This window comes from Eschscholzia californica, unplaced genomic scaffold (assembly GCF_041429995.1).
Source record: "Eschscholzia californica isolate CP2 unplaced genomic scaffold, dmEscCali1.0.p SCAF_5, whole genome shotgun sequence".
NCBI classification, from domain to species: Eukaryota; Viridiplantae; Streptophyta; class Magnoliopsida; order Ranunculales; family Papaveraceae; genus Eschscholzia; species Eschscholzia californica.
In genome coordinates, this window is record NW_028238472.1 from 5,508,691 (window position 1) to 5,641,616 (window position 132,926).

The window sequence follows — 132,926 nt, forward strand, 5'->3', positions numbered from 1 at the left end:
ATTATTTTTAATTTCACAAAGAAAAAATGAGGAAGGTGGGGACTAAAGGAGAAAATCAAATTGAAATGAGGTGACTGCTAACAAATAATATACAAGGAAAAATTGAAACAAAGGACTAAAATGGCAATTAGTTAAGAAGTAGGTAGTAGGACTAAAAAGAAAGGTATACCCCAAAAGGAATATTCAGTATTAGTGTGTTTAAAGCCACAAATCTGCCAATTGTTAACTGGGACCCAATAATGAAATGGCAATTTAGAGATATTCATCAACTCCTTTAAATTGTTCAATCTCCTTCGAAAACATAATTATATTTCACCCAACTTCTCTTCTCTCTCTCTCTCTCTATACCCAAATCATAAAAAAAATTCTCTCTCTAAAGACTTCTTCCTTTCATCTAAAATCTCTCTAATTAATGGCTATCTCCTTCATCACTAGAACATCAAGAAATATCTTCTCTAATCATCTCCATAGAAACATAGGTTCTTTGGGATTTTGGTATAGAAATAGTTTCAGAAGTTCATCATCAGCAGAAAAAGCTTTGAGAAATTCAATCTGCCAATTTCGTTTTGAATCAACTAAAGCCCAAAAACATCAAGAATTACTCAATTTTGGTTCTGATTATGAAGAAAATCAGGTACCCTTTTCTTATTTCAGTGAGATTCTTCTAAATTTCATATAATAAAATTCAGGGTTTTTAAAAAAAAAAAATTGTTTTAGTTTGATAAGCTTATTTTGATATTGAGAGAAATGGGGAAGAAGCTAATTTGATATGAATATCTATATATGATTTTATAGTTGATGAATTATGCATGCATATATTGATATTGAAATGGATAAAGAGAATTTGGGGAAGAAAAGAAGGAAGATTTGTTTAGATTAAAGAAAGGACTAAACTTTATTAGTATATCAAAATAAAACTCAGATTGAGGTTTTAGAGGTTTTTGTAAAGTCATGTTTGGCGCGAAGAGAATGTGAATTCCTAGTAATTGCAATACCTCATTATATAGTTTGATTCGGCAGAGAATGTGTTTGGTAGAGAGTAGATGGACGGAAAGAGAGTCGCAAACCCACCCACCCACCCGTGGGGTTCTCCTTTCAGGAGTTTGCCAAGTACTATTTTGGAATGGAATTCTTGGTAACTGCATTTCGTTCCCGCACGCCAAAAGTGGCCTAAGGACTTTTCTTTATTATGGCTCAGCTTGATATCTGGTCAATTTTTGCAAATATTCAGATGCCATTTATGCCTTGTTTGTGTTCATTTAAGTGCAACAATATGAACCAATTTACGTTAGCCTCTAAGAATTTGGTAAAACATTCGTGTTAATGTTTGTAATTGATCCATATAATAGTACTTAAATAAACATCGCCAAATCGCAGCAATTCTCTGCCGGAGCCAATAATCTTTTCACCATGTACATTATCCATACCAAAAGTCGTATTTTGTATAAGATTTCCAAGCCCTTCCTAAATTGGTTTCAAATTTGACTATTGTTGTGTTCCGCTTTTCAAATTCTCGACCTTCATTTGTTTAGAAGTTTTAAAATGATGTTATTTCTAGTGAAAATGATCAACATGATGATGACTATCCAGTCTCATAGATAGCGGACAACGAAACCTTCTTTTAAAAACTTATTTCTTGCCATTTATTTGCAGGTCTTGGACTTCCCAGGTGGACGGGTTACATTCACACCCCAAATGAAATTCATATCTGAGTCCTCTGGGAATCGAATGGATTGCTATCGAGTTCTTGATAACAATGGTCGGACGATTATAGGTAGCAATTACCAGCAGGTTTGTGTCGTCTAAAAATAGATTATCTAATAGAAATTTTCACCAAAACTTAATTCAGATCTTGGGTCTAGATGATCTAATCTCTTATCTTCGAGGTGACGTGTTCCAGCTTAGCAAAGAAGTAGCTCTGAAAATGTACAAGGACATGGTAACTCTTCAAGTTATGGACACCATATTTTATGAAGCACAAAGGCAAGGAAGAATTTCTTTCTACCTTACCACAATAGGAGAAGAAGCCATCAACATTGCCTCTGCCGCTGCCCTATCCTTCAATGACATGATATTTCCCCAGGTTAGCTAAACTCCTTGCGTTTATAACGATAACAAATTATACACTAACTCGTATATTTATACATATTCTTTAAGTTTGATGAATGATGGGTTAATTTTTTTTTTTTTTTGAATCTATGTGGAACTGCCGAACAAATGCAGTATAGGGAGGCTGGAGTTCTCTTATGGCGAGGTTTCACTTTACAAGAGTTCGCAAACCAGTGCTTTGGAAACCAAGCTGATTACGGGAAAGGTCGGCAGATGCCAATCCATTATGGGTCAAACAAGCTCAATTATGTAACCGTCTCTTCAACAATCGCGTACGTAGATCTCTCTCTCTCTCTCTCTCACACGAACACACACACATACATATATATGAAGCAATTATGAAGCATAACTGCATAAGTAATTTTTTCGTTCTCTGCTCGTGAAATCATAACTAAATATTGTGATACCAGTACTCAGATTCCTCAGGCTGTGGGAGCTGCTTATTCTTTGAAGATGGATAAGAAAGATGCATGTGCAGTAACTTATTTTGGCGATGGTGGAACGAGTGAGGTATATAATACATACCTAAATACAGAATAGAGATGATAAGCTAATAGCTTTGTCAAATATCTTTCTCTGAATATTTTCAGGGAGATTTCCATGCTGGCTTAAATTTTGCAGCAGTGACGGACGCCCCTGTTATTTTTATATGTCGAAACAACGGATGGGCCATTAGTACCCCGACGGCTCAACAGTTTCGAAGTACGTACACAATTTTATACCAACCTAAATATGCATAATTATCAAGTTACTGGTATACTAAGAGGTAGAAGTAGCAATTGGCTGAGACTTGGGTGATTTATGTTTTCTCGTATTCTCTAAATCTGACTCGTTGAAATTTGAACTGTCCAACTCAAATGGACCCAAAATCAATCCAAATCAGGCCTTCAGATGAGTCAGACAAAAACAAACATCCTTAAATCGGACTCGAGACTGACGAGACAGTTCAGTCCTCAAGTCAGATTCTTGCAAAAAGGAAGCTACCTGATGAAATCTGAGTTGGAAATTTTTTTTTTGTAAAGTACTTAAAACTTGCATTTTTTCCATTCAGATTCAGAAACAAGCCAGATTTTGGAACCATCTCTTGAGTTGCTCTTACAATCTGCTTCGAGTAGCATATCTGATGAAAAAACCCCTTTCTTGGTTTTAACACATGGACCGATTTTTTAATTTTTTCTTCAAATCAACAAAAATTCTCGATATGGAATTCAGTGAGTCCCAAATTGCTTAGAAAAACCTCCTAGACCCGAATTATAACATAACACCTTCTCTTATGTATTGGCAAGGCCTTTTCGGCGGGTTTAACACCTAGATAGATTGGTAAGGTGGAGAAGCCTGGGGTAAGTCTTGGGCAGACCCATGCCGAGGAAAAACCTTGTACCATGTGGAACAAGGCCGATGGGGCTCATTGGTGCCTAAATCAAGTACAAGATAATTGATATTTTAAATTTTTTACATCACTTGGACTCGGCGAACAAAGCTAAAGAACAATGAAGTCACATATATCTATCATACTAGTTGTAATAGACTCTGTATCAAATTCTTGTTGCAGGTGATGGCATTGTTGTTAGGGGCCAGGCGTATGGAATTCGTAGCATTCGAGTAGATGGAAATGATACTCTTGCTGTTTATAGTGCAGTTCGTGCTGCTCGTGAAATGGCCATAAGTGAACAAAGACCCATCCTTATTGAGGTATCCTCAAACTTGCCTCTTACGAAACATCATTCTTATCGTAAAATATAATGATGATGCACATTTATCTTCGTACAATTAAATTTCTTGCTTATGGCTGTTAACGTCAACAGGCACTTACATATAGAGTAGGGCACCATTCTACATCGGATGATTCAACCAAGTATCGCCCAGTCGATGAAATTGATCATTGGAAGAATGCTCGAGATCCTGTAACTAGATTTAAAATATGGGTTGAAACTAATGGTTGGTGGACGGATGAAGATGAATCACAACACAGGATTGATGTCAGAAAGAAGGTGAGTATGCTTATACAAGTTCTTTCAGTATCCTTTCTATACCCTTTTTACACACTCCCCGTAGTTCCGGTAGTAAGACATTTGAAAGGGTTGATCTTCTAACTACGTCCGGACAAAACGGAAGAAACCGACCTTAATTTGCATCATCTCTGTGTGAGCCCCGTAGATGTGGTGTAGCTAAAGTGTAAGAATAAGAGGAGACAAATAGACCTTAAGCCATTTGTATATACATATGAATCTTGACTTTGGAAATTATTTATCTATAAGGTCGATCGACTCTTTTAATCGTTTTTGAGTCCTAATTACCTTCATATCTTTGGTTGTTGTTCTGTTTGGGTATTGCAGGTGTTGGATGCCATTCAAGTTGCGGAAAAACAGAAAAAGCCTTCGCTTACAGAACTTTTCAGAGACGTATATGACGATCGACCGACCAATCTCATAGAGCAAGAGAGGTTCCTTAGAGAGACAGTCAAAAAACATCCACAGGATTACCCTTCTGATGTGCCTCTCTAATATGTCTTCACAAACAAAAGAATTGCCTCTCTCCCTCTCTCTATGTAATCTTCTCCAATGGCTTTAAGCTGCTCAAATTTAGAACCCACAAATATTTGAAGTAAAAAGTACTTCTTTTATAACATCTAAATGGAGATAGAGGAGTAAAAAACCTATAAAATTTACATATCATAACCCTTCTATGACATCTAAAGTGGAATTAGAGTCTATTGATTTCTCTTCAATATCAACCACAACAATTTACAGAAAAAAAAATATACTATACGTTAAACAATAAATGCCGGGCCACATAAATGTCAGGACCGGCTATGCATAGCCCTCCGAATTTCAAGGTTCGTTATTAAAATCATGTAACACAGCCCAAAATGCAAAAGACATATGAGGGAGTTTATTCTTGGGGTTCATTGTTTCCCTCTTTCTCTGTTAATTAAATGAACAAAGTTTTTGGACTTGGTTAACAATGTGGATGCTACTACAATGGCATCTGATTTTTTCCAAAAAGAATATGGCAAACGTAGTATAGTGTACAAATGGATGTGTTTAAGTAACCACATCCACATTAATTTTGGCATGTGTTTCTAAATTTGATATCATCAATGAAGTTATCTATTGATTTTCATTTCTGTGTGTTAATATAGAGTATGTAATGTGATCTCAAAAAATATCAGAACAAGTTTAGTTAGAATCCCTAGAAAGGACTACAACTTCATAAAACAAGACCATTGGACTACTTTCTAGGTTTCACAGAATCTGTCAGACGAGTTTCACCGACGACCTATTCTGAGAAATTCGTTTGACGGATTCCGAGAATCCTAGAAAGGGGTCGGTTTCCCAGCTCCTAAGGATGAACATTTGCTACGAGTGAAGAGTTTTTTTTTTTGATGAAGGAGTTAGAGTTAGAATCCCCAAAAAGATTGAAGAACATACATTTCTATCTTCACGAAATTGGCAGATTGAATTTCTCAAAGTTGTTTCTGCTAATGATAAACTTGTGAAACTATTTCTATAGAGAAATCCAAAAGAACCCATGTTCAAACAAATATCTAAATATTCACTAAAAAAAAAAAAAAAGTAAGCCCACGGGTCAACAACCGGACCCGATTCTCAACCCTACCGCGAATACACCGAGATTCGTCTTCCATTCGGTGGGAATTTTATTTCTTACTTTTTAATCAAGGAAAGAAAAAAAACTCTCTATTTTGATCCCTAATTTTCTTCCACTTTTACTCATCAAAATATCTCTCCATTCTCTGCTTTTTTGTTAACCCTAGATCTGTGAATTTCTTCAATTCGAATTGAATTCTACACATTTACAGGTAATTCTCAACCTCATTGATTTCATGTTTGATTCGGTTTCAACGATCAAATTGATTGATTTGTTTTGTTCTTCAATTCGAGCAATCTATTATTGTGTAGAGTTCTTTAGGGTTTGTGATTGATTGTGTTTTTTTTTTTTGGTTAAAGGAGATGGATTTATCAAGTACAAGTAAACCAGAATTTGATTATTTATTTAAGTTATTGATGATTGGAGATTCTGGAGTTGGTAAAAGTTCTCTTTTATTAAGTTTTACCTCAGATACCTTTGAAGATCTTTCTCCTACAATTGGTATGTAATTTTCCTTGTTAATTATAGTACTTCATATAAATTATGCTTTTTTGAGTCTTGATTGAAGATATTAATTCTCAGAATTAGGTCACTTTTCCCTTTTCTATTTCATTTTTTCTTATAAATTGTGGTTGATTTGATACTTTGATTGTTCTATTTGGTAAAGGGTAATCTATAATGAAGTAAACTTGTGTTATATTGATGTCTAGAAAAGGCAATATGGGTTAGGCTAAATCTATCTAAGAGTTTGGTTCATATTGTTTTTCGTTCCAGCTAGTAAATGTTGTGAAGGGAAAAGGATTGAGAAATGGTTAAGTGTAAATGAAGTGTAACGTTAGGAATATAGAATGGAGATTAGTAGGTATGGTAACACCAATATTGGGTTGGTAAGAGGGGATTAAGACTTCATCAGAATCAACAAGACTTAAAACTTTCACTAATGGAGATATATTTTCAATTGAAAATTTTAGTTCTGGTCAAAAACTTTATCCACAAATGCGATATCTCATACATTGATCTTTCTTTCTTCTTTGAATAAGAACACTTCTCCTACTCCGTTGCGGTGAAGATTCTTCTCATGTATGCTTTTTGAACAACTTATAAAACCCTGAAGGCTGAAACCTTCCACTTCTTTTTCTAGTTTGAATCATCTGATTAAACAATTACCCACAATGCAAAACTGATTACTGGATCTGTGATTAAGACTAAGATTTAGGGTAAAATTGTAAAAATGATCTTATATGCGCCCTGAACCGGAAATTATACGATTTTGATAACATTGCATATATGAATGTACCAAATTTGTAACATTTGTACCTTACGTAACTATACGCCACTCTTAGGCTTGGCCATCGTTTTTTTTGTAGCACCTAAATTTTCTTTAATGTCTATTTTTTTACCTTTTCCATTGTAGGTGTGGACTTCAAGGTCAAGATAGTAACCCTTGGAGGAAAAAAGTTAAAGCTTGCAATATGGGATACAGGTAACAATTTGTGTGTGTGATTTCAATTTTACTTTATGACTAGTGGGCTTTAATCAAATCCTGATTGAAGACACAATCTATAGGAAACTGTGGGGGTTCTAGCACTAGTTCTGTCACCTTCTGGCAGCTAGTTCTGTGAACTTCTTACTGAGCACTTACAGGTTGATGAGCAATAAAAGTTAGTTTTGCTTTGTAACATGAAAATGTATTTTTCCAACTTAGTCGCTAGGTCATATCATATTCTCTTGTTTCTAAGTAGGAAGTGAGAATGTGAGATTTAGTTTATATTACATGGAGCAACGGAGATCATGAGAGCAGTATTAATTAGATTACCAGCATGGCATCGACTTTTTCCTAGTTGTTGGCATTTATGGTTCTTCACTTTTGTTCATAATGTCTCTTTTTTACAGCTGTAACCTCCATCAGATCTTTGAGTTTAAAATTTTTAAGTCAATACCTCTTTCCTTCTTATAATGCAACCTTTATGCGTTAATGCCGTTTCGGGTTTTGTTGTCATTGAACATGTACCATCAGTTTAACTTGAGAAATACTTGCTAGAAAAAGGTTTTCAATTTTTTTGAAGTAGGCAAGGTAGTCTCAAAAAAGCCCTGAGGCAATTTATTTATTGCTGATATTAACTTAAATCCGTTATTTTGACCACGCAGCTGGGCAGGAAAGATTCAGAACATTAACAAGTTCGTATTACAGAGGCGCACAAGGGGTTATAATGGGTATGCATTTTCTGGTTTCTCTTACCTTCTTCAAGTGTATTATTAACTTGTACATTATTTAATTCAAAAACTGCTTCTGAGTTCTGAGAATGTGGCCAATTCATGTGTTGGTTGTGGATAAGTGACTGAAAATCATGTTCCTAGATTTACAATGTTCCCAAATCCTTGGTTGTGGATAAGTGATTGAAAAATCATGTTCTTACATTTCCCAAATCCGTAATTCTCTGGATGATTTTGATGGTCGGATGCCTTGAAACTTCCCTTGAGATAGTTAGAATTTTTATATAAGAAATATATCTAGGTATCTCATTACTTTCCAACAAGAAGTTTATGTTACTGGAACCGCACTTCCCGACTTCCCATTGGTTTACACTGCCTTCGGTGTGGTTCAAATTCGATTTTGCAACATTCTTCATTTTAACGACCTTCTAAGGTGCTCAGATTTGCTGCTCGAACCTGTTTCTTACCTTCTTTATTTTGTCATGACATTAGGGAGGTCCAGATCTAGACTATGTTCTTTTGGTTCGTATCTATGTTTTAGAACTACTGAATTTTCTCTTGAAATGGCTGGTGGTTGAATGATGCTCCTGCAATTGCGATTGAGAGGCTTAGAGGGTGTTTGATTTTTGCACTTATTAAGTGATTTTCACTTAATAAGTGTAGGCCGGCAATTTTAGGCCGTTTGTTTTTTCACTTAATAAGTGAATATCACTTGTAAGTGGGGTCAAAGTAAGTGCAAAAAAGTAAGCTCCAACTTGGAGCTTATTTTTTTGCACTTACTTTCTAAATGCTAAAAAAGACATTTTTATCCCTCTCCGAATATAATAATTACCAATATGATTATAATCCAAAAGAAAATCTTAAACAATTGATAAGTAAAAAAATCTTTTTATGACTTTAGCGATGACACTTTTCCTTCTCACTCATCCTTCACCTAAGCTTTTCTCTTAAATTTTTTTCACATCTTTCCTTCATTAGTCACGGAACCACCCAAACTCCATGATGCAATGTAACTTCTTTCTCCTTCATACTTTTTAATTATTTGAGGTTAATATTTTCAACACAAAGTACTCATAAACCGTAATTCTCTTGTATCTAAACTCGCGAGCACAATGAATTAGTATGAAATAGTAATATGTAAATACTTTAAGGTCAAAATAGACAATTTCTCATTTTTATGACATTTAGAATTAATATAAAAACAATAATCAAGCACTTAGAAGTGATGGAAAACAAACGCCACAACACTTACAAGTGATATCACTTACTAAGTGATTATCACTTAGTAAGTGGTAGCACTTACAAGTGCTAAAAAATCAAACACCCTCTTAGTAATTAGCATCACTTGATGGATCAGAGCCCACTAGTTCGGGGTCGGGTTCCCCCGTTCATACATGATTCGGGCAAAGCTTCTCTCATGGCCGTTGAGTGTCAATTATCAGCGCAGATATAGCCTTTTGTTTTGATATCTTTAATTAAACATTTTAGATCTTAAAATGCAAGACAATCAAGCCAGACTTATAGAAAACTAAAGGGGGTGATCTTCTCTGTTGATTTTTCTTTTGAAAGTCTCTTCAAATGCTTTCGTATTGATAGATCAATGATTAGATTAGATAATGAAGGTGACAATGAGAAGTCTGATGAATAAAAAAAGAAGCTGCATAAAGGGTAATGAAGGAGATTATCTGTGATTTCTAGGTGTTGGCAAATGATCTCAAAGTCCAATGCTTGGCCCAGTCCCACATGATCCAAGGTGGGAGACAGGCGCTTGCATATGAAGGCCTCGGACCCTGTCCCCCTCACTGTGCTTTTGCTGCACCCCAGAACTTTTGCTTCGTCCCACCTCAATTTTCGCCTCTATGAACGCACTCTAGTCAAAATTAAGAAAAATACAAAAACCCACTTGCCTGTTTACTTGTTTAGAGTTAGAGAAAATAAGAGGTGTCGCTTTTATCAGAAGGAGAATCACATTACACTCTCTTCATGTCAGATAATGTGTGAATACTCAAATTCTTGGAAATGCTAACAGTACCTATAGCCACCTCATTGGCACCCGCACCAACCCAGTTCAGACTTTGTCTCTTGAGAAATCAAGAAGAACCTTATGTTGGATGGCTAAGTAGATCTGATCCTTGCTACTCTTCTAAGGGACTGGTCTGATATGTTATCCAAGGATGATGGGCTGTACGTTCTTCAAGAATCTGGGCATGGAACTGCTGATCACGAAAGCTGTTGTTTGAATTGAATGTATCAGACTTGAATACCAACTTTCTCTATAGTGAGCGAGAACTCAAACTGTTTGAACAATGTAATAGGCTTGGGGTAGGCTCCAATATGTCATTTCCACAGCCCTCCACTTGTGTCAATCAATCCTAACCGACTTCTAGTGGTGCCTATAATTGACCCCTCAAGTGGTTGTCCTTCAAATTCTAGTCTTCAGGTGTGGATAGACAGTGGAGGTTTTGAATTCATCTTTCTGTTTCAGATTTCAGCATAGTATTCCTTTCTTTATCTCAATAGTACATTAAATACTTTTGGATTGTTACTTTCTGATTTATCTTACCTGTACTCGTTCGCCTTACCTTATTCCATATAAAATACAGTTTACGATGTAACAAGGCGAGACACATTTACGAATCTTTCTGACGTGTGGGCAAAAGAAATCGATCTTTATTCAACTAATCAAGACTGCATCAAGATGCTTGTGGGAAACAAAGTTGATAAGGTAAATTTGAGCATTAGAATGCTTTCATACTTATTGAAGAGAGTATCATTCAATTCTACTACAAAGTTTGTCATCTGCATAAATTGAAAAATTAGTTCTTCCAATGCCTGCTATTTTGGGTTTTCATCAGATATGAGTATGTTTGAATTATATAATTGTAACATCCCCTTCTCAAGATATCAAGAATATATAGTTAATTTTTTTTTTCATGTGATCAGGAAAGCGAAAGGGTTGTCACCAAAAAAGAGGGAATAGACTTTGCTAGGGAATATGGATGCCTTTTCCTTGAATGTAGTGCAAAAACTAGAGTCAACGTGGAGCAATGTTTTGAGGAGCTTGTTCTAAAGGTATTGTTGTTCCAGTTCATAATAAGCGAGATTCAGATAACTGATGATACTTGTTTTTTTATTGTCTGAATCCAGCCCGCCTGGGTTCGAGTTGTCTGAATCTGGGTTGTCAGTCCGACTTGTTTTGGTCTCAGTTTAGGTTATTTTACAATGGGATCTATGGTACTTCAGACTTATTTTATACCCGACTCGAATTGACCAAAAATCAAATAGGGACCATCTATCTGAGTCGAATAAAAAACAAACATTCTGAAATCTGACTCGAGTTTTCGTGTCAGATCTTAGATTTGAATTTGAAAGGAAAGAAAAATAACACCACCTTATAGATAGTTTGAAAAGATGCGTTATGGATATGCAGATATTGGATACACCAAGCCTCTTGGCTGAAGGTTCCGTAGGTGTTAAAAAGAACATCTTTAAACAGAAGCCTCCCCCAACAGATGGATCATCGGCTAGTGGTTGTTGCTGATATCTCTGTCCTGGATTGTTGTTGCTGCTGCTGCTATAAGGAATAGATATCTCTCTCTACTCTCTCTCTCTCTCTTGTCACCAGCGAAGTTTTCTCCATTGTTGTTAGGTTTTCTTCGATGGTGATCCGACAGTTCCATAATATATCCAATTTCATACTTGCCAAGAAAGAGAAGAAAGGAAAAGAATGTAAATTCAGAACCATCTAGTGGTAGTGGTGATACTGTTTGTCTGTGTGGTTCATTTTGTATGTTGTTATTAAACTAATTCATGTTTTCATTCAGTTTTACGCTTGCCTTTTTTTACAGTCTTTCTTCGAATACTTTTAGCAAATTTGGTGGATAAATAGAATATTTATAGAAATGTTGTACAAACTTCTGTTGTCTTCCTTACCCTACTTATGTGCAAATTCTTTTGTCTTTGCTCATGGTAGAAAAAGGGTAAAGTCTACAAGTCCAAGTCCAAAAGTCCAAGTCCACAAGTCCAAGTATTTCAACAGAAAAAAAAAAGTCCAAGTCCACCAATAGACACCTTTAGTTAAAATGGAGTACTCCCAAATTTCACCATTTTTAAATTTTAAATAAATTTTCTAACGACTCAAATTTCAGAATATCTGTTTTTGTCTTATAAATCATTGATATGACTTTTTTCTGATTGATTTTCTGTTTGTTTAAATTACGCGATTCACAATATCAAATTGGGACAATGAGAAAAAAAACATTGGCTTAGTTTCCTCGTGCCTAAATCCCAACTAGAGCACATGGTCGAACACTTGTGCAACGCATAAAGTCATTGTCCTAGAATAATAAGGGTTTAAGGTGAACAATCCTGATACTCTGTCACACTACTATTCTTGTCTAATCCGAATCAGGGGATGTGTCCAGACAGAATCTAAGGAGAGAAACTAAAACACACTCTGTAAATCTTGTCCATCCACTCCAAAGACATTTTGATGTGAAAATAGGATGAATCCCAAATGAGGAAGATGAAGTGGACTGATCAAAAGAAAAAAAAAAGTCAATGTTCTTGAGTATGAAAACCCATTTAAGTAGAATTTCTTATTCAAAACAGCGTAATTTCTCTCTCTAAATACCAAACCCATAGACTCAGAGAAGAATAATCCACCAAACAATTAAACCACTCAAAGAATCAAACCACCACCACCAATACTTCCATTCTTCCTCCAACCATTTCTTTCACTACTTTCCTTCCTTACAGGTAAAACCACTATCTCTCTCTCTCTAGTTTCCTGATCTCTTCTATCTAATTTTGACTTCAGAGATAACTTGATGTGTTCATCTAGCAAAAACCCAAGTTGGGTTTTTGTGCTATTCAAAATTCTGATTCTGGGTTTTGCTAATTACTAATATATATGCATCTTGAAGTTTAATTCTTTCTCTTTAGTGTCAGTTTTGTATTGAAGTGAATTCAGAACTTGGAAAAGAACTTCTTACTTGTTGTGTAAGGGCTTAATTTTGTAATCTCAGATTTCATCTTGTTAGATATGATTAACCCAATTTTTTTAAAGACATGTATTTTAAGATGATAATAGAAAGATCATAATTCAAGTATCTGTTAGTACTTCATTCACCATCATATTGATTGGGATCTATTTTGAAGCATCTGAGTCACTTATTTACTTCATTGGTTGCTTTCTTACTGGTTTCTCATGTTATTAGGGCAAAGATAGGAAGGGGTATAATGGCTAGTAATAGTGCAGTAGCATGTGTAGAACGGGCTACCAGCGACATGCTTGATGGTCCTGATTGGGCAGTGAACCTCGAGATTTGCGACATTATTAACATGGACCCGGGGTATTTCTCTTGCATCTATTAAATTTTTGTTTCTCAAATTTTCGATTTAGCTCCTGCATAGGCCATTTGTCATCTTCATGGCGATTTCTGATTTTGAGTACCTTAGCTAGTTCTAATAATTTTCGTACCATTAGTATATTACTTCTGTTATTTATACCTTCTCCGAGCTGTGAGTTATTCCCTATATTTCGTCCAATCCACCATTTTCTCGAGCAGCTCTTTGACTATGTACAACATATTTTCCTTCATGGCGTTTACATTGCCACGAGGGAGTTTATTAGGGGTGAAGTTTTCTCTCTTGCCCTACTAGTGGCACTTAAGGCAACTTTCGAAATCCTGTCTGAAACTTCTAACATGTTTTAAAATTACCTACTTAATGTTTGCCTTTTTTTTTTGAAACTTTGAATTAATATTGAAAGAATGAGTAAAACGGGAAATACAAGAGAAAATAAAAAAACAAAAACAAAACAAAAACCAAATAAAACAAAACGGAGACAGACAAAGAGAACGGCCTAAAGATACATCATGATAGCCTCCCAATTGGACACGAAGTCCAAAAAAGAAAAATCGTAGCCCAAACTGAATCCTAATTCCAATGGAATAGTATGGCTAAACGCAACCTCCGCTGCCAGAACACTGAGAGGAGTAGACACTATTAAATCGAACCTAACTTTCCATATTGCCCACATGATCGCAATTGGGATCACGGTCCAGACCTCTCAACTTGATTTCTGTACCTTGAGAATCTGTCATTTAGCTATAGCCTATTAGCCTGGTGACTTTGCCTTGGGGATCACCGATGTTTGCCTTCACAAGACAATTTCTTCATTCTCTTCCTTTACAAAGCACCCACTAATTAGTAACGAAAGATAACATGTTATTAGTAACTTCATGTGTGTGTGTGTGTGTGTATATTTACATATATTGCTCTAATTGTTGAAATACTCCTCCATTCTGGGCAAAGGTGGAATCTCACTTGTAGTTTCCCCTTGTAATTGGCTTTGAATCATTCTATGACCGCCTGGTTATGTTTTTCATGTTTATGGCTTTATTCACTATGCTAGTTATGTTTTAGCTTAGATTGTTTATAACTTCATTTAAATGTTTGAATTGATCTCACATATGCATCCTATTTCCATTGCATTGTCCTACGTCCACTACTATCTTTAATACAACATATTTAGCGATTTCCATGTTTTAGAACCCACTATGAGGGGCTTGACACTGAATAAGGGTCACTTTACACATTCTCTACTCCTTGAATTATAAAGAAATCCTTTCATTACAGTTTAGTCTTAAGCATCCGCACGTCGTAATTTATTGGATGGAATTGCTTGGTAACTGCAGGCAGGCGAAGAATGCATTCAAGGTTCTTAAGAAACGTCTCGGAAGTAAAAGTCTCAAGAAACAACTTCTTTCTCTTTGTGTGAGTGTGTCATTCACTATTTTTCAGTTCAATCTTGAAGTAGGACTTATTTCGTGCTTCAGAACATTTTTATATTTTTGTTAGTTGCCTACGTTCTATTAACTTAAAAAATTTTAATTCTCCAAAATGGATATGGGAATCAAGATGTCACTTAAATAGTCCTACTGGTCTGCTCTGTTTTTAACAATGTTAATGGCCTAGCGACTTAGTAAATGGTTAGGGTCTCAACTCCCATGTTTATTTATGTTACTAACTGTAAGGTAAGTAACGGAAACTCTAGTCCCCCTTGCATATTGCCTTCAGGATTCCCCTAACTGTTCTTTGTTACGTTTGCGACCAACTCTTCCAAATTTGGCGTACCTTAAATATACACCATGTTAATTAAAAGTCTACAGGTTTATAGTTATTAAGAGATTTGTTCAGTTAACTAGTTATAATGGATAATAATTGAAGTTGTATGGAAATGGATTTGGTTGCAAGTAAGGGTATTGTATTATGCATCATAAAAAGGACCCGAAAACATACCGCTACTCAAAATAGCGTAAAAAAGAGGGATTGCTGCGGACAAAGAACTAGCATAAAAATACCAGTCCCACATAGTTACCAATGCTAGGTAACACTGATTGAGATATATATACTCCAATGCTTATCTGACATCATTAGCGAATAACGTCTCCAAACTTTCGCCTATCGTGGATTTTCAGATATCCTCATTATGATGTTGTTCTGCTTTTTTTTTGGTTTAGGTATTGGAGACTCTTAGTAAGAACTGCGGGGACCATGCATTTCAGCTGATAGTTGAAAGTAATATACTACATGAAATGGTCAAAATAGTGAAGAAGAAGGTAGGCTAGTTACTCCTAGCTTTCGACAATCTTCTCAATGTGCTACCATATTGATGTCATTTATGCTGTATTGGTCTCCTCAATTTTGACTCTGCAGCCAGACTTGAATGTAAGGGAGAAGATACTGATTCTCATAGATACATGGCAAGAAGCTTTAGGTGGACCAGCAGGAAGGTTTCCTCAGTACTTTGCAGCATATAATGAACTAAAGGTGCACATCTTAACTTCCTGTTTATGCAGCATTTGATTTCCAGAGTGAATATTTTAATCCAAAAGGAAGTAGTTCCCTCTATGGCCTATTTTGCAGAATTTCTTACTAATACTATTGCAGTCAAACTTGTTATCTTTACTTTCGGTCTAGGAAATTGATGCTTGAGTCCCAGTCACTACATATTTATTCATATCACACTTACAAGAGGTTGTGACTTTGTAAATCACCAACTTCTTTTTAGGCTCAATTGTATATATTTTATATTTAAACTCATCTTAGTCTTCTGTTCTTGATCTTTGAATGTCAAACACATTGGAGAATAATAGATATAGTGGAGATGTGATACACTTAAATATTCTTCATGGTCTTTAATTGTTAAAGCACATCAAAAGCCACATGTTACAAAGAAAAATTAATAGTTAAATGTTGGATTTGGTAAATAAAACATTGCTAGAATGTCTGATATGTTATATATCAAGCTAAGCAGCTGTAACCATTTAAAAATAGAATTACAGTTCCGAAGAGAGAAGGTGAGCAATGAAGAGAAGTTTAGCAATGAAGAGAAGGGGGCATGCCTAAACTTGATTCCAATGCCCCTTCTTACTCGATGTTGATGTTTTGACTTTTGGATGAACCCAAAAAGGAGTATACATGTGTGGTTCTAACAATCTTTCATGATATGTAGTTCTAGTTCTGTTGTTGTTAATATCATTAGGCACAGTCTTCTGTTCTTCCCAAGCCTTGGTGCCCATGGGTCATGCGGTTCAGTGTTATGCCTTGTTCTCTCGTGTGCTTTGTCTTTGTGCTGCTTTCAGTTCTCATGATATTAATTTCTTGATATGTGTGTCAAGCAGTTAGGTTTTGGATCCCGCACTAAAGTACTAAAAGCTTCTGTATGGTCAGTGTATTTCCTTATACTCATTAAGTAGCTCTTCCAGAACTTCCCAGTGTCTTCTTTCTCCTACACTGTTTTTTTTTGCTTCCGTGGGTACCATTTCACCCATTCTGAGATGGTTTTCATTGGTGTTTAAAGTCTTCAGAACTGTCTTTCGAGTTTCGAACAGATTCCATCCCTCGAAGTCGAGGTGGGTTCCTCCTAAAAAAGAATCAATTAGGATGGTGTATGCACTTCCAGTTCCATGGGTTTCATTTCACCCTTCTGAGATGATTTCTTTGGAGATTGTCTCCGGAACAGTCTTCTCGAATCTCGACAGATCCCTTCCCTTGGAATTGATGTTGGATTTCTCCTTTTTAAAAAGGTGCATTAGGATGGTGTATACTCTTCACCGGGTAAGCCCTTACGTGCTGGGTCCTAGTTGATCTTGGTTTCCTTTTATATATTACAATCTCTGTCTTTCTTATTGTTCTGGGACTTTTCCGGGATTAAAGCATCCATGAGTATGCTCCGTGCAGGAAGTCCTTGTTTGTTCAAAGTTCGAGTTTATAACTCCAACTGAAATTCACTTTGCATTATCTGCTCTTATTTTTCCTTTGACGGGGGACTGATGGTGGCATTGGGCAGTTTGAACAAAATTGCAACTATTTCTTTTGAATGTTAGTTTGGTCATTACTAGTTTTCTAGAGATATCAGATGTCGAAATTTCTTTCCCTTGAGTTGGAGATAACCGTTAGACATTGAAACATGTCACTCATTCTTATCGTTCCTCTTGAGGGGGGTCACTTTTGTAGTATCGGTTGTGGAAGTGGATGTATATTTGTTATTTTGTTAGATACATCATCCTTTAGGGTCTTCTACAGAAGCCTACTGCGATAGGCTTGTTGCTGCTTATAAGTTCAATTCGTTCTGTTTCAATGAACTAACAGTTAATGTGTTGATTCTTAACTAAATTTCAGTCAGCTGGAGTAGAGTTCCCTCCCCCTGCAGAAAACAGGGTTCCCGTATTTACTCCACCCCAATCTCAGCCAATTGTTCATCCGGCTTTGACTTATCACGATGAAACTCTCGAGGCCTCTTTTCCAACTGATGCCTCTGGTCTCAGGTATTTTATTTGTTTTATTAGAATCAAGATGTAAGGACTTTTAACGACAATAAATTGTTACTTCGGCACTCGTCATGATGTGCAATCGAGCTGGCTATATTTTTTACAGTCCCTGTAAACACAGAAATCAGTGATCAAGTTGTACAAGCATCACCATGTCTTTCATTCAAAATTCCCTTATGTGAGATCAAGTATGATAAGAAAAATGATTGCAGATTGTTTTTCTCATTGATATCTAATTAGGATGAAGAGCCGCATTAGTCAACATAGATTAGGTCATGTAGAGTAGAAGTGAGTTAAAAGTTTTAAATATTGTAAGTTTCTCATTGAGCTTTATGTATTATTCTAAATTTATCCCGCATTTTCATCCAAAATTTATACCCATCCGGAACAACTGAACGATATTGGAACCTTTCCCTACCATTATACCATACAGTTTTATGTATCTTGAATTGCTAACACAGGTATATATTTGTGCGATTCTGTGTATACATGTGTACTTGACTATGTTACGAGATAAATTTGATGTCCAATCCTCTTGTTTGTAGCAATAATAGACAGCATAAGATGAATTTTCATAAAACTAGTAGCTTTGAGAGAAATTCCGTTAAGGGAACTTGATTCACAACAATAGCTGATCAGAAACCATTGTTTTTTTTCCAAGAAATGCTTGCTAGTTGATCTGATAATCTGAGTGATTATTTGCTTGATCGTCTACTCATATGTCCTTAACTGCAGCTTGGAAGAGATTCAAAATGCTCGGGGTCTCGCAGATGTATTAATGGAAATGCTTGGTGCCTTAGATCCTCATAGTCCTGAGGTAACGCCATCTTTTAAGTTCCTTCGTGGGAGTCACAAAAGTACATGCCTTTTTGTATCAATGTTTAATGAAGCTTGCTGCCTTTTAATTATACTTCGAGTCTTCGACTTGAACAATGTAAAGGAACCATTTTACTTCATTAGAAAAACAAGAACGGATGTCTTGTCAGTGTTAAGAAACAATTTTTTTTCATTCTCAAAAGAAACAGTTAATGGTAGATATGTGAATATGTCACATACAAAGAGAGAGAAACAAGCAAATTCTAAGCTTTGGTTCAGGGTTGACATTTTATGGGCCTTAACAAGTTAGTTATTAGCCGACGATGCAATCATGTTTAAACATTCCAAATTTGCAACTTTAGAGAATAACCACTCTTTCAAAAGAATAATTCCTTCCCTTTTTATGGAATTCTATTTGTGATTCCTCTCAAGTATATGGACCCTAAAAATATTAGGTTTTATTTGTTTGTCTGGGTAATTATTTTATAAGTAGTGGTGACAATAGATAGTATCTCCAAAGGCTGACTCCTTTTATCTGATTGTGCTTCTTTATCTCAGAGTTTGAAACAAGAAATTATAGTGGACCTTGTCGACCAATGCCGTGCATATCAAAAGCGTGTCATGCTTCTCGTGAACAATACTACGTAAAATATCTTCCAGCTCTCTCTCTCCTCTCTCTATTATATATATATATTTTTATATATAGATGTCTGAAACTGATCGTGGTGACTGCTTTTTATCTTACAGAGATGAGGGACTTCTATGTGAGGGGTTAACATTGAATGACGACTTACAGCGTGTACTTCGGCGACACGATGACATGGTAAATGGAACACAGACTGCACTTGTGGGACTAGTACCAGCCACTGAGACTTCTTTGGCACCACTTGTAAATGTCAACCATGAAGATGACGAGTCTGAAGATGATTTTGGTCAGCTAGCTCACAGGTGATTATGACTTGCTTTTCCTTGTTTCCTTTGATATTTTTGTAGGGATCCTGATAAAAGTATCATACTATCTGTGTATGATACTATCAATATTAATTGGTGTGACTTAGGCTCCACTTGGCATTTGGTGGGAAATTATGCAAATATTTCACATCTCGTTTATGCATTCCTTTTGTTTACGTAGGTTTTGAACTAGTTTATTGGTAGCCTACATGAAGTTGACAAGATAGGATATGCATATTTTTTTAGAACCGTTACTAACATCCTATTTTGTCAAATTCATGTGGGCTACTACAAATTGATTCACACGTACAGTGCGACCAAGACGCCATCACACCAAGACATAAATCAGATGTGAATATTTGCAAAAATCCTCGTTTAAGCCTTTTCCTACTCGCTGGTTTGATATCTCGTACCCGTCAGAGACATCTGCTTCCTACACCGGTTTCCATGTTTCATAAACTTTAATAATTAAGCAAATGTAGTTGATCCTTGCTATTTGAAGTCTGTGATGCTTAATGGGGTGATTTATCCAAAGATACAACCTTTTCAAAAAAAAATATTTATTCTTTCTTCACTACTCCAATTTTCTAGTTTTTCTGTTTACATTTGAAATTACGGCCCAAAAAAAAATTCACAGTTCTAGAGATGCATTATTCAAATATTTTTACAGAGTTTCATAATGAATATTGTTTGCAGATCATCAAAGGACAATATGCAGCAGGGGCCAGGAGCAAAGTCTTCTACAAATGCTAGCCCAATTTTCCTACCTCCTTCAACGAGGCCTACTAGTACAGAGCCTAGGGATTATCTCAGTGGTGATATCTACAGAACTGAGCGACCTTCCGAAGCGGAGCCAGATTCTCTGCATATTTCTCTGAGTTCAAACCACGGAAAGTCCAGTTCGCCGTTGACGCCAACTCAGACGTTCCCTTCAACTCCTTCGTCTTATGAGCAGGATTCAATCTCAGCTTCCATGTTTTCTGGTCAGCCCAAATATGATGAACCTGTGCATCTGCATACTACAAAATCGGGAGACGAACATCTACCTGGGCCCGCTTGGGAGGTCAAAACTCCTTTTGTCAACTCCTTACCACCTCCACCAGCCAAATACAATCAGAGACAACAATTCTTTGAGCAGCATCAGCGTACTTCGTCGGATCATGGCAGTAATGGTAGTGGCGGTTCAGGAGAAGGATTCTTGAGTGACAGTCTAGTAGAACAGACCCAAAATCTCTCTCTTAATCAAGCAAAGAACAACACTCAGGATTCAACGAAGAAACAGTCCAAACCAAAGGAAGATGCCTTCCTCTTCAAAGATCTGGTGGATTTTGCAAAGACAAAGTCTTCGTCTTCTTCTTCTCCGTCGGCCTCTAGAACGTCTGGCGGTAAATAAATTGATCATTCGGAGTCGGGTCCTTCCGAATATCATATGTTGTATATGATGCAATTTTATAGTTGAATTTCAAGACTTGTTCTGGAATAAAAAGTGAGTGGTTGTGTCAGGCTTGTATTCTATGTGAAGTGTTTGTTGTATAGATTTTCATATTTCATACTCTATGTTAAAGAAGAGATTTGTAAATCTTACCTACTTCCTTTGTGATAAATTCATTGATTGGAATGTGATATAAATGCCATTTTCAGCAGCAACAATGAAGAAACCCTACTAACCTTCAATACCTTGATCATCAGTAAATTGGAGCTGCTAAAGGCCCCGGGACAAAATACTGTAGTCCCCGGATTACACACGAGACTTCTCACAATTTGTGCTTAATCCAGAGGCCTACAACATTTTCGCCGGGGGCCTTTAGCCGCACTCTCAGTAAATTCCTTGCAACCATATGTCTCAGTTTCAATTGAAAACCCTAGTTTTTATAACATTGAGTGATCATCTTTGAGACTTTTGACACTTTGAACTAATGTCCTTGTAAGACATGCACATCCTTGTTTTTTTTTTTTTGATGAATGCACATCCTTGTAAGAAATTGATGGGAAAAATTAAGTTAGTGGAAGTAATTAAAGTGGAAGTAATTAAAGTGATGAAAGATGACAAAAAGATGACAAGAAAACATTAAACAGATGAAACATTAACTCAATAATCTAGTCAGAGCATAGTCAATATTATTGCTAAGGAAATATTGGATTACTCTAAGAGTTGCTTTTAACTTCTTCAAAAAGAAACAATCAATTTACGGAGTTTACGTGTGCTTGTGGTGTACATATTAGGAAAACACGAAAACGCGTATTAACCAAAAATAAAATTAACTTTTCATATTTAGTAGGTATATTATGAATGTCTCTTAATGAGAAGTATTGAGTGTTTTTTTGTTCTAAATTTGCCATCAACAAAAAAATTATATTGACGAAGTCTTAAAAGAGTTATTCATTCTCCTATTTAAACACCTGTGGGGAATCATTATTTTTCATTAGAGTCGAGAAATGGCCCTTTACAATTTGAGTTCATCTCCTTTCTTTGTTAGCATTTTCTCCATTTTGTTTTTGGCTTCTAACTTTTACTGGTTCTGATGCTGGTGCTACTAATGAGGATAGAAAGGTTTATTCTCATATCTAGTTAATGTTTAATTAGAGTTGCATTTTCTCCCATAATAATTATTCGATAAGCTAGCCCATCAGGTGTATCGAGTGATAAAAGGTCTGTAAACTATAGTATACTGTCAGGGACGTCAATGTCATGCCCCCATGCAACAGGAGCAGCAGCTTATGTTAAATGTTTCTATCCTGACTGGTCTCCTTCTGCTATTAAATCTGCTCTTATGACTACTGGTAATTTCAACTAAGTCTATCATGCTTTTAGTTTCTTTCTGTACCTTCCCATCAGTTAGTTCATTTACTAATTTGTTCCTTTTATTTATAGCTTTTCCTATAAATGGCACCAAGGGCAATGAAAGTGTGTTCGATTTTGGAGCGGGTAATATAGACCCGGTAAAAGCGATAAATCCTGGTTTGGTGTATGACCTGGTTTGGTGTTATAATTTGAAATTATTTTTCTCTTCCTCAAAGGCGTTAATCAAGAGGGATCTTCCCCGTCCATAGGACGGGGAGGAAACCTAGTACACTTTAAAAATAAAACTTACTATTAGTGCTACTATTACTACTACTATTACTAGTATATTATATATTGGGGAGGATCCATGGGGTGCGGCAGCACCCCCTCCAGCCCCAATGAAGTCTTTTGTACTGAATGTTGAAGGAGATGGATCACAAAAAGCAGAAGCAATACTATTCTGGTCAGATGGGGTTCACAGTGTGAGAAGTCCTATTGTTGTTTATACATCCAGGGGCGAATCCATTGGGGCGGGAGGGGGTGCCGCCGCACCCCATGGATCCTCCCCAATATATAATATACTAGTGGTAGTAGTAATAGTAGCACTAATAGTAAGTTTTATTTTTTAAGTGTACTAGGTTTCCTCCCCGTCCTATGGACGGGGAAGATCCCTCTTGGCTAACGCCTTTGAGGAAGAGAAAAATAATTTCAAATTATAACATAAATTACATTAACTTCCCTTAATTTGTAAATTATATTACAAGAAATATCACTAATAAAAGACTTGATAAAAGACTTCCCTTAATTTGTAAATTATAGATATGGCTATCTAATATAACAGCTATGTAATAAACGCAACAACAATACTATTCTGGTCAGATGGGGTTCACAGTGTGAGAAGTCCTATTGTTGTTTATACATCCAACTAGTTATGTACTTCTGATAAGATAATAATACAAGTTTTCTATTTGTCTTAATAATCCTTCTGCTTTCTGATCTTTCCTATTTCTTTTTCTGTCTTCTATCTTGTTCCACTCTTACGGTGTTTTCAGAGTGAAGTATGAGTACAAATATGAAACAATGGAGTGGTTGGGCTATTAACCATGAGTGCAGGGGGAGTGGGAACTGAGCCATTCGGCCATGGAATATTATGAGGAGGCCTTACCCTCTATCCTATACAAATATGATTCAAACATTTTTTGGCGCTCCTTAACCCATTCGGCTGGAAACCTAATGTACGCAACCTTGTACTCGTTTCTATTTTGTTCTTTTGTAAATGTACTTAGTTACTTGTAATGTAAACGTCTTTGTTCTGTTGGAGCTTCTGTCGATGAGTTTATATCACTTTCCATTGTTAAATTTTTGTGATACTTCGATTTTGAGGAGAAGAAAATCGTATACATCTTTCATTTTTGTGAATGATTTGCCAGAGCTCCTGAGCTTTTAGCCATGGATTACAAAGATGATAAGAACAACGTCAAACAGATGAGTTGTATAATTACATAAAAGTATTATGAGGACACAACTCTATCTGTATAAACATTGTATTATAGGTGGATTGGTATAGACTAAGAGCATCTCCAATGCAAAACTCAAAAAAATCTCTATTCGTCCTATTTGTCAAGTTCCAATTGAGATTCTCACTCCTAGGTGTCGAAAATAGAGATCCTCAATTTTTATATGTCTCCAATGCAACACTCTAAACTCTTTTATTTTACTTACGTGTCATGGTTATTTTTGTAAAAAAATAATTAGTTATTTTGGAAATATACGAAGACTTGATTTCTATTGGTTGAAATTTAAATATTGATGAGTTGGACAATTAGAGATATCTCAAGAGGACACTCTGAAAATAGAGTGTCCTCTTGAGATATCTCTATTCCACTCTCGACACATCATCTTTGAGATGTTAGTTGAGTTTTGCATTGGAGATGATTTTTTAAGAAAAACTCAGAAAATCCTATGTGGCACTCCGAATTTCTAAGATTGAGTTTTGCATTGGAGATGCTCTAATACACCTGAATACCTCAGATATATACAAAAACAGATTGATGCCTGATTACCTCATAAAATTGTAAGGCCGCGGCTTTGGGGAATAAAGAAAATTCTCCGGGGAATAAATTCTCGAGGGAATTCAGATTTTTTTTGAAAATTCTCCGGAGAATAATTTTTTATAGGGAATGCAAAATACATTTTTTTGAAAGTTCTCCTCCATCTCATCTATTCTCTCTGCCACTTCATCTTCTCGCCACCTCATCATCTTCTCCGGCAAAGGTTGCCGGCCGGAAAATTTTCCGGCCGGCGACCTTCAAAAAATCTTTTTTTTTTCTCTCTTCCTCTCTCTCTCTCTAACACTCCGGCGAAGGGAGACCTTCGCCGGAGGTCCGGTCTGTTCATGGACAGACCAGATCTCCGGCGAAGGTCTCCCTTCGCCGGAGTGTTAGAGAGAGAGAGAGAATTAAAAAAAAAATTTATTTTTTTTTTAAGTTTGCAGGTCGCCGGCCGAAAAACTGGTCGGCCGGCGACCTTCGCGGAGAAGATGATGAGGTGGCGAGAAGATGATGAGGTGGCGAGAAGATGAGGTGGTAGAGAGGTGATGAGTTATAGCATCTTCTAAAATTAGAAGCCCCTTAGCAATAAAAAAGAAACATAAAAGTCAATCTTATTTGACTAGTTTTAAGAAAAGTCTTTATTCCTCGGAGAATTTTCTTTATTCTCCAAAGCCGCGACCAATTGTAACTTGGGTACTTACTATTGACGTATACACACCCGACCCATTTGGGTTTGTCAAAGATCCGATAGCTTACCCGATTACATAGTCAACTAACCACATTTGATTTGTTTAGATTTTATTCCTTTTGTATCTTATCCTACTAACCTATATATACTTGTAATCCAAACTCATTTACATATAATAAAGAATTCAAACTTAATCTCATTTCCCTCTCTCTCTCTACTGTACTCGATCTCTCTCCCTTTCTATCAACTCACTGTCTCTCGAGTTCTATCTCTCTCACTCATCTCAGTCTCTCGGGTTTCATCTCTCTTACCCGAATCGATCTCTTGGGTTGATCTCAATCACCTACTACTCTCTTATTAATTCATATGGTAACAGAGCATTAATTTTTTTTAACATGAGTTCATCAATGGATACTTCGACTGTGACTGTCGGACAACAACCATCTCCGTTGTACGATGTTCATCATTCCGACTCACCCACAACGATTTTGATTACACCTCTTCTCTCGGGTGATAACTACCCTTCATGGTCTCGTACCAAGAAGATGGTTGTTCATGCCAAAGACAAGTTTGCACTTGTTGATGGTACAATCCCACGTCCAACTTCTCCAACCGATCTCCATTCATGGAATCGATGTAATGACTTGGTCACTAGTTGACTTCTCAACTCCGTGGATCCGGAAATCGATTCTCTACGATGACAATGCCGCGGACATATGGCATAATCTACATGAGATTTCTCTCAAACCAACGCTCCCAAAATCTTTCAACTCAAACGCGCCATTTCTTGTTTAAAACAAGATGAATCCGACGTTTCCGCATATTTTACGCGTTTGAAATCATTACAAGATAAACTCCAATCTCTCATTGCTTTTGAACCATGTATTTGTGGTCATGGTGAAGTACTCATGGATCGTTTGAACCAAGATCGTTCAATGGAATTTCTCCAAGGTTTACACGATCGATTCTCGGCTATAAGAAGCCAAATCTTACTTATGGACCCGTTTCCATCAATCCTTCGTATTCACAGTATGGTAAAACAAGAGGAAGTTCAACAACATATCATGAGTGACACATCCATTGGTCCGGAAGGTGCTGCCCTAGCAGTCCACCAATCCGGTTATGGTGGTCAATCTCGGATGGACAAGGAAAACCGAAATGATAAGCCAAGGTCGAAGCGACCACGACCATTTTGCGACCATTGTCATATGCATGGTCATTTGATTTCAACTTTCTACAAATTACATGGTTATCCGTCTCGTCCTCGATCAAATGTTACTGCCGCAAATGTCCAAACAATGGCTGCCTCTAACGAAGTGCCTCTAGCCACTTCCATGTCACAAGAGAAATATGCCAATATTTGCTCACTCCTGTCCCAGCAACGTCCCACTACAGGCACTCCTTCTGTTCTGCCTTCTTCCTCGACTGGGCCGAGCTCCTCTGACTCACATATCAACCTTACGGGTACGTATTCTATTGACACCCCCTGGGTTATTGATTCGGGTGCTTAAAAGTACATATGTTCGGATTCATCTTCATTTACTCATTACTCTATCGCTCCTCCCAACTATTATGTCCGGTTACCGGACGATAGTCGTGTGCGAGTCTCTCACATTCGATCGGTCTCATTTACTAGTTCTCTTTATTTACGTCACGTGTTACATATACCGTGTTTTAAATTTAATTTGATTTCCGTTTCGGAAATTTCTCGCTCACTTGATTGTGAAGTAACTTTCAATTCCTTTTCATGTGTCTTCCAAGACCTAACGACGGGAAAGAGGATTGGACATGGTGATCCACGTGATGGACTTCATTTCTTACGCACGGAACCTAGAATTTTCTTTTTGTAATTCCGTTTCGGATTTGTGGCATTGTCGTTTGGGCCACCCTAGTATTTCTCGTTTCAAGTTTTTAGCAAATAAAGTTCCGTATATTCCCTTTAATTCAATAAATAAATGTTCGTGTGATGTTTGTCTATTATCGAAACAAACACGTCCACCATTTCCCATAAGCACGTCGATATCTTCAAAACCGTTTGAACTTGTTCATGCGGACTTATGGGGTTCATTTTCCGTTCCCTTTTTATCCGGACATCGATATTTTCTCACCCTCGTCGATGATTTTTCACGATGTACATGGGTGTTTCTTATGCCTTCAAAATCGGATACCAAAACGTATCTTAAGAATTTTTTGTCATATGCACAAAATCAGTTCCAATCTTCCATTTCAAATATTAATTCTGGCAAAGGAAACATCCCTTTTCCGCAAATTCAAACACTACTTAAGCAAATTATATTTGTGAATGCTCTTCGCTTTGTCTCCACGGCAATCTCTGTAACATGGTAGGAGCAATTTTTTACTATGTAATCATCATCTTTTCATAAGCAAATCTCGACCAGTTATGGTTTTCCATTTCGGTATATCTCCGGACTCAAATACACCTTAGTTATTGTCTGGATCATCAAACATGTCAATTCTCTCCTCTGATCTTTCCAACATTTTTTTTTATCATGGCTCCTTTTATTTGTGGATGATCTTGATCAACCTTGTTTACTTCTTTCTCCACTTCTATCTCTATCACAGATCCATATTTTTCTTATTCTTTTCATCAGCAGTTCTCATTGTGTTAAGATCATCCTCTGGGTGATCATAGTCGAGCCTGCTTCTGACAAACGGCTCATATATCTCGGTCCTTTGGACAACGTTTATCACATAATCGTTGAGTAAATCCATTTGTCCCATTATATGGATTATCGTTTTACCTGTGTTAATTTCTGTTTCCCTTTGGCTAATTCTCTACTCCATAACTCAGGTGGTTTTCTACGATATTCTCTAGCATACAGGAACAACTTCCATTGATCCACCATCGATTTTTTTCACACTTTGAGTTGTATTTCAACATTGATAAAAGAAAAATTTCTACTTTTTCAAGGTGTCTTAAATCTTGTGATTTAATCATCAATTTTTCTCATATATCTGTAAACCCAGTTTCAGAAATATCAAGTTTGGAATTGAAATTTTGTTCTCGTTTGCCCTTCTTCAAATCTACTGCGAATTGTCTCTTCTACATCACCACATTAGCCTATACAATGCTGTGGTTGCAGTTTTGGCCTCTTATGGGAGGATATTTTAGCTAGCTTCAAGCTAGCGCACTCTCTCCACCTGTCTCAAGTTTTTTTAGAAATCATTGTATCTTTATAATCAGTGTATCCTTGTATCGGATACAAGTGAATGGAATTCTTAAACTGTCAACAGAACGCATTTCCAAATGCTTCATGGGGTACTCGATCCTGGGCGGCCCAAGTATATCGGAGGCCCCAAGCTAAATTAAAAATTGGGGCCCCATACAATGGATATTAGAAAAAAATTAAATAAAATTTAAACAATGCAAAGGGTAGGAATCGAACCCTTCACCTTGTATCTAAGATCTAAACTCTTTACCATTAAGCTACGCCTTAAATTATGTTTGAAATTGGTTTAAAGTATAATTAGTTTTCCGAAAGTTACATACGAAATAGGAAATATGAGGCCCTTGATTATTTGGGGCCCTAAGCGACCGCTTTGATAACTTTGGTCACGGGCCGCCCCTGATCACATACAACTGTCTCCTCTTCAATATATTGAGATGACTCAATAATCTCCCAACTTTGTCATCAATGCCGATGTCGGAGTAATTATTGGTTTATTTTCCAAGTCTTCAACAATTCTGGCGATTTTTTCGTTGTGTTGTTTCTTTATCATCATTTTGGCTCATATCTATTTTTAGATTAGCATGAGTACTTTCTCTGTTCGGTTTTTGACTATTTTTTTAAAATCTTATTCGAAATTCAGAATCCGACCATTAACAACATCGGTAGATGTTTATCTACTTTCGAGATTGTTGAATCGTGTACTCATGATATTGTTGCTCCTTTCTTGAACTATAGATCATCTGCTGGAATCATTGTCATGAAGCCAATGATGTTCGATTCTTAATTCTAAATTCTGGCGGTCAATCATCTGAAGTTACTACATTTTGTACCTTTTTTTTTTTGAATTATTCTATCTTGAGAGCAAACGGTTTTTCTCTCTACACTTATTTCACTCATCTTGAATCAATTCAATATGATATGCAATCATTCAATGTTCGAATCGGGAATGACCAATGAAGTTCTTTCATGGTCTTCCTGATCGCTTCTCAATGATTCTTGGTCCCTTTCTTTTATTGGAACATTCTCAATTAACCTCTGGTATCAATTCTCCACAACAAGGATTTTTTTTCCTGTCCATTATGGAATCACAAAGAATAATCATTACACCATCAAGTTTGTTCCTGCCTTTTGGAAATTTCAATTCATCTTCTGAAAAGTTTAAGAGAGCAAGCATGTCTTCTTTTCATCTTGGTTGCATAGGTCTATTATCATTAGGTGCCTTGTTTCATGACAAGAACAAGAGAGGATTTTAAAAGATGAGTTTGTGGCCAATTGTAGCATTTAAGTGGAGAAGACACCTCAACCGGGTATACGTCTTCAAAATCTGGTTATTTTCAGCTTCTCATTGGCATTTAAGCGCATAGTACGTAGTAAATTTTTGTACGGAACTCTTGATTGTCTAAGTTTTGACTTGGTTTCTCTTTTGAATTTGAATAGAGTTATGAAAAGCGAAAGGGCTACTGGTCGTGGCAGAGGTCGTCGTAGTGCTCGCACCCGAGGAGGTGGTAGAGGTCGAGGTCGAGGTGCTCTGCCTGAGGAAAGGGGTTCTACAACACCAGAGGGTACACATGGACAGGCAGGGGGTCATGAGCCGCATAGGCAACCTCTAGTGGCTAATGTTGATGGTGTGGGGCAGAGACCATTTAGAGGAGTTCGTTATAATTGTCAGGAAGTAGGACACAGGTCTTTTGATTGTCCGAGGAGGACTAGAGCTCAGACAGGAAATCAGGGGCGTCATCATGAGCGTAAACCACAGGGCAGACCAGAGGGACGTGGGCAGCAGCCACAGTTGAATGCTATCGTTCCTAGAGATGACCGCGCACCTATTGATGTGGTGGAAGGTACATTCCTTATTCATACTAGAATGGGTAAAATTTTATTTGATCCTGGTGCCATGGGCACATTTATCTCGGTTTCTTTTGTTTGTAAGCTACCCATAGAGCTAGATCGATGTAGGAGATCTTTTTCAGTGTCTTCTGCTTGGGGTGGTTTGATTGTGATAGACCACATCTGTAAGGGGTGTATTATTAGATTGGGTGAGCGAGACTTCACTGCAGACCTTTTTGTGCTTGAGTTGGTGCGGTATGATGTGATTTTAGGCATGGATTGGCTTGCCTTATACCATGCACTTGTGAACTGTTATGCCAAGATAGTCACATTTTCTCTTCCAAGGGAAGAAGTGTTTACAGTGTCAACGTTGACTTGTCAGATCAGAGAGGTTCACCTGAGTCACGTAGAGCTAGAAGAGCATCCGGTAATGAGTGAGGGGCTTGATAGTATAGATGTGGTTAATGAGTACCACGATGTGTTCAGAGATGTACCAGGGTTGCCACCACACAAAGAGGTTGACTACTGCATTCAGTTGGAACCGGGTACTAAACCTATAGCCCGAACTCCTTATTGAATGGCTACGATAGAACTGCAGAGCTTAAGGACCAGATTCAGAAATTACTAGATCAGGGGTTCACACGTCAGAGTAATTCTCCTTGGGGTGCACCTGTTCTTTTTGTTAAAAAGAAAGATGGGTCGATGCGGTTGTGTATCGATTATAGTGAACTCAACAAGGTTACTATGAAGAATAAATATCTTTTACCAAGGATTGATGATCTGTTTGATCAACTGAGAGGGACCAAGTGGTTCTCTAAGATTGACTTGAGGTCAGGGTACCATCAGTTACGAGTCCGAGAGGAGGACATTCCTAAGACGGCATTGGTGACACGTTATGGTTCATATGAGTTTCTTGTTATGTCTTTCGGTTTGATTAACGCTCCTGCAGTGTTTATGGACCTCATGAATTTTTCATTGTCTTTATTGATGACATTCTTATCTACTCCAAGACTAAGGAGGATCACTTGAGATTGGTGTTAGAGAGACTGATGGAACATCAGTTATATGCAAAGTTCGAGAAATGTGAGTTTTGACAAGAGGATGTTAAATTCCTAGGTCATGTTATTTGTAAGGACAGAGTATTGGTTGACCCTTCTACTGTTGAAGTTGTGCTTAATTGGAAGCAGCCTACCTCGGTTACTGAGATTCGAAGTTTTCTGGGATTGGCTGGGTATTATCGACGGTTCATCAAGGGGTTCTCAAGTATTGCAGGACCTTTGGCGAATCTTACAAAGAAGGGAGTGGTCTTCTTATGGGATACAAAGTGTGATGAGGCTTTCAAAGAACTTAAGACAAAGCTGACTACGGCACCGGTGTTGATCATTCCAGAGAGTGGCACCAGATTTGTGATTTATACTGATGCTTCTATTCAGGGTTTGGGTTGTGTATTTTGATGCAAAAAGATAAAGTGGTTGCTTATGCTTCTAGGCAGTTGAGGCCACATGAGCAAAATTATCCAATTCATGACTTAGAGTTGGCAGCTATAGTGTTTGCCTTGAAGATTTGGAGACACTATCTGTATGGTGAGAAGTTCGATCTCTTTACCGATCATAAGAGCCTCAAGTATCTCTTCTCACAAAAGAAGTTGAACATTGGTCAGCGCAGGTGGCTGGAGTTGATGAAGGATTATAACTTCACGTTGCAATACCACCCGGGTAAGGCAAATGTGGTAGCCGAAAACCGAGGGGTATCGTGGCAACATTGATGATGAACCAAGCGAAGATGTTGGAGGATGTAGCAACATACGACATTGACATGGTTGGGTCAGGAGTTGACTCGTTATTTCTGGGTAATATGGTTGTTAGACCATCTTTGTTGAATCGTATTGTGGATGCCCAAATTGATGATAAGAGGTGCTAGAAACAGGTTTTGTTAATGCAAGAGATTGAGACTGAGTTCAGTACCGGGCAGGAAAGTGGATTGAGGTTCCGAGAGAGGTTATATGTACCGGAAGATTCGGTCTTGAGACGGGATATATTAGATGAAGCACACCGAAGTAAGTACACAGTTCACTCCGGGGGTAACAGGATGTACAAAGACTTGAAGAGACAGTACTGGTGGTCAGGGATGAAGAAAGATGTTGCGGAGTATGTGAGGAAGTATAACGTATGTCAAATGGTGAAAGCGGAAAATCGACATCCGTCGGGACTCTTGGAACCGTTTCCCATTCCGGAGTGGAAATGGGAGAATATATTGATGGACTTCATCACACGTTTACCACGTTCTAGTAGAGATTTTGACGCCATTTGGGTAATAGTAGACAGGTTGACTAAGTCGGCTCACTTCTTACCAGTAAAAACGACAGATACTGGAGATCGATTGTTATAACTTTACATCAAGGAGGTAGTCAGGTTGCATGGAGTTTCGATGTCTATTGTTTCAGATGGAGATTCGTCCTTTACTTCACGGTTTTGGAAGAGTTTCCAAACTTCTATGGGAACATTTTTACATTTTAGTACAACTTTTCATCCTCAGACTGATGGACAGACAGAGCGAGTTAACAGAGTGCTTAAGATATGCTGCGATGCTCAATACTAGATATTGGAGGGAGTTGGCAAGATCATTTGCCTTTGATGGAATTTGCATATAATAATAGCTACCAATCTAGTATTGGCATGGCACCTTTCGAGGCATTACACAGGAGACCTTGTTGGTCACCGTTGTGTTGGACAAAGGCAGGTGACGCTAAACTAGAAGGACCAGAGGTGATTCGTGATACTTTTGAGAAGATTACTTTGATTCGGAGTAGGCTCCAAGCAGCTCAAAGTCGTCATAAGAGCTATGCTGACAAGCGACGTAAGGATTTGGAGTTTATCGTTGGAGATGAGGTCTTGTTGAAGGTGTCAATAACCCTAGTAACCTTCACTACCTTGTATGTCTCAATTGAAAACCCTAGTTTTTATAACAATGAGTAATCATCTTTGATACTTTGAACAAATGGGGAGATTAACATAACCCCCTAGGGTTCAATCTACATTATCTACTAATGAATGTCCTTGTAAGACCATGCACATCCTTGTATTCTTTCTAAAATTCCATTATGTCCTTTCCACTCAATCTAACGGTTAGAATCAATCAATGTGGTAAAGATTTGGAGTCATTGAGATATGTACACTTTGAATTAAAAACAATAAACTTAAACAGAGAAACTGTTCCAAAATCACAGAAGAGTGATAGAAGTTGTAATTAGGTTTTCAAAACAAGGGTTTTTTTTTTCTTATTGATTTTGGATTTTTAGCTGTTTAATGGAAGATGGAATTGAATTCTGAAATGATTAAGAACCAGAAGGTCGATTTTGTTCCTTTCAGTTACATGCAAGAGTTTCGAAGTAGAGCTGGTTTGGTGACGGAAGTTCGTCGGAAAACGTTCAAGGTCCGTCCTTTTAGCCCTAATTAACCCTATTTTATTGGGGTATGGAGTGATGGTCTTCACCTTCAATCATACTGTTGCTCACTTTTACATTATGCCCTAATTTAGTCTCTTTGATTAATGGTAGATTGGGGTTTCTTGGAAAACTTTATAAAAACTAGTATGATTCTTGATTAATTTGATTGATTTCTATAGATTTGATATTGAAATGAAAAACAAAAAAAACAATCAATCAAATTCTGCAACTACACAACAAACTACTAGTACTACCACACCATTATCACAACAACCCAAACCCTTTCTTCCTCCTCCGTACACATTTTTGCCTCCACCCCATATCCCTTTTTATCCTCCTCCATGGCCTGCATTTCCCGGCGGTGGTGGTGGTGGTGGTTGGCCTGTTCCTTCTCCTTCTCCCGGTCCATCTCCTCCTGGGTATCCATTATCTTACCCATCTCCTCCTAGTGGCTTTCCACCACAACCCATTCCTCTGCCACCAACGAATTCAGGTCTTGGACCTCCGGGTTCCGTCCCAGCACCTCGACCTTTTGGGTTATGGCATCCTCCACCTGGTTCTTTCCCTCCACCGACAATAATGATGGGTCCAATCATATCAACGACGACTATCCAAAATCCAGGTATTCCGCCTACCAATTCTCAAGGTTCAATTGTGTCTCCGGGCAATTTACATAGGTCAACTGCCGATGCTCCAGTAGATCACCAGCCTTCCCATGTTGCCACAGTTCCACCTCTTCGCAGACGACCAGTCACGAGGCGATCAGCTGCACAGGATCAAATTGCTGCTACTAATTCGTCTTCACTAGTGCAGCCGCTGGAACCACTCACACCTTCTTCGAGCGCAAATAAAGCTTTTCAGAGTCAACAGATGAAGCTCCGTAAGGTGGGTTAGTTCTTTTAATTCTTCTTCTGTTTCCCTTGCTAAATGATACTATTAGTTTTTCGATATAACTTTTGCTCTCATGCTGGAAATGTTAATGTTCTGGTATGTAGTAGCGAGTCAGGAGCCTTGTTCCTTGATTTATTTATTGTCGACCTTTGTCTATTAGAATGTTGTACATTGCCATGGGTGAGATACGAATAAAACTATGTTCTCACATTGTCACTACTCGAGTCATTACGAGATTTCAATGTAATGATATCATATAGATCAGTTAAGAATTATCTACAGAAGCAAATTATGTTCTCATGTAAAGCTTAGTAATTCGTTTTGAGAAGCAGTCCCAGCATTTTATAGGTAAGATTTCAAACATCTAATGTATTCCTTTTTCCTAGTCATGAGTTCTTGCTGCATAATACATACCTATCTTGCATGTTTTCCTGGTATTACCTTGCTCACTGTATTGCTGTTTTGTGATTAGCGTAAAGATAAAGATGGAAATGCGAATTCTGGTGAAGATAAAGTAGAAGCCAGTGCTACTGTTGTGGATGGAAGTAGACAAGAACCAGTAAAAGACCTCGTGAAAGAAGATGTTGTCGTTGCTGAAACCAGTGGAATGAAAGACGATAATGTATCTCTCCCAAAACTTGGCTCTGAACCATTTATTGGTTTGCGGTTTAGTTCTGAAGATGAGGCATATGAATTTTATAATGCATATGCTAAGGAGAAAGGATTCAGTACTCGAAAGAGTCATATACAACGCTCTAGGGTTGATCGCAGTGTGATTTCTCGGGAGTATGTGTGTGCAAATCAAGGGTTTCGCTCACCAAATGACAGGCGTTATACAGGGAAAGTTGTGCGACCTCGACGTGAAACAAGGGTAGACTGTCGAGCAGCTATGAGCATCAAAAGAAGATCTGGAAAATGGGTTGTTGATAAATTTCATAAAGAGCACAATCATGGTCTTGTTGATCCTGCGAAAGCTGAGAAACTTAGATCACATCGAAAGATAACACACACTACAAAATCAGTGATTGACACACTCCATAAGTGTAGAATTGGACCATCTAAAATAATAGATGTGCTTACAAAAGCAGCAGCTGGGGAGAATACTGTTGAAATCAGTGGGCTAGACTTGATGAAATATGTCAAGAGAAAGCGAAAAAATAACATTCCTGTAGACTGCTATTCACTGCTTGAATACTTTCAGAGAACTCAAATGGTGGATACTGGCTTCTTTTATGCAGTTGAAGTTGGGGATAGTCGATCGATGAGGAGTATATTTTGGGCTGATAGCAGGTCAAGGGAAGCATACAAGCAGTTTGGGGATGTTGTGGTATTTGGTACAGCATGTCATACGAACAAAGATTTGTTTCCATTTGTTTCTTTCGTCGGAATGAATCACCACAGACAACCTGTATTGTTTGGATGTGGGTTGTTGGCAGATGAAACTGTAGAATCATATATTTGGTTATTCAAAACCTTGCTTAGAGCCATGTCAAATCGACATCCTACTTCTCTTATCATAAATCAAGACAAAACAATCGTACTCGCAATAGAAAAGGTTTTCCCAACAACTAGGTACCGTTTTTGTCTATGTCACATAGAGAAAATTGAGTTGGAAAATCTGAGTGACGTCTTTAATATGCACCCAGATTTTCAGGAAGAATACAAAAGTTGCATTTACAATAGTCAGAAGCCAGAGGATTTTGAATCAGGTTGGAGTGATCTACTCATAAAGTACAATTTGAAGGAGAATAGTTGGTTAAAAGGGATGTACGATCAACGCAACTACTGGGTTCCGCTCTACTTGAAGACTGTATTCTTCGCTGGTATGAGTACGACACAGTTAACTGAAGGCATGAACTCCTATTTTGATGGGTTTTTACATGAAGGAACCCCCCTAAATGAGTTTGTGGAACAATATGAGCAAGCTATAGGACGACGTCGAGAGGAAGAAACTGATGAAGATTTTATGAATATGTACACAAGTGCAGGTTCAACTTCAAAAAATCCAATTGAAGAACAAGCTGCTAAAGTTTATACAAGGAATATGTTCACGATGTTTGGACACGAATTTCTTGAGAGTTCTGGTTGCATTTTGCGGAAGGTCAGTGAGGAGGGTAGCATGAATAAGTACCTGGTGGGCAAGTACAACGACAAGGATGAAGAAATGAATGTTGTTATCTACAATTCAATTGATAATAGTTCAAACTGCAGTTGCCAGATGTTTGAGTTTGAGGGGATATTTTGCAAACATGTGCTTAAAGTGTTTCAAGATTTAAATGTCACTGAGATTCCCGTGAATTATATTTTGAAGAGATGGACAATGAGTGCTAGGTATTCTGGTTCTTTGAATAATGAAGCTAATAAAGGCATTTTTGAGAATCCAGCAACATATAGCGCTTGCACTTTGAAAGAAGCAGCTGTAAAATTTGTAGAATTTGGGACAACATCTGTCGAGAGAATTAGTGCTGCTGTGAACATCATAGAAGAGGGCATTAAAACTATTTCTCTGGTTAATTTGCCTACAGTTGAGTTACCTAGTGAAAATTTGGTGGTGGCTAGTATTCAGGAGGAAAAGATAAACGCTACTACCACCTCTGATGAATCTCCACCAGTCAAAATGAAAGATCGTCAAACACCTGCAAAAACAAAACTAGGAGTTAAGCAGGTTCAAAAGAAGAAAAGGAAGTGCAGTAAGTGCAAGGAAGTTGGACATTATACTAGTACATGCCCGAAGGTAAGGTTTATGAATTTGTATCTAGATTATATTTTACAAAATCCATTATATATGTTCTTTAAACCACTGTAAGTAGTATTCATTCTTAAATCTGTCTATTTGTACTTTTGAGTTGGTGGCAGGGACCCCTTGATCAGTCCCAAATTTCGGCCGAAGCTGCTGGGAGCGACTGATCAATCTCATATTATTAAGACCATTGCTCGGACTTTGTTTCATCTCCTACAGACCGAAGCACTTCCGATCTATCGAAACCAAAAGTTTGCGCTAAAAGCACAAAGATTCTCCAACACTGATTCTCTTGTAGTTACATGTATAGTTTCTAAATAGTATTTCCTATCTTTTCTCTTTCTTCTGTGTTATTTTCGGCAGTTAGCATATTGTGTTGTTCCTTGGTTATTTTTCAAGCAAGCAATTACTAGTAATCCCTGGATTGTCATTGTAGTGTTTCACAGATCTCAATTTCTGATCCATAAGTTATACTTTTCTCAAGTTGCAGCTGAAGTAGTAATTCTTAAAATTCGCCCCGTTTACTTGAACTCTAATTTTGTTGTGAAGCCTTTCTTTCATCCTAATGTGTTATTCCCACAGCATTGAGAGAGGTTCGATCCTCGATGGTGAGGTTCTGGGTCTTCTTTAAAAACCATGCTGACAAGTTACTGCAAGTTCGGTTGAATAAGGTTAGTATGTTTTTTAAGTTTGTAAGATTGTCTTGTTATCGCCATCTCCGTCAGAGCAAATGACTATTAGTTAATGAGATTGTTTTGATTTTGTGCAGTTATCTTTTTGAATTCTTATACTCTGAACGATATTAGCTTTTGAAGAATTTTTGTAAGAAGGATTAGTATCTGGGCGATTCTTGAATCGGCACGCTAGTTTAGTCTGAGGAGAGTGTTTGTTGACACCAAGGCCACGGAGTCTGACACTAACCGACTTTACCAGCTAAGTTTGCTTTATACATTTCCTCGTGTATATTTGGTGCTTCTGACAGGGAAAAAAGACAACTGGATCTTCAAAGAGAATTAAGAATTCCAAGGAAGAGATGATTGTAGCTGTGAAGGATACTCTATACCACTGGAGTAGAACCCTAAATTGGGTGAACTCGAAAACTTTTTACATGTTTTGTCCTCAATTGAGAGTTTCTAACTAGCAACATTTAACTTTTTGATTTTGTAGCTCTGTAATTTCTTTTCTCAGTAAAATGTAAGTACTTTCTTATTCGATATTAACACATAAAGGGAAAGAAAGTTAGGGCTTGTAATACGGAGCGATAATGGAATTTTATGATCTGCTTCAACAGATGGTAATCCAACTCTTCTTTTTTCCCTTCTTGGTTCAGCTTAAAACTAGCCAATGTGCGATTTTATGTTCGATGTAATTGTGTTCAAATCGATATTATCATTACATTAAACTAAAGTTTTATCATCCCTTCCCTATTTAAAAATATGCAAACACAAAACAAAAGGTGAGGTTGTGTCCTTTATCTCTCTTGAATCTAATTCACTAATTTTTGAGTCGTTAATCAGAAACATTATCTTCATTCTAAGTTATTTCAGATGATAGGTTCCTAATTTAAACTTATTTTAGTGTTTGATTCAAAACTACTCACACTGAGTTATAGACATGAGTATAATGATTCATGTGAGCTTCGATAGTAGATGTGTTATTGCGTTCTTTAGTTAAAAGCTTGTGGGCAAAAGTTCGAGTAGAATTTAGATAAACTCAATAACTACCATCTCAAAGACAGCTCTATAGGACTTATAAAGAACCTTTAACGCCATCTTATAGGCCATTATAACTCACTCGTTTTCAAATCTACTTATTCTCTACTTAAATAAATCAAAGATTTCGACTTTCCATGTGAATCCAACTTGGTACAAAAAGTTGATTAGAAAACTACTATTGTATTTGAGTTTGAAAAAAAAATCAGCAAAAAGGTCCTACCGGGAGTCGAACCCAGGTCGCAGGATTCAAAGTCCTGAGTGCTAACCACTACACCATAGAACCAGTTGATGTGTTAGGTATTACTTCTTAAGGTATTTATTTTGTGACGAAGAACAGGTTCATGGTATTTTTTTTCGTTGAAACCCAGCCGTAGACCTTGTAGATAGAAGATGTATACATGCCACACATAGATATTATGACTACTTAGGTCGGAATATGAAGTCCGATTTTGACGGAGAACTTCCTAAAGCTTGAGCATAATGATGGAAAGGAGCAACGGACTCTTAAGCTTTAACATTGCTTTAGTCTAAGGTGGGGAGAAGGAAGATGAACCGAGTTGATGTGTTTCTCTGCGAGTTCATGGTCTCGACTAAACCGACTCACATTGCCCTTAGATGTCTTATTCTATACCTCATCCCAACAAACCTCCCTCTACTCCAACATAAAATCTGATTTTACATATAAATTAGGAGGATAGAAAAATTTGTTGATATTTTCTCAATCTCAGGAAGAAGACCCGAGAAAAAAAATAAGATTAGTTGCTCGAGCAAAGATGCCCTTTAGACCTTTCTGCAGAAGGTTTTGCTACTGACACATTTACATCCATTGTGGGTAACGTATTCGGATTCAAAGCGCTACATTGTAGTGCTCCACGTCTAGAGGACCTGTGAATTCCTCGTTCTCTTTCATTTTTTTTCCATTACTTCCCTAAGATTTGGAATATTAGTATACACTAAAGACCTGGTAATGGCACAAGATCACAAGATTACTGAGAAAATATAACATACATTCCTCCAACCTGACTATACATAATCTTGTCCAGACTACTTTGTGAAATCAAAATGACCGGCCAAAAAATGACATTTCTACTATAAATTGAACAGATTTTCGGGTGAGCCATAGCTGCTTCACAATATAATTAAACATCTATTTTCTCAAAATGATGTCACCCTAAACCGATAATGGGTGTTCACCCGATGTCTGTTATTTCCGGTAACAATGTACAGTCTTCGAGGCCAGAGATGAAGGATGGGTCATATTGATGAGGAATCGGAGGACTAACCAACTGATCAAAACAATCATTAGAAACATCTTCACCAACCCCATCGATTCCTCTGAAGGTATCACTGTCGCCAAGAAGCAAGTTAATGGCAGCTGTTTTAGGAGGAGATGGAGATTGGATAACAACTAGTTTACTTGCTGAAGAAGGGTTGTGGTGACCCTCCCTAGGTTGTTGCTCTGCTGAAGGTCCTTTCACAATCAGCTTCAATTTTGAAGGTTTGCCCAAAGACGGTACTGCCTTTGTTGTCGTGGACTGGGACTTAACGAAATCGAACGCCGTCGAAGCCCAATCCCGACTTTCGCCATCAAAGCAAGCTTTTGATGCTACCCTGCAATCAGAAAGAGGAAGGTTTATTCATTTCATGCATTGGAACATAATTTCCCCATGAAATCTTTAGTTAAGACTGAAAATCAAATCGTTAACCTTTTCTTCATAAGCATTTTAAGATAAAGTTCCCGAATAACCAAAGTTAATCGATGTAAGAGATATTGAGGCAGAAATAAATCATAGAATTGAGTGACTTGCTTATATAGCACCTAAGAAGGATGGGATTATATGCTTGCACATCAGATTTGATGACATGAATACCTCTCAGCATGTCAGATTTGAACTGAATAACCCACAAGAAAAAAATCACTATTCTACTCAGCTGATTGGGTCTGATACACGTTACCCCAAGCCAATGGTGACACAGGTCACCAGCAAATGACATCAATGAACCATAGAAAATCCAAAAGACAAAAGGAACAACTAAAAAGACAATGGCGCCTTACCTGAATCGCTTATCAGCCAAGTTGCACATAGATTTTGGAAGCAGAGCACTGCCTATTGATTGATCCGCAGAAGGTGGAGGGTTTGATCCACACAATGATAAATTAACTTGTGATGGTAAGGGAATCTCAGAATTTTCTTTTTCAGTTTGGAATTCCAGTGTTATTTCTAACTTATCTTCCATGTCCAGAGACACTTCATTTGATTTGGATTGAAAAACATCGGCCTGCGGTTTCCTGGCCTTCTGGAGAGCATCTGCTACTAACTCACTGCTCTGCCCTAAAACTGCAAAGTTCATATCTTTGATTGGTTCCTTCACAAACTCCCTGGAATTGAAAATTCTCAGTCCAGAATAAGACCCATTCTGGTAAGATGAGAACAAGCTTGACCAGCGGTTGCAGCGTGATTTCACCCTCCATACAGATGAAAGTATAGCAGTGAAGTGCTTCTGAACGAGTAGTTGGTTATCTGCCAGATCACTAGTGACGTCTAATAGTGTTTTCGTAGCCTCCTGCAGAGAAACATCACTGAACAGTTAATTGTCTTATAACAGAAAAGTGTGGAAATGAATATGTTCTAACAGTAACCATTTAAGCTTCTTATTTCTCTTCTTCATGTAACCTATTTCTCTCTCCTCTTGAAACACTAACCATATTGAGTTCACCAAACTATGCTTGAGCTTGCTATACTGGTGAGTCCAATTACTATGAAGTCCAAATACTTGGAATTATACCAGTAAATTAGTTATGGTCTTGTCAAATATTAGATAAAGCCTGCGAAGACCATGGAATAGGTGTTTCAGTGGTTCTTCTGACCTCGGCGAACAAAACCACACTCATGCATAAAGCATTGTGTCAATGTGTCAAACTATAGTTCATTTCTTGACTTATAAGACTATGCTACAGAAGGTGTATGTGTAAACCAAATTGTTGGTTACAGCTTAAAGAGACTCAAAATAATTAATGGCATTAATCAGATTTAAGATTAAACAGAGAACCAATGGGAAGAAAGAGAACAAAAGGAAAATAACTGTAAGTTGAGGCAATTAATAACCAATGGAAACGAAACATAAGGGAAATAAGTGCAAGTTAATAGAGGCATAAACTCATTCCCCGTAGGCCTGAAGCAGCACCCATGTATTTGGATCAGAAGCTACACTTTGCCCCCTCTGTTGTTGTTATAGCAATGTATACCGTAGTGTTAAAGTAATTCAGATTACCAGTTAGAATGCTTATTGAATAAAGAGATACGATGTCAAATGTAACATTTGCAGTTCCTTATTTACTTGGAGGGTTGTAATATGTATAAGATATTAAGATCCAAGTATTACCTCTGTTACTTTGAGAACGGCCTTTCCAGAACCAGCGTTAGTGACCTTCTCAGTACTAGGATTGTCAACTGTGGACAATACGTATCTCTGGAAAAGTTCCCTAAACCTCTCACAACAATTGAAAGGGTGGCGAAATCTTCCCCTGTAAAATCCACCAGCTGTCATCCCATAAAGAGTGTCACTCACCAAGCTCCAATGTGTACCATACTCATGTACCACAGCACACAGTATCGCATCCTCTGATGACGACCAAGAATCAGGGGATGATATACATCCTCTCAACCAAACGTTTCCCTTCTTATTTAACTTTTCTGGTTTGATCAACAAAACTCTTTTCACAGGCATGGTAGTAATGGATATTTTGCCTCCCATCTTGCTCCTGCTTATGGGCTTGTGATCAAGATCAACAACCACATGTTCACCTGCTTTAAATTCTTTAGCTTCAGCAAGCTGCTTACCCGAAGTACTAGAACCTTTAGCGGCACGACTGTTTTCGGGACCCTTCTTGAATTTCTTGGTGTTTCTTTTTGTGCTTTTCTCGCCATCCACCTCTTGTCCAGTTTGAACCTTCTTGCGCTTCTTCTGAACAGATGAATGGGGTGAAATTATGTCCGAACAAATTGTCGTATCATCAGAATAAACAACCTCGTCATCAAGGGACATATAATCTATTTCTGGTTCCTTTGCTCTTTCCACTTCAAATGTTAATGCCCCTTTCTTCAATGACTTGAACTTCATTTTCTTTTTTTTCTTTTTTGGTTTGGATTTAGTATCAGCTGGTGTTTCATTCCTGCCAAGGAAAACACAATATAAACTAACAGGTAGCTGTACTTTCTGGTATTTCTGCATCCTTTATTTAGCACTAATTACTTATTAGTTGTGAACTTATGACAAGCTTCCCAATAATCTAAACAAAGAGGGTACTTCTGGCAGTAAGGAGTCTCTGATTGAAGTGCAGACTCCAAATTTTAAATACTTATATATGTAAAAAAAATTATAAGTTGCAACACCCGATTTTCACGTAATATTAATACTGTGTACATACTCATGTAAGATATTTAGCTTATAACCACTACTATTTGAAGCCGTGTCTTAGTCTTTATTGTAATCTTTGCACTAGACCAGTAGACCCATTTCACAATATTTTTCCGAAAGCACACGGTATATAATCTCCAAATATTTTTTCCATTAAGCATTACACCCTTGTGTGGTTCATGCAGTCTTGGTAGAGATGATTAGAGTGAAGTGTTAACGTTTTATGAGAATATTCTCCTGTGCAAGTCAATCTCACTAAAAGCTGTGTAACATCATATTACAAAGATGAGTCATTTTGAATGTCAAATCAACTTCACCTTATTATTCTGTTCTAAAAGACCTTCGGTTAAAATGAGGGATTGGTAAAGTGGGTGCAAGTCTCGCAGAACAACGTCAATCAAGGCCAATGTTTAAAACGGCTGCTAGTGCATAGGCCTTGATGACTGTTAACCATTGCATTAAAGGGTGTGCCTGTGTACTGCCTACTCTATTTAGTTTTGTAATCTTGCTTTTAATATCATTAAGTTATTGAAATTTGAATGCATATGACTGAGGCTTACCTCATAGACTCTAACTTCGCAATTTCCGCCTCTTCTGCCTCTCTTGCTTCGCGTTCGAGGTCTTCCAGCAACTGCAAAGTGTACAAAGACCAGTCAAATTCAACTACTTGTAACAAAGACCACAATGATTCTGAGCACAAACCTGACGCTGAGCCAAGACCTCCACTTGTTGCCTGTATGCCTTGGTTGCAAAGTCAGCATCCCATTCTGATAACATTAATATTTTATTAGAACAACTACAACTGTACCTAATCAAACCGCTTAAATTTCCAATTTCTTACACAATCGGCAAGCTCCAGTGGTAGTCATAAAATTAAGGAAAATTGGTCAAAATCCCATGGGTCAAATGTCCTGTCAAAGAGGATCCAACAATTTTTTTGTCAACTCCCAAAGGTTTGCGAGGGTTTAAAAATGTTTGCACAGGTTTGCACAAGCGAGTTCTGCATAATTTTGCAGAAGTTCACAGGGAGCCCAACCCAGAAAAATACAACTTAACATGGAATCCAAGCTTAAAAAGGTATAGACATGTCTTTTTAACCAAGACCAACACGACATTTGGTCTTTGGCCTAATTTCCAATCAAATTGAAGGGGCCTATGGTAAGCTGCGTTATTTGTGATTTAATGCCAACCACTTAACCTAGAAAAAGTAAAATGCATAACAGAACATTATAGACCTCAAGCTACAGATATTCCTTGTTTTAAAGCAAACTGTAGCTAACTCTTGCTTATCAGTAATGTAACATTAGATGACCATAAGTCATTAACTCCCACCAAAAATGTGGCTTCAAATCGTAAATAGGATATACCTTCATAAAGGAAAGGTTCCTCGTCATCGTCAATCTCAGCTTCCATATCCTCCTTGAACTTTTCAATCCGGTCTAGCTCCCATTCTTTCTCCTCAATAATAACTTGAGATACTAATGCTGATTTGTCAATTAGTGGATCCCACAAATCCAGAAACCTCATAGCATAACGGTCGATTGGACGGAGCTGATTTTCAAATGACGAGCTAGCTTGTCCTGCTGCTGCAGCAGCTGCTGCCAACTGCTTCACATCAGCTAGCATGTCAACATCTTCATCGCGACCAGCTACAGTGAGAGCTCTCTCCTCATATGGGTCACCTCCATTCAAGATGTCCTCGAAATCATTATCAACAACTACTACTGAGGTGCTCTGATCTCCAGGTACCTTATCATCGACCTTTGCATCATCCTCATTCACTTCATCATCTTCGAATCTCCCAATAGCCTCATCTGCAAACTCCTGATTCTCCACAGCTTCTTCCTGTTCGACTCTCTTCAAGGCCATATAGTCTGCTTCATCTTCTGCATGCTTCAAAGCAGCATCCAGGTCTGCATTTGAAGGGGATACCTCCATTCTATTGTTGGAATGCTTTTCCTTCTGTATGTTCTTAATCGAAAGTGCTTTGTGACCAGAAAATAACTCCATGGGGTCAAGTTTTTTGAAAAAATCAGTGTTGTAGCTTCCACTCTGTATAACCAAATCATCGAGAACACGCTTCTGACGTGCTTTCTTCAAAATGTTCTCTTCAATGGTGCTTTCACTGATTAATCGATAAATATGAACTTCACGTGTCTGACCTATTCTGTGGCATCGATCTTGAGCTTGTTGATCCATGGCTGGATTCCAATCACTGTCATAGAAGATAACTGTATCTGCTCCAACTAAGTTAATACCAACACCTCCACTACGGGTAGACAAAATGAAAAGGAAAATCTTTGGGTTTGTGTTGAACCGCTGCATCAATGTTTGTCTCTCCTCCGGCTGAGTAGATCCATCTAAGCGCATGTAAGTATAGCCGTATAAGTTGATGAAGGCCTCCAACACATCAAGCATCTTTGTCATCTGGGTAAATATCAATGCTCGGTGACCTTCTGATTTCAAACGCCTGAGCAAGCCTGCAAGCTGCTGCAGCTTACCACAGTCAAACTGTATGAGCCGCCTGTCAGGGAAATATACTTGTTGCCGGACGATGGCAGGTCTAATGGGTGTTAGAAGGGGTGACAAACTTTCAGTGCAACTGTCCTGATAAGAAGGATTGAAGAACACTGATACCCCAGTTTTACTGCACCAGCCAACAGGTGATGGCGCCCGTGCTGCAGGGATTGCGAACATGAAACTCTCAATCAGCTCAACCATCCTTTCGAAGCGTTCAACTGGTGACAGGACAACATCGGCCAGTTTAGAGGAGAAATTTAAGTAGCATGAAGGGTTTGACTTCTGACAATGGATATCAAAAACTGGATGCCTTACGGTTACAAGCTCCCGCAGATTTGTTCCATACATGGGCTTTTTACGGCACTGCAAAGAATTCCACCATGAAATGGAATTTGCCCTTTCTTTTGCTTGCTTCAGTCTTTCCTCCCAGAGAGCCTTTTGAATCTCAGCGAAAATATTAGTTCCATAAGCATTTCTATAGTTTTTAGGCCTCGAACGAGAGCAAACTTCTTCCATGTTCTCTGACCTTGCACGCTCTTTGATCAAATTTGACGGGGTAGCAATAGCTTGGACTTCGTCAAATTCCCAAGAAGTCATGCTGAAATCAAGATCAGTAAATACAAACCCGAAACCACTCAAATTAACTCCAGAAAATGGACTAAGAGGAAGCATCGTACAAATGGAAGAACTCAACTGCATGTTGATACCACTCATGTCGAATGAACTTATAATGGGACGTCCTTCAAATAAGTCGGGATGATTACATACCTTACGTAGTTGCATTATTACACTAATCATCCCGAAAAAGTTTGCACTTGCCAGTGTAGCTTGTGTTTCGGAGCTGGCAATAAAATCTTCATACAAATTGCGCTGCCGCTTTGAGAGCCTACAGTAAATGACATGCTCATGTTTACTTGGAAGTTGCTTCTCTACATCCCGTTTTAACCGCCTTAGGATGAATGGTCGGAGGACATTGTGCAAACGATCAACGACCTCTTTGTTCACTTTTTCTTGTCCTTCGACCATTCCTGAAATAGGATTACTGAACCAATCCTTAAACTCCTGATGAGATTGAAAGATGTGAGGCATCAAGAAGTGCATTAAAGACCAAAGTTCCATAAGGTCATTCTGGAGAGGTGTTCCTGTCAACAAGATGCGCCGCTTCGAGTTGAAGTTAAGAAGAGTTTGCCATCTCTGGGACTTCCAGTTCTTTATAAGATGAGCTTCGTCTAGAATTAAGTATTTCCATTTTTTCCGCTTGAAAGCTTTTGAGTCCTGTATAACTAGTCTGTAAGTTGTTATACACACATGGAAGAAGTTTGGCTTCATCCACCCTTGCCTCTTAAACTTGCGCTCTTTTGCACTACCAAAGTAAGTCAGAATTTTGAAAGCAGGACACCATTTGAGAAACTCTGTTTCCCAGTTAAGCATGACACTGGTTGGGACGACTATGAGATGGGGGCCCCATATCCCCTTTTCACAGGCTAGGTGTGCTAGGAGAGAGATAGTCATGATTGTCTTTCCAAGCCCCATTTCATCGGCTAGAATACCATTTAGTCTCTTCTCATACATAGTGACGAGCCAATCCAAGCCAATATGTTGATACTCACGAAGAGAATGTTTAAGAAGAAACGGGAACTTCGTACGTACTTTTGTGGTCAAGAAAGTGTTGCCTGTTGGTTGGGCTGATCTTGCAGCAGCAGCTGCGTCATCAATTATATTTTCACTTTCCATTTCACCATCAGAAGTTAAATTGGGCTTCACTTCCTTGTCTTGTTTTAGGGGGTCCACAATTTGCTCACCATGTTCATCCTCTTCGACTGCATTATCAACCTTCGGAGCATCTTCGCTCTTAGGTTCACTACCTTGCTGAGATTGAGTATCTGACTGATTTTCAGAACTGGTGGACATATGCACAGGTTCATCCTCTTCATCTCCATCGGTATCAAAATCCTGACAAAAAGGGTAAATTGAGATTGAATGATGATCTAAACTGCTACAAATAGACCAATCCTTCTAACCCGTACCTACCTTTTTATACCTTGCAAGCAATTCTTCTACGGTCATTTCGCTCTCTTTCTTAAGCAACTCGATCTGTGAAGAAGCAGATTCAATCAGAGTTAGACGAGTACAACAGAAAAATGGAAATCATGAGCTGCAATAGAAGTTCAGGACTGACAGGGGACCAAACCAATATGTTGATAATCAAAAAATAGTTTTAAAATGTATTGCCATTTTCTTTTTTTGAAATTTTGAATGAATATATATTTAAAGGGGAAAACTGACAAAGAGAAAAAAAAATGTTCGGTACTATAGGGGCTTGGTACAACATCCAAACATCCCAGTTTACTACCATGTCCAGAAAAGATACATCCTTATGTTCTTTTACGATCCTGGACCGAGCAAAATGTATTGGCATATAAATTACCCAATCAATTACAATGAGGAATTTTCACTATATTATGTAGCAAAGCTAAATTTCAAATGATAAAGTACTAAGGAATAAGGGAGACAATTGGTTTCAATAAGAAATTTTAAGAATTTCCATAGATGTGAACAAATTGGTAACCCGTACATGTTATTTTCCCAAATAAACTGAATGGATATGGATATTATTAAGTAATAAGATGAGAATGGCAAAAACATCAAACCAGAAGTTAGAAAGTTTTTATCTCTTATGAATTACGTTAAGACAAATATATGTACTGTATCGAATCAGTACAGATTTGATTCATATTATATCAATTGAAGCTCGGGCTGATCCCTAATTGGATCATCTCTGTTGGAAGCAACCAGTTTTACTGATATCTGAACATGTCGCAATTTGGATTTTTTTTGAATAGTTTGATTGAATTAAGAAAAGGAACACGAATTTACAAACCCCTAGGGGTTAAGAAAGCGAAAAAACATTACAAGAAGATAAAAGCATCCCAATTCTCGACATGTCGCAATTTGGATCAAGATCAGACTATTGTCAGCCCTTTAAAGAAGGTAATAGGATCTTGTGAACGAGTTGATGAAAAAATGACTTAAATGATCTGGAACATCCTACACATGTTAGAAGTAGTAAAAGACAAAATTTATACGACATGTCAATAATACCTCGTTTAATGGATTATCTTCTTCATCTTTCGCCATATCCTCCTCCTCCGCCAAGGTTGTCTCGTCATCCTTTCACATTTAAAGTCGGATTACCAAAGGTTAATATTCAATAAAAGAATTTTTTTTCAAAGCACGCAACATATATCGAAAATGTTTCTTTGTCACAATAGAACTCTTCAAACACAAACATCATTACATCATCGAATTATTAACAGATTATCTAGCCAAGCATGTAAGCTCATCAAAAGGAAAACTGCCATAAGGACAAGTAGATATGTTGCTTCTTATATAAGGTTTACGTAGTGAATGAGTAGTTCCTAGCATTCATGAATCATAATTCCCAAGCATATTGCGAACAATCTGTACATTAAAGCTGACAATCCTACCACAAGTACTAGCCCTTCCACCATAAAGGAAATGGGATCAGTTAAGATAACCATGGAACACGAGTGCATGAAAAAACAAGTACATTAAAGCTCAAAACCTGATTCAGAAACACGAGTACATTAACATAAGAACGTTCACACGAATAACAATATAATAAATAAGATGCATAACTAATGAACCAACCAACACCAAATTTATGAATGAGCTCTGCTACTACATACCTTCTCTTCACCAACATCGAGAATATAGTCTCCATCCTCCTATAAACCAAAAACTACGAGTTGTTAAGCAATTTATCGTGGATAACAATAGGCAATAGCACTTTGACACTGATGATGCTTAGTTGAATATATATGCCCAACACAAACAACTATGAACCCATTTTAGGCGTCCGTCTATGACATGGTATAATTCACCCAGAGTCCAATTTACAGTTTTCAAGATCAGTCTTAGTATATGCTTATGCTCTTTTTCCTATCAGCAACATGAATCTATTCAATCTAGTGTAACTTTTCCAACGACGATTAGAATTGTGTCCATGGGCCATGGTATATGCATGGTACATGTACTGAATGTCGACATGTTTTCAGCCACATGACAGAAAGATTTCCATTTTGGACTCAACCAACATAAAATTTTGCAGTGTCCCTTCATATAAGTTTTCGCCAAAATGGCCAAAATGGTGAAAACTGAAATATGCCTCTGAACAATATGTTTCAACTGAAACATGGAGAAGAAGAGTATGAAAATATCAATACTGAATATTCTTACACTGGCTATATACAGAAACAAAACAACAAAATAGAGAAATTCCGATAAATAGTTGAGTTCTTAAATAGTACTACATCAATAACTAATTTACTTTATCTATTTACAGATAATCTCTTCATTTTTAGCACATTACACTCTCTAACAAAGTGTTAATAGCATAACCCGGATAAAAAAAGCACCTCTAGCTTTTGCAAAATACAAAAATACAGATATAGTTAAGCTTAAACCTTGCGTGAACTTATATCAAGAAACACATGAAATGATCTAAAGTATGATATCTTAGGAAGATGACCTCTTGTTAAGTGGGTGTAGTGAAAATTATGCATGTACATCATGTAAGGACTGCACATAATCGTGTTAGAACCATAAACTACTGCTTGTGTATGGGTGTAATTACAGTTAATCTCAGAGTGAAATTTGAAAACTTTTTTGAACAAGAGAAAGAAATTTTATTAATATAAGTATAATGTATGAGTATACTAACCAAAATTTGTAAAGGAAAGCAGAAAACCAAATGAAACTTAAATATACATCACATTATTGCAAGAATATCATCCCCGCTTTTAGCAATTTTCAAAAAAAAAAGTAATATCCCTAAAAGAAATTGAATATGTTCAATTCATCTTCGCAGCCCACAAATACACCAAGGTAAACATCGCCACCTTGGCACTCTTAGAGCCAACCCTCTTTTCAAATATCCACTTGTTCTTTTTTACTTTCCAAGTACCCCATGTAACTCACATGTGGTAATAATTTCCAAGACTTTCTACCTTCGTTAGGAACATGAATCTTCCCCAACAGTAAGATCTGTAACTTGAATAAGTATGAAGGACCGAATAATTATTATAAATTTACAAGAGTATGCATATATACGTCAATGATTTATTTACAGCTGTATCCCCATACTGGCTTTTTTTTTAATCATTTGAATTAATATTAAAAAGGAAAAGAACTAAACAAGGGGAGGAACCCATACTGGCGTTTTTCTTTCACTCTATCGACACCTCGTACTTTGTGACATGCCAATACACTTACCAGCGCCCAAGTTACACAGTATAAAATGAAGATGTACAAAATAGTCTCCCTCACCTGATCATCAATAGAACCAAACATCAAAGACTTCATTTCTTCTGACTCCTTGGAACCTTTGGTCTGATTTCTAGATCTACTTTTGTCAGCTTCTGGTATGTTCTCATCCATATTGGATATGTCACCATTACTTTCTCCCTGTGTGTGCAAAGGAAGTGTTCAGGAGATTCTCCATAAATAGTCAGAGATTCATCGCCATTATGCTACTTACTTGACCAACTGCACCTAGGCTGCATGTGTCCATCTCACTAGAAGGATGAGTTTGCTTTCCTACAAAAATTTACGCCCACCCTTTCAGCTGAAAGACACCTTATGCTAAACTCTAAGAATCTGGAGTTTGATAATAAAAAAAATCGATCTCAACTATTTTCCTGTATATGTTTATACCCTGCTTCTTACCATCCATAAGATCTTCGCTCCCCTTGATGAGTTCAGCTGAACTTCTCCGCAATGGAGATCCTCCCCTGCTCACTGAGAATAATTAAAATGATTACAACTGAGAAAGAATGGAGCTAAATGAATCATTTAGTCCAAATTATCGGAACCAAGTTGATATACAGTATGTAAGTTCACCTGTACTCGTATTGTAACGCTTCAATAACTCCTCAACTGATAGGTCCATTTCATATTGCAAAGCTTCCAATTCCTCCTGTCTTTCTTCCTGTGTAATCAGAGCCTCGTCTTCCTCAATCGTATGCTCATCATCTTCCTGCGTCAGCACCATGAGGGTAACTTTTAAGTTCTCAAATCTATGTATACACAATGGACAAGATCACAATCCTAACACTCACACTCCTAATGATATAATTAACCATTGCCCAACAATGATAGGAATTACAAAGGAAACAAAGATATTAAGAGACCAAGTGCAATTGTAGATATATAGGCGAAAGTACGAAGAAAAAAAAATTAAACCAAAACTGATAGGTGATAGATCGTGAACGGAAATAAGTGGCAAACGACTAAGTAAAAAATGTTGGCCGAAGTGTCAGAGGTTTGCAATCGACATTTATAAAATAGTCACTAATACATTGAGTAAATTAATTTTTATTGTTCAAAATAAACCAAAACATTATCTCTAATGTAACATTCATACTTCTTAAGCTTGCAGCAAGGCTCTTAGAATGCAAATGACCACAATAACAAGTCCTGACCCTTCAAAGTACCACTTCAAACAACTACGGAAATTCATTAGAGATAAAATCTTATCCTAAACTTATAGCAGGAAGTAAAAGTTAAAGGCTCATGCTTGGGTGACAGACGGACAGTAGAAATCGTTGTGGGTACGAAACTCTAAGGGGATGCTGTGTAGTTAATCAGATTATATGCCGAACAACAAAACATAGGGGCCATTGATTTTGAAACTCCCCCATCTTTATTCTTTTGAAAAACACCCTTGTTTGTTTAAAAATTTGATTGAATTAAGAAAGTGAAAAGATACTAATCAGAAACCTATAAAAAGTGGTTCCTGAGGAGCAGAAACAAAAACAAACTCGAAAAACCCAATTACATTGTTTTGACTAAAGGCTCCCAATTAAGAGAAATATGTAGGTATGAGATGTTCCTAGCCCAGTGAAATTGCCTACTCCAATAGAATAAGGTTGCTTGGCCTTGGATAATGTGGATTGTTTCTCTATGAGCGCACACTTTATCTCCGCAAAGCTTTTTAGTATCCCCAAAGCATCGGCCGAAGTAAATAGTAAAATGCCAAAATACATGGTAAACAGAAGCCTAAAACTCCTAATAAGTGTCCAAATACCTATGGTTTCAAGAACTAAACTACGCACGTATAACAAAAAGCACGTTGACACAAAATACATGGTAAACAGATGCAAGAAGGTTGCATCTCTTAACTCTTGCATCTCTTAAATTATGACCATTAGAACGTTTGTTCATGCAACGAAAGAACTCCCAAGATTGCAAGAAGGACCATCGACATCGGCATAGAATTGACACAAAATATGATTCCAAGAAATGTCTACCTTTCAGGTATCCTTTTTGTAGTTTATGTTTCAGGTTTCTTGATACTATTCCTGCATTATGCACGGACCCATGTCCATGAAATGCTTACTAGGTTTCGTCATTTGGATTTTATATAGAGTTTCCTTTGATAATACTTACAAGTTACAGGAAGACTGAGGTAAGAGAAACTCACAGATTCATCTTCGGAATGTATATCATAATCACTGTCAGGTTCTCCATGATCTGATGAAGGTTCTGCAAAAACATGTGAGATTTCCAGGAGGTCACACAACATTTGGTACATGCAAAGCAAATACGAGGATCTGCATACCAGGGTTTTCTAGAATCCCCATAAGGTCATCTCCACCTCCCTCTTTATCTGGATCAATTTGTTGGTTCGTTGCAGAATCTGGACAAACTGGCTTATTAGAAAATGGCACGTCAACAAGATTTCCTGCTAGCATTGTGGAGTACCTGAAACAAGGTTCATTCAATTGAACGTTAAGACAATGAAAGATACAGCAAGACACGACTGTCCCGATACCCTCTCCCCCATTCAGGTAAGAGAAATGGATCATAGTTGTGCCAATTTCCACCTTTCTGTCTGCCCGAGAAGAAAATCAAGATGCTTATCAAGTGTCTTCTTCTTTTTTTCCTCAAGCTCCAGCTGATGCTTGTAATTCACCTGTTTTCTTGTGAGAAAAGAAAAAAGTAGTCGATGTCAAAAATAATTAGAAAAATGTATTACCTATTGAGCTTCAAAATTATGACACAAAATATATATTTTTAAAAGAAAACTATCACAAATATCAACTTGCCAGCTTCTCTATTTTCACCCAGAACTTCTTCACATCCTTGGAAATATTAAGCGCAACCTTTCTCAATCGTTGCTCTTCTTCCTGAATCCAACAGAACAATATACAGTATCAGATCAAGTTCTAACTTCAACTCTAATAACATAAACACCAGGGCGTCAAAACGATTGGAAGTGCAGAATCCACGACTTGTCAAAATCATCAAAAGGTTTATCATACAGCATTGTAAATTATAACAAAGATAATTCTATGCTTTAGAGGGGAAAATCTAAACCTTCACTTTCTTTTCTCCCCTTGTAGCTGGGTCCAGCATGCCCTTGCTGGCTCTTATAGCGACCTTCTTTGCTAGAGCCAGTTTCCATTTCCTCTCCGACTCGAAATCCTGCCAACCACAAACTAATGTGTAAGGCTGAATACAAACAGCACAATATATCTCATGGATGTAGAAACATAGTCATTTACGATATTAAATATTAAAATAATTGAACAAGAAGGATCATTCAAAATGCTCAAATAAATTTATACAAAAGAGTTAGAAACATACCTTTGATAACCAAACCATCTCCTCCAAAACATGGTCCCAGTGTGCTTTGGGACGGCGAGGTTCTCTAGGAGCTTCAAGTGCCTAGCATAGCAAAATTTTCATGGAATTAAAATTGCTAAGAGATATTGTGGCCATAAATACTTGCTTCCGTCCAGCCATTATTTTTTTTGGAATAATTTAAATGAAAGTTGGGTTTCATATTTGGTTTGTTAGGAAGTCTCTATTGAAACTGATGATGAGATTCATTTGAAATTTTGAATCAGAAACCATGCAAGCACTTCCTTAATTAATTTTTCACCTTATTCCATTTGTTCTGAGTTGCACCTTTTTTAGCTTAGTCAGATGAGTAATTATTGGAATTTCAAGCAGAAAAATCGAGTAGTTAAAACTGAAATATATGAAACTGGATAGATAAGGAAGACCTGGAAAACCATCAGGCATACATAAATTTATTACTATCACATAACCACAATAACTCTACAAATGTTAAAGGTGTTCTTACATAAAGAACTGAACTATTGAGAAAGTATAAACTTTCCCCCCATGTGCACTTTGCTTCAGTACTTCATTACTCTATCGAAAATATACTTCACTCTACTCCTAGAAAGGTTGTGATTGCTTGTTTTTGTTCACATAATTGGAAAGAGAGACGCAAATGAGTACCATCCTCCGTTGCAACTTTTTCCTCGGTTACTTCATTTATCCTTTTCTTAGTTTTGATTTCAGTTCTTACTTAGCTTTCACGTTGCTTACATTAGCTGGTATTCAGAGTCATCAACTTCTCGGGAATGGTACACATAGGAAGTGCTGAAAGAACATTTTTGACAGAGGAAGTGCGTTGAATACATCCAGCAGTGAAGATTCCTCAAATTTACAGTAAATTTACATCAATGTACCCATTAATAAAACAATCACGTAGTTGAATGGTCTAGTCATCCATTCGCTTGGGTTAATAGGGTGTGATATGGCCTGACCAAGCACTTTGCGCTAGGTTAGTGATTTCCTTTGGATTAGCTAATGCTACAAGTGTGTTCATCCGTTTTTGAAGCAGGTACTGCAACCTTCCTTAATAATACGAGTCTGATTCTCAGCAAATCAAAAGATGAGCGCTAGTATCACCTACACGTCATCTTCAACACTTCTTTTTTTGAAAGATCATCTTCAACACTATGTGCTCTAACAAAGTATATATAAAAATCCCGAAATGTTGCTTCTTCTTCAAGCCTCAAGGAACTATTACTTTTGAGTTTCATTATTAGCCAAGTAAGACATGAAAGTTGATAAATCCAAGGTTCAATGGTTAATATACTTCTTCTCCAGTTGCACATAGTTATAACAGGTTAGCTACCTTATATCGACGATTCATCAAAAAGTTAAGCTCTGTTATGACCATAACCCTAACAGATCCTAAAAAGGAAATTTCACTGAGGTCTTGAAGAAATACTGACTCATAAAAGTACTGACTCAGGAGAATAGACCCATTGAGTGCCTGAGCAGAAGACTAGGTGAAAATCAACAAAAATGGTCCATTTATGAAGCGGAATTTCATGTCGTCTGTCGAGCACTCAAACATTGGCCAAGGTTCTTGGCCGGAGTTTAGTCCTTTACATAGATCACCAAGATTTGGGGCGCTGACTTATCAGAAGATTGTGGATCCTATACACATTAATTGAACTGAATATGCACAACAATTTCACATTCTAATCAAACAAAAGTCGGAGAAAACAAACCAGGTGCTTGATGCACTGGGTATGTGTGTGAGTCTTTTGACCATCATGCAGGTCAGTCATAGAATTTTATGATGAAGATTCAGCCCTGTCTTCCATATGGACTACAGACAGTACGCACCCACAACATGGTTTTCTATATTAAGGTAACCAACTTTGTGTGCCCTCGCCTTCACTGCAAAAACACGTGTTTGTCCATAACAAAGGGTATTGCTTTTGTGATAAGGAATTGTCCAAGGAACTTTTTACTGGTTTAAGAACACATACTCCTCTTGTGCGCCCTCGCCTTCACTGCAACTTTGTGCGCCTCGCCTTCTCGTGATTGAAGTATGTTTTAATTTTAAAATAGGTTTGGATCTTAGCAGACAAAGGCGCAGCTAGAGTGGTATTAAGTGATCAAACCAACAGCATACATTCCCCATGTATAATGTGTATATATATATATATATATATATATATATATATATATATATATACATGTATATTGTTCTTGCTATGCTAAATGGATATGTATTTCGGATTCTCTATTTGGGTTCATGAAATAATGCATGCATCCCTTAACTCTTGAACCTATGATCTTAGTGTTTAAGAATTTAAAGTTCCTGTGTTTTGAGCTCGAATATGTCACTCCAAATAGTTTTCATGGTCTAAAATAACTTATATCTTCTACCATCAGGATATTTCAGGTAATTCTATTCTCAGCAATGAAAACTATTCAGGAGGATCCTCCTTGAATTATTTGAATTTCTAAGAGCTAATTCCACATTTTAAGTAACTGAAAAACTGTGGCCAAAATTCAAAAGGTATAACAAAAAAACCTATATTTCTAGAATGTGTCTAACTATGTAGCTGAAACTAGAAAACCCCTAGTCATCAACAAGTTGATGATGATATATCTCTAAAATGAGCAAGATAATGGTTTCCTGATAAAATCGTCATGAAAACTAAAAGTTGGTGAAATCAAGTCTAAAACTTACTGAAAGAACATCAAAGATAAAATTTAGGGTTTCGAAGAGAAAGTAAGGAAGAGAGTAAGAGAAATAGAGAAGAGAACAATGAATACCTTCCGAGATCGGGAGGCACGCAGCTGTGTACTGGCCATGGATGGTAGGGAAGAAGTCCGAGAGCTTGTTTGAGGGTTTTGAATCTCAGCTTCTCCGGCGATTGTCCGTCTCCGGCATCTCTCACTATCTTTCTCTCACTATCTTTCTCTCTCTAGCTTCGCTCACTCGCTATCACTTTCTCTCTCTAGCGCGCTTCGCTCGCTCGCTCGCTCGCTCGCTTTCTCTCTCTAGGAAATACTTACTAGTAGTTCGGAGGTAACAGGTTGAATTGATCACCCGGCCCGCTTCCCTTAACTGAATCTTGAAAGAAGAATTGGTAGTAGACGATATGATTATCACCGCCTATCTTAGGGTGGGTCCCGCTCCTTAAACCCCATTGTGTAGAGTTGATGGCCGTCAGATCTTCGAAAAATATTCATCCAACGACTCTAGAAAAATGCAAGTTCTTCACCATCTATGGGTAATCCGTTTGCATTCATAAAATTTTGCCCCTGGTATTTACAGAGCTATTTTGACTCTTTACCAAGCCCAAAAGTTAAATTTTTTCAATTTGTTATTTACAGAGCATAGAAGGACTAAAATCAAATTTTGATAAGGATCAAACTGAAAAAATAAGGGTTAATTCCGTTTTAGCCCCCGATTTGTGACTAACTGGCCGTTTTGGCCCCGAATTGTGTCCGCCAGTTCGTTTTGGCCCCAAAAAATTCCTAAATGGCCCCAAATTTTTTCAACCTCCCAATTCTACCCCCATGGCATTTCTGTAATTATTTTTTTTTTCTTTTTCTTTGTCCACCTCATCTAACAATTACCACATCACTCTGTCCACCTCACCCTTCTTCTCCGGCGAAAAGTCGCCGGCCGGAATAAAAATTTCCGGCCGGCCACCTTTACCAAAAAAATAAAAAATCTTCATCTTCTTCATTTCTCTCTCTTCTTCATCTCCTTTTTTTCTCTCTCTTCTTCTTCTTTCTTTACCTCTCTCTCTCTCTAACCCCCTCTCTCTCTCTCTATAATCCGGCGAAGGGGCGAGCCCCTTCGCCGGAAACCAGACCGAGATCTGGTTTCTACAACCAGATCCCGGTCTGGTTTGAAACCAGATCTGGCTACAACCAGATCCCGATCTGGTTGTAGAAACCAGACCTTCAAGGTCTGGTTTCCGACCAGACCTTCAAGGTCTGGTTTCCGACCAGACCTTCAAGGTCTGGTTTCCGACCAGACCTTCAAGGTCTGGTTTCCGACCAGACCTTCAAGGTCTGGTTTCCGACCAGACCTTCAAGGTCTGGTTTCCGACCAGACCTTCAAGGTCTGGTTTCCGACCAGACCTTCAAGGTCTGGTTTCCGACCAGACCTTCAAGGTCTGGTTTCCGACCAGACCTTCAAGGTCTGGTTTCCAGCGAAGGGCTCCGCCCCTTCGCCGGATTATAGAGAGAGAGAGAGAGGGGGGGTTAGAGAGAGAGAAAAAAAGGAGATGAAGAAGAGAGAGAAATGAAGAAGATGAAGTTTTTTTTTTTTGGTAAAGGTGGACAGAGTGATGTGGTAATTGTTAGATGAGGTGGACAAAGAAAAAAATAATAATTACAGAAATGCCATGGGGGTAGAATTGGGAGGTTGAAAAAATTTGGGGCCATTTAGGAATTTTTTGGGGCCAAAACGAACTGCTGGACACAATTCGGGGCCAAAACGGCCAGTTGGTCACAAATCGGGGGCTAAAACGGAATTAACCCAAAAAAAATTATATTGATTAAAGAGTGAAAGATATTTTATCTCTTTCATTTCTAAACCCCACCTCCAACACCTTTCACCACCCCAACAATCGTCGCCACAACTATGAACAAGCAACTCACAATCACCTACCAGAAACACTAGTAATGGAAGAAACTAACAATAAGGAAGGTGCGTTAATGGAAGAGCTTGGTGATTAAGAAGCTTCAAAAATGAAAGAGTTTGATATTGAAGAACTCAACTACAACTCTTCATTGGACTCATATAAAAATATTCTAAGTGAAGACGTAACTTTAGAGGTAAGATAATCTAATTTGTAGTGACTATTCCAAAAAAGAACTCAAATTTCTAGGTGGTGGTGCGGCCGAGTGATGGAGGTGTTTTGGGATCGGTTTGGCGAAGGAACACTTTTCCCTCACTTTTATGAACGATCCAAAATTTTCGGTCAAATAATGCTTAGAACGATAAACATTTTCGGTAACGTTTTTATCAAAAAAAAAAAAAAATTGGTACCGAAAATTTCTCAGAAAACTGCTTGCTTGTTTTGCAATTTATACTTTTTGGACAGTTCCACGATTATTTTTTCAACATTTACGTTCAGTTCGGCCATTTTTTATGCAAATTTATGATCGTTTTCACCGTTTTTTGGCAAAATTTTGGCACGATTATTTGCACTATGATTGTTAGATCCGTAAGTCATTATGCTTAAGTAATGGTTATTTAGTTAGAGTAAAAGAATATAATCTCGTACATATTTAGATTTGATAACCAAAAAATACGAAAACCCACTTTCGTCTTACAACCCAAAAAGTTTGGAACCACCAAAAGTCTTACAAAATTACTAAAATATAAAAAGACTTGGTTTGTCTTCCTTCATGTCTATGATTTCACAAAAAAATCTACCCCTCTAAAGTTGGTGTTATGACTTCTTCCTCTCGAGTTGGTGGTACGACTTCCTCTAAAACTGGTGGTGTGGTTTCCTCTAATGTTTGTGATGCGGCTTCCTCTTGAAGTCGTTGTCGTTTTCCAGCTCCCTTCCTTACATTAGACTGTGTTGGTCTCTCTCTTTCAACTCGTACTTCTTTGTGTTGTTTTTGTCTGATCAGTAAGATGGGTTCCGGGTTTCGTTCACTTTTTATAAAGTAGTGAAGTGAAAAATTCGATCTATAACATAGGAATGAATATAAACTATGAACATCAAATAAATTTCTAAGACAGAAACTAAAAAAATTCGGTGAAAAACAACATAAACTATAAGCAAAATATGGCAACAAAAAGAAAGGTCGACTCTTGGCAGGAACCACCGAATTTAAACCGAAATTTTTCGGCAAGAACCAACAAAAAATATCTCATCTTCTTCCATGAATTTCAACCAAAACTTTTAATCATCCTCAAATCCTAGCAGGGAACCCTAATACCTAGTAAAAGAAGCCATGAAACCTTAGTTAAAACTAGCAAAATCCTACCTAAAGAGCTAAAGAGAAATCTATTTCCACGAGTGTACATGATTCAAGATTTTAGAGAAAGAAGATAAAAATCATAACATAATCAGCTTGACTAAAAGAAGCCATGAAACCCTAATACATCAAGACAAATCCATAACATTAAAGAGAAACTTATGACCAATAAAACCCTAAATCTATAACAAGATTTCTTTGAAAACTTCAACAAACAAGCAAGGAGAGTAAAGGAAACAAGAATAATACCTTTGCCTCTGATATCTCTTCATCTTGGTTGGAGATGATAACCATAGCCTTTGAGGGTAGAAAATTTTTTTCCCGAGAAGAAGATGAAAAATTGGAGTGGTTTTAAGAATTTTTGGGGGGAAGAATATGGATGAATGGTTTTAGATGGAGGGAAGGACCTATCTCTGAAATAGGGGTCTAGTTCTAAATACCTAATAAGTTGTGATGAAGTCAAACTATTTGTAAATACTAAAAAGTGAACCAGCTCTGTAAATAGCTCTTAGTAGCTCTGTAAATACCAACGGCCTAAAATTTGAGTCAATTCCAGTTTGGCCCCGAATTTGTTACCAACTAGAAAATTTAGCCGCTATATTTGTTTAGAATCCCAAAATGATCCTCAAGACTTAGGGGTGGGAATTAGTCCGGGCGGGTTACCTGCGGGTAGAACAGTAGACGCTCTGAACGCGTACGGGTAACTAGGTCTGCTGACCATTAGGGTATACGGAAGGGCGGGGCGGACAAAATGTAAATTTCAGACCGCCCAAACTCGTGGGCCAACAGGCAAGGTTCGGTCGGGTAGCTCGAATTGAAAATTGAAAGATAAATTTCATTTTTAGAACTTCAGATATAATAATATCTATTATATAAAATGTAATGTTTTGTGCTGACTGGGACAAACCAACATATAAATCCAGCCATCTATTCTGTTTTTTCTTAAATCTAGTGGTCTAGATTTAAGAAAAAACAGAATAGATGGCTGGATTTATATGTTGGTTTGTCCCAGTCAGCAAAAAACATTACATTTTATATAATAGACTAGATCTATTACCTACTCCAAAATAATAAAATTCGTTCACTCACTCATTGAATGTGTGTAACAAAATCCATTCATGTTTTGTCTTCTAATCTGGATCATCCAGTTTTCCATCTTTAAATCCCAACCTTTGAATCTTGTCCATAAAGTATTAATTAGTACCTTTATATTAATGCTAAATTAGGTGTCATCTAATCATGGTCTATTATAACTACCTAATTTGAAGCCTTTGGAATTCTGGTCAAAGTTGAAGTATGGAATTTATGTTGTTAGTAACATCATCTTTTCATTTCCGTTTCAATATTTCCACAAAATTGTGAATCTAAAACTGAAATCGAAAAATTTACTTAGAACGTTGAATCAAGAATTAAAATAGCATCCTTTTGGCGTCTGTTATAGAAGTTGGAAACCATTAGGCACTTGATGCTCATCTAGGTCTCCATAAATTGGGGAGGCATTGTTGGCTTTTAGACTCTCCAATTCAGGCTGCCTTCCCAAAGGTAAATCTTTATCAATCTTCCATCTTCTATATTTCAAGGTTTTTATCCAATTTCACGGTTATGTAGTTAAAAACTACAACATTTTATACATAATATACGTAGTAAGTTTCTTTCGAGAGTTGGGTTGCTTTGAAGGTGTTTGCTTAAATGTCAAAGTGTAAATAGAAATGAATTTGTCTTGCTTAATTAGTTTATATCTAGGTTTTTCTTGCTTAACGTGTCTATATGGATTCAAGGAATACACCCATCCCGTTTATTACCTTCATTTTCACACTACTTCTGTATTTTTGTTTTTTATGTGACAGTGTTTTCCGATCTATGTGGCTAACTTGTGAATAAGATGACAAGTCCACGACAAAGAATTAACTTCATTGGTAAACCTCATGATCTCCTTGAAGGTTTGTTAAAGATTTAATAGTAAACATGGTCTCCTTCAACGACTTTGTAGGTGTTTGGTTTTTGTAAAGAATGGTATACAGTTAGAAAATATCTAAAAATATATCAAGTACCCAAATTCTACTTTCAGCTCAATCTATGTACCCAACTTAGAAATTCTTGGCTCTTTACTTTCTGTACTTGTGAATAATTGGTGGTGAGAACCCAGGTTATACAAATGTTTATATAGTTTAACTTAATCGGATCCTAAATGGTTAATTATCTGTCAGTTTTGGGAATATGGTGATCTCATTTGCAATTGGGGTTCTTTTGACATGTCTATCTAATAGGGATATAATTTCTTGAGGAACTCTTGTGTATCTCTTGATGCACTTGAGCTATACAACATCTTTGTGCACAGAAAATTACAATGTATTCCCTCTTATGTCGTAGGTATTTTCTGCCGTTGATGCTGTTACAGTATTTACAATCTTTATGTTAATTTAATTAATTATGCCAGTGGGATATGATGTTAGATGGGCTTCGCATACTTCATATCAACTTTCAGTAGCAATCCATCGTTGACAACATTGTCTGTTTTCTCCCTTTACATTGTCTGTTTTCTCATTCAACCGGTTGAATTTATAAAAGTCACCAGTATTAATGCAGTCAATATAGTATTTTTCTTTTCTGTATTGTGCCGTTTGTTGAAACATTTGGGTTTCCATAAAACATCTCAAAGACTTGTTACCTGATGTTTATCAAGCAATTTGATGCTATAATCTATTTTTCTCGGCATTTATTTAAATCAACATTGAAACAACAATGGGTGCAACCATGCATGTAACATGGTTTAGGTGTCTAAATCCCAATACGATATTGGTATACTTGTTTGGAAGGTAAATACCAAACACAAATAGCAATATGGTACTTACAAGTCTGAGATCATGGAAAAACTCTTACCTCAGTACTTGTTTATGCAGGATTGAAACTCATTGTATAATATTTCATTTTATGTATGAAAACCAAACTTAAAAGTTCTACCGTTCTAAAATGCTATCCATATCATGCATAGGAGTTTTGTTTATGTGTAATTATATTTATTTGTATACAATTATATATGTAATTTCATTTATTTATAAAGAAATAGTATATAAATAAACATGCAACATATATAGAGGGAAAAACTTCATTTATTTATATTCGATTTTAGATGATTAGGTTTGCAGGACAGATGCGCTTAATTTTCTTTACTATTTTGTAGATGTTGCTTCCTCCTAAGTGTTCTCTCAAAATGTTTAAATAAGATAAATATAAATTGCAGAATTTCTGCACTATCTCTCGAAATTATGTTTTCGATGTGTTTTTCAGTTATATCTTTATTTTGATATTATCAAATGTTGAATTGGTCGAATTGAAAAATGTGAAATTTTAAAAGTATTCTCATTGTTTATATATTTTCACAATCTTATTTGTATATGGGCTGCACCGTGTCGGAGGCACGGGCTATAACTAGTTAAACATAATACACATATTGACCTTCATAAAACAAACATCCAAACTTCAACGAAAAAAGAAATAAATAAAACAAACATAGATACAATGTTTAACAATGAAAAAAAAAACAAAAAAATATGAGATCGTCCGTCATTTGGCACGATTCCATGAACATTATTCTCAGTTTCCCGTCGACAAGATGAGTACTGATGAATAAAAAAAAAATCAGAGGCATCTTGCCAATTCAGTTCATATAGAGTCTGTAGCCGTCTTATTGACAAAAAAGGAGAGCTAACTCTATGTTCTTATTCGATAGGGTGAGTACCTATGTCCAAACATCAAACTCATATGCATCTTTCCCATTTGATTTAAATAGCGTAGGTTATGGTCTTACTGGTTGAAAGCTAAAGCTACCCTTATAAAATATTGCTCCCAATTTTTCTTCGGTAAAATAAGTACCGACGACCAAACATCTAAATCAAACACATCTTTTCAAATGACGTTGGTAGTTCAAATCTTATGCAAGCTTTAATCTTTCCCACCTAATCAGATCTTAAAACAATATTCATCTCAAATGCATGTAATTCAATCCTAAGAGCAGCTCCAACGTGCTGGGGGCTGGGGCTCCCAATTTGAATTTGGGAGCCCCAGCCCCCAGCCTCCTCCCTCCAACCCGGGAGCCCAGGGGCTGGGCTCTCGGTGGGGCTGGGAGCCCCAAGCTCCCAGGCTCCCAAATGGGAGCCCGGGCTGGGGGCTCCCAGCCCCAATAATCTTCCCGTTGGGAACTCCCAACGGCTAGTTGGGAGCTCCCAACGGGAATATTGGGGTGGATCCCCTTTAAAAGGGGATCCACCCCAATTTTTCTTCATATTCTCCTTTTCTCTCTCTATTTTATCTCTCTCTCTATCTATTTCATATTTTCATCTCCTCTCTCTCTATCAATTTCTCCTCCATTAATTTTTTTTTTCAATGGATCCAAATGCTAATTTACATAATTTAGGCTATGTGGAAATGTTGAACTCCGATTTCAATTATGTCGATGAAGTTAATTTATCCAATGATGGGATCGAAGAAAGGGTCGAAGAAAGTCTTGATTGTAATGAAACACCAATGTCGTCGGTTTCTAGTAAGCGTTATACTAATGATGATGATATTGTGTTCGTTCATGCTTATTTGCATATTGCCACCGATGCGATTATTGGTAATGATCAAAGAGGGGGTACTTTTTGGAGCAAAATTACCGAACACTTCAACGAACGTACAAATCAAAATCGTGTACCAAAAGGTCTTAAATGTCGTTGGGGCGAAATTAACAAGCAATGCGCGAAGTTTTGTGGGTATTTGGCATTGTTGCAAAGGAACCCAAAAAGCGGAGAAAATGATAATGATCGGGTAATTACTCTTATTTTACATTTTGACAACATTATGATTTATTTTTGACACATATTTGAAATTTTAAAATTTTATTTTTGTAGATAAAATCCGCAAAGGCAATGTTTAAACAAAACGGCAACAAAGATTTTAGGTTCGAACATTGTTATACAATTTTGAAAGACCATCCCAAATGGTCATTAAATTTATCTCAATCTTCGTCACACAAAAGAAAAAATTCTTTTGACCAAGACGAAGGATCTCCCTCAATAACCCAACAAAGACCACTTGGAAGAAAAGCAAGCAAGGAGGCTAGAGATAAATCCAAAGGTAGTGAAATTTCCGCGGTGCTTGAATTTTGGAAAGAGAAAATGGAGAAACAAGATAGTAGAGATATACTTATCAATGAAGCCATTATTTCGCAAAAAGAAAATCGACTACTTCAAAACAAACAATTAGAAATGAAAGAAAAAGAATTAGCCATTGAAGAAAAAAAAGTAGACGCTAAAGTGTGGCAAATGGGGATAGACTTGGTGGGCAAAGATACTTCGAACATGACTCCCGAACAACTTGCTCTTCATAGGATGTTGATCTCAAATTGGCAAAAGAAAAATCTATGAATTTTAGTTGATTTGATTATGTATGACTTTGTTTTTTTCAAAGAGCTAAGGGATGAGAAAAGGAGGAGGTAGAATTTCTTTCAACTATAACATTTATTACAACTTGTTTTGATTATGTTTGAATTTTAGTTGTTTTGGTTATGTATGAATTTTAGTTGTTTTTTATTAAACCCGGAATTTATGTATTTTTTTTAAATAGCACTTCATTGATTGAAAACCAAATACATAATCGAAATACATAATAACTCCCTACAAACACATAATCGAAATACATAATAACTCCCTACAAACACATAATCGAAATACATAATAACTCCCTACAAACACATAATCGAAATACATAATAACGGAAATAGTTCCGTTTAGTCGTTGCGATCTTTAGTATTCCACACGTGTTGTACAAGATCTGCCCTTAATCGTGTATGCAAATCTTTGCTTGTCACTCGACCAAGACGATTAAACATTTCTTCATTTCCCCCAACAACCACTTCTTCTGGAATACTTCCGTCAAAATCATTAGTCGCATTAGGTCCTTCATCTTCGATTATCATGTTATGCAATATAATACATGCCTTCATGATATCACCTAGTGTTTCTACATCCCAAAGACGTGCCGGTTCTCGGATGATAGCAAATCGAGCTTGCAATACACCAAAGGCTCGTTCAACATCTTTTCTTACCGATTCTTGACGTCTCGTAAAATATTGTTCTTGTGGAGTAAACGGATTTTGTATGCTTTTAACAAAACAACCCCATTGTGGATATATCCCATCAGCGAGATAATAACCCGTATCATAATGCTTACCATTAATCTCAAAATTAACAGTTGGAGCCTTACCTGTGGCAATTGCATCGAACACCGGAGAACGCTCCAACACATTGATGTCATTCAATGATCCAGGCAACCCAAAAAATGCATGCCAAATCCAAAGATCCGACGATGCAACAGCTTCTAGTATGACTGTTGGATTATGGCAATGGCCAGTATACTGTCCGTGCCATGAGGTCGGACAATTTTTCCATCGCCAATGCATACAATCTATACTACCGAGCATTCCAGGAAATCCTTGTTTTTCACCAAGTGTTAAAAGCCTACAAATATCAGATTCATTAGGAGACCTTAAGTAACGAGGACCAAACACATTGACGATCGTTGATACAAATTGTCGTAGTGAATCGATTGTAGTCGTTTTTCCAAGTCGAAGGTATTCGTCAATTGCATCTGCTGGTGTCGCATAAGCAAGCATTCTCATAGCCGCAGTTATCTTTTGATGTGGCGATAAACCCATTTTGCCGAAGGCGTCTGCCTCTTGTGCAAAATAGTGATTATGAGCAACCAACGTATTGAGGATGTGAAGAAATAAATCACGACTCATGCGATATCGATTTCGGAATGTAGCAGCATCATAAATTGGATTCTCAACAAAATAGTCACGCATCAGTCGTTCATGACCATCTTTCCTGTTACGATTTATCGTACGATGACCCGGAACAGAACCAACATGACGGGAACGTGGTCGTTGATCCCTTTCCCTTTCCTGTAACTCTGATGGATACAATCCAAATAAAAATTCATCTTCTTCCCTATCTTCTAACTCTTGTTGAATGATCATATTTGTTAACTCAAAATTATCATCCATTGAAGGGAGAGAGAAGATGGAAAGAATGTAGAAGGAAAATGTAGAGAATATAGAAACAAGATGTAGAAAACTTAATGGATAAGTGATTGTATTTATAGGTGAACAAAAAGTAAAAAAAATCGAAATTCAAATTCCCCCCAATTTTTTGGAAAATTCGAAATTCAAATTCCCCCCAAAATTTTAAAATTTGAAATTCAAATTCCCCCCCATTTTTTTAAAAATTTGAAATTTAATATATTAGAGCCAAAATTTAAAACACAACCCTCACACACATACACCACACATGTGCATATTTTGGATTTGGGAGCCCCTCTTGGGAGCCCAACGTTGGAGTTGCTCTAAGCCCCGGGGCTCCCAAAATTCAGGGGCTCCCAAAATTGGGAGCCCGAGCCCCACGTTGGAGTTGCTCTAAGATCTTACTTGACAAATAAATGAACGGAAGAATCTATATTGTACAAGTAGCTTGCACATAATGAAATTTAGATTTTATATTAATCTTCTTTAAGAAACAAACAGACTAGTACTCCACTCCTCTGTGTCGACAAGACTCTCACAAGAATCTTTCACATTGAATAAATTTCGAAACTATAGAAACTACGTAAAAAGAAAGAACTAGATTCAAAGCGTCGGGAAAGCTATATTTAGTTTTCCAAGCGAAGTAGCGTCAACTTAAGGTACAATGACGATTGTTTAGACGTTATATTTGCACCTTGTGTTTTCTTTTAATCGTACAGATGATGGAATTAAACGAAAAAAAGTTCTCCTTACCCCACATTTTGGGTTTACGAATTTATAACTATTTTACCTTCAAAAATTTGAATCAGCAAGCTACTGTTTGTGTTGGTTCTTCTTGTTCAGACAACATCAATTCGACCGTTTCAAGAACATCATTGCAGTTATACCAGTTAAGGCAACTGCACTTGCTACCAGTATTCCAGTCTGAACAGATGCTGATCCACTTATCAATGTGGTGGTGCTCAAGGTAGAGTCCGATGTTTGTTGATGTAGTAATTGCTTGTTGTTTAATGATTCGGAATAGTCAAGCTGCAACCTTAGGACCTGAAAAAGTGTAAATGTTAAGAGAACTTGTTTGCATATATAAGCCACTACCAAAAATTTATAGACAGAAATCCAACTCGATATTTCTTTTCTTTACATAATCACCGACCTAATGTGAGTTGGTGTTCTATCTTTCGATTGTTTGTATCTGAGTTGTGTGAGTCTCGCTTTATTTCTTTATACAATGACCCAGTGTGAGGTGGTGTTATGTTTTTTCATTGTCTAAATCTAACTTGTCTGAATCTGAACAGTTGAGTCTGACTTTTCTAAATTTAAAACTTTTCTTGATCAGTCACAGAATAGTCATTTCAGATTATTTTAAAAATTTAAACGATGGGCTCTTAATTAAGACTTATTCTATATCTTACTGAGTGCATCCAAAATTGGCTTGAGGTAGCCATTCTATGCACATTTGAGATAAGAACAAAACATTCTGTAATCTGATTCGAGTCAATTAAGTTAGAATTTCATATTTGATTTTAAACAAAAAAATGCCACTTGATTCTTACAAACGCAGATTGCTAGAAACCCACACGAGCAAAAAAGTCGTTACCTTTAAGCCCACCAATCGGGCATGGGTAATAGCTCCAACAAGGTCAGTATCAGTTGCTAGTAGAACCTTATCACCTTCATCATCTTCATACTAGACGAAAGGAAAAAGAAATACATGTCATTAGATCATTAGACGGATAACCTAATCAAATATGACACATATAACACAATGTTGAAAACGCACCAAAATCTGAGGACGAGGTTGCTCGTCGTCAGTCCCTATCCTATGCATGACGGCAGATATAAGCTCATCCAGATTCTCAGCATCTGCACATTTAAGAGCTCGATCATTCTTGTAAAGGAGAAGCCCGTCCTTCAATTCCCATTAATATTTAACAACAAAGGAAAACATACCACAATCAAATCGATGAACACGTCCCTTGTGATCCTTAAATTTGAAGGTGAACGAATTTCCAAAACCAACAGACGCATACATAGACTTTCCAGGGCCTACACCATCTGAGGCCATAAATCCAGAAGCTTCGCTGCAAGAATGTTCTCTCTTTGCCTTAATGTCTGAGAGTAACCAGTTTGTACGATAGTCTAAGTAGTTGGAAACGGGATCGGTTACCCAACGATCCCGATCCTCGAGACGGGACCAGTTGCCCTCTAGATTATGTAAGTACATATATATATATATATTATATATATTAAATAGCTCAAAAGCTGCTTTCGAAGTTATTGTATAACAGTGCCTTTATATCCGCTTCACATGACCCACTCTCTCTCAAGAGTGGGTAACCCTTGACTTGGGGAGTCACCATAAGATAGGGTCTGTCTACCTACGATCCAGATAGAATACACGGGTTACCTAGATGGATCAAGCGATCCCAACTACTTCGTGACATACATATACAAGTTATTAACAATTATACAGTTACCTCTGGGTGTCATTGTCAAATTCATCATCAGGTGCTTCCAGCGCAAGAGCAGAATCCCAGAACTTCTGCATCATTGTGTTTGCCATATCATTGACAGCTCCAGACTCAACCTTCATAGAAGAAGTACTTAACATCTTAGTAAACAGGACTCTGCCATGACAGGGATAAATAACAGTAAAATGATTGCAACCCATGGACATACATACAAATAATGACAATGAGTAAACTGTATGAGTCCACCCTCACTGAACAGTATGAGGTTCTCTCATATCTTGATCGATGTGTACAAAACAAAACGTCTCTAACAGCCCATGGGCGTTTCTATTATAATAGAAAGTTACTCATTTTTATACTGAATGATAGAACAAAGGTAAAAAGATGTAAATGACGGGACAAAATATGAAAAAAATAAAATAATTGTCACAAAGGTTCGTCATTTGTTTCATTAATAATAGAAAAATCATTGGGCAGTTAAAAAACAGTTAAATGATGAACATGTCTGATGTAGCAATAATAATGGCAATGTCTAACAACGGGATTTTTAACATAACGTGGAAAAGGGTAACAGAGAAAGATTTCACCAAAATATGGAGTTCTTACATCCATTGTATTAACCACCTGGGTTTAAACACTGATCTTGACTATCAAGATGGTTCAATTCCGAAGGGAACACCATATTAAAATACTATTATCTAATTAAACAGTTGAAGCGTTCAAAAGCTAACCACGAGTTTCAAAAACAGTAAAACAGTCAGTGACACAATACAGGCAATCCATTTAAATATTAAATAGTTATTCAACAAAACTTATAGGGAGGAGCAGTCAAACAGATTGAATCTCCAGTCAGAAGCTTCTATTTATCATAAGGCGTCCATAATCACGCGTACGATATAGAAAAGAATTATAAGGTTTTGGTAAAAATCAAATATAAATTTAAAAGTCAATACCATGGATATTGCAGCATGAGTTATTTGGAGCACATCGATACAAGCAACAACACCTCCATCTACAAGATTAATGTCCCCATGTACTCAATATCAAAAGAAGAAAAAATATAAGTAAACACGTCAATTTCTCCAATATCGAAGAAGCAAAGGTATACCTCTATCTACAACTGGAAGATGTAGGAACTTGCCATCATGCATTATATGCAACGCATCAAGGATTGTAGTCTCTAATGTTGCACATTCAGGGTTTGGCGTCATTACCTTCCAAATGGAAAAGTAATTGTCAGTTCATAAAAATAAACTGTGGTAAAAGTAATAAGAATCTCTCCTTAAAAGGACTATATTTCATCGCTAACTAATTATCAAGTTTTCAGTTCTTCCTTCAAGTGCAGTTAAGGCTAAGGGCACAAGATGCACTTTAAGCTTAAGGCATAGAGTGTAGGCAAAAGGCGAGACATACAGCTTACTGATGAAGCTATTGAAATACATAAAACTATAATTAACGAAGAGCAAAAACAACATGCAAGTTATTAGAAACTAAAAAGAATAAACAAGTTTAGAACCTAAGGTACTCGTTTTTGTTTTGCTGAGGTACTTACTGATTAGAGCCTATGATACTTAGAGTTCACTCAAATTTTGAGTTATTACTTATTAGTATATAATGAGCATTTTTTTAGAAGATTGGTAGCGAGCAGTCAATATATAAATGTAACCTTTAAATGACAGTACATATTTACTAGGTACTATACATGGGGCAATACAAAATAATGCGCTAGCTAAGTAGTTGGGCCAACAAATCGTCCCGGCTCAGCTTGGGGAGAGCCCACTCCTAGACGAGCACGTGCTGAGAGACTCGGCCATCAAGTATATAACTTATACTATTTATACAGGTACGATGTTATTCCTCCTTCTTAAGTTCCTATTTCTCTCAACTTTTTCCTGTTTGTCTGCTAATGACCAAACTTGGAAACAGAAGATGTCCGTACCATCTTCTCGAAAGTGTTCATGCCCAATTTTTCCAAGTTTCCATTTCAAAACGTTTTTCCAAGTTTCGCTCATTCAAAATCTTAGAAAATTACTGGGTGGAACTTTTTAATCACCTTTTCTCAGTTGCGAATTCTATAATAGCGAAATGGTAAGGCATTATTGATTATTTATGAACAGTGCAATCATGAAACTGTTATGAAGCCATAATCTCCACTAGCATTGTTTTGTGTGTCAGTTTAGCGAAAAATAGATGATAGAGTTGCATGAGCTCTAAACCTTTTCCACAAGAGTTGATTCAGGGGGAAGATTTTGAGCAACAACTCGCATGAGAACATCTTTTGAACTGCATTGGTGCAATAATAAACCATCAGTTGACACTACAATATATGTTATAAAAGATCAACATACAATTGAGCCGCTGATCATCAGATGAAGCAATATCATTAAATATAATTAAAGAAAAGATAGTATAAGAAGATAATGGCAATACGTCAGTATCCCCTGAGGTTTGTTTCCTGTTGTTATAATCACCGAGTTCATTCTGAAGTCTCGCATCTTTTTTGCGGCCACACAGATTGGATCTGATTGTGATACCATTGCAACCCTGGGGAGACCCAAAAAGAGCAAATTGAAGGCCTCATATAATGAAGAAAAAGGAACTCTTCGATAAGATTAATATTACTTGGTATTTTCAGTAATGATGCTGGACAAGGAAGGTTTAAACATCCGCTCCCTGAGTGTTTCAAAGAAAGCATAAGTACCTGTAGTCAAAAAGAGTAAACTTAAGAGTGTAACTACCCTTTTAGATATAAGTACTACATCTAACATACAAAGAAAAGAATTAGAACATTTTATAACATAAAAAAGCAAAATCAACGAACATGTTCTCAGGATAAAGTTAGTCGAAAGAATCAAAACCAACATGTTTAATCTTTTCTATACATCTTAAGTTTCAGTGGGTGTTGTAACTTGTACGTCGTGAATATGAAGGGGAAGTACAAGTTTCCAGAAAATGATTAATAAAGATAGTCGTTAACAACAACTCATTTGCATACACTACCTTCTATAGTTCTGTAAAAGAAATACAAGAACTAACCATTGAGATTGTTTCCCCACTGACGTTCTACCCCTTCAACAGCAGCAGCAATGGCGCTTCCTTGCTCTGCAGCCTTCTCCATTCTAGATATAGCATCGTAGAGGCACTTGGTAATATCCAACAGTGCAATGACTTCACCATTTTCAACGACAGGGAGATGCCTGAATTTTCCTGGGTAGTGGAAGGGTAAAAGAAAGTAAAGAATACATTAAGCTCACTCTCAGAACAAGTTCTTCAAAAAGTAACCAACAAAAAACCGATTTTGAAGGACAACGCTAAAAGATTATGAAAATTCCACATACATCAAAATGTATGACCCATCATAGAAAATTAGAAATATAGATCCTGAGACCCCCACTATATCTAGTAGGTTTTCAAATAAACATTATGAGTGATCCCAGCTTATAAGCAAGAACATGTCTGAGCATTGCAAAGACAATGCAAGAGTAAGAATTTAATCTGCTAAAGTACCAGAATCTGCAGCTAAGCTATTGGTGGATAAGAAACATAATCCTATGGCAACAAGGATTACCCATTTCATGTTCAAGTCTGAAATGAAAATAATATTTTCTTAAGAAAAAGGAAGAAGAACGGGGTTTTAGGGGAGTTTCAGTTGACTTAGCTTAGACAATTAGGCATGCGTATTGTAATTGGAAAATACTAGCTATTTTATTAGCATGAAAGGGATCAAATACTATACAAAAATGAATTCAGCCATAAGTAAAATCCTTATGAAATGCCAACAACTCTTGGTTGGAGTGGTAAGAGGTATAGTCTTCCACCTTAGAGGTCAAGGGTTCGAGGCACGCTGAACAATTCAAAAAAAAAATCCTTAAGAAATGTGGTCTTCTTGGGTATTGACCAACCACCCACACCCAAAGATCCATGTTTTTACCATAAAGTACTTTAACTTCCAGATCATAATCATAATCCTAATAGTTTATATTTAGATGTACTCTAAAGAAGTTCTTGTATGGCCTATTAAGTAGTATCTCAATGGTTCCAAAACAGTAAATGTATCATGTCAAGAACTCCTAAACTCTTTAAGCCTAAGATCTCCTCATCGCGATTCACTAGATAAAAGTAGCCATTGAACACATTCTCCAAATAAACTTTGAGAAAAGCAAACCTTGCACCATCTTTTGCAATGCTTCAATGGCTAATGAATCTGATGTAACAAAAATTGGATTCCTTGTCATTATTTTTGAAACTGTTGTCTGCTCTGGCCTCAACTCTTCTGCAATGACTCTAGTAGCAATGTCCTAATAACACCAAAAACACAAAAAGAGAACTTATTAAAAACTAGCAGTGTTTTTACAAACTTTCAAGGCGTACAGCTCGAGGCGAGCCCCTAATGTCTTGAAGCATACGTATTTGAACTCAATAATAGAACGTTCGCATCTGAAATGACCTGTTATTTTTGAGTTTTAGGGTAACACGAAAATATTGGTAATTTTGTTTATTAAACACTTGTGATCTTATATTATGGTAGTCAAGTAGAAAAACTATGTGAGATCGAAAAATAGTTTACGACTTTTACGCCTGAAGCATCCGCCTCGTCGTGTGAGATCGAACTGGGTCTAGGTGTAAAAATGTATTTTGAAACATTGGAGACTACAACCTCTCTCTCTCTCTCTCCCTCTATCTATATCTCTAAAACACAAACCTTGTCAGTAACTATTCCAGAGAGTAAAGCATTTGCATCAGTGAGAAGAACAGCATCAACTCGCCGAGCTGCCATCCTTCGACAAGCATCAGATACAGTAGTTCCCTCAGGAATAGTAAGGGCTTTTGTCAATCTCAGCTTCTTCACTGTTCTCTCTCCCCCAACAGATCTTATCAAAGAGGAAATTGAAAACAAACCCACACCAACAACAACAACAAATAATGATTCAATCAAATAAATACTAACTAATCAGATTATCAGAAGAAGAAAAAAATGAAACAGAGATCAAGTAAAGGAATAGAAATTTACGATTGCTGAGGAGAAGTTGGTTTAGAACCATTCTCAGTAGGAACCGATTTCTTCACTGTATTTGAACCTCGTTTTGGCAATAGATGGTTCCTTCTCGGAGGATTAACTACTTGACTACTCATCTTTGAAAGAAAGAGAAATTAGGGTTTTGAAATTTGAAAATCGGGATTATCAATCAAACCAACAGTTTTCACAACCCTAAATGTTCAATTTTTGATAAAAGAAGAAGAAGAATCAATTGTTTATAGAACAGAAATTAGAGTTCGTGAGTGATTTCTGTTCCTTTTCTATCTTCTTTGATGTTAATGTTAGAGAGAGAGAGGGTTCTTCTTTCCCACCTAATTTTCGAGATCAAATAGATTTTGAAATTACTTCCTTTTAAATTATGTTAACGGCACTTTTTTATGTCAACAACTCACTGCTCATATCAACAAAAAAAAAAAAAAACAAAACAAAAAAACTGAAAGAGGATGTGGTATGTCGTATATCTACTCCTAATTCAATAAATAAGGCTCTTCATCAAAAAAAAAATCAATAAATAATACGGGGAATAGATTTTAACTCTAAAATCGCATGATCAATGAGTATAGAGTCCAAAGATAATATGAAATAAAAAATAAATTCACTTAGAAGTAAATTACATGTCTAACTTCTCATTTTTTTTATAACTACTTAACCTATCCTAAGTTTAAAAAACAACCCAGATTAAAAGATACAATAATATTCACAGATTCATTAAATTATTTCCTCAAAAAATAAGTTTCCATTCGCAAAAAAATTTTGTTTTTTTGTTTAACTGAATGTCCATCCTTTTCTCGTACAGAGAAAATTCGGTATGACTAAATCGAGTAAGAGATAGAGAGAGCATCGGGTAGGAGAAAGAGAGAATCGATTTATGGTTTCTCTCATCTTCAACTAGAGAAACCCTAAATTTCTTTCGCCTTCAACACCATAAATCGATCATCACTTTGTCTTCAACGATAGAAAACCTAGAAGAAGTAGAAGAAACATTTTTTTCTTCGAAGAAACTAATATTTCTGAAGAAATCTCACAAGAGATTGTAAAATCTCTTTGAAGAAATCAGATCTACAACTTTATCTCTTTATAAAGTTTAGGTACTACTCCATCTTCTCTATAACTTTTCAGTTTTCTCTACAATTTACGGTTCTATCTAATTTAGGGTTTTGTCTTGTATTTATAATAATTTAGGTTTCTATCTAATTTAGGTTTTTTTGTAACTTTAGGTCTTTATGTTGAAAGCGTTTGCACATGTAATTTAGGAGTATGATATTTAGTTCCAAATATTTGCTTTCATAAAAAATTTCATTCTTAGAGTTAATCAATTTCAAGTTTCTTATAAATAGTTACTTCTCAAATCTGATTTGAGGGAAGCGTTATAACATGTAATTTTGGAGCATGTGTTTTAGTTCCTGAATGTGTTGGATTTCATACAAAAAAAAATTTCTTGGTAGAATTTTGAAGTTTCTCATAAAACCATATAAGTGGTTAATACCCAAATATGTAAACATATAATTTTCAGGAATTTTTTTTTTTGAAAGATAATTTTCAGGAATATGACTTTTAGTTCCTCACTATTGGCTTTCATACAAAAATCATTTTTTATCTAGCATATTGAAGTTTCTTATACAACCTTATCACTATCCAAACCTTTTTTTTTTTTATGAAAGTCATAGAACATGTAACTTGGAGTATGGGTTTTACTTCAATAATATATTGAGTTTTCATAAGAGAAGTTACTTTTTTGACTAGCATTTTGATTCTTCTTATAAAACCATATAAATGGTTACTACCCAAACTTGTTTGTATGTTATTTTGGTTAGCACACATTTCTAATTTAACTCCATTTATGAATGAAATAAAATGCTAAGAATGTTGTCAGAATCAATAATAAGTCATAAATTAAATAAAATGTTAAGAATGTTGTTAGAATCAATAAGATGCTAGAGAATTAAAAACGTTTGTTCACCTACTATAAATAATACATAACAGATGCTAATAGAATCAAGAAAATGTTAGAAGAATACTGAAAATGTTAGCAAAACAAGTTCAGTTTATATTTATTTTTTTCTGAAAACAAGATTGTAGTTAAGAGATTTCAACATTCACTTTTAACATAAAAGATAGAAAGTGTTACATTTAAGTATGTTGCTAGAGTTAAATAAACTTTTACCGAAGATTCTAAATTTAATCAGCATATATATAATTTTCTTAAGGGTGCTTCTAAAGGCACCGGGTCAAAAGGTTGTTAGCATCCATCTCTATTAGCACCAGGCTCTATTGTTCCTTTCTCTGTTAGCACCGTACAACTATGTAGGCACCAGTCAAAGCCAACTTAACCCTAACACCTCTATCCGTTTATCACAAAACAAAACAAAATCTATCGGACGGACTGAACCAGTCCGAGCCTTAAGAGGTCCAAACGGATCAGCTGATCCTGGACCTAAGAGGACCAAACGGATCAGCTGATCCGGGACCTAAGAGGACCAAACGGATCAGCTGATCCGGGACCTAAGAGGGCCAAACGGATCAGCTGATCCGGGACATAAGAGTGACAAACGGATCAGCTGATCCGGGACTTAAAAAACATCCCAATCCTCATTCTCTTTCTCGTGAACTCGACCATGACCAGCTCCTCTGCTACTTCTCGCAAGGTTTTCTTCATCTTTCTCTCTCTAAAAACCCTTATTCTTCATCTTTCTCTCTCTAAAAACCCTTATTCTCTTTCTCGTGTACTTTTTATTTTCTATTTTGAGGGTGATTAATTAATGATAATAAAAGGTGGGGGTGATCAACAGAAGAATAGATTGGTGGATCAATGAAGTTATTTAAGAAGTGATCAAATGTGTTGAAGATGGTGGTTGGAAGTGAAAATAAAGAATCTGATCTAGTAGATAATAAAGATCTCTTGGGATTTCCTGCAATTTTTATTCTCTTTAATGGTGATGAATTTACTGAATTAGGTTTTGGGTTTTGTCTTTGGGAAGAAGAAGGTTTTGGTATTGAATCTTTCAATATTTCTTTTACATTTACAGAGGGGATATAGAATGGATGAAGATGAAGATGAACATAAGACGGAAGATGAGAGAAAATGAATTTATTTTGTGGATGAAATTTGGTGAAGAAGGAAGAAGAGAGTGGACCCATTCTTTTGAATTTTGTATATTTACTAACAGGAATAGAAAGTAAATAAGAAAAAAATGAAAGATTTTTTACTTACACTATCTAGATGAGAGCACCCATGATTTTTGTTTTGGAAAAAAAATGAGTTGGTATTCTTTTTATTTTGGAAGAAGAAGAAGATGGAAGAAGCAAATGAAGGTTAATGTCACCCACGTTAAAAACCGGTGCTTATAGAGAACTCGAGTCAATGGCTATAGACCCGAGTCAATAAAATTTCTGGATGCTAACAGCCTTTTGGTCTGGTGCCTTTAGAAGCACCCTTTTCTTAATGATTTCCAAGCAAACTATGTTTTAGAGATTGAAATATAGTAAAATTGAAGATTTATTTGGTAGTAAAACGAATAGACATATTATTTAGCAAGAAGAGCAACAAAAATAATTACATATTCCAACGATCAATTTAAGATTGACATACCTCACAAATGAATTTGGCAATGTCTAATTGGATCGATGTAACTTCATACTTTCATGAAGTTCGAGTAACATTGAGTTAGAGAGAGAAACTCGTTTTTAGGTAAATCACGATTGATTTGGTAGGTTACTTTTGATAAATATAAATGTTGGAAATAAATATTGACATTAAATATCCACCATAAATATTTTCTTCAACAAAAAAAATACCATTAGAAACCTTTGGTTTACTATAGGTTAAAATATATAAAAGAAAAAAATATGGAGAAAATAAATGGCTCGATGCATGGGGCCACCGAAAAGTAAATTTTTGAATTTATTTTCCATTATTCGTTTATTTTGGACTCAAAACATAAAACCAAAATAAACAGAAAATAGAAAATGAGTTCAAAAATTCACTTTTTGGTGGGCCATGCATCAAGCTATTTATTTTCTCCCATGTTTGCCCTTTTATAAATATATTTTAACTTATAAACCAAAGGTTTTTAATGGCTGAGTTGATAAATTTATTCTTTCCATGAATTTTAAGAAAGACTATTTATGGTTGATGTTTAATGTCAATATTTTTTTCCAAAATTTATATTTGTCAAAAGTAACCTACCAAATCAATCACGGTTTACCTAAAATCGAGTTTCTCTCTCTAACTCTATGTTATTTGAACTTCATGAAAGTATGAAGTTCTGATTTATTTTTTTATCTCTACTTCGATCCAATTAGACATCGACAAATTCATTTGTGAGGTATGTAGATTTTAAATGTATCGTTGGAATCTGTAATTATTTTTGTTGTTCTTCTTGCTAAATAATATGTCTATTCGTTTTACTACCAAATAAATCCATCAACTTTACTATATTTCAATCTCTAAAACATATTTTTGTTTGGAAATCATTAAGAAAATTATACATATGTCGATTAAATTTAGAATCTTTGTTTAAAAATTTATCTTATTCTAACAACAGACTTAAATATATCACTTTTTATGATTTTTTCGTAAAAAGTGAATGTTGAAATCTCTATCACCACAATCTTGTTGTTAGAAAAGAAAATATAACTAAACTTATTTTGCTGACATTTTCAATATTATTCTAACATTTACCGCCTGTACAGAGATTATCACATCTCCCAATGCATTAGTAGCTGAAGCAATGGCAGCTGAACTAATCGTTGCTCGAGCGAAATCATTACATAGTTGGAACTGTATTATTGAAGGAGATGCACTGGTTGTGGCTGAAGCTTGTTCAAGATCAGATGAAGACCCTCCGTGGAGGATCAGGACTATAGTATCGGAAATCCAGTCGGAAATTGCAATTTTTGAGAACGTTCAATTTCAATATTGTCCGCGTAAGATTAATGAAGTTGCTCACTTATTAGCTAAGTTCGCTCTTAATGAGACTGTAACTCAAACTTGGGAGGTTCCTAATACCCCTAATTGCATTGTAAGTCCATTGGCGACAGATAAAGCCAATATTTTGATTTAATAAATTTTAGAATATGCCTACTTTCATCAAAAGAAAAAGGTGAATAAACGTTTTTTATTTGTCTAGCATCTTATTCTAACAACATTCTTAAATAAATTGTTCTGAAATTAGGAGAACATTTTTCCACTATCTTATCGATTCCAACAACATTCTTAGCATTTTATTTAATTTATAACATTTCTCTACCATCTTATTGATTTTACAATCTCTTGTGAGATTTCTTCCAAAATATTGGTTTCTTTGAAGAAAAAAGGTTTCTTCTACTTCATCTAGGTTTTCTATCGTTGAAGACAAAGTAATGTTCAATTTATGGTGTTGAAGACGGAAGAAATTTAGGATTTCTTTAGTTGAAGATGAGAGAAACCATAAATCGATGCTCTCTCTCTCCTACCCGATGCTCTCTCTCTCTCTCTCTCTCCTACTCGGTTTAGTCATACCGAGTTTTCTCTGTATTAGAAAAGGATGGACATTCCATAAACGGAAAAGAAAACTTTTTTGCGGATGGAAACTTATTTTTTGAGGAAATAATTTAATGAATCTGTAAATATTATTGTATCTTTTAATTTGGGTTATTTTTTAAAATTTAGGATATGTTAGGTAGTTATAAAAAATGAGAGAATAGACATGTAATTTGTAGATTTATTTTCTATTTCATATTATCCTTGGGCTCTAGACCCATTGATCATGCGATTTTGAATTTAAAATACATCCCCCACTAGAAAAATTTAATGTATTTCGCTCATGTAAATATGAAAAGATTTTTTTGTCCACCACTTCATGGTTGGATACCTACATCTTAATCTAGATGTTTCAGGTTGGATCCATAGATGTAGAAAATCTATGATTTATGAAACTTGGGCATAAATAAATTAAAGGTATATTAGGTGGGTTTTAAACCTTTAGAATGGCATTTAAGAACTGATATGATCCTTATGACTCAGGATGTCTTCAAATCAAGTTGTTGTTTTTTTTTGTTGAAATGTTCAAATCAAGTTGTTGGATTGTGTTATTCAATTAGTGAATATATTTGTATTATTTTTATGATATACCAATGTCTTGTATTGATTCTTGTAGTTCATGTCAATCAAATAAAATTAAAAGAAATTTGTAAAATCTTGAGTGGCTACTTTGGATGACTCAATATGTTGGGAGAAAGAAGAATTTGGAATTCAATTGTACTCAAATTATATGATTAAGTCAGAAATCAACTAATTTTAATACCAAAAAATAGGCTTAACCTATCCACTTTCTCTCCTCCCCAGTCCACTCTCTCATTATGTGCCGTCCGCAAAGAATGAACAGATAAAGATAAGTAGGGAGGACAGAGAGATATGGTGGTGGTGACCAAAAATGGTGGTCGACGATTGTCTTAAATAATGGTGGTCGACGATTGTCTTAAATAGTGATGGATTCATGGCGAAAGAAAGAGATAAAAGAGAGGGGTTAACAAAAACATCCTCTTGCATCTTTTTTACCACCATCACCAAGACACCAACCATTACAGCATCATCACGATCACACTCTCTCTCTTTCATCTTCTTCACTTTAAATTGGAGTATAGTGGAAGTGATGGTGGTGGTATAACCAGACAGTCAGACAGAGATAGAGAAACTGGTCAGCAGGACTTATGCAGTCAGTTGTTCATCATCTTCTACTTCGCCCCCAAAATAGTTTTCTGGAAGAAAAAAAAATTGAAACGAACATTCTAAACTTTCAATACAAAGAACATCAGAATTGACTACTTCAAGGTAGTTCACAATAACTCGCAGCAGCAACATAATGATATGATAATTCAGTATAGATTAATGAGTGTCATAATACAAAAATAAGCAATTACTGCTCATTTTAAAATCCTGAAAAGTGTTGAAATCCATTTCCAAAAAACATGATATAGTTACGCAAATCGGTGATCCTGTGGCTGATGAATATCAGCAAGGGTAAGCATCGCCAATTTACGAATTCAGTAGAGGAATGGAATTCCAGTAGGGAGCTAAGCTCCATCTGCTAGAGTCCTCTTTGTTGTACTGATGTATAGAACTGCAACAAGAATTGACAAAAACCAAGGAATCAAAGCGTATACTTACATAATCTCGAAAATGACGTAAAAAAGACTAAAAGAGTAAAACAAGAAACAAATAAGTACCATTATTTCCTCGAATAAAAGCATCACCATATTTGTTTTTCAGCTGTCCGTTCACGTATTCTTCTGTCTGTTCCATAGCTATATTCATGTACCCATCGAGACAAGCTAGAACACCTACAGAATCCAATTTAAAAGGGCTTATAACAATTGTTCTATGTGTACGCAAAGCCAATAATGTACATGCTTCATCCTTGATGATTAAATTGTCCATATATCAATTATCAAATTTCTATATAAATGAGGAATCATTACAAAAACACATCGATCATAGAAAACAAATAGAGTTAAAAGGAAAAGGTTCCTTCAGTTTGAAGCACAAGTTCTTTCTCCTTTCTTACTTGAATTGCTTATGAAGAAGTAACTTCTTTTCTTTTTCCATCACCTACCGAGGAGTTGTGATGATTAAATGATGACAGTGATGAATGGTGATGTTGGAATCTGAGAGGAAAAAATGAAGTACTGAAGCATCCAATCTCCGTGAAGTTCGCAATTTGGTCAACGATTCAAATATGATATTGGATTGTAAATTTTTTAATAGGGGTGTGGGTTTGGGTGGTCGTGTTTGGTTAGGCATAGGCCCACCTTAAACGGGTCACCCCTATCATGCCCGTATTATACTTCTGCTTTATGCCTTGAAATTCCCAGCAACTTTCGACGATTCCCTAAACTACTTGTAATAAGTTTTCTCCGCTCTGAAACCAACTTAATCCCGGATTACATACCAGACTCAACCAAGAATCTAACAAGATGTTTAAATTACTCCGTGGTCTAATTTCATTAAACTTCTATTCACTTGTCTTTCTTTAATCATTAGAATAGCTATTAGTCAATATAATAGCTATTTTTGTCAATTCCCTTTTTTGTCAATTGGGGGCCTATTAAAAATATTCATACAGGGGTTGATGAATCGATGATCTAGTGTTTCGACTGTATCATTTCCCACGTTCTTTTGAGACACTATATAGAACATTTCTTATGAATGTATATTTATTTTTTATTTTCTACTCAAAATATACACATGGCAAACGAGTTTCGACTACCATCAACTTACTAAAGCCTATACCAAGCACTTGGTCGACTAGTCGTCTAGTCCCCCACACGAGCATAGCTACTAGATCCCAAACACAAGTCAGCATGCTATCCGTAAGGAACTACGCTTCCAAACGGAGGGACGAACTCCATACCCAACCACTTCACAATATGGCACGTGCATGGTCATTATATACGTATGTACATATACACGAGAAAAAGATCGTAAACTGAAAGACTGTATAATTAAATAGGGGGATTTCTTGGAAACCCAAAATTGAATTCATCTTTTGCCCCAAGTAGTTGGGAACACAAGTAACTATCAACTCCATTAGGGACACTTAGTCATTGTTCTCTTCTTAACTTTATTCCCGAGTTTAAGCGGCTCAACTGGATAGCTTCTAGTGTAAAGGAGAAAAATTCTCAAGCTTTATCAAACTTTCTACTGTTTTTCTAATTAATTAGCCCTAACCCTAATCTCAAAATAAATAGCATAGGAAGATGAAACTATAGAAAGGTAAGAAAGACATAACAACAACTACTACCAACCTCTATAATCAACGCCAGAGTTGAGCTTGACAACAACAGGACGCCCGCGAATCGATTTGAGAAAATCTGCTGGGGTTTTTGTTGTGCTCGAACCCTTCTCTGCTCCTCCTGTGCTCATTTCTCCTCTTCTTCTTTGAAACTCTGGTTATTTGTGTGAAGAGAGATGAGGAAAACGAAAAACAACAATTACCTTTTGGGGAGGTTGGATCCTTAGAGAAGAAGTAGAAGATGGTCGTTCAAGGAGGATCTCTCTCTACTCTCTTGGAAGTTGGAACGATTAGGGCAAAAGTGAAGAAGAGAGGGAGACTGATTTTGATATTTTGGTCGAGTGGGCTTGGACCTTAAATTCTCAAATTTTCTGAAGACACCCACTAGTCACTTCTCATCTCTATGGGGGTATGATATGGTGGCAGTAGTGGTGATGGTGGTGGAGGTATGAGGATGCTGGTGGAGGTTTGGGATAGTGGTGGTGGTGGTTGAGATAGGGTAGTGGTGGTGGTTGAGATACAGTAGTGGTGGTGCTTGAGATACAATGGTGGTAGTGGATGAGGTACGTGAGTGGTAATTACAAAGGTAAGGTGGTGGATAAGGTATGTGGGTGGTAGTGATAGAGGTATGGTGGTGGTGGTGGTGGTGGTGGATAAGGTATGCGGGTGGTCGTGACGGGGGTATGTGGTGGTGGAGGAGGAGGTGGAGGTATGGTGGTGGTGGTGGTGGATAAGATACGTGAGTGGGGATGATAGAGGTAAGGTGGTGGATAAGGTATGTGGGTGGTAGTGATAGAAGTATGGTGGTGGAGGCATAGTGGTGGTGGTGGATAAGGTATGTGGGTGGTCGTGACGGGAATATGTGGTGGTGGAGAAGGAGGTGGAGGTATGATGGTGGTGGCGGATAAGGTATGTGGGTGATAGTGATGGATGTACGGTGGAGGTACGGTGGTGGTGGAGGTACGAAGGTGGTGGTAGTTGAGACGTATGGTGGTAATGATGGAGGTATGGTGGTGGTGGTCAGGGGTGAGGTCAGTCTTCGTAATTTTGTCAAGAGATTAGGTGTAGTTTCAATTTTTTAGCCTGGTGTATTTTTTTATTTGGGACGGGAAAGAGAAAGGGGAATTTTCCCAAATCGACAACAAGGATGAGCCTAGAGTTCTAGTTCTCGAGTTTATGAGTTGTTTAATCTCCCCTTCTCAAGAATTTCCGGCGGGTCATCTAATTATGTTAAATCAAAGACAACAGGGAGTTGAACTTCTGAGCAACTAGTGATTTTATCTTAAATCTTCACTTTTTTCTCAAGGATTTGGTTAGTAACTTCAAGTTAATTTAATTTTCTCATGTTTGATGTTTCTAAAATCTTAATGTTCCGACTCATAGAGGTTGTTGATCCTTCTTCTATGTTTTAGATATAATTTTGCTTCCCCTCTAATGAAATTCATCAAGAAATTGATGAGTGTCTTTGAGAATTATGGAGATGGCTTAGGTTGTAGTCTGGTAGACCAATTGCTTGATGGAATTCCTCTTACTTTCTAATAAGTTATAAATCTTAGATAAGTATAAATTTAGTTTATTAGTTGATGTCTAGATAATTGTCCATTGACGTTGTTTATTGATTCATATTTTACCCTATTAGATTGATGATTGATATTGGTTAATGCATAATTCATGTTTAGTGGATATATGATTCATATTTTAGCTTATAGTGACTTGTCGTTAAAACTTCTGGCTACCGTGAAGCTAAAGCTTAGTCCTGTATAACTTAAAATTTTGGCTCCACCCCTAATGGTGGTGGTTAAGGTGTGATGATGGTGGTTGAGGTATGGTGGTGGTGGAGGCTCAGTGGTTGTTGTGGAGGTGCAGTGGTTGTTGTGGTGGTGATGAAGGTACAAGTTCAATTGAACGGTGGAAGTTTAGTTGTGGTGGTGGAGCGGATATAGTAGACAAAGAAAAAAGTTCGTAAAAACAAAGTTCATGCATATGGTGAACATAAGTTACTTGACTCTAAAAAGATAAAAATCCAAACTTTAAAAGAATTTAAAGTCAAATCTTATTTTAAGTGAAGTCGGTATTTTTTACGTTACCAAAATAACTTTTTTACTTAAATAAGCAAATACGTAACTTATTTTAGTGTTGCCAAACAACACCTTATTCTTATCATGTTATTCGTTTCTATTTTGGGTGAAGAAACCATGAATCAAAGGATTACTTTGTCATTTCTAAATGGTATTTTGTTTTAATTAATTATTTATTAATTTTGAAAACAATGTTTTTCTAAAATTAATATTTGAATTTTGTTTTTCAAAATCTGGTTTCTCAAAATGCGTTCTTCTTCAAACCATTTCATTTTGTCCAATTTATTTTTTTTCAAAATTTTTTCTTTTCAGTTTTTTCTCAAACGTAGTTTCTTCAAAATCGCATTTTAAAGAACTGTTTTTGAAAAACATGAACTTAATTTTTTTTTAATAACGCTTTTGAAAGAAAAGTTTAGAAAAACATGTTTCATTTCTAAGAGAACGATTTTTGGGAAAAAAAGTTTTTTGAGCGAAATATGTGTTTTTAAATAATATTTTTCTATGTTGATTTTAAGTTTATAATTTAAGAGTAATAATCCAAAATCGCATCAAATCTTGGGGATAGGGTTGAATTTTAGTCCAATATAAATTTAGGACTTATGAATCTTTAGAATTCAAGAGTCTTGAGATTTTATATTGACAAACATACCAAAGAATCTCCATTCTTACCAAAATCCATTTTTAGTAGGAACTCTACTTTTGAATCATTTGTAAACACAAATGGCATTTTATGTTTTATCAGAGAAATATAGTCGTTGGAGTTGTGTTTTTCCAATTAGTTCACTCTAGACATCTATAGTTACTCATTATTTAGCTTAATTTACAAGTTTGTTGCAACAACTATGTACCTACTCATGGGTGAAGATCGCCCAAGTTATTCGACCATCTTGGACTCAATCTGGGCATAACTGTCGGTTCCGAGCTTCACATTTTAGGTTCAACCGAGACAATGGATAATCGATCAATTAAACCCTTCAATGTATGATCTGGGTCGACTCAAATATTTGGAAGGCCCCAAACGAAATTTAAATTGGGGCTTATAAAATGTATGTTGAAAAATACATAAACAAATTTTTAATGGTGCTTGGAGGAAGACTTAAACTCTTGCATTAGATCTAAACTCTTAACCGTTAAGCTACAACTGAAATCATGTCTTCGCTCTATTTAAAATATAATTATCATTTCAAAATTAACATATAAAATTCGAAATATAAGATCCTTAATTACGTTGAGACCCAAAGGGATCGGATTGCCCCTGTGTCTCATCTTTAGAATGAAATAAACATTTCACCAACTAAGAGGGTGTTTGATTTTTTAGCACTTGTAAGTGCTACCACTTACTAAGTGATAATCACTTAGTAAGTGATATCACTTGTAAGTATGTGGCGTTTGTTTTCCATCACTTCTAAGTGCTTGATTTTTGTTTTTATATTAAATCTAAATGTCATAAAAATGAGAAATTGTCTATTTTGACCTTAAAGTATTTACATATTAGTATTTCATACTAATTCATTGTGCTCGCGAGTTTAGATACAAGAGAATTACGGTTTATGAATACTTTGTGTTGAAAATATTAACCTCAAATAATTAAAAAGTATGAAGGAGAAAGAACTTACGTTGCATCATGGAGTTTGGATGGTTCCGTGACTAATGAAGGAAGAGATGTGAAAAAAATTTAAGAGAAAAGCTTAGGTGAAGGATGAGTGAGAAGGAAAAGTGTCATCGCTAAAGTCATAAAAAGATTTTTTTTACTTATCAATTGTTTAAGATTTTCTTTTGGGTTATAATCATATTGGTAATTATTATATTCGGAGAAGGATAAAAATGTCTTTTTTAGCACTTAGAAAGTAAGTCCAAAAAAATAAGCTCCAAGTTGGAGCTTACTTTTTTGCACTTACTTTGACCCCACTTACAAGTGATATTCACTTATTAAGTGAAAAAACAAACGGCCTAAAATTGCCGGCCCACACTTATTAAGTGAAAATCACTTAATAAGTGCAAAAATCAAACACCCTCTAAGACACATACATTTGTCATACATGTATACCTCATAGAACTTCTAGCTACGCAAAATATTTCCGACCTCCAGCCCGCAACCGTGAAAAATAGGATTTGATGATATTGAGGGAGAGGGTCGTGCAAAGGAGGGAAAAAGATTTTTAAAACCCAAAATTTCAAAAACACCAAAAAAAATACTTTTAGAAAAAAAAAAGTTGGACTGTGTGGGGCAAAACGAATTGCCAGACACTTATGAGACTATAATGACCTGTTGGCTGTTGATCACAAATTAGATGCCAAAACAGAATCAACCCTCTTTCTTTTTTCTGTTTTTCTAGACTTCATTTTTCGACATTTCCTTGTTATAAGATCTCGGTGCTCGGTAGTTCAACGTCTTCATGTAAATCCTAATAGTATAAAATGTTTTATATCGATAGTGTTGCACTGGAGATGTTCTAAAATCTTACGTGGTAATTCGAATTTTTAAGATTGAGTTTTGTATTGGAGATGCTCTAATTTAAATAAAATAAAGATAGAAAAGAGATTTTTATGTCATTGGAATGATCTATAGTCTTCATGTGACTTTTATGACTCAAAATATCTTTAATGACAGTAATTATCAGACAATTCAATTCACGTCTTTATACACAATGTCTTCCTGGTTTGAATGTTATGATACCTAGACTCGATTGAAAAGAAAAAAAAGACTTCAAAACTAAAATACCTCAACTTTTTTGACTTTTGCTTACTTCAATAATGTATAACTTTACAGTATTAAATCTAACACATAAAAAAAAAATATAGTGGGCCTATAAGAAAAAAAAAGGAATGAAATAAATAGAAAGAGTTAAAAGGACACCTAACAAACATCTTATTTATGCTTCTCTTGTCCATTTATTCTATTAATGGTCCTTTATATTATCTTCTCTTTGTCAGAGTCCTTATCCAATTACCTTTCTTCATCTTAACCCCTCCACTCACTTTATTGACCACATGGTTAGTTTTATTTGTAGATTTTTTCCATCTCATGATCTGAAATAGTTGTCCAATTCTCTTTCTCCACTTGATCACTGCATGTGGCTTCACATGCTCAACCACACTAGTCTCTATCTTTGCAGGAATTGGTCCCTTAAAATTGGTCTCCTTGTTGTTGTTATGGGTAGACATTTTTTCTAGGGTTTCTTCCTCTGAATCTTTTGTTCCCTTGTCCCATGAAGCAACTCCATTATCTTGGAATTTGATTGATATAAATGAATCTGAAAGAAAAGAATCCTATAAGTTTTAATGTAATTTAGTCATGGACTTGCAGTGTACATAGAACTATAGAAGTGACCATGTACAAGAATTTACCCCCATATAAAGTCAAATTAAGGTGTTTTATTCCTGGAGCAAGACTTGTCAGGATCGCGCGGATAGTCGCGGACCACTCGTTTAGTTACTGCAGAATAGTCCGTTTAGGTGTTGTTTGTTTATTCAATCCGAATCTGAACTAATTTATGTGTAATTTTACATTTATAATTTTCACTTTTGTATGCATTTACTTGTTTTTGAAACTGAAAATACATGCATTTGATACAGATACTTGTTTCAAGATTTTAAGATCAAAACATGAAAAACAACTACGATTAAAGATAAACATCTTAGATTACTTTAGACAATAGACTCTTAATTGTGATTTGTTTATCTCTGCACCAAATTGACTTAAAATCATCTCTAATTAGCTATTGAGTCATACATGAAAGATAAACATTGTAAAACATGACTCACATCATTCAAATTTCATATATGAATTTGAGAAATAGACAACTACCACCTTAAATATAGTTGAACAAATTAAGTTGTATTTTACATTTTCTAAACAACTAGAATTAAATCCTTATAATTTGTTATTAATTAGGAATGTGGTTATTTAAATAATTTCTCATTAATTAACCAAGTCATTATACATTTTTTTGGGTAAGAAGAGTATGATATTAACAAAATAATTCAAAATCTAAACTTTAAAATTTAATTACACTTCGTAAATCAAACTAATGTTTAAATGACACAGTGAGACTTACATACTAGAAAAACACGACAAAGCATCCAAAGTCCAAACTAACTAAAAAAAGTAAACCCTTTCCCTAACGATATCTCTGATTTTTTCTTTTTTCGTTGAAAACGATTTCTCTGACATGAATAAAGAGTTATAGAAAAAGTGTTGCCGGTCATCTCACAAGAACTTTAAGAAACATAAAATGAAACAATTTTCCACCGGCAAGTGAAAAATAAAAATTATTATAATTTTGGTATAAGTCTCGATTTCAAGGACACTCCAATTTATCTTTTTTTTTTTTTTTTTTTTTTTCTTACTTTGGTTTCAAGGCCACTGATTTGAATACCAAGTGAAATCAAATCATAACTTGTTGGTTAAGGGTAAAGTATATGATCTAGAATCAAATTTAATAGATTTTTAAATGAATTAGTAATAATATTTTCATTAGAATGAATTTGGATTTGATTTTAAGACTGATTAAGTAATGAACTCACCACATGGGATGTGAAAAATAAACCAAGCTGGATAAAAGGTCTAAAAAATACAAAAAGTACATCTTTTATCATCTTAATTTACTAAAAAATATCATCCCAAAATTTGTAAAATTACAAAAGGACAAAATTCACAAAATTTGATATTATTGCACAAAAAAATAATAATATTATAGTGGGATCTTAGCTGAAAGTTTTTTTTTTTTTAAATCAGATCTATTTTTCTGGTTTTATAATCATTAGATAAGTTTTGTAAGGGAAATGACATGTGTAATTTCATTGGATCAAGTGTATATTTTCATTTCTCTTAACACAAAAAAAAAAGTGTATATTTTCATTATTATTTATACACAATAATCGTAACTCAAAATGACTAAAACCTTATTATTTTCTTTAAAGTGACCAAACACTAAATTGATAGTATATTGTTTTGGACTTAAAGAACAAAAACATCAATTAAGATCATAATTTATAATTACTTTAAAATAAATTAGGTTGACAGTACCAATCCAATGAAATAGCTTCTTACTATTATTAGTATTGATCAAGAGAAAAAAGTGTAGTTGAATATATAGATACCTTCTTCACTTGAAGATGTATAATCTATCCCGTCTTCATCGTTCAATGATTTATTATCCGCTTGTCGGTGAAAGAAGGACTTCAAAGCAAATATTTTAACATTAAGGGTTGATGATTTCTTGTGGAGATGAAATTGGACATTTGGATGATGAGGTTTAGTACTAGTAGTAGTTGGATGAAGTATAGATGATGATGAGTATTCTTTACAAGAAAGAATTGTAGAAAGATGCCTTTGTTTTGAAGATAAGATAAGGAGCCTTTCTTTTAAACATAGAGGACATATCCCTATAATCACTTGGTAAGGATGAAATTCACAAAATGGGGCTTCTCCTCCTCTTTTGAAGTGGTTCATTGTTGTACAAATCAAGTACAAGATGGGAATGAGAATGAGAATGAGAATGCAGGTTTAGAGAGAGAAAGATAAATGTGATCTTCAAGATTTAGAGAGAGAAATATAGAGAATGATAGAGTGAGAGAAAGAGGTGGGTATTAAGAGAAAGAGAGGGGGGGGGGAGGGAGAGAGAGTCACTTGAAGTGTAAACAAATCAATACTAAATACTAAGAAGGTAACTAGCATATGTAAAAAGTATTTAAACTTCTTACTAAGGATATTCACACCATTGGGTGATAAGAAATCACACAAAATTGAGTAAGTAAAGTGAAGAATATTTCCACAATATATAAGGTATTCTATATTTAAATATTTCATATATATATTAGCATATTCTAGAATATTTTTAAAATTACCTTCTAATAATATATATATGTATATATATAATTAGAGATAGAGAGAATATTAAAAATGAAGGGAAGGAACAAACTATTTTAAGTAGTATAACCATGTGACCAACTTCTGAACTTATTAGACTGGAAAGAACAGTGGATCTGGAATCTACTAAAGTGTTTTAACGGTAGGACCTTCCTTTTCTCTTCTTTCTCACTTCATTTTTTGTTTGAAACACTTCATTCCCCCATTGTCATTGATTGGTAATTCTTCTTTTAATTCATGACTATAGGTATAACCCGAGCCCTAGGGACTCGAATAGTACGATCGAGCTAACATATTGTTTATCAAAATAGATTTCGCGTTGTTAAAATTAACCGATCATCATTTACTGATCTCCCATGAGACGAAAGCATAGATGACAGCGAAGAGGAAATAATGTGGATTGACAAATCCTGCTCTTTGTAGTACGTGTACAAGATTTGTTTTGAAATTGAGGAACAAATAATAAATCTTGAATTCTATTTCTAAATAAAAATTATCATAATTATTTTTCAAAAAGAACGAGATTACACGAGTACAAGACAATTATACATAACCTGACTAGACCCTTGGATGAAACATTTTCAAAACTGTCATAAACAAACTACAAACATAATCACATCCATCCACCCTACAAAGGCTATACAAACTAAATCAGAGATCCATTTATTATTGCACAGAAAATTGCGAGCAATATCCAATACTTGGTGCGCAAAACTGAAACAAACCTTTATACCATAGTTCGAAAATCTCACCTATCTCTGATTATCTTTTGCTGCAAAAAGATGAGACCAAGGGGTAGAAACAAAACATACTTGTTTGGTTACGTCCAAGAGCAGAATTAGGATTATTTTATATCCAATAATTTCAATCTTATTATGATTGAAGGAAAAGTTATTGCAAAATTAAGTTTGTATCAAATGCTATTTTTTTAAATAACATGATTACAATCATTAACTTTTGGTACATCATATGATGGAAGCAATTGACTATTTTGTTCATACCATTGAAGGGCTACAAACTATCCTATAAACCATTACTTATATCTTCAATGACCTAAGTTCAATAAATCACGGACTACAATTTCGTTGTGAATCAAACCCGAGACGTATGAAGTTTCAGAGTAGATACACTATCAACTAAAGTAGCAGTTGTAGACAATAATGCTACTAAAGAATACAATATCACGGGTGCTTTGACACTTGAGCTTGAGTTTCGGGTGATGCCTCTAAATTAGCACTGAGGTCTAGGCCATAGTTTCCACTGGGGCCCGATAAGCTGCTTTGTTTTGCTTCTGTGCTTGGGCAGAATAAGAGCTCTAGTCAAAACCATAGTATATGCGCTGCTAAAGGCGCCTCTCAAGCACCATTGACCTAAGTCAAACAAATATGACTCCTAAACTCTAGAAGCACACCTTTTCTTTGGTCTTTTTTGAGCTTACCCCCTCATCACTAATTGCTAATTAAGTTTACCCCCCTCAATAAGGGGTAATTGAGCTTACCCCCTTAGATTTACTACTTTGACAAAGACACTAAGGTTGTGTTTGGCGTACATGAAATAAATATGACTACCAACATCAATTATCCTTCAATATGATTACTCGTAGTCAATCAATCCACCTTACTTTATTGTTTTATTTCGTCGTTAATATGATTAGCAGAGATGGATTTTGTTTGTACATTATTTAATTTATGATTTTGTTATCCCATGCAAAACATGTCCTTAGTAGTTTTGTCAAAAATTCTAAATTCAAGGGGGTAAGCTCAATTACTAATTACTGAAGGGGGTAAACTCAATTACTAATTAGTATTGAGGGGGTAAGCTCAACAAACCCGTTTTTTTTCACCCATCATTTGAAGGAGGAAGAAGATGAACATGATGACAATGGAAAAATTGTAGGTGAAGAAACTAGGAAGAAGAAGAAGATGGTTGGTTACTTTTGGTGAAATCATTGTAGTGTGAATTACTTACGTTTTTCTGGAAATGGACTACTAGTGTCTTTACAAGGCATTGAGTTTTAAAAGACACAAAAAGATTGATGACTTGAATAAGCACCCTAACAACCTGATCTTAATAATTCTCAGTCTTAAAGACCATACTCAACCCTTGAATGCAATCCTAAGGAGTCTAGAGTCGATTTATCCTTACTTCATTTTTCCTTCAGTTTAATAAATAATGAATTTTCAATTCCGTAAAATCTTGGAACTTCTAGGTTCCGGAGTGGGTGTCCAATCACTACTCAAGAAGTGGTTGATGTTGTTTGTTTATATAGGAGATCAATATAATGCGATATTCACGAAGAGCTTATAGGATATTTTATTTCCCATAGTTCTCCAATATTTGTGCTTATGTTCTAAATTTTCATTTGGATTCTGAGTAACATTCCTGCCGTTACTCTCATGCTTCTAACTATGGTCATTCATTTTAAAGATGACCAAAAGAAAAGTAGGAAACTCAGGAAACTGTTGAATGCTTCATCTTTCTTACATACTGTTAAGTTTGTGGTCATCCAACTCAAAACCAAGTGACAATGAGCGGAGAGAACCTAGACCTTATATTCTTAGTTGCTAGATTCCCATTATCCCATGTGAGACTATTCTCACACGCCCACTCACGTGTGGGGTTCCTTTGAGCCTAACACGTGTTTTTTTTTCGGGCGTTTGTTTTTTGTTTTTTCTTTCGGGCGAGGTGGAGCATGTGTGGTTTTTCTTTCAAGCATATCGCGTGTGGGCCTAGCTCTGATACCATGTTAAGTTTGTGGCCATCAAACTCAAAACCAATTGGCAATGAATGGAGAGGACATATAAATTATATTCTTGGTTGCTAGTTACCCCTTCTCCCATGTGAGACTATTCTCACACACCCCTCACGTGTGGCGTGGTTAGCCGAACACTTTTTTTTGGGGTTTTGTTTAACAATAGTATTCTGTAATAAACTTTTGTGTTTTAGCTAATTTGTAATTGACCTGACCCCCTCTCAATACTGGGTAATGATTATTGTTTTGATATATTATTGTTTTCAAAAACACCAAGGTCTTCTTGTGAAATTTTTAAGGATCTTGTCAGAAATTGTCAAATATGTACAACCTCAAATACATAGGTAAACTAAAGAGAACAATGAACATTGGTGTATCCAAATGAGTGTATTATTAGGATCTCAAAATTTGTGGGATATTGTTCAAAATGACTATGTTTAACCAACTCAAGAAGAAGGGAGTATTATGAATGATGCACAAAAGTGTGTTCTTAAAGACTCAAGAAAAATGGATAAAAAATATTATTTCTTATCTATCAAGGAATTGATGGTCCTATATCTGAAAAAGTGTCCGAAGCAAAATCATCGAAAGAGGCTTGGAATATTCTCAAGAATTCATTTAGAGGAGTTGATAAAGTGGTAAAGGTTCGTCTTCAAATTTTGGGTGGTGAATTAGAAAAGTTGAGCATGAATGAAGGGGAATTTATCTCTGATTATATTTCAAGAGTGTTATCGAATGTTAACGAAATGAAAAGGTGTGGCGAAAAATGTGATGATGTTAGGGTGATGGAGAAGATTCTACGCTCTTTGACACCTAAGTTTGATAATGTGCATGGTTATTGTTATTAAAGAGTCAAAGATTTGGAATCTATGAGGGTGGATGGGTTGACGGGAACATTACAAATACATGAACAAAGAGTTAATAAAAATATTGCAAGCTCTTCAAATTATTCGGTGGATCAAGTACTTCAAGCAAAACTCACTTTAGAAGAAAAACAACATGCACCCCAAAGAGAAAGAGACTATAACAACTACGATAGAGGGTATGATAATTGTGGAAGAGGTTTTGAAAGCCAAACAGAGAGAACTGTATTTAATAGAGGAAGAACAAATGAACCAAGACGAAAATGAAGCTTTACTAGACCTTATAATGGGCAAGGTAGAGATAAGAGAGATGTCGAATGTTACAATTGTCACAAACTTGGACATTATAGTAATGAATGTTGGTACAAAAATGAAGTTGGTGAAGAAGCAAACCTTGTTGAGAATGATGTAGAAATTAATGTAGATCCTACATTAATATTTTCTTGTGATGGGTTTGATGAATCACAAATAAATACTTGATATTTCGATACGGGTGCGAGTAATCATATTTGAGAGAAAATAGAATTATTTGTTGAAGTGAATGAAAATGTTAAAGGGGACACAAGGTTTGGTGACACCTCAAGGATTCCGGTGGTAGGAAAAGGTAATATCCTCATTCAACTCAAAAATGGAAACCATAGCTACATTTCCGATGTTTATTATGTTCCCGCAATGAAAACTAATATTTCGAGTTTGGGATAATTTTTAGGGAAGGGATAAGATATAAGATTGAAGGATCTTCATCTTACTTTAAGAGATAGAAGTGGAACCCTAATTGCTAAGGTGAAGATGACAAAGAATAGATTATTCCTTTGAATATTCAACATGGTGATGCAAAATGTTTAAATGCAATTGTGAGAGATAGATCTTGGTTGTGACATTTAAGACTTGGGCATATAAACTTTGATGGAATGAAGACTTTGACAAACAAAAAAATGGTATGAGGTTTACCATACATTGATCACCAAAATCAAGTGTGTGAAGGATCGATGCATCTATGACAAGCATCATAGAACAAGTTTTCCTAATGAAGTCAATGTTTGTGTCTATTGAAGTCAATGACAACTGGAGGCAATAATTATTTTCTTACTTTTATTGATGACTTTAGTAGAAAAATATGGTTTTATTTCTTAACAAATAAGTCCGAAGTATTTGAAGTATTCAAAGAGTTCAAGAATATGGTTGAGAAACAAAGTGATTATATATTAAAGAAACTAAGATCCGATAGAGGTGGTGAATATACCTCAAGAACATTTGATATATTTTGTAAAGAACATGAAATTGTTCATGAACTTACACCGTCATACATACCACAACTAAATAGAGTCGACGAAAGAAAAAACCGCACCATATTAAGCATGGCAAGAAGCATGACGTCTTTGAAAGATTGAAGTGGATGTTAGGTATGAGAGCTATGGAAATTTGGTTTAAGGGGAGATGTTGAGTGGCCTTATAAACCAAATTTTTGGGTTTGGCCTATGAAGTGTGGCCTTTAGTAAAATGGTGTTAACAAATAAAAGGGAAAAAAGAAGGAACGGCTCAAGCCTCATGGAATTAATTAAAAGGGCGTAGAGAGTTCTTTTGTTTGACTAGTTCAAGAACAATCTAGAGAGAGAAAGAAAAAGGAGAATAGTGTAGAAGAAACTTGAAGAAGAAGACATAGATCTAGTATAAATATTGTGTTTAAGGTAAGAACTAACTTCAATATTGTGACAAAACTTTGTGTTTTTTGTTTATGAGATTGTGTAGATCTAAAGAAACTTTATTATATGAAAGTATGTTGATGTGAATCTTTTGAATTTATTTGAGTGTATTGAAGTATCTATACCTCTAATCTCCAACAGAGAACTATTCCATATAAGAACTATATCATCTACATAGATTAGTAAGATAATAAGAGTATTATTACAGTGGCTTTGATAAACATTGAATGATCACACATATTCTTAATAAAACCCGAAGTTAGAAATAAGCCAAATCTGTTGAACCATGCTCTATGAGTTTGTTTGGGACTATATAAGCATTGCTAGGAGGCTGTGTTAAATTCACGATTATATAAATAATCGGAGATATGAACATAAGATAAAGACACGATAATTTAACGTGGTTCGGTCGAATACTCAAGACCTACATCTACGGAGAACAACTTCTTTATTAATAATTCACCATATACAATTGTATGTGGGTTTGATCGGTTACATTGGTTAGACATAACTCGATGAGTTTGAATCCTAAAACTCTCTCCTATTTATAGATGACTTAGGGTTTAGGGTTTCCTAGTTTCTGATACTCAAACTAGGAAATAATACAAAATCTATCTAATATTACCATTAGATAGTTACAAGAGATATTCTGAATATATTATACTAATATTACATATCTTCACATATCTTCTAATATCTTCACGTATCTTCAAATATATTCCGAATTCTTCTTGATCGTCGGATCTCGTCTTCTCGATCCGTCACGTACATACACGTGTTACACACGTATATTATTTCTGCAACTTATCTTGACCGCCGGATCTCCTATTTTCGATCCTCCTTATGTAACGTATCCTATTAGGCTGAGTCATTAAGGACTTCTCCTTCCAAAATTCTACGGAGAAAATATTTCATACATCTAGTTGCTAGATATCCCATCCATTTGAGACAGCTAAGGTTAGCACAATTTTAAGGTGTCTTGACAACATGGTTGACTGAAAGTTTCAGAATAGTCAAGGTCATCTTTCTGATTGAAACCCTTGACAACAAGTCTTGCCTTATAAATTTCAACTGTGTCATCTGCCTAGTATTTCATACTTAACCCTCAATTACATATTCTTTTAATGCTTGCTTTTTTAAGTGTATTAAACCCAACCCCCATAACCTTCTAGATACGAACATATTTAATACGTTGTAAATCTCTTGTAAGCTAAAAGTTTGTACATATTGCACTTCTCACTCTATTACTTAAACTTACCAATAGTTTAACAATTTAATTCCTGTATGTGAGTAGTATATTTTATAACCAATGAATACTTCAACTTGCACAGAATAAAATGGTATTGAAGTCTGAAATAATTATTTGGACATTAATACAACATTGAGCATCAATTTGAGATATTAAAAATTACAAATAGGGGAAGGAAACTTTCTAGGGTTATTTCCCTAATGACCCCCAACTTTGTGACCAGCTTCCTGCCTGGCCCCCTACTTTACAAGAAATATCCATATGACCCCCTTCCGTTATAACACCGTTACTCTCTCTCTTCCATTTCTTTTCTCTCTCCTCCAGCATGTTTTCTCTCTCTGCCACCTCGTTAAACCAGCCACATCATCGTCTTCACCGGCAAGGTCGCTGGCCGGCCAAATTTCCGGCTGGCGACCTTCAAATTTTTTTTTTCTCTCTCTTCTCTCTCTCTCTCTAAAAAAAAAAAAAAAATTTTATAAAAATTCTCTCACCTCTCTCTGGTCTGTTCGTGATGAACAGACCTAGCTCCGGCGAAGGTTTCCCTTCGCCGGAGTTAGAGAGAGAGAGGTGAGAGAATTTTTATAAAAAAAAATATTTTTTTTTTAGAGAGAGAGAGAGAAGAGAGAGAAAAAAAAAATTTGAAGGTCGCCGGCCGGAAATTTGGCCGGCCGGCGACCCTGCCGGTGAAGACGATGATGTGGCTGGTTTAACGAGGTGGCAGAGAGAGAAAACATGCTGGAGGAGAGAGAAAAGAAATGGAAGAGAGAGAGTAACGGTGTTATAACGGAAGGGGGCCATATGAGTATTTCTTGTAAAGTAGGGGGCCAGGCAGGAAGCTGGTCACAAAGTTGGGGGCCATTAGGGAAATAACCCAACTCTCTAAACAAATCTATTGACGGTTTGTAGGAAAAAAAATAATTTTTATTTGTCAGTACCATAAAAATCTGTAGTTTAAAACGTGTTGTCGTAGTTTAGTATATTTATCGTTCGGTGGAACGAATCTCTGAAAATTTTCTCGTGAACTACTGTTAATGGATAATAAAGAAAATAATAGATCTCAAAAAATTAATTAGTGAACTAATATATAGTACTTTCAGATAAGGATGAAAGATTATTCAATTGAGTAATTGATGCTATAAATTAAGAACATTTTCCTGAAGAGATTATAAGCATTACCAAGAGAAAGCAGTGTGAAGTTAAAGAAACTATCTTCCATCATGTCTAAGTCTTCCAACATCTTTGTTGCCTTTTGCTTCCTCTTAATCATTGTTTCAGCTTCTGCTCGTAAGTACTTAGATCTTCAGTATGAAGTTTATATGTTTTTAGTCCTAAAATTTGCTTAAAGAGATATATGTCATTCTCTGCTAAAGTGGCTTTAGAAGAGATCCAAATTTTCGAAGTTCTAACAATAAATTTATATTTTTTTGATGCAGAGAGTTTAAATGAAGAATGCCCAATGGGAGATGGGACGAACGGATTTCCTATACGAACTAGGGGTGCCCAATGCAACACTTGTATGAAAACTTGCTTCAAAAAATGTGGAAAGGGGAATCAAGTTACGGGTCTTGCTTGCAGACAAGCGACTGCAACTGAATGGATGTGCGGATGTTGTTGCGGAAAGAAAATACACCAAGTGGTGGAGGAATAGATATATATCACTGCCAAGTGAGCCCCAACATTTGTTGTTTGATCGATAAGCATTTCATAATTAGTATGTCGGATCCATGGTGTGTTTTTGTTATCTGCCTTAATGGCTTAAATTTCAATAATTTGGTCTCTTCTATAATAATCGAAAGTTATAGAAGTTTCGGGATCAAAGTTCCTCCATGGAACTTTTTAACCCTAGTACTTTGGTATTATATGTAGAACGGGTACGGCTATAAATAAAAGTTTGTGTTGGTGGCCACTTTTTCTTACTCTTTGAGATTGTTGTATGGGTGCGTCCCCTTCCTTTTACTATTGTGCCGCTCCTCTCTTAGGTCCCTCGCGGGCCTCGAACTGATCGGACTTTGTGTTGTTCAAACCCAGAACGGATCAAATCCGAGGCCCACAGCTGCCCCAGTCCAATGGGGCGCTAAGAGTGAGGGTCACCCAAGAGTACGGAGTACCACTTCAGTATCCGAGTTTGACCCGTTTATCTCACCAGGTCGGTCAGGTTGAACCCGTTTATCATTCTTTCAATACAACTTAATCTATCAAATTCGTCTAGCCAGGCCTCATTAAGGAGTTTGTATCTATTTATGGACCTATATGGCCTTAATAGGGAGAGAGTGTTCGTATAGATTGAGTTATGGATAGTGTATATCAGCTAGAGGTTATCAGTTCAAGACCAAATACATGATCAAAATATGACCTAACCAAATTAACTAAAAAAGAAAAAGTGGATTTAAGTACAAGAATCCTGTTTTAAGAGCTTATTGTAGTTGTCAAAGACAATATTAATTTAACCCGAAAATGGGGGCCGATCACAGCCCCAAAGCTGATGTGGTGAGCTCCCATTGATCTGGGCATGTGAAGAGAAAAAGGCCCGGACCAATGGGAGCCCGGCACATCAGCTTTGGGGCTGCGGTAAGTAGCAATACTCCTTTTAGTTTTAGTACAACATAGTAGTACTTATCTTTGTTTCTTCCTGTTGAGTATCTCAAGTATTGATTGTGCAGTGCAGTAAGCAATAGCCTGAACTGTCACCATAGGGTTAACACCCAAGGCCGTAGGAAATACACTTGAATCCGCCACAAACAACCCCTCGACTTCCCACGTCTCCCCTCTTTGATCCACCACCGATCCTTTTTCGTTCACTCCCATTCTACAGCTTCCCATTTGATGTGCCGAACATACTGGCCTCGCCAATTCTCTCACTCCCGTCTCTCTCTCCTCCTTTATGAACCTCTCCACTTCATCACTACTCGCTCCTTTCACCTTCAACTTCTTTCCTCCATAATGTTGTGTCCCAATCTCTTCTGCTCCGGCCGCTACTAGTATCCTTAGCAACTTCTCCATTCCTTTCTTTAGCTTCTCCTCGTCTCTCTTGTCTATCTTGTACCTCAATGTCCTCATTGACTTCACCTCGCCCGACCCTTCATCTCTTGCCAATGCAAATACATGAGCTGTTCTTGAAAACTTGATCATTCTTTCTCTAAAATCCACCCCAGATGTCCATGGTGTCAAGGCTGCAAACATACCTGGGTGTAGTGCTGGAGTCTGTATAATTGCTCCATACCCTCCGATCTTATCGAAATCTGCAACGACGGTGGACATTGCTGTCATTATTCCACCTTCATAACTTCTCTTATCTTGTCCAAGCCAAACATTATTATCAGTATCATCAGGGAAATGTCCCCAAGCCATTGCCACTGGATGAAGATGAAGGTGTTTCCCGATATTCGGATTCTTTAGTCCACTTTCTTTCAACAGCACTGGTGTTCCTAATGCACCACCAGCAACAATTGTCACCTTTGATTCAACCATGTACACCTCTTTCACTTGGGATCCATTATCGAATTCGAAAGCAACACCCATTGCTGTACTTCGTCCGTGTTTTCTCTCGAGTAAGATCTTCTTTGCTTCGCACTTTGGCAGAATTAGACCATTACCTGAATCAACCATGTCAACTAACCACGTCTCGGAAGTGCCTTTCTTTCTACCATCCTTGCACCCGAAATTACACCATCCACAATAATGATGCGGCGAGGAATTCCGTGGGATATTGTCCACTGGGTAACCTAATTGAACACACCCTCTCCTTAAAACTGCATTGTTGAATCCTTCCTCATGGAAGGAAGATTGAACTCCCATTCTTTCACATACTACATCCATGGCATCTTTATATAACTTGCTTTCAAACAATTCGAGTTCGTAGTTGTTAGACCATTCTTTAAGAACGTGTTCGGGTGTTTTTATTGATGCAGACCAATTAATTGTAGAACCTCCACCAACCGTTGAGCCAGCGAGAACGACAACACCGAGATCCTCAGTTGGAAGTAGGCCACTTCCTTGGTACATTTTATCCATGGTTGGTCCTTCAAGAAGAGAAAGAGTTGATCTAGCAAAATAGTCTCCTTTTTCCAAGACAATGACTTTGTAGCCAGCTTTGGCTAGGACACCTGCAACTACACCTCCACCAGAGCCTGACCCGACAACCACTGCATCACAATGGATCGACAAAGAAGGAGAAGATTGATCTCCACTAATGGTGACAGGGAAACCAGATTTTCTTAGAGATTGTGCAAATATATGTCTGGAATCAGTTGTGGGATGGAGGAGGCCTCTGTAAAGAGGACCAAACATGATGTTTTCTTGATTGTTTTCATGGTGATTTTTATCTTCTTCTGTTGTTGTTTCTGTGTTAAGGTTTATGAACTCAGGGTCTGGTCCACAATAACCTAAAGCTGTCCAAGATGGGTTCTCATTCTTCTCATCTACCTGTTTAAAGAAAAGAAATAATATAAAATCATGTAAATGATTTGATTAAGAGTACATTAACCGCCGTCCCGAACATTTTTCGTGGCACGAAGCGAGGTAAACGACTGTGGTCCAAATTGAGGTAGCATCCATAAGAAAGCCATTCTCAACATCATCCCCAAAGCCATTCTATGGGCAATTTGGAATGCGAGAAATGAAGGAATTTTCAGAGACAAATCTCATGGAGCACATCTTCTCCGCGGCTAAATGTCTTATTTACCACTGCAGCAGATCTTACGGGTGGGCTAGAACTTTTACGTTCAATAGCATGGTTGAGGCGTGGGACAGTTTTTTGAGTTCTCTTCGGTCTCATTCGCCTCCGTGGGTTCTTTTGGCTTGTTCTTTTTTCTCGGCTTAGGCCAAGTGTAATCTATGCCCCCTCTCTTTCTATCAATTAAATCAATTTATTCAAAAAAAAATTGAGGTTGAGGTTGGGATCTGTTACACTATCAAAGGTATGTGACCCCTAAAATTCTCGCTCTGGGCCAGTGTCGGCCCATGTTAGCCCTTATAATGGTAAAATAAATGGTAGCAAACACACTAAATACATTTGTGAAAGTTACAATGAATATATCATATTTTGTTCCTAAGGCAAATCAATATATTTTCGAAGATGCAATAAAGAATTAAGATACAAGTCCATAAAGGACTACATATTATATTTTGGATTTTTGAGCGAACAGTCCAAATAATGGAAGGTAAATGAGAACCCGGACCATTTTTGCAAAAAAATGATTTCCAGTCCAAATGTCAGGGACAACTCATTGTTTCTTGGTTTTTATTTTTTTCTCCCCCTCTTGCCCTTGGACGGGACATGCTAACGTTTTCTGACCATCTGAAGTAGGATAGTAAATTTTTTTGAAAATTTGAAATTTTTGGCCGAAATTTTGGGATCCCGCCCAGCAAAGCCACTCTTCTCGGTTTCTTTCTCTCTCTAAAACCTTAAGAAAACCATAGATGTTGATTATCTTATTCCTCTCTCTCTAAACTAATCTTACTCTTTCTCTAATTTTTTTTTTGAAAATTCTTCCTCTCTCTATACAAACATTCCGAAATTGATTATATTTTTATGAAAAAGTCTATCTTTTTCATAAAAATCCTTACAAAATGTACCAACATATAAGGCGAGAATGTTTGAGAAAGGAAAAGTAGTAAGTTAGAGAGAATTCCCAGTAAATAAAACAATTCTCGGTAAACCAGAAAATTTCCAGTACAAAAGTGTCTAGTACCGAAGAAAATTCCTAGTAAATAAAAGGCCAACGCTTTGGGGAAAGCTAAATATTTTTCGGGGTGTGAAATTTTAAAGGGAATATGTAGAATTTTAGAAATTATCTGGGGAATAAATTTTAAGGGGAAATAAAAAAAAAACACTCCACCTCACCTCACTTTTCTCTCTCCTCCTCATCTTCTCTCTCCCCACCACTCTCTGTCTTCTCCGACAGGTCGCCGGCCGGAAAATTTTCCGGCCGGCGACCATGAAAAAAAGAAAATTCACTCTCTCTCTCTAGAAACTCCGCCGAAGGGGTTTCCCTTCGCCGGAGTCATGGTCTGTTGAAGAACAATTGACCAATTTTTGACCAAGTCTTCAAACCCCGGAAACTATTTTACTTTCCCCAAACCGCTGACCAAATAAAACAATTTCTCGTACACAAGAAATTACCGGTACAAAAGTGTCTAGTACACAAGAAAATTTCCAATGAATAAAATAATTTCCTGTAAGAAAGAAAATTCTCCGTACAAAAGTGGCTTGTACACAAGAAAATTCCTAGTAAATAAAACAATTTTCACTACACGAGAAAATTTTCAGTACCAAAATCTGATGGAACGGTGCGTCAGACAATTTTTCAAAAAAAATTTCGTTTCCCACGAATTTTTCGGTGGTAATTCCGTAAATTTGTGAAAAGTACAAAGTCTGATGGAATGGTTGTCAGATTATTTTTCAGAAAAAATTTCGTTTCCCGGAAAGTTTTAATGGCAGTTTTGTAAATTTCGATGGTATGAACGGTAAATGTTAAAATTTAAAAGGTTGCTTCCATAATTTCCCCCATTAACGTGACACTTTGGACCTGGCGTTCATTAAATTTGATGAACTATTCTTGACAATTGATGGAACTCTCAACTCTAGTTCATATCATGTGAAACAAGCTGATTTGATATGGACCCACATGGACCAATTATTACTTATAGTTTAGGTAGGAGCACAAACTAGGAAACATTCACATGTATTTTTGACCAAGAGGAGCAAAAAGTTTGGTTTCTGGGTCAATGTATGAAAGTTAACTCATTACACAAATGTAGAACATGGCCATTCCAAATTTTGACAAGAGTTATGCTAAAAGAGACTAGAAGTCAGAGCCTACTCTAATCTTACACGAAATCAACGGTCTCTGTTTCTGAGTCAATTCTCTATTTTCTGTCAACAGTCGGTAGCCCAAGTGGTCCCAAGGTATTGACATAAACTCTAGAAACCCCTGGAGGTCCCAGGTTCGAATCCCAAAGAAGGTGAAATCTTTGGTTATTTGAATTGGGATTATTGGGGTATAAATAATGTAGTGTAGTTGGGCTTTAAGCCATTATCTAGTTTGGCTATAGGCCAGGTTATGTTAGAGTTTGAGCGGCTATAGGCCAGATCATGTTAGAGTTTGAGTGGGCGGGTAACAAGCTTATCACATCTTTGATGTATTCAATGCCAATTGTAACGACAATGTAATCGGTTCTCAAAAAAAAAAATCTCTATTTTCTTTCTTGATGAATTTTTTCACTCTTCGATGGACGATTGGTTCTTACTTAGGTGTGGAGTAGGTTTACATTCGTAACATCTTCTATCATTTTTCTTTATTTAAACCCATTTTAAGCAGAGAATTGAACATAGGTAGTGTGTGATAAAAATGAAAGAAATTGAGATAATTCTTGGAGATGAGGGGAACTAACAATGCATGTAATATATACCTGAGAGAAGTAGAAGAGAAGAGTGAGGAATTTGATGCCATGAAAGAGCATCCTAAGGAGGTAGAAATAACTCAAAGACCATCCAATCAAGATTTCTTCTCTTTTCTCAAGAGAAACCTTTGAGAATCTCTGAAAGTAAGGAAACTGGTTTTTCAAGCTCCTTGTCCCACACATGATGAATGTCCCATACCATGTCGACAGCATCCATAGCGCAATTCGTACAATCCACAACGACGGATGCTTGAATTTATCCTTCATTACCTCTCCTATCTGCATATACATAGCAAAGCTTTAATCCCAATTTTTCGCATTCAAAACAAAAAATAAAAAGAGAAACAAGAAGTTTGTTTTATTATCTTACATATTGAGGCGTGGCAGCCATGGAGGCTGAGGTTTTGTAGAAGATTGTAGTTGCAGTATCCATTCTTCTCCAGCCGTCAGCAGAGGAGGAGGAGAGGGGGTCACCGCCGGGCTGGTGGTTGTGGGGGTTAGTGATGGAAGGTAAAAGGGTGTCACAGATTGCAGTGAGTGAGTTCATTTGATAAGAAGATAGTGGTTTTGAAGAAGAGGAGAAGTTAGTCTTGAGTATGTAATCAGCCATGCCCATGATAGTTGATCTTTCTCTACTCCAATCAAAAGAGACTACCAAGGAGGTGGTTTTATTGGGGCATAGGCAAGTTAAGTGGGTACCTTTATTAAATGAGTTGGGGAAATTGTAAATGAGATGATAACTATGTTTATTCACGGATTTGATATCCGAGTTTGAGATCTAAATTGATTTGAGTAAGGTTTCAGAGTATTGGAGTCTATTCGAGCTGATTTTGAGTCTACTGAGACTCAGACGTAAAATATATCTCTGTTTGTTCAAAAAATATAAAATTATTAAGTTTGTTGTCATCCAACTCAAAATAAATTGACAATGAGTAGAGAAGACCTAGACTATTCCCACAAAAATGACTATTATACACTAACCAACCTAAGTATTATACACTAACCAGCATCACATACCTAACAAACCATAAGGGAGCCCCACCCTAATGTACTCGAATCTGTTTGTTTGTTGCTCATTCATGAATCATGACATTACTTTCACAATTTTAGTGTGGAATTATCTTCCTTTCCCTTTAGTACTTTTGAGACTCTTAACAAAAATGGACTACCCAACCAAATGTTAGTAATTGTCCTACATTTTAGGCTCATTGCACTAAAGCTACATTAAGTAAAGCACAAAAAAGAATGGATATTAAGATGGGAAGCCACCTTCACCCTATTACTACCACACATCAAAAGGATATAACAACCAATGACCCTATCATTTGACTTTGATGCAGCGAAAGATAGGACCAAAAATGTTTAGAAGGATGTCTAAAACTTTAGAACTTATGAAACTCTCAACTGCAAATAAAAATCAGAAAAACTAGCGGGTTTTGAATTGTGTTTCATTTCAAGAAATAACTTGTATTCATGCGCTATAAAAATATCTAAATTAATTGAATTAAATTTAGTTGATTGAATAAAATTAGTAGATAAACCTCTTTATATAGTATTAGAGGATTTCTTAGACGTAAATAATTTCTAAATATGAGAAATTTAAATTAAACAAAATACATGAATTTGAATAAGAAAGTTTTCGAAAATTTAAAACTATTAAATATGATATTTTTCTACTAACCTAACTAAATTCTATAACTTTCAAATTAATATAAATTATTGTAATATCCTCAAAATCTCTATGTACCAAGTGTGCCACTACTTCAATTATATGTATAGATTGGCCCAACAAGAAAGAAATTTGAATTTTTTGGTTACATGAACAAATTTTTGATACAATTCTTTATATGTCTCCTTTATATAGATGGTTTTTGTGTTTGTGACATTAAAAACCATTTATATATTGAATATGGGGTGCTTGGACTTGCAAAAAAAAGTCTATTTGATGAAACTGGATAAATCAGTTCTTTTGTTGAAAGTGGGCTTCTAAATCAAATTTGAGTTTGGGCCTAATATGAAATGTGAGCTTAAGTGGTATTATAAAAATAGAAGGGGCAAAAAAAAAGAAAAGTGTTTGTGACGTTAAAAACCATTTATATATTGAATATGGGGTGCTTGGACTTGCAAAAAAAGTCTATTTGATGAAACTGGATAAACCAGTTCTTTGTTGAAAGTGGGCTTCTAAACCAAATTTGAGTTTGGGCCTAATATGAAATGTGGGATTAAGTGGTATTATAAAAATAGAAGGGGCAAAAAAAGAAAATGGATCCTTGAAATTAATTAAAAGAAGTAGTAGAGTTCTTAATGTCTACAACTTAAGTAAGCTTAGAGAGAGAAAGAACTAGAGCTTTCTTTGGAGAAGATCTCTTTGTGAAGAAATTTGAAGTAATCAATTGGTAATTATCTATAACTATTATCTAATGTTTTTTAATGTCTTTTCTTAGTTAATGAAAGAACAACAACAATGTTAGTGTTTATATTGAATCAAGGTTTGTGATTGAAGAATGGTTAGTTTTTTTTTTATGAAAGATAAAGTATATTAAGTAATAAGCGTATTGTTACAATACATGGAAGCTAGAAAATACGGAAGATTATGCCATACTTTACTTTGACTTTTCTTTCTCGCCTATTTTGCTAGTTTCTCTGCTTGAGTATTGAGCTTCCTACTCGTGTATTTGAAAATGACTTTTTCCATTTTTTGCTTCATGCCCTTTATTCTTCTGATGTGTATCAACGATTGCTGATTGTTTTCATACGTCTAGGTAAGACAATTGAGGATGGCTATAGCTTCACTTTCTTCGCTATTTCGAGCTCTTGTTGACATTACTTGTGCTGCTATAAATTTCGAGTCTGCATTATGAACGATTAGACCTGCACCAATTTTTAATTCAACTGTAATGAAAGATGCATTTACGTTAATTTTCAGATATGAGGTTGGGGGGGGGGGGGGGGGGGGGGGGGCGTCCATTTTCCCTTTGCAACGAAAACTGTTTTTCTCTATGTACTATTATTTTTTGGGTAAGCCACGATCATATTAATCACCATATCGGTAGAAGTGATTACAAATTGAAAGCAGTTGTCACACCGTGTTTTCCATATATGCCAGAGTATTGTCACAAAGTGTATATCATTAGTAGTGTACATGTTTGCCCCTTTTCTTGCCATGACATGATCCATTCCATGATAGAAGTTATATTAGAAGAGATTATATTAAAATGAAACCAAATATTTCTAGCCCTTGGGCAATGTAATAGTTCGTGCTCTATAGTTTCAATTTCTGTGCAGTTCGGGCAGAAGGATGGTTAGTTTGAGTATATTGTGTTAGATCTCTTATGTTATTGTCGTTATTTTTTCTTAATCTCCAACAAATGGTATCAGAGCTATGTTATCTTATCATTTTAACATTTTGAGAATCTAGAATTTGTGAAAAAAAATTGGGGATCTAGTAAGAAAAAATGACAAATATGGTGCAATCTCAAATACCTATGTTAACAAAAGAAAATTATGGACATTGATCCATTCAAATGAGTGTATTATTGGGATCTCAAGATTTGTGGGATATTGTTCAAAATGGTTATGTAGAGCCAACTTTAGAAGAAGAGGATATTATGAATGACTTGCAAAAAAGTGTCCTTAAAGATTCAAGAAAGAATGACAAAAAAACTTTGTTCCTTATATATCAAGAGATTGATAATTCTACATTTGAAAAAGTGTCCGAAGCAAAATCATCGAAAGAGGTTTGGAATATTCTCAAGAATTGTTTTAGAGGAGTTGATATAGTGGTGAAGGTTCGTCTTCAAATTTTGCGTGGTGAATTTGAAAGGTTGAGTATGAATGAAGCGGAACTTGTCTCCGATTGTGTTTCAAGAATATTGTCTAATGTTAACGAAATGAAAAAGTGTGGTGAAAAATGTGATGATGTTTGGGAGATGGAGAAGATTTTACGGTCGTTGACACCTAAATTTTATAATGTGGTTATTGTCGTTGAAGAATCAAAAGACTTGGAATCCATGACGGTAGATGAATTTATGGGAACATTGCAAATCCATGAACAAAGGGTGAATAGAAATGTTGCAACCTCTTCAAATTATTCGGTTGATCAAGTACTTCAAGCAAAACTCACTTTAGAAGAAAAACAATATACACCCCAAAAAGAAAGAGGCTATACGAGTTATGGTAGAGGTTATGATAATCCTAGAGGAGGCTTTGGAAGCCAAAGAGGAAGAAATTTTTTTAATAGAAGAAGAACAAATGAACCAAGAGGAAGAGGTAGAGGAAACTTTACTAGACCTTATAATAGCCAAGGTAGAGACAAAAGGGATATTGAATGCTATAATTGTCACAAGCTTGGGCATTATAGTAATGAATGTTGGTATAAAAATGAAGTTAAGGAAGAATCAAACCTTGTTGAAGATGAAGTAGAAATTAATGTTGATCTTACATTGTTATATTCTTGTGATGGTATTGATGAATCACAAACAAACACTTGGTATTTTGACACCGGTGCAAGTAATCATATTTGTGGAAAAAGAGAATTGTTTGTTGAAGTGAATGAAAGTGTGAAAGGGTGTGTAAAGTTCGGTGACTCCTCGAAGATACCGATGCTAGGGAAAGGTAATATCCTCATTCAACTAAACAATGGAAAACATAACTATATTTTCGATGTTTATTATGTTCCCGCAATGAAAAATAACATTTTGAGTTTGGGACAACTTTTAGAAAATGGCTATGATATGAGATTGAAGGATCTTCATCTCACATTAAGAGACAGAATTGGAACTCTAATTGCTAAGGTAAAGATGGCAAAGAATAGATTATTTCCCTTAAATATTCAACATGGCGATGCAAAATGCTTAAACTCTATTGTGAAAGACGAATCTTGGTTGTGGCACTTGAGACATGAGCATCTAAACTTTGATGGGATGAAGACCTTGTCAAGCAAGAATATGGTAAGGGGTTTACCTGAAGGAGTTGAAGGAGATGTCCTTCGACCAAGGTGACAATGCGAATAATTTGTCGGATAGGACAATTGATGTGGAAGATCATCAAGTCCGATTGATTTAGGGATCGTAGAGTTGTAGCTAGAGACCAACTACGATCGTCGAATTACGAAGTAATTCGCGGCTAACTTCGATCGGATCCTACAACGGGTTACACATAAGAGTGACAAATTGATCTAGGATATGACTAGTGGGAGTGAGATATAATCATGGGAGTGTCCCATAAACATATCTCATAGGCCTAAAAAGGAATTAGGCAAAGATAGTACAAAAGGGCCAAAAACAGGGTTTTTGGGCCTAGACCGGTTCGGGTACTTCTAGGACTCGGATTGGGCTGAATTTTGGAGGGTTAGTTGCTGATATAATAAACATTATATATGCCAATTTTCGTGGTGTTTGGACACCTCCTCCTTAGGGAATTGAGAAAATACCAATAGTTGTTATTTTCGACTATTTACCTAAATCTTATTCTAAAGGGTGTTTTAGGAAACCTAAAAGGAGGTGGATTCTTATTAGGGTTCTATATAAACACTCTTAGGGCAGAGAATAAGGTGTGGAATTTCTCTCTAAGCTTTCTTACTCTACCACATCAAGTAGAGAGGAGAAAGTGAGCTAATTCCCATTAACTATCAATCTAGTCAAAGAAGAAGGTGTTCTTCTTTTCCAACCACCATTGGTGTGCTAGCTATACAACAAGGTGGGAGATCAAATTGATTGCTCGTGTCCCAAGTAGAGGAGCTACACTTGAAGCTCTTGGTCTTCTTCAATCAATTCAACTAGTTCGAGGGAAAAGCGATTAAGGTAATCTACTATCTCCATTAGATTAATTATTAGTTTTGCATGTGATCCTGGGAATACTAGTGTAGACATTAGATGTCATATTTCCGCTATAAACACTAGTAGAAGGGTGTAAATCCCTACAGTGGCGTCAGAGCCTCTTGCTATTAACTAGTTTTTGCTAAGAATCGAACTAATTCATATGTTTGATAGTTTGAAAATTGAGTTTATAAAAGTATTTTAAAAGGTGTTTTAAAAGGTATTTTTAACTCATAATTTGATAGGATTCAATAAATTTTCAAATTGAGAATCACATTGATGATTAAAAGTGTTTTAAAAGTCTCAATTTGATTGAATTTCAAACTAATCCATGCTTGATTAAATTGATAGTTATGTTTAAAAAGATTTTAAAACATAAAATTTGATTAATTTTGAATTGGATTCAAAGATTTTTCAAAATTGATTTCAAAATTGTTCTTTGAAAAATTTCAAAAACCTAGATTTTGATCCAAAATTGGTTTGATTAAGAGTTGTTTTTAAGTTTTGGAAACTTTTGAAAAACAAAATTTTGGAATTTTAGAATTTTAGAAGTGTTCTAAAAAGAGTAGTTTTGACTTTAGGAAGCTCTCAAAACAAATTTGGAAAAATTTAAAAGTTTCTAAAAGTTTTAAAAATTTTTAGAAGTGTTCTAAAAGGAATTTCAAAAATTTAAGAAAAGTTTTAAAATTGGAAAATAGCAACTTAGAGTTGCATAAGGAAAAAAAAAAAAAAAAATTCTTTTTGGAAACTAGGGTTTTGAAAAACCCTAGTGTCCGGCCAGGAAGCTTCCTGGCCGGACCAGAAGCTCCTGGATGCGTCCTCTGGACGCGTCCAGAGCAGCTGCTGAGACGCGTCTTGAAGACGCGACCAGCAGTTGCGACAGAAGCTTCTGGACGCGTCTTTGAGACGCGTCCAGAGCAGCTACTAAGGACGCGTCTTGAAGACGCGTCCAGGTCGCGTCTAAGACGCGACCAGCAGCTGCGAAGGAGCTTCCTGGACGCGTCTAGGACGCGTCCAGAGCACTCGACCAGACGCGTCTTGGAGACGCGTCTGGGAGGTTCTGGGTGTCTCGGACTAGTCCGAGACACCTAGTGCTGGTCCGGTCCAGTACCAGACACGTCTAGGACGCGTCTGGTACATGGACTAGCGTCCTGGCTCCGGCCAGGACGAGACCAGGCCTTGATAGGCCTCGGCCAGGACATGCCGGCCCTATGGGCCGTGCTATGTCCGGACCTTGTCCGAGCCCTTTTTGGGCTTGGGCCGGGACTTGTCTAGGACTTGTCCCGGGCTTTTTCGAGGCTTTTCGGACCACGAAAAGGGACCATCATTCGAGTGGGAGTTTTTGCCAAAAAATTTTCCGATTCCAACCAAATAATTCCAAAATCAATCCGGGCCATCCAATAGCCCAAAACGGATTTCTCTTTAAATTGATTTATGAAATCATTAAGAATCGAACCAATATTTTTTCCGAAATTGACCCGGGCTTTCTCGAGCCCAAAACGGAGTTTTTCTTAAAGATGATTTTAGAAATCATAAAAGATAAAACCGGAAAGCACCACTAGTAGAATTCTTCGAATTTAGACTTAAGGTCCGTAATGTGACATGTGATGTCAACAAAAGTATCTCCCAAGATAATCATGCATATATAATTCTTAGCCTTGATATATTATATGATTGCATGTGATGTGAATGCGGGAAACTAGTATGGCCATAGATTTATTTCTTTATTCTTGTTTTAAGCACGGATGGGTGCATGCTTTGTAATTAATTTTAATTTCAAGTTTATACGATCTGCGAATCGTTAGAGTCTTGTAATTAGAGTTTAGGGTCTACGAGTCCATTGAAGAAATTCGAGGATGAAATCCAAAGGCGAGTGGGAGAAATCAATGGAGGTTCAAAGATGGCGATCTAAGACGAACCAAAAGGCGAAACAAGAAGAAAACCAAGGGTGATTAGATCTTCTAGGTTAGGGGCCATACTAGGATCCATGTCTGCTTGATTTACTTTCTCGCGCGCATTTACTTACTTATTTACGCTTTATGTCGTGGATGTTAGTTAGGCTAAATAGTTCACTATAACAAACGCCAGACTAGCGTAAAAGTCCCCAAAAGTAATCTTGAGTAATCGCCTATCCAGATTAAGACACTCGTTGCGCCCTTGTTCGAGGAAGGTGGGTCGGCCTTCGCAGAGTACCTCCTCTACCTTGGGACAATGCGGGTAGGTCTATAGAAGAGGCCTACACGTCTAAATGGTTCTACTCAACGAGATCAGCAAGAGAGTCTTGGATACTCGAGGCAAAAGGATAGATTAGTCATTCATTAATGAAATCTATCAACCAAGAGTCATAAGGTATGATCAGTGAAGTAGTTCGCTCACCCGGAACGACGGAGTCAAAGGGTAGGGCCTTCGTCCGCTTTACTTCGAAGAACTGGGGTCTTGGAATCACTTATTCAATCGGGGACGATTTTATATTGAATAATGTGGGAAAACTAATGTTTTTCAAAAACGATAACGAGTTTTAAAACTTTGCCATTACTTTATGTAGTTTTAAAGATGACACAAGGAAACAAGTTCGACCTTGGAACTGAAGGATATGGTGCCTAAAGTCTGAAGGAATGGTATCCTTCCGAAGGAGTGTCCTTCGACCAAGGATGCAATGCGTGCAATTTGGCTATTAGGATCTTAATGACCTTATTCGAAAGATCATTAGTCCGGTCCAATTAGGGGTCGTAATGCTTAGCTAGAAGCCAACTACGATCGTCGAATCAAGAGTTGATTCGCGGCTAACATAGACTGGATCCTACAAGGGTTACACAACAGAGTAATGATTTGAACGGAGAGAATTGACTAGATGGATGAAGGCAAATGATGAGTCATGAAAATGCCTCATCTGAATCTCTTAATTTAGGTCAGTTAGTCCAATTCGAGCCGTTACTCTGATAAATTGCTTGTTTTTCTTTCCCAGATATCTTTTACGGAGTCCAGTTTGAAAAATGGATAAAATCGACATGTTGAGGGTATTTTGGTCATTTCTGAAGTATGGTAATTCGGGTCAACATTGTTGATTGGATGGAAAGTAGAGTTCAAAACGAATTCAGTGGCGAAAACGGAAGTCATTTCGGAGACCAAATGAGAAAATTAGAGCAGGTTAAACTTTTTGGAACGGGTTAGTTGATTAGAGTCAAAGGATGCCACATGGCAACAGATGGACGGCAGAGATTTGCGAGTGGGACAGATTCAGGCGGAGCAAGAGGACAGGGGAAGTTTTCAAGGACTGACACATGGCAGACGCACAGCGCGACAGGGTGCACGTTCGGTATGATTTCGGGCTGATTGGGATGACGCACATGATTGTGTTGGAACCATGATTCAGTACATGGAGCGGTACAGCTTCAGTGATCCCCTCAAGAATCGGACGGCCAGGGAAGCTTCTTATACATGGTGGTCAATATTAATCACGTTGCAACCTATTACACCGTGAAGCACCCAATCGATCTCTCTTGACAGCCAGCAAATCCTCCATATTTGGGAAGACTTTCTCAAACGTTCTCTCTCTCTCTCACTTATTTCCTTCCTTACTACAAAATTGGTAGAGAGAGAGAGAGAAGGAACGTGAGATAGAGAAGGAAAGAGTTGAAGATAAAGGAAAGAAAAACAGAGAAGGAAATCGTTTTAGAGATGGAAAGAGACAGAGAGATAATTAGAATTTTAAGAAGTTATGAAACAGAATTGGAGAGGGAGAATAGAAAGTATATTTTTTATAAGGCAGGTAAAGAGAGAGAGATTGATTTTCTCTTTAAAAACAGAGAAGGGAGTTGAAGTGAGGATCATCTCTCCCGGGCTAGAAAACACATCAGCTCACGGCCAGAAAAACAGAGGTTAGAGAGAGAGAGACCGAGCTCATCATCATCATCATCTTCTATCCTTCTTCTTCTCATACTGTAATTTATCCTTTTAGTGAGAGAAAGAAAAGATTAACAGTGAGAGAGAGAGAGAGATTTGTAGTGAGGAAAAGAGAAAGAGAGATTACAGAAGCTCGGTTTTATAAAAGAAATTATTATCTTCATCTTGTTTTATTTATTTTCTTTCTTTTGTTCTTCTTCTTAGTGAGAAAGGGAAGATTAACAGAGAGTTAAGAGAGAAAGAGATTAAGAAAAAAATGTTAATTTTAATGTTATTTTATTTAAACTCAAAATTGATTTAATAATTAAGTTATTAATGAGTTAAGTTAGTGGGTAGTTATTTTCTTTAGTTGATTAAGTTAGTGGGTTAATGGATGAATTAGTGGAATCATGTTACTAGTGGTCTTAGTTAGTGGGTAGAATTTGGGTCTATAAATAGACCAGTCTTTGTAGTTTATTTTCATCAAAATCAAATCAAGTCAAGTATTCAATTCAAGTTAATATCTTCTTTATTCTTCTTTGTTTGTGCAAGTATTTTTAATTTCCAACATTTGGTATCCGAGCTAGAATTATTTTGTGATTACTAACCGAATTACAAAATGAATGGATCAATCCAACCTCAGCTTCCGCGATTTTGTGGGAAAAATTTTGATCAATGGTGTATCCAAATGAAAGCATTATTTGGCTTCCAGGAAATTTGGGAGGTTGTCGAATTTGGGTATGTAGAGCCAGTTGATCAGGCAGCACATGAAGCTCTCTCTCAGGTCCAAAAAGATAGTTTGAGAGAGAACAGAAAGAAGGATAAGAAGGCATTGTTCTTTCTCTATCAAGCTGTTGATGAGATTGTCTTCGAAAAAATCTCAAGAGCCGAAACAGCTAAAGAAGTGTGGGGCTTGTTGCAAAGATCCTACAAGGGTGATGAGAAGGTAAAAAATGTAAGGTTGCAGACTTTACGAGGTGAATTTGAATCTCTTAATATGATTAACTCTGAAAATATTTCTGATTATTTTTCTAGAGTTCAATCTATTGTTAATCAATTGCGGGTTAATGGTGAACATTTAACTGATCTTCGTGTTATTGAGAAAATCATGAGATCATTAACAGGTCGTTTTGACTATGTTGTTGCTGCAATTGAGGAAGGAAAAGACCTCTCAACTATGTCAGTTGAAGGTTTGATGAGTTCATTATGTTCTCATGAACATAGGATGAACCAGAGAGCTGCTGCAGGGTCTATTGAACAAGCTTTTCAAAGCAAAGTGACTCTGCTTGAAAAAGGTGGTTCTAATGGTGAAGAGAGCCATGGTAAGAAATACAAAAAAATTGGAAGGTATGAAAAATCTAAAGTTAGATGTTTTCGTTGCAAAAAATTGGGTCATTATAAATCAGATTGTAGAGTTAAACTTTCCAAAAAATATTCTGAGCATGCTAATTTTGTTCAAGATGATGTAGAAGAGGAAGAAACTCTTTTATTAGCCTGCAGAATCGATGAAGATGATTATTCGGATGAAGGTTCAGATAAAGACTCTGGTGAAGATTCAGAAGAAGAAAGTGAAACATTTTTATTAGCCTGCAGTCTTAATGAAGATGATCACTCAGACAAATGGTACTTGGATACAGGGTGCAGTAACCATATGAGTGGTAAGAAAGAATTATTTCACCAATTAGATGAATCAAAACGTGGAAACGTGAAATTTGGAAACAAATCCAAAGTGTCAATTATGGGTAAAGGTAACATTGTTATTTCTTTGAAAGATGGTTCATATGATTATATATCTAATGTCTATTATGTTCCTAGTTTGCATTGGAATTTATTGAGTTTGGGACAGCTTTCTGAGGAAGGAATCAAGATAACAATTGATAAAGGGATTTGCAAACTAGAGAACAAGGATAATGAGATCGTTGCTATGGTGAAAATGACAAAAAATCGTATGTTTCCATTATCTTTACAGACTCCATTGCATTTTTCTTTTAATGCAATTGTTATGGATGTAAATTGGTTATGGCACTTTCGTTTTGGTCATCTTAACTTTAATAGCTTAAAGTTATTGGCTCAGAAAAATATGGTTACTGGATTACCCGTAATAGATGATTCTAACAGTTTTTGTGAGGGTTGTGTTCTTGGAAAGCAACACAGGGATCCCTTTCCAGTGGGAAAATCTGGCAGAGCTACAAAGCAGTTGGAACTGGTGCACTCTGATATTTGTGGTCCTATTGAGGTGGAATCAAGTGGAGGTAATAGGTATTTTATTACTTTCATTGATGATTACAGCAGAAAAATCTGGGTTTATTTTTTGAAACAGAAGTCAGAGGCATTTGAAGTATTCAAGGAGTTTAAAATCTTTGTTGAGAAGCAAAGTGGATATTTTTTGAAGGTACTCAGAACAGATAGAGGTGGTGAATATACCTCTAACCAATTTTCTGATTTTTGTAAGGAACAGGGAATTAAACATCAGCTTACTGTAAGTTACTCACCTCAACAAAATGGAATTTCAGAAAGGAAAAATAGGACAATTGTTGAGATGGCAAGGAGTATGATTAAAGGTAAGAACTTACCCAAATTTTTATGGGCAGAAGCTGTTGCTTGTTCTGTTTATGTTTTGAATAGGTCTCCTACCAAAAGTGTTTTGCATAAAACACCTGAAGAGGCATGGAGTGGTTCTAAACCAAATGTGGAAGGGTTAAGAGTATTTGGGTGTATTGCATATGCCCATGTCCCGGATGAGAGAAGAAAGAAATTTGATGACAAAGGTGAAAAGTGTATTTTTGTTGGTTACAGTAATGTTAGTAAGGGATATAAATTGTTTAATCCCAAAACAAACAAAGTTATTGTAAGCAGGGATGTGGAATTTATTGAAGATGGAGTGTGGGATTGGTCAGTTGAAGAAAAACAACAAATGGGTATCAATATTGATACTGAGACAGTAGCTTCAGATTCTCAATTAATTGAGAATACACCAAATTCTCTTGATACTCATGATACTTCAAATTTAGAGTTGCGTCCCAGTTCATCTCGTACTCGAGTTATGCCATCAAGGTTTGATGACTATGTTGTAACCAATGATAATGATGATTCTGACGAAGATTTTGCAAGTTTTGCATTTTTTGCAGATTGTGATCCTATCACTTTTGAAGAAGCAGTAAAAAATGTGGGGTGGATTTCAGCTATGGATGATGAAATTCATTCCATTGAAAAAAATGATACTTGGGAGTTAATTTCTCTTCCTGCAGGAAAGAAATCCATTGGGGTGAAATGGGTTTTCAAAACCAAGTATAAACCAGATGGTCAAGTAGACAGACTGAAAGCGAGATTGGTGGTGAAAGGGTACAAACAAAAACCAGGTATTGATTATTATGAAGTTTTTGCACCTGTAGTAAGACTTGATACTATTCGTATGGTTATTGCTTTGGCTGCCCAAAATAAGTGGAAATTACATCAAATGGATGTAAAATCTGCTTTTTTAAATGGGGTACTTGAGGAGGAAGTCTACATTGATCAACCTCCTGGTTATGTTAAAAGAGGTCAAGAAGAAAAAGTTTTAAGGTTGAAAAAGGCTCTTTATGGATTGAAACAGGCACCGAGGGCTTGGTACACTCGTATTGATACATATTTTCTAGAAAGTGGTTTCGAAAAATGTCCTTATGAGCCAACTGTCTATATCAAATTTAATTCTCATGGAAATATCCTTATTGTATGTTTGTATGTAGATGATTTGATATTTACAGGGAGTGATACAACTATGTTTGAAGAATTCAAGGAGACGATGACTAACAAATTTGAGATGACAGATTTGGGACTTATGTCATATTTTCTCGGTCTTGAAGTCTTGCAAACAGGGGAAGAAATTTTTGTATCACAGAAAAAATATGCTGCAGATATCTTGAAACAGTTCAAAATGGAGAATTGTAATGCAATTAAGACTCCAATTGAATCAAGACAGTGTTTAGACTATAACGGTAAGGGTGAATTTGTGAATCCAACTTATTATAGAAGTTTAGTTGGTAGTCTTCGTTATTTGACTTCTACTAGACCTGATATTGTGTTTGGAGTGGGATTGATAAGTAGATTCATGGAAAAACCTAGTCAGATACATTTGCAGGCAGCAAAAAGAATTTTGAGGTACATCAAAGGTACCCAAACTCATGGAATTTTGTACTCACCTACTGACAATTTTAATCTGGTTGGTTTTACCGATAGTGATTGGGCAGGTGATATTAATGACAGGAAAAGCACTTCTGGTTTTGTATTTCACCTTGGTTCAGGTGTATTTTCTTGGTCATCAAAGAAACAACAGGTAGTTGCACTCTCAACTGCAGAAGCTGAATATATAGCTGCAGCCTCATGTGCCAGTCAAGCTGTTTGGTTACGACGTCTACTCGATGAATTTAGTCAGAAGCAAGAATCACCTACAACTATATTTTGTGACAATAAATCAACTATTGCCTTAACAAAAAATCCAGTATTTCATGGAAGAAGTAAACATATCGACATAAAATATCATTACATTCGTGAGCTTGTGAAGGACAATGAGATTGATGTGAAGTCTTGCAAATCAGAAGAACAAATGGCTGATATTTTCACTAAGCCATTAAAGGTTGATTCATTTTACAAGTTGAAGATCATGATGGGCGTTATACCGTTTGAGTTTAAGGGAGGGTGTTAATTTTAATGTTATTTTATTTAAACTCAAAATTGATTTAATAATTAAGTTATTAATGAGTTAAGTTAGTGGGTAGTTATTTTCTTTAGTTGATTAAGTTAGTGGGTTAATGGATGAATTAGTGGAATCATGTTACTAGTGGTCTTAGTTAGTGGGTAGAATTTGGGTCTATAAATAGACCAGTCTTTGTAGTTTATTTTCATCAAAATCAAATCAAGTCAAGTATTCAATTCAAGTTAATATCTTCTTTATTCTTCTTTGTTTGTGCAAGTATTTTTAATTTCCAACAAAAAAAAGGGAAACAGAAAGTGTAGAGAGAGAAAGAGAATTGGAGAAGGTGAGAAAAGAATTTTCTCACGAGGAAAATACTTCCGGGAAGACGAGAAAATCGTTTTCCCAGAGGGTGCGTTTGGCAGAACAGTGGAAAATCAGCAGGAAATCCTTTCCCTAAGGTTCTGTTTGGCTGCGCAGAAGAAAAAAAAAAGCGAAAAAAAGGTGTTTTCTCTCCGATTCTTTACTGTATTTTCCAATTCTTTTTACATAATGCCTATGAGTAACTAATTTTTCTATCTAGGGTTTTAGATGAAGTTTCAATAATTATTCTAATGATTAATTTATTACAGTTTTTATTATATTAACGATAATATCTTCCGGGTTTTTAGACCATCCATGGACTGAAAACCTGAGTTATATAAAGAACAATCGAATTAGACCAAATTAATTTGTCCTTAGAATTGTTAGGAAAACGGATTCGAAAACCCTAGGTTCCCTTTATCTGAATATCACTTTAGAATTATTTAAATTTTAATTGTTATTTATCTTATTAAAGAAAAAATATTATCAATCAAACCATTTCTCGAAAACCTAATAGTTTTAAGATTAGAATTGAAATTCGACTTAGTCTCTGAGGAACGAACCGGTCTTACCGGAAAAATTACAACTTGACACCCGTGCACTTGCGGGTGTAGACCTATTTAGGAAACTTTTTAGGCCCATCAGCAAATAAGTGGATTGGATCCGTTATTGGTAAGTCCTGAAAGATTCGGAGAAGTCCGAAAGAGATAAACATGTCCGGGCCCAAAAGGGAGGCCCAGAATGGCTTTAGGGAAGCCGGCCATGTGATGGCCGGCCAAGGCAATAGGGCCGGCCATGTGATGGCCGCTAGGCCCTAAGTGGGCCGGCCAAGGAAGCCCATAAAGGGCTATGTTGGCCGGCCACACTAAAGAGACCCAATGGAGGGTATTTTGGGTGTTGCCTAATAATTAGGTTTATGGAATCCTAGTCTGAGTCTAATACCTCTTCTAGGGATTTCTATATATACCTAATTATACAACCTAAAGGGAGAGACAACTTTAGAGATTGAATTCTCAACAACTGAGAGGGTTAACTGAAAGAGTTTCAGAATATACATCTCAGAGAGAGAGAGAGAAAAGGAGTTTTCTCAAGTATCTAGTCAAAAAGAAGGAGTTCTTCATCTCAACCTTCAAGAAGGTCCTAGCTGACTGGAAGGAGGGAGTTCAAGTCATTATTCGGTGTCTCAAGTAGAGGAGCTACACTTGGAGCTCTTATCTTCCGAATACTGATCGGAATTTAGTTCGTGGGAAAGCGATTAAGAGGTAATCATCTTTCCAATCTAGTTCATTGGTATGTTCATGTATAGATCCTGGAATTAGTGTTAAACATATGATGTTTGAGATTCCGCTACCAACACTAATAGACAATTAGGTGTATGAGATACACTAGGTTATTCCCCTAGAACATACCTAAGGAAGGTGTTAAACGAAAACATCCATGAAGGAAGGAATCGGGAGATACTTCAAATATTGGATGGAGAGTTTAAAAACAAGCTAAATGTCTCAGACTATCCATTTTTGGATTTTTTGACTGCTAAGGAAATAGAGCATCAAGAGGATGATCAAAAGAGGGCAGAACCAGAATCAATGACTTCTCGATTGTTATCAGCCATGGAGGCTACTCTTAACGAGAAACCTCTGAACATGGAAGTCCCCTCCATCACTCCGAAAACTGAGGATTCAATCCGAAGCAAAGCGAGAGTGGAGAGGTTTGATACAACCAGTAAATTATTGCGTCTGCGCCTCGAGAAAGGAAAACCAGTAGGTCCTCATGTTCGGCAAATGATAGAACTCTTTGCTAAACTAGAAGAGCTGGGTTCTCCTGTTAGCCAATCGGCGGCTAATGACATGATCCTCTATTCACTTCATGAAGGGTTCAATCTATTTAAGATGGAATATGCGATGAATGGATGGAACAAGCCTTTAGAGGAACTTGATGCAATGCTTCAGGCAGCAGAACGACTAACAATGGACTTGGAGCCAAAGAATAAGATTCTTGTGGCTCAAGAGAACAAGAGGCAGAAGAAGAAACCCGCGTTAAAAGGAAAAGGCAAACGTATTGCTAAACCTCAAAACAAAGGTATTCAATCTACGTCAAGATGTTTCTACTGCAGTGGCATAGGCCACTGGAAAAGAAACTGCCCTAAGTTCTTGGAGGACAAAAAGAATGGAACAGTGGCTTCCAATTCAGGTATAAACAGTTAACTTATCAAATACTGAAAATTCCCAAACCTTGGTATATGATACCTAAAATTGCCCTTTCATTGTGAATGTACAGGCGCAGCTGGGAACTGAGTATTTGGCTAAGGAAGACAAGATCCAAGAGGGAGCAGAAGCCTCGACTGCTAAGGATGCTGAAAGGGATCGAAGTCTACTTTAGGCACTATTCTAGATTAATCGTTTTCTAGTTTTTTAACATCATCTCTGTACTAAGTATTATGGAGAATCAATAAAGAACTTTATTTCTAAATTGAGATGTTAATAAGTGCTAAATTTAACAAACTATACCAAAAGATTCTAAAATTGGTCAAAAACCTATAAGATAGGTTCATCCCAATCGGAAAGGGATGAGGACAACAAGTCCACTATAACCAAAACATGAATCAAACTGACAAGAAAGAAAGCCTTGAGTCAAAAACAGAGATTGATCTTCAAACGTACTTCTAACCTATCCATATTTGGAGTGTCCAAAAGGATTAAGATGAAGAACACGAATCAAACTCTTTCCTCCAAAATCCATTTAGTCTAGACATAGCTTCTCACAAAACTACCAAAATTCCGTCTAACAGCTAAGCTTGTAAAAGCATTACAAAAACTAGCTAATATCTGACGCAATTTCTTTTGAAAGAAATTTGGGCTTCTTCCACAACCAATCAAGAGAACAAAGTGTTTGTTGCTCATGATAGTATTCTTCTAATAATTAGCACACCTGGTCGTCTAGGAGAAAAACACTAATTATTACAAGAATAAGTGGGAGAAAAGTACAAGTCGATTTAATTCGATCATGAGAAAAATCATGGAGGGTCATGAAGAACAATCATGAAACTTGTACAAGACGATTAAAGTCGACCAAGAGCAACAAACTGCGGCTCCTCGGAAAAGGAAAGGTTAAAGACATGATCTTATAAACCCACCGCACAAAAGCGAATGTCATTCGCCGGAGAACTCTCAAAACAAGTGAAAGTGTCTCTAAAGGAATATCTTAAAGTAATTGAGAAAATTCCAAATTGTTGTTCAAAAGCCCTAAAAGGTCAAATCTCAAAGACACAGAAAATAAAGGTTATTTCTGAAGAGATAAAAGACCTGCGCAGAAACGGAAACTGACTCTAGATTTTGGCTAGAACCCAAAATCATCGTGGAATCCATATCTCGTCAAGACATGAAGCTTGATAATTTAAGTCAACAAAAGACCTAAATTGGTTTTCCAAAATAGAAAACTGAGAAGGATGGAAACATTCGTGTTTCCCGAAACGAGACAAGAAGAATAAAGATTCTTCCAATCAAGTTATGTCCACAAGCATGCTTCAGAAATCTATCGACGGATTAAAAGCACGCAAGAGTTAGAATCTTCTATTCAAAAGGCAATCAGAGAAATTTGATTCCTGGAGAATGAAGAAAATCTTGAATCACGAGTTTCAAGAAGGTAAGTGGGAGTAAACAAACCTTCCGGGTCCGTATGCAGAGTACATACAAAAGATTGAGTACGACATAAGGTGTTGTATAACATTAACGAACTGACTCAATAAAGGACCACACACAAAAGGATAAAATGCCATTTTGGGCATCTGAAGATCTATAAGCATAGATCAAAAGGATGATAGGATTAGAGAGACTCAGTACGCTGAGATGCTTGAGATCCGAAACAGAAAATCTAAGACTCGGAAAGTCTAAAAGAATTTCGACCCAAAAACTCATGACAGAGGGCGTTGCAAAACTCGGAGTCTAAAAGACACCGATGAGCTAGCACGCATGAGAGAGACATTTATGTTCGAAAACATAAAGTCAATCATGTTGGACATGATTAGCATTCAAACATCCGAATTCGGATTGGAAAACCGAAACACTACTTAGTACATCCTAGAAGGCTAAAGGATGAAGTAGTACAAAGTTGAACATGTCATCGTAGCAAACTTCCAGACATGGAAGGAAAGTAGGCTAAAAGTGTTTTAAGCCGGGAACTGTTGCAAATACTACACAAAAAATTAAAGGCCTTAACTATAGTAAAGATTACTAGATATTATCAAGGTTGAAGATAGTAATCTTCAAATTAATTGATAATAAGCAAAGTTTAAAACCGACTACCACGGTAGTCAAACTAAACTGTCACCTAAGACATAGTATGAGATTCATACACAGTCTAAGGCATGAGGTATAAATTTTAAACCTCGACAAGTAAAACTGAGTGGGTAAAAGGAGTTTTACGGAAGAGGCTCAGATTTACAACTCTCGTTATCAGAAATAATAAGAATTATTTCACCAGTCGTCTAAACTTGGTTTAGTGTTTAAACGACAGTCCATCGATAATAAAACGTTCCGAATAGGTTTGTCAGATACGTGATCTGATGAATGAAACCCTATTAAGTGAACTTGGAATATTTATTATCAAAAATCCCTGGTCCAGGTCATTGAATGGACAACAATGACTCACGAAGACTAGCACGGGAGTCGATGGGTTAGCGCAGTTTCATGGGCTATAGGAATAGTATATTCTATTCGACTACGTGGGTGTATAAAAGGTTTATACACTGGATAACCCTCAAATGAGAAGTACATCATTCGTGATGAACGTCAATACTTCTCATAAAGACAATTGGAGAGATTCCTCAAAACATGAGTGCTCCACTCATCTTATGTAAAGAATGCCCGACTTTGGTTCCGTTAAACGCCGCGCCGTAAAAGGAGGTTATAAAGACGGATACTGGGAAGGACAGGATAGACATGAAGTTAAGTGGGAGCGCAAGAATGGATTGTGTCACCCTAATCACATTAGGTACGAAGTGTCTCAAGGCCACTTGATGAGTAGCAACTGAAAATGCGTGGCCGCGCTCAAACGGATTAAAAGTTAATCGTTTGTCTTTTACAGTTGTACTCGGATATCAAGAAAGTCTGAATGATGTGACGTATCAGATGGGATACTAAATTGACATGGGAATCGAGGCATTGCACTTGTTCTAAGTCCAAGTGGGAGTCTGAAGGAGTTGAAGGAGATGTCCTTCGACCAAGGTGACAATGCGAACAATTTGTCGGATAGGACAATTGATGTGGAAGATCATCAAGTCCGATTGATTTAGGGATCGTAGAGTTGTAGCTAGAGACCAACTACGATCGTCGAATTACGAAGTAATTCGCGGCTAACTTCGATCGGATCCTACAACGGGTTACACATAAGAGTGACAAATTGATCTAGGATATGACTAGTGGGAGTGAGATATAATCATGGGAGTGTCCCATAAACATATCTCATAGGCCTAAAAAGGAATTAGGCAAAGATAGTACAAAAGGGCCAAAAACAGGGTTTTTGGGCCTAGACCGGTTCGGGTACTTCTAGGACTCGGATTGGGCTGAATTTTGGAGGGTTAGTTGCTAATATAATAAACATTATATCTGCCAATTTTCGTGGTGTTTGGACACCTCCTCCTTAGGGAATTGAGAAAATACCAATAGTTGCTATTTTCGACTATTTCCCTAAATCTTATTCTAAAGGGTGTTTTAGGAAACCTAAAAGGAGGTGGATTCTTATTAGGGTTCTATATAAACACTCTTAGGGCAGAGAATAAGGTGTGGAATTTCTCTCTAAGCTTTCTTACTCTACCACATCAAGTAGAGAGGAGAAAGTGAGCTAATTCCCATTAACTATCAATCTAGTCAAAGAAGAAGGTGTTCTTCTTTTCCAACCACCATTGGTGTGCTAGCTATACAACAAGGTGGGAGATCAAATTGATTGCTCGTGTCCCAAGTAGAGGAGCTACACTTGAAGCTCTTGGTCTTCTTCAATCAATTCAACTAGTTCGAGGGAAAAGCGATTAAGGTAATCTACTATCTCCATTAGATTAATTACTAGTTTTGCATGTGATCCTGGGAATACTAGTGTAGACATTAGATGTCATATTTCCGCTATAAACACTAGTAGAAGGGTGTAAATCCCTACATTACCGTGTATTGATCGCCCAAACAAAGTGTGTGAAGGGTGTATCCTTGGCAAGCATCATCGAACAAGTTTTTCTAAGGGTTATTTCTCAAGTGGCCCCCAACTTTGTGACCAGCTTCCTGCCTAGCCCCCTACTTTAGCGAAATACTCATATGGCCCCCTTTTTCAGTTACCGTTAACTTTCAGTTACTCTCTCTCCTCCATCTCATCTCCTCTCTCTGCCAAGTTACCTATCATGCCACATCATCATCTTCTCCGGCAGGGGTCGCCGGCCTGCCAAATTTCTGGCCGGCGACCATCAATTTTTTTTTTTATTCTCTCTCTCTAAAAAATAATTTTCTTTTAAACTATTGCTAGTTTAGTGACAAACTAAAAAAATAACAGAATGTAGCATGACAATAGAAAATTAGTAACTCCAAAAATACTAGTGCAGGGAAGCAAATTTTTAGCTTTATTCAAATTAAGATGGTGATTTTTTTTAAATGTCTGGTCTTTTTCAAACAATTTTTTTTTGTCTTTGACTAGTCTCTCCAAAACCACCATCAAACCTCCATTACCACAACACTTCTACTACCACCCCCACCACCACGATTATTAAACCTCCACCACCACTACCAATATGCATCCACCATCGTTACTATTCCTCCATGACTACAATCATCACCAATAATACTATTCCACGACGACCATCTCAGATCACAACCACCAATATTACCTCACACCACTACAAAGAGAGATGAATGTTGAAATATTTTGCTCTCTTATTTATTCTTTTCGGATGATAGCGACTTCTAGTTCTTTCATTTTTTTAATTTTTGATTTTTTTCTATTCAAAATAAAAGGGAAACAACTAGGACATTGATTCACTGGTTCCACCGAGTATCTCGTTGAACCACTAAATCGAAAGTTTGAGTAAGGACTGGTTAGGATACTCTTCGAACCTGAGCCGATTTTCAAGAAACTCAATTAGATCGTTCAAGTCATAAGGCCCAGTTATTAACACCAGTTTAATGTTTAAACCTGACATTAGGTGTAAGAAAAACGTAGAATTTTCAATATACGAATTTTTTTATTATGAAGCACATGTGGGCCACATTTTTCAAACTCGCTTCGGGTCTCCAAAATCTCAAGACCGGCCCTGTTTGTATGTGTCGTTCGATCTAATCAAAAATAAATCTCCAAAGAAAATGGACGGCCAGACTTATACCCTGAATAACCGACTGAGTTGTTTTAATATAAGAGATTATTTTTTTGGGTTATTTCTTGTATGGCCCCCTATTTGTAATCGGATTCTGCCTAGCCTCCTAGTTTATCAAAAATGTTGAGATGATCCCTTTTGTTGTTTTCAATGCTTTGTCCAAAATTTATGATTTTATCTTTTTCAAATTACCCTCTTTTGTCTTTTTCTTAATTTCTCATTGAGTCCCTTCTTTTTATCTCTTCGCATTTCAATCTATATTTTTTGTTTTGATTCTTTTTAATGGGTGCATCTGTAACTGTTAGATCTGCGAGATTCCTAAGGTTTTCCAACACACCATAATTTTGATACACTTTTGATGAAAGTAGAAAACAAAGATTTGAGATAGGATCAGGTGGGAAACGAGTACGTAGAATAGGGCAGTTTATGAACCGAAAGTCTTGTAAAGTGGAAAGGGATATCAAGTTAGTACGAGAGACCTGAACTTCGTTTGAGTAATTTAAGAAAATTATGTAATTTGACATGTTTATTGTAAGACAATTTTTACTGTGATTTTCTTCAATGGATGTATATGAAGATGTGAGACAAGATTAAGAAAATTCGATTGGGACTTCTTTTTGTTATATAATGATAGTGTGTGTTTATCTACGTAATGCGATCAACAAAATATGGCGTGCCGGAGACACAGGATATACCTAATATTCTATAAATAGACTCGGGCTCTATACAGATTTTATTGGGATAAATACACAGGCCCGATTGCGTCGATCTGCTAAAATACTGAAGTTTTTATTGGGCGGGCGGGGGATGACATTGGTCCCCCTTATTCCTATGTTGATCCGTCTAGAGACGTGAGTACCATCTATCAAGTTGTTCCCATTTTCTTTAGTGAATTCGCCTTCGCCTTACAAATAGAACACATTGCTGTTTTACTCACACACATCTGTGCACAATTTTCTTTAACAAAAATGAATTTAAGTAGCAAAAACCACTTGCATTTGTTGGGAAAAAACCTATAAGTTCAGATTCTTGTAAGTGTCTAAGGAAGAGTTTAAAGGTGCCCGCAAATTTTGCCATAGGCCTGCCCCTCTTTTAGCACTACTCGTGGGCTTCGCGTTGAGTAGTCTGAGGTCCACAAACAGACCTAGTGCCATCGGACTGCCCGGTCCGAAGGACTCTAAAAAGAAGGCGGCCTACGGAAAATTTTGAGGGTGCCTATAGACCCTGGTGGAGTCAAAAGTTAAAAGCGAAAACATTGTCAGTTGAGCACCATTTACGCCAGCTAACTAAACATTGTCATCTGTATTAACTTTTTTTATTCAGATGAACAACCGAAATCCAAAGAATTTAAGAAAAAATAAAAGGAGATTCTTTAAAATAGGTGGAATAGGAGCTGTAACTGTTGTCATCTTTTCATTTTGTTTAATAACGTATAATCTCGTCCTTCAACCTTGTACAAGATTTGAAATGTACTATTATAAAGTAAAATATTACTAATTAAACAAAAGTAGTAGTTGTTTTCATCTATTCACACATTGAGTTACACATGTATATACGTATATAACTTAATATAATTGTGGACCACCGACCACCGATACGTAATTGGAATGTCTGACCCCTCATGATCACCACGACTGTCATTATATGATATTCAATAGCGATAACAGTATCGTACAGACTAAATATAACTTTCACTTAAGATATATCTTATGTCTACGTTATGAATTTTTTTTTGAAATTGGGCTTAGTTAGTTTTTCTTCTCAAATTGAAGGACATGTCTTCTAGGACTTCATCATTTTCTTTATTTTATTTTCTCTCTTAATATTAGTGAAACAAACTTTTATATGCTGGTTATTGAGAATTCTCTCTAAAATTATGAATAATTGAAGGGTTCTATACCTGTAATACCTAATCATATAATATATATATATATATATTGTCATATAATATATATATGATACTTAGGTGTATGATGGTATGATGTGACATTTGATGGAAAGAAAACAATGGTGGTAGATATATTACCATATTTGGTTTAGTTAAGGAGACATTATATATTTATATGGTCAAGTGTTGTGGCCATGATTGTTCCCATAATAAATCTGTCAATGATATCAAAAGAAGATTTAGGTTTGGATGGATGGTTAATCAGCTAAAGTGAGGAGACAAAAGGAATATCTTGAAATTTTAGAATGATACTACTTGTACTGTTCTAGATTGTGTGAGAAGTAGAGCCAAGTCAACAAAAACAAATCTTATTTTTGGGATAATTTAATTTTGCCCCCCTAAAGATGGTCCATTCACTAAAATAGTCCTCTAAAGATGACCAACTTCCATTTTAACCCCTTTTACAGTTGTTTTATTAATTTAAAGGTCGCCATAATAATTGGTCCGCAGTCGGTGACCTTTACTGGACATGATGATGAGGTCGCGAAGGGAGAGATGAAGTGGAGGAGAGAGGTTATAAAATGGAGGAGAGAAGGAGAGGTGAGGCGGATTTAATTTGTTTTTAAGTCTTTTGGGAATTAATTCTTTTTTGGCCCCTAAGAGTATTTTCAGAAAGAGTTGAAATATTTTAGCTGGCGAGGACCAAAACGAACTGTCAAACACTTACGAGAGTCAAAATGGTGAATTGGCCACAAGTTGGAGGCTAAAACAGAATTATCCCTCCTTTATATGCTATGTGCCAAATTCATTCAAAATCAACTAATGGTGTGTTTGGAGGGCGGAATCATGAATCTGTGGGTTCATGAGTCCAAATTATTTTTTGGCTTGTTTGGTAACTAATAAGAATTTTAAGATTTATTATTATTAAAGGTTTTTAAATATATTTTTCCCCGAAAATCGATTTTTCCAAAAAAAAATATTTCCGCCAAAGCCCTTTCTCCCAAATTTTTTTCCCGAAAATCGAAATTTCCTGGGAAAACGATTTCGAGAAAAAAAACAGTTTTCCAAAGGAAAAACGGTTTGTGAGAGAAATCATTTTTCGAAAAAACAATTTTTAGGGAAAATGGTTTCTGGAAAAAAAAAACAACTTTCAGGAAAAACTGTATTGGGGGAAAAATCGGTTTTTGGAAAACTATTTTCGGGAAAAAAAATATTTATGGAATAAATTAAATAAAAAACATGAATTCCACCTCATCTCTCTCCAACTCACATCTCTCTCCAAATATGGCCCCATTTTTTAATGTTTTTTATTTAATTTTTTTTTAAAAATATTTATAGGAAGGGTAGTTATGATATTTACATTAAAAAGGGGGTCATATTTGAATTTACAGAAAATAGAGGGCCATAAAGGAAGCTGCTCACAAAGTAGGGGGTCAAATAAGAATTAACTCTATTTTTTATTTATTTTAAGTTTGAAATTTAGGTTTATTAATCCAAAACCCTAACAAATCTTAAGGGGTAGGGTGCGATTTTGTTCTCATCAAATTTTGGATTTAAGAATCCTTAGGATTCAAGAGTCTTAGGATTTTTGGTAGCCAAATAGACCAAGAAATCAAGATTCCTACTAAATCCCATTTTTAGTGGGAATCCTGTAACCAAACGCACCATAAATAAAAAACTAGTTTTAGAATGCTTAATATTAAACTCCATTAAATAAGTTTAAGGTAGTTATTGATTATAAGATACTACACTTAAACGAATTTATAAATCATGCAATATTAGAAAGGTCAAAGACTTCCACCTCCATCCATATTCATTATGGAATTGTTCATATGTAAGAGAGGAATTCGAGAAGTTGATGACCAGAAGATGATTTATAAATAGACACTCAAAGTAGGCTACAGATGAAGAGACATCTGGAGCAAGAGAGAGAGAGAAAGAGAAATTATAGAGACGAGAACAAGAGTGAAGCTAATGCAGACTAGAATACTCTCAAAGACGAGAGTCAGAGGAAATAAAGTGATTAAGAGAAAAAACAAAGTTTGTGTTTATGATGTATATATAAGAAACCTCTGGAAGATGCATTATGAAATCCTAAGGTTTTATGGTCCAAAGGTTAGGAGGAGAGTTTGAACCGCTGCTTATATAAACCGTCAGGTCATACTCTAAACCAAGAGTCGGGTTTATCAGGTAGTGGTACTCGTCAGGTGGGTCAGTCAATCCCCGCGAGTATCATTCGAGATAGTAATTCGGGTACTATCCATCAAGCCATAACCTCTCGGGTTAAACAGGATGGTTGCCCGGTTAAGGCCTTCTGACCACTTATAGTCCATTCATTACTCGTTTGACGGTCCAGTTATGCCTATGACAAGTATCAGGTACACGCAGTCCACTTTGGACTCAAGCGAGCAGTGGCGTGGCTGAGAAATTGGGGGTCCGGTGCCAAAACATTAACGACATCGTTTACATATCTAATTTTTTTATATCGAATAATACATACATTTAAATGATATAACCATAAAAATAATATTTCATCAATAAATGGAATATGAAAATAAGAATAAAGAACAAGAAATTCTTCCTTTATTAAAAAATTTATAAGCAATAAATAATCAAGACCTAATAAATTTAGAAATTAACAAATTTGAAATCTCTAAATAGTTTATACTGACTAGGGTTGAATGAGAAATTCAAAACGGTAAACTATAAATAATCTTTACTATTTATTGTTTATAACAACAAAGTAACGAAACAAAACTTAGTGTCAATGTGGCTAGAGAGAGGGAAGCTAACAATGAGTTAAGAATTCGTCAGTGGACAGTGATTATTAGGGTGGGAATCGGGCGGGTATGGGTACCCACGGGTAGTTAGATTTCGGGCTCGGGCGGGTCGGGTACTTGTACTCCTTGCCCACTCGGGCACTCGGGTAAATCGGGCGGGCAAATCCAAATATTTGAATGATCAAAACCCGCCCATGCCCAGCTAAGGACTCGGGTGGATCGGGCTTCGGGCAAACGGGCGTCGGGTAACCCAACATAAATTTGATTTAAGTGTATACGTACAAGCTAACGTGCCAAGTAGGGTACATGCAAAAATTTAGAGAGGTTGCCACCATTTAGCAGGTGCTTCCGACAGATTTTAGGGTCTAGAAGCTCGTTCTATATAATTCCTAATCTCCTTTTCAATCCTAGTCGGGCAGTGTGGGACTATTGAATTCCCACCCATTTCAAAGACTAAACTTTTAGTCCCACACTATCA

General features: G+C 36.4%; 10 protein-coding genes, 1 long non-coding RNA gene and 1 other non-coding gene across 14 annotated transcripts; 6 read left to right on the forward strand and 6 right to left on the reverse strand.

Annotated features, from left to right (window-relative positions):
* The first annotated feature begins 228 nt into the window (after nucleotides 1–228).
* LOC147536530 (thiamine diphosphate-binding fold (THDP-binding) superfamily protein) lies at nucleotides 229–4,737 on the forward strand. Its single transcript, XM_086644771.1, has 9 exons — nucleotides 229–634; nucleotides 1,654–1,791; nucleotides 1,901–2,083; nucleotides 2,224–2,381; nucleotides 2,520–2,619; nucleotides 2,700–2,811; nucleotides 3,662–3,801; nucleotides 3,915–4,100; nucleotides 4,446–4,737. Exons 1-9 carry the CDS (start codon nucleotides 413–415, stop codon nucleotides 4,611–4,613), a joined length of 1,407 nt encoding a protein of 468 aa, XP_086500897.1. The 5' UTR covers nucleotides 229–412; the 3' UTR covers nucleotides 4,614–4,737.
* Nucleotides 4,738–5,215: 478 nt separating this feature from the next.
* LOC147536531 (ras-related protein RABC1) lies at nucleotides 5,216–11,846 on the forward strand. The gene is made up of 7 exons (XM_086644772.1): nucleotides 5,216–5,929; nucleotides 6,078–6,219; nucleotides 7,133–7,201; nucleotides 7,867–7,932; nucleotides 10,536–10,657; nucleotides 10,876–11,004; nucleotides 11,363–11,846. The coding sequence occupies exons 2-7, from the start codon at nucleotides 6,081–6,083 to the stop codon at nucleotides 11,471–11,473; spliced, it is 636 nt and encodes a 211-aa protein (XP_086500898.1). The 5' UTR covers nucleotides 5,216–5,929; nucleotides 6,078–6,080; the 3' UTR covers nucleotides 11,474–11,846.
* Nucleotides 11,847–12,287: 441 nt separating this feature from the next.
* Nucleotides 12,288–21,167, forward strand: LOC147536532 (TOM1-like protein 3). The gene is made up of 10 exons (XM_086644773.1): nucleotides 12,288–12,690; nucleotides 13,152–13,286; nucleotides 14,634–14,712; nucleotides 15,459–15,557; nucleotides 15,655–15,768; nucleotides 17,623–17,768; nucleotides 18,507–18,588; nucleotides 19,146–19,231; nucleotides 19,335–19,535; nucleotides 20,235–21,167. The coding sequence occupies exons 2-10, from the start codon at nucleotides 13,174–13,176 to the stop codon at nucleotides 20,929–20,931; spliced, it is 1,617 nt and encodes a 538-aa protein (XP_086500899.1). The 5' UTR covers nucleotides 12,288–12,690; nucleotides 13,152–13,173; the 3' UTR covers nucleotides 20,932–21,167.
* Nucleotides 21,168–32,950: 11,783 nt separating this feature from the next.
* LOC147536533 (protein FAR1-RELATED SEQUENCE 5-like) lies at nucleotides 32,951–37,636 on the forward strand. 2 transcript variants are annotated; one of them, XM_086639667.1, is made up of 3 exons: nucleotides 32,951–34,407; nucleotides 34,886–37,147; nucleotides 37,270–37,636. In XM_086639667.1, exons 1-3 carry the CDS (start codon nucleotides 33,715–33,717, stop codon nucleotides 37,318–37,320), a joined length of 3,006 nt encoding a protein of 1,001 aa, XP_086495793.1. In that variant the 5' UTR covers nucleotides 32,951–33,714; the 3' UTR covers nucleotides 37,321–37,636. The 2 variants fall into 2 exon arrangements, with proteins under 2 accessions (XP_086495793.1, XP_086495794.1); XM_086639668.1 differs by having other exon boundaries at nucleotides 33,127–34,407; nucleotides 37,260–37,636.
* Nucleotides 37,637–39,079: 1,443 nt separating this feature from the next.
* Nucleotides 39,080–39,151, reverse strand: TRNAQ-UUG (transfer RNA glutamine (anticodon UUG)). The gene has a single exon. It is a non-coding gene; the product is annotated as a tRNA-Gln (tRNA).
* Nucleotides 39,152–39,854: 703 nt separating this feature from the next.
* On the reverse strand, nucleotides 39,855–57,741 carry PIE1 (SNF2 domain-containing protein / helicase domain-containing protein). Of its 2 annotated transcripts, none has more exons than XM_086640798.1 (20): nucleotides 57,268–57,741; nucleotides 54,478–54,558; nucleotides 54,208–54,315; nucleotides 53,937–54,017; nucleotides 53,715–53,803; nucleotides 53,450–53,592; nucleotides 53,312–53,373; nucleotides 51,730–51,865; nucleotides 51,556–51,627; nucleotides 51,368–51,426; nucleotides 51,157–51,294; nucleotides 49,518–49,556; nucleotides 48,910–48,978; nucleotides 47,839–47,901; nucleotides 44,655–47,760; nucleotides 43,990–44,054; nucleotides 43,848–43,918; nucleotides 42,253–43,042; nucleotides 40,925–41,433; nucleotides 39,855–40,479 (listed from the first exon to the last, which is right to left on the reverse strand). In XM_086640798.1, exons 1-20 carry the CDS (start codon nucleotides 57,304–57,306, stop codon nucleotides 40,059–40,061), a joined length of 6,141 nt encoding a protein of 2,046 aa, XP_086496924.1. In that variant the 5' UTR covers nucleotides 57,307–57,741; the 3' UTR covers nucleotides 39,855–40,058. The 2 variants fall into 2 exon arrangements, with proteins under 2 accessions (XP_086496924.1, XP_086496925.1); XM_086640799.1 differs by having other exon boundaries at nucleotides 51,556–51,620; nucleotides 57,268–57,571.
* A 3,987-nt stretch (nucleotides 57,742–61,728) lies between these two features.
* LOC147536536 (uncharacterized) lies at nucleotides 61,729–62,954 on the forward strand. Its single transcript, XR_015225466.1, has 2 exons — nucleotides 61,729–61,989; nucleotides 62,295–62,954. It is a non-coding gene; the product is annotated as an uncharacterized LOC147536536 (long non-coding RNA).
* Nucleotides 62,955–67,924: 4,970 nt separating this feature from the next.
* Nucleotides 67,925–76,760, reverse strand: LOC147536537 (CBS domain-containing protein CBSCBSPB3-like). Its single transcript, XM_086641358.1, has 14 exons — nucleotides 74,990–76,760; nucleotides 74,681–74,849; nucleotides 74,144–74,276; nucleotides 73,015–73,185; nucleotides 72,601–72,679; nucleotides 72,409–72,522; nucleotides 72,195–72,261; nucleotides 71,087–71,192; nucleotides 70,932–70,990; nucleotides 69,985–70,094; nucleotides 69,458–69,588; nucleotides 69,288–69,370; nucleotides 69,105–69,194; nucleotides 67,925–68,551 (listed from the first exon to the last, which is right to left on the reverse strand). Exons 1-14 carry the CDS (start codon nucleotides 75,109–75,111, stop codon nucleotides 68,357–68,359), a joined length of 1,629 nt encoding a protein of 542 aa, XP_086497484.1. The 5' UTR covers nucleotides 75,112–76,760; the 3' UTR covers nucleotides 67,925–68,356.
* Nucleotides 76,761–81,770: 5,010 nt separating this feature from the next.
* On the reverse strand, nucleotides 81,771–84,340 carry LOC147536538 (sm-like protein LSM36B). Its single transcript, XM_086640800.1, has 3 exons — nucleotides 83,801–84,340; nucleotides 82,223–82,336; nucleotides 81,771–82,116 (listed from the first exon to the last, which is right to left on the reverse strand). The coding sequence occupies exons 1-3, from the start codon at nucleotides 83,916–83,918 to the stop codon at nucleotides 82,070–82,072; spliced, it is 279 nt and encodes a 92-aa protein (XP_086496926.1). The 5' UTR covers nucleotides 83,919–84,340; the 3' UTR covers nucleotides 81,771–82,069.
* A 4,084-nt stretch (nucleotides 84,341–88,424) lies between these two features.
* LOC147536539 (uncharacterized) lies at nucleotides 88,425–91,462 on the reverse strand. Its single transcript, XM_086644486.1, has 2 exons — nucleotides 90,969–91,462; nucleotides 88,425–89,119 (listed from the first exon to the last, which is right to left on the reverse strand). The coding sequence occupies exons 1-2, from the start codon at nucleotides 91,318–91,320 to the stop codon at nucleotides 88,782–88,784; spliced, it is 690 nt and encodes a 229-aa protein (XP_086500612.1). The 5' UTR covers nucleotides 91,321–91,462; the 3' UTR covers nucleotides 88,425–88,781.
* An 8,024-nt stretch (nucleotides 91,463–99,486) lies between these two features.
* On the forward strand, nucleotides 99,487–100,025 carry LOC147536540 (uncharacterized). The gene is made up of 2 exons (XM_086640802.1): nucleotides 99,487–99,588; nucleotides 99,738–100,025. Exons 1-2 carry the CDS (start codon nucleotides 99,522–99,524, stop codon nucleotides 99,950–99,952), a joined length of 282 nt encoding a protein of 93 aa, XP_086496928.1. The 5' UTR covers nucleotides 99,487–99,521; the 3' UTR covers nucleotides 99,953–100,025.
* Nucleotides 100,026–100,584: 559 nt separating this feature from the next.
* LOC147536541 (Long-chain fatty alcohol dehydrogenase family protein) lies at nucleotides 100,585–106,694 on the reverse strand. The gene is made up of 3 exons (XM_086640801.1): nucleotides 106,076–106,694; nucleotides 105,715–105,984; nucleotides 100,585–102,726 (listed from the first exon to the last, which is right to left on the reverse strand). The coding sequence occupies exons 1-3, from the start codon at nucleotides 106,319–106,321 to the stop codon at nucleotides 100,918–100,920; spliced, it is 2,325 nt and encodes a 774-aa protein (XP_086496927.1). The 5' UTR covers nucleotides 106,322–106,694; the 3' UTR covers nucleotides 100,585–100,917.
* Nucleotides 106,695–132,926: the final 26,232 nt, after the last annotated feature.

What these genes read in the sequence shown, in the direction of transcription:
- LOC147536530 (XM_086644771.1), top strand. Translation starts at nt 413, where the DNA reads ATGGCTATCTCCTTCATCACTAGAACATCAAGAAATATCTTCTCTAAT. An exon ending in CTGATTATGAAGAAAATCAG is followed by an intron (nt 635 to 1,653) that starts GTACCCTTTTCT and finishes ATTTATTTGCAG; the next exon opens with GTCTTGGACTTCCCAGGTGG. An exon ending in AAAGACCCATCCTTATTGAG is followed by an intron (nt 3,802 to 3,914) that starts GTATCCTCAAAC and finishes TAACGTCAACAG; the next exon opens with GCACTTACATATAGAGTAGG.
- LOC147536531 (XM_086644772.1), top strand. Translation starts at nt 6,081, where the DNA reads ATGGATTTATCAAGTACAAGTAAACCAGAATTTGATTATTTATTTAAG. An exon ending in CGCACAAGGGGTTATAATGG is followed by an intron (nt 7,933 to 10,535) that starts GTATGCATTTTC and finishes TATAAAATACAG; the next exon opens with TTTACGATGTAACAAGGCGA. An exon ending in TGGGAAACAAAGTTGATAAG is followed by an intron (nt 10,658 to 10,875) that starts GTAAATTTGAGC and finishes TCATGTGATCAG; the next exon opens with GAAAGCGAAAGGGTTGTCAC.
- LOC147536532 (XM_086644773.1), top strand. Translation starts at nt 13,174, where the DNA reads ATGGCTAGTAATAGTGCAGTAGCATGTGTAGAACGGGCTACCAGCGAC. An exon ending in TCAAAATAGTGAAGAAGAAG is followed by an intron (nt 15,558 to 15,654) that starts GTAGGCTAGTTA and finishes TTGACTCTGCAG; the next exon opens with CCAGACTTGAATGTAAGGGA. An exon ending in CAGCATATAATGAACTAAAG is followed by an intron (nt 15,769 to 17,622) that starts GTGCACATCTTA and finishes ACTAAATTTCAG; the next exon opens with TCAGCTGGAGTAGAGTTCCC.
- LOC147536533 (XM_086639667.1), top strand. Translation starts at nt 33,715, where the DNA reads ATGAAAAACAAAAAAAACAATCAATCAAATTCTGCAACTACACAACAA. An exon ending in AACAGATGAAGCTCCGTAAG is followed by an intron (nt 34,408 to 34,885) that starts GTGGGTTAGTTC and finishes TTTTGTGATTAG; the next exon opens with CGTAAAGATAAAGATGGAAA. An exon ending in ATACTAGTACATGCCCGAAG is followed by an intron (nt 37,148 to 37,269) that starts GTAAGGTTTATG and finishes AGTTGGTGGCAG; the next exon opens with GGACCCCTTGATCAGTCCCA.
- PIE1 (XM_086640798.1), bottom strand. Translation starts at nt 57,306, where the DNA reads ATGGCCAGTACACAGCTGCGTGCCTCCCGATCTCGGAAG. An exon ending in CTTCTCGGGCAGACAGAAAG is followed by an intron (nt 53,593 to 53,714) that starts GTGGAAATTGGC and finishes ACCTTGTTTCAG; the next exon opens with GTACTCCACAATGCTAGCAG. An exon ending in TCGATGTTGGTGAAGAGAAG is followed by an intron (nt 48,979 to 49,517) that starts GTATGTAGTAGC and finishes TAAATGTGAAAG; the next exon opens with GATGACGAGACAACCTTGGC.
- LOC147536537 (XM_086641358.1), bottom strand. Translation starts at nt 75,111, where the DNA reads ATGAGTAGTCAAGTAGTTAATCCTCCGAGAAGGAACCATCTATTGCCA. An exon ending in CTGGAATAGTTACTGACAAG is followed by an intron (nt 74,277 to 74,680) that starts GTTTGTGTTTTA and finishes TGGTGTTATTAG; the next exon opens with GACATTGCTACTAGAGTCAT. An exon ending in CTCATGCTGCAATATCCATG is followed by an intron (nt 70,095 to 70,931) that starts GTATTGACTTTT and finishes TCTTCTATGAAG; the next exon opens with GTTGAGTCTGGAGCTGTCAA.
- LOC147536538 (XM_086640800.1), bottom strand. Translation starts at nt 83,918, where the DNA reads ATGAGCACAGGAGGAGCAGAGAAGGGTTCGAGCACAACAAAAACCCCA. An exon ending in CTCTGGCGTTGATTATAGAG is followed by an intron (nt 82,337 to 83,800) that starts GTTGGTAGTAGT and finishes TGGATTCTGTAG; the next exon opens with GTGTTCTAGCTTGTCTCGAT. An exon ending in TTTTATTCGAGGAAATAATG is followed by an intron (nt 82,117 to 82,222) that starts GTACTTATTTGT and finishes TTCTTGTTGCAG; the next exon opens with TTCTATACATCAGTACAACA.
- LOC147536539 (XM_086644486.1), bottom strand. Translation starts at nt 91,320, where the DNA reads ATGAACCACTTCAAAAGAGGAGGAGAAGCCCCATTTTGTGAATTTCAT. An exon ending in TACATCTTCAAGTGAAGAAG is followed by an intron (nt 89,120 to 90,968) that starts GTATCTATATAT and finishes CTTTTCTTTCAG; the next exon opens with ATTCATTTATATCAATCAAA.
- LOC147536540 (XM_086640802.1), top strand. Translation starts at nt 99,522, where the DNA reads ATGTCTAAGTCTTCCAACATCTTTGTTGCCTTTTGCTTCCTCTTAATC. An exon ending in CATTGTTTCAGCTTCTGCTC is followed by an intron (nt 99,589 to 99,737) that starts GTAAGTACTTAG and finishes TTTTTGATGCAG; the next exon opens with AGAGTTTAAATGAAGAATGC.
- LOC147536541 (XM_086640801.1), bottom strand. Translation starts at nt 106,321, where the DNA reads ATGGGCATGGCTGATTACATACTCAAGACTAACTTCTCCTCTTCTTCA. An exon ending in TGGCTGCCACGCCTCAATAT is followed by an intron (nt 105,985 to 106,075) that starts GTAAGATAATAA and finishes ATGTATATGCAG; the next exon opens with ATAGGAGAGGTAATGAAGGA. An exon ending in TTCTCTTCTACTTCTCTCAG is followed by an intron (nt 102,727 to 105,714) that starts GTATATATTACA and finishes TTCTTTAAACAG; the next exon opens with GTAGATGAGAAGAATGAGAA.